This window comes from Pongo pygmaeus, chromosome 11, assembly GCF_028885625.2.
Source record: "Pongo pygmaeus isolate AG05252 chromosome 11, NHGRI_mPonPyg2-v2.0_pri, whole genome shotgun sequence".
NCBI lineage: Eukaryota > Metazoa > Chordata > Mammalia > Primates > Hominidae > Pongo > Pongo pygmaeus.
In genome coordinates, this window is record NC_072384.2 from 132342820 (window position 1) to 132464715 (window position 121896).

Below are 121896 nucleotides of genomic sequence, written 5' to 3' on the forward strand. Positions count from 1 at the left end.
ACTGGAGGGGGGACTGGGAGGAGAGACTGAGGTAGGACTGCCCAGGGCCTACCAAAATAACAAACTGGTTGGGCGCGGTGGGCTCATGCCTGTAATCCCAGCACTTTGGAGGCCAAGGTGGGGGCACTGCTTGAGCCCAGGAGTTTGAGACAAGTCTGGGCAACATAGCGCGACCCCTGAATCTTAAAAACATTTTAAAAATTAAAGAGAAATAAAAAACAGTAACTTAACTTTTACTGGGAGCCTCTTGTGCAATGACATGTTTTTGATGTGGCCGTTGCAGTGGCTTTTTGCTTTCTCAGGTAAGAGGCCAAGGAGGTGCCTGTGTGCAGAGGCATGGTTTTCCTTAGAATATCACTGTGTATCTCCTCCAGAAATACCATTAAATCCACAACTGAGGTTCTAGAATTTGGTGCTATAACATCATTTGTAGCCTACAAATGTTTGAGGATCACTCTGGTTGTCAAATTATTTTAATATCATAAAATGTCTACTTTTTTTTTTTGAGATGGAGTCTCGCTCTGTCGCCCAGGCTGGAGTGCAATGGTGCAATCTTGGCTCACTGCAGCCTCCCCTTCCCGGGTTCAAGCGATTCTCCTGCCTCAGCCTCCTGAGTAGTAGCTAGGATTACAAGCGTGCGCAACCATGACCGGCTAGTTTTTGTATTTTTAGTAGAGACGGGGTTTGACTATGTTGGTGAGGCTGGTCTTGAACTCCTGACCTCATGATCCGCCTGCCTCGGCCTCCCAAAGTGCTGGGATTACAGGCATGAGCCACTGCGCCTGGCTGAAAATGTCTACTTTTAAGTAAGTCTGCTTTTACTTTCTTGGACTCCTCCAAAAAAAAACGTTATAATCTTAGCCTAATTTTACCAAATGAATATTATTCAAATTTTTCAATATCTGTTAAATTATATTCAGCTTGTTGCTGAATATAAACCAATTAAAAGTTGGTATATACCTGCCAGTGGAGATTATTTAGATTCTAATCCTGACTGAGGGCTAGACCTCAAGTAAACAATATACATGGCCAACAGTGTATCATAAAGAAAAGAAATGATCATGATTGACCTCTTTAATAACATAAAACAATAAAATGTAACTTTAAGTTCTGTAAACAAGTAGACCAATCATCTCCACTGGATTATGCCAGGGCACCTTGTGACCCATAAAACATTCAGATAGCATATTATATCTCAAATGCACATAATTGAGCTCAAAATGAAATAATTAATATAATATATATAAAGCATTCAAGTGACAATAACTTTGCTTATCCTCTTATAACAGAGAAGAGTTATTTAGGGGATGATTTGAGTACGTCAGTTCACTCAAGAAGCCATTCTAAGATATCTGACTAGATGTCTTTTCCATTGAATGCATTTCCTTTAATAAGTGCAAGAATTCAAAAGCATTCCATTGAACCAAGAGCTGCTTCAGAGCTCAGAAGTGGGTGGTCAATACCCATTTGTTGCTACAGCTGCCAGTGATGGTGATGAGTGTATGTTTCTTTCCTGAGACAGGGTCTCACTTTGTCACCCAGGCTGGGGTGCAGTGGCGTGATCTCGGCTCACCGCAACCCCTGCCTCCCAGGCTCAAGCGATCCTCTCACCTCAGACTCCTGAGTAGCTGGGACTACAGGTGTGCACCACCACGCCCAGCTAATTTTTGTATTTTTTGTAGAGAGGGGGTTTCACCATGTTGCCCAGGCTCATCTCGAACTCCTGATCTCAAGCAATCCCCTGTCTCCGTCTCCCAAAGTGCTGGGATTTACAGCAGGGAGCCACTGTGCCTAGCTGAGTATATGTTTTTAACCCTCTGAAAGACATTTATTTTTTTGAGACAGGAATCTCACTGTTGCCTAGGCTGGTGTGCAGTGGCATGAACATGGCTCACTGCAGCTTCAACTTCCTGAGTTCAAGTGATCCTCCTGCCTCAGCTTCGCAAGTAGCTGGGACCACAGGTGTGTGTCACCACGCCCGGCTAATTTAAAACAAATTTTTTTTTGCAGAGACGGGATCTTGCTTTGTTCCCCAGGCTGGTGTTGTATTCTTGGGCTCAAGCAATCCTCCTGCCTCGGCCTCTCAAAGTGCTGGGATTGCAGGTGTAAGCCCTGGTGCCTGGTCCTTCAAGACAAATATGTCTTTAAACTAAGAGCTTAACAGAGGTCCCCAAACTTTCTCTGTTCACAGCAATCTTAGTGTTTCAGTAACTTTTATTAGTGCACCTAGGCCAAAATAAATATCTAACTCCTCTTTAGTTAGTTAGGTTCAAACAACTTATGAAGCATTTCTGCCCTAACTTAGTAGATTGTCATATTATTTTGGAGAAAAGAAGCCACATAAATTGAGAAATTTTTTTTTTTTTTTTTGAGACGGGCTCACTCTGTTGCTCAGGCTAAAGTGCAGTGGTGTGATCTCAGCTCACTGTAACCTCCACCTCCTGGTTCAATCGATTCTCCTGCCTCAGCCTCCCAAGTAGTTGGGACTAGAGGCACATGCCTCACCACACCCAGCTAATTTTTGTATTTTTTGGTAGAGATGGGGTTTCACTGTGCCAGGCTGGTCTTGAACTCCTGGCCTCAAATGATCCACCCGCCTCCCAAAGTGTGGGGATTACAGGCATGAGCCACTGTGTCCGGCCTAATTCCATTTTTGATTACAATGAATGACTTACTAATAGGGTGTGTGTGCCTGTTAGGCACTGCACAGCTTTTTGTACCTTGGAATCCGAATGGACGCCACCACCCTCATCTCCTGTCCGCGTTGATTTTCTCTGGGTTCTTGCTTCTTATCACCCAAACCTCCGCAAGCTCAGCTTCCCAGATATTTCATCAAAGAGAATGCAGCACGGCCTAATTTGAAACTTAACAATCTTAGCTAATAGTTAAGAGTTAATAGGACAGATGTTCAGTGCCACTGTATTTTCTTTGAAAATTAAAAAAATCCTGTGGCTTCCCTGTGAGTTTGCGGAAGTGCCCTGGGAACCAAACATCTTCACCAAATCCGCGATTCTCACCCAGCTCCACCCCTCAGCTTATTTAAAGATACAGCTGAAGCTGCTTCGTTACAGATCAGATAAAATCACCAAAGAGAATTGCTAAGCCTGATTATGTCTTCACTTTGAGGACCATTTTAACAGTGTGTTTTGAAAGCTGTGAAACAACTACCAGGTCACTAGCAAGAAGTTCTAAAAATAAACTTGACAATATAGGCTTAAAGTACTGTCCCACAGGTACAGGACAGTATTGTAACTAGCGGGGCTGGTGATCAGATTGCACCTTAGCATGTTCTTTCTGGCTGTGATGTGGAGGATAAGTCAGGAAGGGAGGCCCGTGCTGCAGTCCTGAGATGGTTACAGGACCTGAGGTGGGGGCCGTGGGGATGGCGAGGACACGAACAAGATGTTTATGAAGTGAGGTCAACGGGCTAGGGTCTACTGGGCTGTGGGGCAGTAGGGCAGGGAGAATGGAGACAGCCCATGCCCACCTGGGTGGATGTGTCCAGCCACCCCTCTCACCCGTGACTGGGAGTGAAGGAAAGCAAGGAGACTTGACCTCTTTGCCCGACTTCTTCCTCATTTCTCTTCTTCCTCCTACACTAGGCTGCAGGGGGAGGGTTTTCACCTCCTCCTATAACGCAGGGATTTCCCTCACGTTGTAGCCTGAGTTCTCGGTATTCAACAGGTAATCAAGTATGGTACACCTGGTTCTTGCCATGTTGATGTCAGTTTAAGAGATTTAAAAACTCTTTTCTTTCTGAGTAAAGCCTGGCTTTCCAGAAGAAAATCTGGAAACTCAAAAATCCTGTTTTGTGCTGGAGACTCAAAAATCCTGTTTTGGAAGTCAATTGCTGAATGTTGACTTCTTTCATTTGTTATTTAAAAAAAAATACAGACAGGGTCTTGCTATGTTGCCCAGGCTGGTTTCGAACTCCTGGCCTCAAGTGATCCTCCCCCTTGGCCTCCCAAAGTGTTGGGATTATAGTTGTGAGCCACCCATGCCTGGCCTTGACTTCTTTCAGTTTCTATACCCCCTCACTCCAGACTGATGCTGTCATTGCACTGTCTTGTTTTCTTCAGAACACTGATCACTATCTGAAATTATTTATTTGCCTTCTGTCTCCTCCCATTAAAATCTAATGGGAGATTGGCTGGGCATGGTGGCTCACGCCTGTAATCCCAGCACTTTGGGAGGCTGAGGTGGGTGGATCAGCAGGTCAGGAGTTCAAGACCAGCCTGGCCAACATGGTAAAACCCCGTCCCTACTAAAAATACAAAAATTAGGCAGGCGTGGTGGCAGGCGCCTGTAATCCCAGCTACTTGGGAGGCTGAGGCAGAAGAATTGCTTGAACCGGGGAGGACGAGTTTGCAGTAAGCTGAGACCATGCCACTGCACTCCAGCCTGGAAAACAAGAGCGAAACTCCATCTAAAACAAACAAAAAAATCTAATGGTAAAATAGGGCCCTCATTCATCTCATCTTGTCTCGTAAGTTATCTCCACGGCTTAGAACAGTGTCTGGAGTATAAAAAGTGCTCAGTAAATGTGTGTGGAGTAAATGCATAATGCTTAACGAATTGGCACATAGCATCTTCTCAATACACTACAACTAAAAAAGAAAATCTAAAACATTTTTGGGATGAGGCAGCTGGAAGAAAAATGAAGAGCCTGCAGATGAGGAAGGAGCACAACACCCAGAAGAGGGGCTCCCAGAATCTAAGGAGAAGAGAAACCCAGCAGACATCAGAAGAATCAGATGCAGCAGAGAAAGCAAGGATTCGAAGGGGCCTGACAAAGGGGTGGGGGCCAGAGCCAGATGGCAGTGTTTGAGGAGTGGATGAGAGGAGTGGGAAGCGTGAGTGAAGACAATTCCAAGTTTGGATCTGCAGAGAAAGAGAAGGACGAGGGCAGGAGCTGAAGGCCATGCAGGATTGAAGAGAAGTCTTATTTTTAGAAATTTATTTTTTAAGGTGATTTGAACATGTTTTGTGGGCTGAGGGTTGAAGGATCTGGAGAAGAGAAAAGGCTTTTCTGATTTTGTCTTGAGCATAATCTCCTCTTCCTTTAAATTTCTACTTATGGCATTTTTTTTTTTTTTTTTGAGAAGGAGTCTAGTTCTGTCGCCCAGGCTGGAGTATAGTGGCACAATCTCAGCTCACTGTAACCTCCGCCTCCCGGGTTCAAGCTATTCTCCTGTCTCAGCCTCCCGAGTAGCTGGGATTATAGGCACCTGCCACCATGCCCAGCTAATTTTCTGTATTTTTAGTAGAGACGGGGTTTCATTGTGTTGGCCAGGCTGGTCTCGAACTCCTGACCTCGTGATCCACCCGCCTCGGCCTCCCAAAGTGCTGGGATTACAGGCATGAGTCACTGCATCCTGCTGTTTTTTTTTTTTTTGAGATAGAGTTTTGCTCTTGTCACCCAGGCTAGAGTGCAGTGGTATGATCTTGGCTCACCGCAACCTCCACCTCCGGGGTTCAAGCGATTCTCCTGCCTCAGCCTCCTGAACAGCTGGGATTATAGGTGCCTGCCACCACGCGCAGATTTTTTTTTTTTTTTTTCAGTAGAGACGGGGTTTCACCATATTGGCCAGGCTGGTCTGAAACTCCTGACCTCACGTGATCCACCCGCCTCAGCCTCCCAAAGTGCTGGGATTGCAGGCATAAGCTACCGCCCCAGGCCTCTTATGGCATTTCTGATAATTATTTGTTGTATCCTCCTACTACAGACAAACTCAGTAAAGGTAGGCTTGTGCCTAGCACAGAATCTTATTAGTGGGTATAATAGGCCTGTAAGTGTGGCCTGAATGTGGCTATATCCCCTTTGGAAGACTTTTCTGCCTAACGAGGGCCAGACTCAGTACTTCATCACATTCCCCATCACAAAAGCCCAATACTCTAAAACACTGGTGAGAAACATAATGGGGGTACTGATGCAAGGGTGTATTGCATATTACACAGCAAAGTTTAACCGAAATTCTCTAAATAGAAATCTATATTCTTTCTCGCAAGTCTCCTTCTCCAAGGCTGTGTGGCCTGGGATTCTTCCCCCTTCTCCTTCCCAACACAGACTCTTAAGCCCCTCTCGATTGCCCTGAGCAGCTGAACTCTCCCTCTCAGCTTGTACAGGTCAGAGATGGGACTCTGTTCCTTAAGCAAGCTGCTTGGAGACCTCAGTCTGTCCTGCAGCCATCCTCATGTACACATCTATGTCTCTAACACATATTAAATGCCTCTACCAGTATTTCTCAAAGCATGGTTCATAGACCACCTGCATCGGAATCACTTGGCGGCTTTAAGTGCAGATTTCTGGGCCTCACACCTACTGATCAGACTCTCTGGGAGCCGGGTGGGGCGGGGAGATGCCCATCACTGGTTTGAAAATCAGTGGCCATAGACTGTGCCAGGCCTGGTCTATATGCGTCTCTTTCCAGGAACATTCTGCAGCCTTCAGTGTATCCAGAAAAAGCTGCATCTCCAGGCATCTGGGCCTGCATCAAGGCCCACCATACAAGAGCTGACTTTGACTTCACAAAGGTCCTAGTCCCTACAGTTCTCCTGTCCTCTCCTTTTGCTTGTGTTTACTTAGGCCTGCACCAATTCCCTCCTTCTCCTCCTAGCATTCAGCCTTCCTCCCCACCAGTTCAAATCCCACCCACACTACTTGGAGCCCCTAGTCAGTATTGTCACTGAAGCACACACTTTCTATTTTTCTCAGAGCAGCTAGCAAGAAGCGTGTCTGACTGTTTTGGACAGATGAATGAGTGGAGAAGCATTCTCTGGGAAGTCCTTTCTCCACTACAGTGTGTTCAGTCCCATGAGAACATTCCTTGATGGAATTATGGGGAGCAGATATGGTTTAGCAAAGAGAAGGAGATGGGTTCACTCTGAGAAAAAGAGATGGCATTTTAAGAAGGTAATTCAGGCTGGGTGCGGTGGCTCACGCCTGTAATCCCAACACTTTGGGAGGCTGAGGCGGGTGGATCACGAGGTCAGGAGTTCAAGACCAGCCTGACCAACATGGTAAAACCCCGTCTCTACTAAAAATACAAAAATTAGCTGGATGTGGTGGTGCGTGCCCGTAATCCTAGCTACTCAGGAGGCTGAGGCAGGAGAATTGCTTGAACCTGGGAGGCAGAGGTTGCAGTGAGCTGAGATCGCATCACTGCACTCCAGCCTGGGCGACAGAGCGAAACTCTGTCTCAGAAAAAAAAAAAAATTTTTTTTAAATTAGCTGGGCATGGTAGCACACATGTGTAGTCCCAGCTACTCGGGAGGCTAAGGTTAGAGGATCTCTTGAGTCCAGGAGTTTGAGGCTCTTGTGAGCTAGTATCATGCCACTGCACTCCGGCCTGGGTGACAGAGAGAGATTCTGTCTCTAAAAAGAATAAATAAATAGATAAATAAACAATAAAGTAATTCATTTTCACCTTGTTTTTTTCTTTCTTTTTTTTTGAGACGGAGTCTTGCTCTGTTGCCCAGGCTGGAGTGCAGTGGCATGATCTTGGCTCACTGCAACCTCCGCCTCAGCCTCCTGAGTAGATGGGACTACAGGCGCCCGCCACCATGCCCAGCTATGCTTTTTTTTCTTTTCTTTTCATTTCTTTTCTTTCTTTCTTTTTTTTTTTTTTTTGAGACAGGGTCTTGCTTTGTCACCCACACCAGAGTGCAGTGGCATGATCTCAACCCACTGCAACCTCTGCCTCTTGGGCTCAAGCAATCCTCCTGCCTCATCCTCCCGAGTAGTTAGGACTATAGGCACACACCTCCATGCCTGGATAATTTATGTATTATTATTTTTTTTTGTAGAGACTGGGTTTTACCATTGTTGCCCAGGCTCGTCTCGAACCCCTGGGCTCAAGCGATCCTTCCGCCTTGGTCTCCTAAAGTGCTGGGGTTACCCCAACTTGTTTTTCCATCCAAACTTTGGTATTTAAAAAATAGCTTTTGGGCCGGGCATGGTGGCTCACGCCTGTAATCCCAGCACTTTGGAAGGCCAAGGTGGGTGGATCACCTGAGGGTCAGGAGTTTGAGACCAGCCTGACCAATATGGTGAAACCCTGTCTCTGCTAAAAATACAAAAAAAAATTAACCCGCATGGTGGTGCGCGCCTGTAATCCCAGCTACTTGGGAGGCTGAGACAGGTAAATTGCTTGAACCCAGGAGATGGAGGTTGCAGTGAGCCGAGACCATGCCACTGCACTCCAGCCTGGGCGACAGAGCAAGATTCTGTCTCAAAAAAAATAAAAAATAAAATAAAATAAATAAAAAACAGCTTTTGAAGACAACAGATCTAACATGAGGAATTGAATCGTCATTGAAAGATGGTAGTACACTAAAAATATACTGTTTCTCCTCCCCACCTGCAGATGCAAACAGACTCAGGTAATAGAAAAGGAAAAGAGGAATCTGAGAGCAAGAGCCACACCAAAGACAGCCATACCTTTGGTGTGTTCTGTCCTCTGGCCTCAGACCTTACTGCTTTGGTAACTTGAAAACATGTAATTGTTGGTATTTTATAAAAGACAGTGAAGGCATGCTGGGAGCGGTGGCTCATGCGTGTAATCCCAGCACTTTGGGAGGCCGAGCCAGGCGGATCACTTGAGGTCAGGAGTTCGAGACCAGCCTGGCCAACATGGTGAAACTCTGTCTCTACTAAAATTACAAAAAAATTAGCCAGGCGTGGTGACGGGCTACTTGGGAGGCTGAGGCAGAATAATTGCTTGAACCCAGGAGGCAGAGGTTGCAGTGAGCTGAGATCCCGCCATTGGACTCCAGCCTGGGCAACAAGAGTGAGACTGTCTCAAAACAAAACAACAACAAAAAAAGACACTGAAGGCTACTAGTAGCTCAGAGGTAAGAACACTTTTTGGTGTTCTCTCTTATGTCGGACCTGAAAGCACTGCCAGTTGTAATCCCTTCTCTCCCAGGCTGGCTTCCAATGATGGCAGTCTTAAAGGCCTCCCAGCCTCCTCCCAGCCCAGATGCCTTCCCATCATTCTCCAGTTAGGTTCATGCAGATCTTTTCATTTTGTAGCTTCTAGTCTCACTTAGGAATACAAGAGTCCCTACTCTACCAACTTAGAACTGCCCTTTCTTGAAACTTATTGAACAAATGAATACTATAAACAAACAGAAAAAATTAACAATAATAAACAAACAAAGGGTGCATGTATGTTGTGGAAAAGAACCACTAAAGATTGTGTCTAAAAGACAAATGTTAAGGTCATGGGTTTGGTTCAAGTATGTTGGACAATTTTGGAAAGCAGTTAACTGTGGCACTAGGGAACAAGATCTATCAGTTCCATTCCTGGAGTGAAATACAGTTGCGATCTTATATTTGGTTTCTTTCCCTTATGCAGCCAGGTTCACTTTCCAGAAAAAGGAGAGATAAAAGCAGTGCCATGCTAAAGACTGTAGGAATATTTTAATTCATATTTTTAATTACATTATGTAATAATATCACAGTCTATTTTACAAGTTAAATGTATGAGAATGTATGAAATAGAAATGGTAGGAAAAAACTAAACATGGGTCAGGAACACGGAATTTTTCCAAAACCAGGGGCCAAAGGTAGATGTGTAGCCTGTACGGCCCAAGGAGGAGACAAGGAGGGTGACAGGTACAGTTACCGGTTTGTGGTATGTGTTTGTTCTCTGTGTGTATGCTGGGAAGGACTTGAGACCTGTCCCCTGCCCGGGTCTGGGGTTGGGAGTTCAGTCTGGTCAGCTGGAAGATGGCAGATTGGGAAAAAGCCATCTGGTTACCTACACAGAGCTGGTCCCCTGGTGGCTGCAGGTAGGTTCTGCTGTTGAGGGAATTAGGGGTGTATGTGTCAGAAATCAAACGTGTGGAGGAAAAAAGTAAAGAGCTTCCTCCTCCCTCCAAAAAACCCAAATTCTTGAAATGCACACACATTCTTCTTTCAAACATAGAAAAGTCTCACTCTGGATGTGCTTACAAGAAGATCGTCGTCAAAAAACTTTGTTTCTATGATAACGTTCCCACTGTAAGTAAGAAGAGAAACAGAGGGCAAAAGAGAGTGAGCATGTTAGGCACAAGATTTCATTTCCACAAAGTGGTTTCCATCTGGATTCCTGGGCCAATGGACATGTACCCACCCAGAGTCTTAGCTTGGGGACATTAAAATCCTTGTCTATATGGGGCTACAAGTCTAACATGACATTTAACTTATGTGGGTACATTCATCCCTGTCAAGCTCACAAATCAGAAGTGAGAGCATGTCTCCACTCCTTGGTACACTCTAAAGCCCTTAGTAGAGTGCTCTGCACACAGGGTGCTTATAGATCCGACTGACTTTCTGATACCGTATTCATGGACACCTCTGGCTGGTTTACACATAGAAGCCTGCAGACCTCGGGGGCAGTATCCTTCCCTACAGTACTCACTATAGTCGAAAGGTGGGCTTTGGCCTGGCCCACATCTATTTTCCTGCCTTTCGGTAACAGCACCTTGCTCTTCATTTGGGAACCACCCTTCCTCCAGTCCATGTGCCAAGTGAGTGGCCCCTCATTCACCTGGCAAAAGGGTGAACAGAGGATGTAACTTAGGCCAATCAGACTCTTTCCCTTGAGCAAGATCCTTCCTGTAGCTTCTCCTTGACGAAGCCATCCAGGGATTCCTGCCCATCTGCATCTTCCAAGCCGCCCCAGCTCTCCCCCTTAGTCTTTCAACTCTTGTATTAGCCAGAGCCTGTTTCTATGACTTAAAACTACAGAACACTAAATGATGCATCTGTATTGTGAGGTGTGAAGGAAGAATTTCATTTTTCTTGGGTATCTCAGTGCTCCCATTTGTAAAATGGGAGAGACCATGGCCTTCCCAAATCACACTTGAGCTGAGTTTAGGGCAACTGTTTTTGGGGGTTCTAAAAAGTTAAGTAGCCGGGCGCAGTGGCTCACGCCTGTAATCCCAGCACTTTGGGAGGCCGAGGTGGGTGGATCACAAGGTCAGGAGATCGAGACCATCCTGGCTAAACAGGGTGAAACCCCGTCTCTACTAAAAATACAAAAAAGTTAGCCAGGCGTGGTGGCGGGCGCCTGTAGTCCCCGCTACTCGGGAGGCTGAGGCAGGAGAATGGTGGGAACCCGGGAGGCGGAGCTTGCAGTGAGCCGAGATCACGCCACTGCACTCCAGCCTGGGCAACAGAGCAAGACTCTGTCTCAAAAAAAAAAAAAAATAATAAAAAATAAAAAGTTAAGTATAGTTGGTTCCCTACTTATGATGAATCAACTTATGATCTTTCAACTTTATAGTGGATTTATGGGGACATTAAATTCATTTTTGACTTATGATATTTTCATCTTATGATAGGTTTGAGACAGAGTGAGACCGTCTCAAAAAAAACAGCAACAAAATATCAGGCCTCGTGAAGAAGAAGTCAAATGAAGTTTAATAAAATCTAAAAAAAAAAACCCCTGCTTTCCTAAACTACTCTGTACTTTCCCAGGGTAATTAATAACCAGCAGATACATTTCTGCTGGTAATTAATTATAAAACAGGTAAATAGGCCGGGTGTGGTGGCTCACGCCTGTAATCCCAGCACTTTGGGAGGCTGAGGCGGGCAGATCACGAGGTAAGGAGATCGAGACCATCCTGGCTAACATGGTGAAACCCCGTCTCTACTAAAAATATAAAAAAAAAAATAGCCAGGCATGGTGGCGGGCACCTGTAGTTTCAGCTACTCAGGAGGCTGAAGCAGGAGAATGGCGTGAACCTGGGAGGCGGAGGTTGCAGTGAGCTGGGATCATGCTATCGCACTCCAGCCTGGGCGACAGAGTGAGACTCTGTCTCAAAAAAAAAACCAAAAACCCAAAAAAACAGGTAAATAAGGTACTTGGAATCTGACTGGCTGATAGGATATAAAAATAGCTACCACTGTAATTAAAAATCTACTTTTAGGCCAGGCACGGTGGCTCACGCCTGTAATCCCAGCACTTTGGGAGGCTGAGGCAGGCGGATCACTTGAGGTCAGGAGATTGAGGCCATCCTGGCTAACAGGGTGAAACCCCATCTCTACTAAAAATACAAAAAATTAGCTGGGCGTGGTGGCGGGCGCCTGTAGTCCCAGCTACTCGGGAGGCTGAGGCAGGAGAAAGATGGGAACCTGGGAGGTGGAGCTTGCAGTGAGCTGAGATCTTGCCACTGCATTCCAGCCTGGGCGACAGAGCGAGACTCCATCTCAAAAAAAAAAAAAAAAAAAATCTACTTTTAAAACTATTAAAACTTTAAAAAATTCTATTACAATTTGTTTGTTTGTTTGTTTGTTTTTTGAGGTGGAGTCTCGCCCTGTTGCCCAGGCTGGAGTGCAGGGGCACGATCTCGGCTCACTGCAACCTCCAGCACCTGGATTCAAGTGATTCTCCTACCTCAGCCTCCCGTGTAGCTGGGACTACAAGTGCGTGCCACCATGCCCAGCTAATTTTTTGTATTTTTAGTAGAGATGGGGTTTCACTGTGTTAGACAGGATGGTCTCGATTTCCTGACCTCGTGATCCACCCGACTTGGCTTCCCAAAGTGCTGGGATTACAGGTGTGAGCCACCGCGCTCAGTCTCTTACAAAATTTAGATGGGGTCTTGCTATGTTGCCCAAGCTAGTCTCAAACTCTTGGACTCAAGCAATCCTCCCACCTCAGCTTCCCAAGTAGCTAGGATTATAGGAAAGTGTCACCACACCTGGCTGTTAAAAAAAACTATTAAAAACTTAAAAAAAGGGGCTGGGCATGGTGGCTCACGCCTGTAATCCCAGCACTTTGGGAGGTCGAGGCGGGTGGATCACCTGAGGTTAGGAGATCGAGACCAGCCTGACCAATATGGTGAAACCCTGTCTCTACTAAAAATACAAAAAAAAAATTAACCGGTGTGGTGGTGTACGCCTGTAATCCCAGCTACTTGGGAGGCTGAGACAGGAGAATTGCTTGACCCTGGGAGGTGGAGCTTGCAGTGAACTGAGATCGCGCCACTGCACTCCAGCCTGGGTGACAGGGCGAGACTCTGTCTCAAAAAAAAAAAAAAACTTAAAAAGTAGAGACAGGCATGGTGGCACATGCTTGTAGTCTCACCTACTTAGGAGGCTGAGGCATGAAGATCACTTGAGCCCAGGAGTTGGAGTCCAGCCTGGGCAACATGGCAAGACCCTGTTTTTTAAAAAAATAAAATAAACAAAACCCAAAATCAAAACAAACAAAAAACCTAAAAGTAAATAACCTCAATTTTTAACAAATTCAATATGGTTTTCCTAAAGGAACTGTTGAAAGAGATGATCCAATATTACACAATTATCTGTGAGACTAACTCTTTTTTTTTTGAAATAGAGTCTTGGTCTGCTACCCAGGCTGGAATGCAGTGACATGATCTTGGCTCACTGTAACCTCCACCTCCCAGGTTCAAGCAATTCTCCTATCTCAGCTTCTTGAGTAGCTGGGACTACAGGTGTGTGCCATCATACCCAGCTAATTTGGGACTAACTCTTTAGAAGGTACTATTACTATAACATTTGAGAGACTAACATCTTTCCCACAGACAATGGGAGGTAGGACGTTATTGACAGTGTTTTTGGAAAAAGCACAAACAAATTGTTCTTTGAACAGGAACCAAAGCTATTAATATGGTAAGCCATTCTCCAAAAAACGGTAACCAAGTAGTATCCTCGAAAACAGAGTTATTAATGGGACTTTGCCAGATTCTGTTAAAGGTGATCTAAACAAAATACAGAGATACTGGAAGTATGGTAGTCAGGAATGGGAGCAAATTAACATAGATTCGGTATATATATTAAATGCCAGTCTCCGTCCATGTCATCACATTTTATCTTCACTACACCTCTGTAAGAGAGAATTAATTTCTGTGTTCAGAGATGAAAGACTAAGGCTCAGAGAGATAAAGTATATTAGTGCCCAAGATGACACAGGTAGTCAGGGTGAATCAGGAATTTAAATCTGGTTTAATCTAAAGTTTTATTTTTTTATTTTTTGTTCTTTCTACTCTATCATACTGTCTTTTTCATATGAAAAAGGTCAGGAACCTGGAAACCTAGATACCCTTGGATACTCTTTTACTCTATTTCTCAACCAAGCTCTCTGCCCACTGAATGGCACCAGGAGTCCCACCTGCCTGGAATGCCTGTTTCTAGACACACTTCATGATTTCCTGAGACCTGCTCACTCACGTTAAGACGCTTGCTGGCATCATCTGGGACTCGGGTGCTGCCTCTATCAAGGACTGCCAGGTATTTGTGGAGTTAGGGATCACAAAGCCAAACTCGAAGAACCATTCTGAAGGAAGAAGGAAAAGCCGGGGTGAGCAGGTGCCCCAGTATAAAGTTTAAGGGCTCTTTGTCTCCCTCTCTAGAGTGAGCCTCTTCCTACCCTGAGAACCACCAAAGGAAGCTATCAGCAACCTCTCAGACCAGAGGCATAAAAAAGACAGGGAAGCCTGCTCAGGTTGTCCTCTGAACCACACCAAAGGCTTGCTTCTCATGCTTTGAGGTCTAAAGGACTAGGACCAGCGAGCAGGACACAATATAAGCAGCATTTTCTTAGAGGTAGGCTAGATGTGAACTATACATAGATACATAGCTAAATTCACTTGGAATTAGCTTGAAGGGGCTTATGCGTCCTTTACACTGCATGGTGAGAATTCAATGCAGAGTGGCCTTGCCAGTCAAATCTGTATGATACTGTATGTAGAGCACTGTACTAGGCCCTGCTCATAGCAGCTTCCTCCATGATCATATCACAATACAACGTCAGTGCCTAAACCAGGCACCACCATCCACGCTCCCAGTGTCAGAGACCTCAAAGCCCCTTGTAGTGGCTAGCTTTGTTTTGGTTTGTTTTCACTGGGGATTCACAGTCTTGCAGAGTGTAGGAACCCTACCACAAACTGAGTTGTAAAAGGAATGTTATCAAAGCACTGCTTTAGTTCACTGGGTATTGTTGCCTTTTGTCCTGGTCGCCCTAAGCCCTGATTTCAGGCATGTAGGCAGCAGAATACCTTCTAGGCATTGCCCTTTGAAGTAAACTTTTTGTTCCAGGCGGAATTTTTCCATTTGTTCTGTCGAAGAAAAATTAAGTTCTCGAGACACTGCCTTGCACTTGAGGATTTTCTTGGGAACACGGGCTGGTAAGAGAAAAACAAATGTTGAAGCCATTCTAAATGAAAACCACATGACTATGATGCTTCAAATTTCCAGGAGCTTCTTACAGCTGATTTAGAGAACACTTTATTACATTTTGGATAATGCCTTGGTAAGTGCACTACACTTTGTGTGGCTGAAAGCAGAGGTCTCCAATTGGTCACCCGTATCTGAAAGATATTAGATCTTCAAGGAACATCAGGTTTTGTGCATCTAAGGGCCTCATCTAGCTACTCTCATCAGGAAGGGGGCTGCATGGGTACCTTCTCTCTACTCTGTTCTGGTGATTTTAACCCCTTACTTCTTCTTTACTTCAGGAAGATAAAAATGCAAATTTTCTTTTGGAGAAAAAAGTTGAGATCTTAGTTTCTATCTTTGGGTATGTTCTAATGGTAAAATATCAGCACAAAATGGGTTTTGGGAAGTGAGAGAAAGAAATGTTAAGAAAGTAACTGGCTGGGCACGGTGGCTCACACCTGTAATCCCAGCACTTTGGGAGGCTGAGGTGGGCAGATCACTTGAGGTCCGGAGTTTGAGACCAGGAAGGCCAACATGGTGAAACCCCGTCTCTACTCAAAATACAAAAATTAGCCAGGTGTGGTGGCACACGCCTGTAATCCCAGCTACTTGGGAGGCTGAGACATGAGAATCACTGGAACCTGGGAAGCGGAGGTTGCAGTGAGCCAAGATCACACCACTGCACTCCATCCAGCCTGGGTGATAGAGAAAGACTGTGTCTCAAAAAAAAAAAAAAAGTAACTGAAACTGTCAACAACACATGGATTGACATGCTGTGTCTTCAGGGGCTCCCCGCCTATTAGGTGTGTGTTAACTTAGCTCTCTTATGCTCAGGCGCTAGTCTGGCATTGGTCGCAGCCCTGTGTAGATAAAGGGTTGGAAAGTACCTTCATGCTCCACACCAGGGACAGACAGGTCTTCTGTTCCTTGCCAGAGTATCTTCCCTGTCTCAGCATCCCGAAGGTTCATCCAATTTCTGATCAAATATGACTAAGGAAAAATAAGGCACTGAAAGTGACTCCCACTTTGTACTCTAGGTGTCTCATGTTTACTCCCACCAACTCTTGTTTACTTTTTAAAAAGTCTGTCAAATGGCTCATTGCCATGGAAGCAGATAAGAATGTGAGGAGAGTCAAAAAGACATCTAAAGGAAGAAGCAGAAACCTAGAGAAGTTACTTTTATCTATGAGAATCCTAAGACTGCACACACCTAGAGATTGCAAGAAAGGGACAGAAAATAAATAGTGCAAAATTTAAAATTTACCAACAGGATCTGACCAACCAAGATAAAATACCTAAAGAAACAAATATCAGATGTACCCCAAGGAAACAACTCATGAAGATCACTCTACAGTGAAGGCCACAGTCCATAAACTTCACCCACAAGCACAGAACTCTCAAATTGCTTTGTAGTGCCCCCCTCTGTTTTTTTTTGAAACAGAGTCTCACTCTGTCACACAGGCTGGAATGCAGTGGCACAATCTCAGCTCACTACAACCTTCACCTCCTCGGTTCAAGCAATTCTTGTGCCTCAGCCTCCTGAATAGCTGGAATTACAGGAGCACGTCACCAAGCCCAGCTTATTTTTGTATTTTTAATAGAGATGGGGTTTCACCATGTTGGCCAGGCTGGTCTCGAACTCCTGACCTCAAGTGATCTGTCTGCCTCAGCCTCTGAGTGCCCTGTTTTTAAATATGAGAAGATAGCCAAGTATCAACAGAAATTTAAGAAAGCATTTATTATGAAAGACAGACCAAAACAAACTAAAAGAAAAAAGTAACAGAGGAATAAAGAGGCTTACAGATAAAGACATAAGTTTTAAAAAGGAGCATTAAAAAAAGAGAGATATGACATAACCTCTACAGACACTAAAAATTAATACAATAAAATTCTGTATATTTTAGGTGAATTTCTCTGGTTTGAGGTTACAACTTATGAAGCTGGTTAACTGATGTTCTCTGTCAGAAAATGCCTTCTAACGTAAGTATTTATATTTTCTAGTTTCTGTATTGTTTGATACATTAAATGAGTCAATAATACCAATTTAAAAAAGAATATTCAGAGAACAAAAAAGAACTCTAGAAACACATATATTTTGATAGCAGAACCAAACAACTCAACGCAAAGACAAAATTGAAGAAAGCTTTCAGAATGAAAAAGGCAAGGATAGAAAACAGGAGAGCAGGCTGAGTGTGGTGGCTCACGTCTGTAATTCCAGCACTTTGGGAGGCTGAGGCGGGTGGATTCCTTGAGCTCAGGAGTTTGAGATTAGCCTGGGAAACATGGTGAAACCTTATCTCTACAAAAATACAAAATTAACCCGTCATGGTGGTGCATGCCTGTGGTCCCAGCTACTCTGGAGGCTGAGGTGAAAGGATTGCCTGAGCCCACAAAATCAATGCTGCAGTGAGCCGAGATCATGCGACTGCACTCCAGCCTGGGCGACAGAGGGAGACCCTGTCTCAAAAAAAAAAAAAAAGAGAGTAAAGGTACAAAAACTTATAGTCCAAGAATAGTCCAAGAGTTCTAGTGTCTAACTAATAGAAGTTCTAGAAAGGTAGAACAGAGAGAACTGAGGGGAGGATGGCATCAATAAATTAATTCAAGAAAATTTCGTAGATTGAAAGTGTCTAGGCCAGGAGCGGTGGCTCACCTGTAATCCCAGCACTTTGGGAGGCTGAGGCAGGTGGATCACCTGAAGTTGGGAGTTCAAGACCAGCCTGACCAACATGGAGAAACCTCATCTCTACTGAAAATACAAAATTAGCCAGACATGGTGGTACCTGCCTGTAATCCCAGCTACTCAGGAGGCTGAGGCAGGAGAATCACTTGAACCTGGGAGATTGCGCCATTGCACTCCAGCCTCAACAAGAGCGAAACTCTGTCTCAAAAAAAAGGGTGTAGCAAATGCCCAAGTCACATAATTAGTGAATTTACAGAATATCAAAGATAAAGAAAAGTGAAAAGCTTCCAGAGGTTAAACAAGTCATTATACAAAGGGTCAAATCAGAATAGGAAAAAAAAAATCAGAATAAGTCAAATTCAAAAGGAACCCTGGAGGATAGGAGACAATTTAGCAGGGCCTTTAAAACTTTCAGGGAAACAATTCCTGAAACAAACTAAAAAATATTTGCTTTCTTAGGAAACTAAGGAAAATATGGCTTCATCAAAATGACAGAGAAAACCAAGGAAGGGGATGACATGGGATATAGCAAGCAAGAAACAGCTGAAGGGAGTCCCCTGAGTGACAGTGAAGGAAGATCCCAAGACAACAGCTCTTTAACAGGTCTGGAGAGTGACTAGTCCAGGGTCCAGGCTAGAGCAGGTCACAAAGCTCAGGAAGAGATTTTCTTTTAAAAAGATGAAATTCATAGAATACCTAGTGTGTTTATATGGAAAGGAGATTTATACAATTAGAGGGAGATTTTGGGGTCAAATTCATGAGAAGCACAGAAAATCTAAGCAAATGACAAAAATCCAAGTATTGACATCAAGAAAAATTAAAGGTAATACTGGAAGAAAAAAGTAGTCATAGTATAACTCATGGCTTCATTGCAAGTAGTGCTGATATGGTCATAACAACGAAAGCACATGCTAACACCCAGTATAATTTACCTGGGAGGATGGGGGAACAAGAGTATGTATATCCGGATAGTCAGGCACGAAATGTTGAGAAACAACAAAACTGTCATTTTCCATAGTGGAAAGTGGATAAATAATGCTAAAATGGAAACATTACAACATAGCCACAATTTGCTTTTTAGAAATACCAAGATGAATACCAAATAAATAAACTAAAAAGGATTGAAAATAGTTTTCTCTGGGGAGTAGAAAATAGGGGGACAGGGAGTGGTGCTCTTCATCAGAAACTAGATAGACTGTGTTTTTTGGTTTTTTTTTTTGAGATGGAGTTTCGCTCTTGTTGCCTAGGCTGGAGTGCAATGGCGTGATCTTGGCTCACCGCAATCTCCACCTCCCAGGTTCAAGCAATTCTCCTGCCTCAGCCTCCTGAGTAGCTGGGATTACAGGCATGCACCACCACGCCCGGCTAATTTTTGTATTTTTAACTAGAGACGGGGTTTCTCCATGTTGTTCAGGCTGGTCTCAAACTCCTGACCTCAGGTGATCCGCTCGCCTTGGCCTCCCAAAGTGCTGGGATTACAGGTGTGAGCCACCTTGCCTGGCTGACTGTGATTGTTTAAATGATGAACACATACAACTTAATAAAAATAAAGACAAAATTTAAGAAGAGAGTGCTAAGTTTTTTTTTGTTTTGTTTTAAAAAACAATTGACAAACCATTAAAGGAAAGAAAATTAATATTATGCAAGGACAGAGGCTAAGTCTGCAAAAGATCATTAATATTTGCAAAGAGACTGAGCTGCAGATAAATATATGTATAATATATAGTTTACACGTGTCTTTTTTTGGTTTTCTTTTTTTGCTATCTTGTGATCAGACTCTCTTCCCAAAGAAGAGAGTCTCTACCTTGTGGAAGGCAGTGACCGCTCTGCACTACAGCAGCTAGAAAGGCCAGATCCTTTTCTCCCAGCCCTGGTGTAATTAGGGGTGAGCACAAGAAGGCCTAGCCTTGGACACTTGCTGCCCAGTTCTGGGGTCCTGAAGCTATAGGACTTGCGAGGGAGTTGGAAGTTCTTCAGGGTGGGGGCAGCAGGGGCATGCCAACCTGCCCTTTCCTACTGTGTGGTCTTTGCTACAGACCCTGTCCTTCAACTCCCAGGCAGTTCCAAAAGCCTCAGATACCCTTTCCCATTGTTTGAATAGCTTGCAGTGGAGAACCCTAAACAACACAGCTGACTGGAATCATCATGTGTGTAATAACACTACATTTTACCCTCTGGAGAGATTCTGTCTAGGTTTTGCTGCTATACAAGAAAAGTCTCAAAATATAACAAAGGGTTATTCAGCAGAGTGCCTGCAATGTGATGAGGAGTCTATCTTTCTGTGCACTCAACCTGCTTGTGGGCATCCCTGCATGTATGTACCGTCGCTTTCAGGTCACATTGGTTGTATCATTCTCCCTTCAGGGTGTGCAATTCCTAACAAACTCTCCTTCTATGCTCAATACATCTCCAGACAGTGCCGTTCCTCTCCACCCGTGTGATCTGCCTTCCTCTGGTTCATATTTTCAAGCTCCACTTTTTTTTTTTTTAAACAACTAAATTCAAAAGCAAGTTCACATACTTGCTTAGGTCATGTCTCACAATTATAATTACTATAAATATGCTCACACATCCCAGGGTCTCTATATGTTAAGCGAAAGCTTCCCAACTGCAGAAGGAAAACAACAGATACTACTGCTCTATCAATCCCCTCTGAGCTCAGATCTAAACTGTCCCAGGCAGCTAAGCCCAAGGTTTTCTGAAGACATAGTCCTCATTCGACCTGCTCTGAACAAGCTTTTCATTCTTTCACAGCAGATAGTGTCCTATGTACCCACTACGGCAACATGGACATCAGACTTTCTTAAATTAAACAATAAGACTAAACAAAACTAAAATGACTTCTGCAGTTCCAGGCTCACAGGCAGGTGAGGCATTCTAGCAAAATTAGAAAAGTCCTGGAGGGTCCCTGCACAAAGCTGCAGCTGGAGCAGACTGAACTTCCAGAAAAAGCACTACTGTGACTGGCAGAGGTCAGAAAAGCAAAGCCTGGGGCCAGGACTTACTCCTCAATCTATATATTAAATGATAAAAAAGAAAGATGTTTTAAATTAGTCTTCTATCTGGTATTTAGTGAATAGTAAATTTAAGCTCCCCTTATTTCAAGGGACAGAAGTAGCTAAAAATACATGGCTGATTTCCACAACACGAATGTCTTTTCTCTGTAAATAATCAGGTTAAGGACTTAATTGCTTTCTTTCTTTTTTTTTTTTTTGGAGACTGAGTTTCGCTCTTGTTGCCCAGATGGGAGTGAATGGTGCGATCTCGGCTCACCACAAACTCCGCCTCCCGGGTTCAAGTGATTCTCCTGCCTCAGCCTCCTGAGTAGTTGGGATTACAGGCATGCACCACCATGCCCGGCTAATTTTGTATTTTTAGTAGCGATGGGGTTTCTCCATGTTGGTCAGGCTGGTCTCGAACTCCCAACCTCAGGTGATCTGCTTGCCTCGGCCTCCCAAAATGCTGGGATTACAGGCGTTGAGACACCATGCCCGGCCCTAATTGCTTATCTTTTTGGGAATCACATAAAAATATATTCTATAAAATATATTTATATGTTTGGCCAGTTCAATAACTATGTACTTCCTGCATGTGCCCTAATCTGGAAAATTATCTACCAGTATCTATATCATGTGCTTCATTTTATAATCCTTGCACATTTTAATCCTTAACAAGTTTTGTAAGATTTTATCCTCAATACAGCATTAGAGAAATACAAAGAGAGCTCCATCCAAGGATGTTGGGATTGAGGCCATTGAAGGCGCCTCTAAGTTCTGTAATTTTAGGGGTGAAAAGGAAGCCCTTAGTTTATGGTAGAAATGCAGCAATTTGGGAACAACTTTATAAAATGGAAATCCATAATAGTCTATTAGTAAGGAGAAAAAAAAGTTATTAAGGTAGATGTCTTAAAATAATAACAATGAGAAAAGCTGGTCCTCAAAAGAGGAAACTTCAAGTTGACTTCTGAGGAGCCAGAAAAAAAAAAAAAAAGAGGAAACATTTGGCTAAAAATGCTAGAAATGAAAGGCAAGCTTTGATGATTGGTCATCATCTGGCTAAAAACATATTTGTTTTAACAGCTTATTGCTAACCAGATCTTTTAGAGAAAAAGAGCTCGAGTTTTAAGATTCAAAGGTCAAGTCACTTCCAATCTTGAGAGGAGGATTAGGTGGACAGGCTTTAAAGGAGGGGCTGGAGTACTATTTATAAGTTCTACCCTCTGGGTCAGCCAGGTCTTTGTTCATTTAAAAGCTCCCTGGTGATTTATACGAAGGATGAGCACAAAGGAACATTCCTTTCCTATGGGAAGCCTCCTGCTTAGAGGAGATTGGGCCCTGGTACCCTCTAATTTGGAACCAGGCAAACATAAAGAAGCACTTTCATATGTAAAATAAGAATATCTTAAAAATAAGCTTCAGAACAAAACCAATAGTTTGCAAAGTATTAAGCGTTAGAAAGGTAAAAAAGGAAGTAAATATTCCATAAATATTATGGAAGAATGGGTGACACTTGGCTCAACACAGGTTACACAAATCCTCTTGTGTCTTACAGAATAGTTGTGACCTGGTGTGATTCAGATGCAGTCTGGTGCAGGAGCTGGGGGCAGACTTGAGGTATAGAAGGCAGTGAAGGAGGTGGGTGGTAGAATGGGAAGGGAAGGATTGGGGATCAGAAGAGATCAGTTAGATGAATGGGGTACTAGGTAAATTTCCTTGAGAGATGTGAAAGTAGGAAACAGGATAATAAAATGATTTAACCAAGCTTGTCCAACCCATGGCCTCTGGGCTCCATGTGGCCCAACACAAATTTGTAAACTTTCTTAAAACTTATTTATTTTTTAGTTCATCAGCTATCGTCAGTGTATTTTATTTTTTAATTTTTACTTTACTTTATTTTATTTTTGAGACGGAGTCTCTATCTGTTGCCCAGGCTGGAGTGCAGTGGTGCAATCTCGGCTCACTGCAACCTCCACGTCCCAGGTTCAAGCGATTCTCCTGCCTCAGCATCCTGAGTAGCTGGGATTACAGGTGCCTGCCCCCATGCCCGGCTAATTTTTTGTATTTTTAGTACAGACGGGGTTTCACTATGCTGTCCAGGCTGGTCTCAAACTCCTGACCTCAAGCAATCCACCTGCCTCGGTTTCCCAAAGTGCTGGGATTACAGGCGTGAGCCACGGTGCCTGGCCCGTTAGTGTATTTTACATGTGCTCCAAGAGAATTCTTCCAGTGTGGCCCAGGAAAGCCAAAAGATTGGACACCCCTGTTAAACTAGTTTGTAACAATCATCTAGGAGTATTTTGGAATGAGTACGCTGGTTCTGAGAGACTTGATTAGTTTTAAATGGAAATAGTCAACATCATTTTTTATATAATAAACGGATCCACACTACATGCCCATACCTCACTGGCCAGTTGAAGGAGGAAGAAAGAGAAATCAGGGTAAGAGAATAGAGAGTGAGAGGGAATGGGGAAGACAAAAAGCAGAAGAGAAAAGAAACATGGGGGACACACACAGGAGAGACACAGGGACAGAGTGAAGGGGAAAACAAGACTGAGAAAAAACACAGAAAGGCCCATATACAACTCAGAACCAAGAGACAGAGCCAGGACAGAAGGCAACAAAAAGGAAGAGTTTCTGAAAATTTGGAGATAAGATCCCATACAGTTTTCTCCCTACTTTAATATTGTATAGCTGTCTGGGTTAGTGAGTTTCATAAGACAGTTTGAAATTGATGAGCACAGGAGGAAGACTAAGTATTTCAAGTGTTAAACTCCTCTGAAAATGTTAATTGGCTGGTTCACAGTTTCGTGTAATTTATCATCCAAACGATGATACTTTTTTTCTTTTGAGATGGAGTTTCGCTCTTTGTTGCCCAGGCCGGAATGCAGTGGTGCGATCTCGGCTCACTGCAACCTCCGCCTCCCGGGTTCAAGCGATTCTCCTGTCTTAGACTCCTGAGTAGCTGGGATTACAGGCATGCGCCAGCACACCTGGCTAATTTTTGTATTTTTAGTAGAGACAGGGTTTCACCATGTTGGCCAGGGTGGTCTTGAACTCCTGACCTCAGGTGATCCACCTGCCTCATCCTCCCAGAGTGCTGGGATTACAGGCATGAGCCTCCACACCCGACCTATGATACTTTTAAGAAGAAAGAGTGTGCTAACTGGAGAGCACATTTAAATGAGCTGGTTCATAAAATGTGCTAGAACAGTCCTTGGCATTGGTAAGCCATGTGTTAGCTATTATTATTATCAATGACAATTAATTCTTTATTGTTGCCCATCTAGCATTCTGACTGGTTTTCCTTGCTTCTATTCTTGCCTCCTTCTCCATTCTCTTCATAGAAGGAAAGGGTCTTTTAAAACTGTAAATTAGATGTCAATCCCTGGCTTTCCTCTGCACTTAAAAAAATCGAGTTCTTTCCATGGTCTACAAGGCCCCTCAATCACTATGCCCTAGGCACAAAAGCCTCTCACCTCTTTCTCCAATACACTAATACCTCTTCTCACCTGCGCCAAGCAGCCTGAGTACTCTTGACCTTATTCTTCACAGCCTCAGGTCCTGGTGTCAGTGGCACCTCCCCTGAGAGGTTACTGGGAACACTGAGTCCACAATGGGTTCTGAATGCACAATTGCTTCTTCCTCATTTTCTCTTGCTGCCGCCATGTAAGAATAGGCTTTCACCTTCTGCCATGATTCTGAGGCCTCCCCAGCCATGTGGAACTGTAAGTCCAATTAAAGCTTTTTTTTTGTTCCCAGTTTCGGGTATGTCTTTATTAGCAGCATGAAAACAAACTAATATAGTAGATTGGTACCAGTAGATTGGGGTGTTGCTGAAAAGATACCTGAAAATGTGGAAGCAACTTTGAAACTGGGTAACAGGCAGAGGTTGGAACAGTTTGAAGGGCTCAGAAGAAGACAGGAAAATGTGGGAAAGTTTGGAACTACCTAGAGACTTGTTAAATGGCTTTGCCCAAAATGCTGATAGCAATATAGACAATAAAATTCAGAAGGAGATGAGGAACTTGTTGGGCACTGGAGCAAAGGTGACTCTTGTTATGTTTTAGCAAAGATACTGGTGGCATTTTGCCCGTGCCCTAGAGATTTCTAGAACTTTGAACTTGAGAGAGGTTTAGGGTATCTGGTGGAAAAAATTTCTAAGCAGCAAAGCATTTAAGAGATAACTGGGGTGCTGTTAAAGGCATTCAGTTTTATAAGGAAAGCAGAGCATAAAAGTTTGGAAAATTTGCAGCCTATGTGATAGAAAAGAAAAACCAATTTTCTGGGGAGAAATTCAAGCCAGCTGCAGAAATTTGCATAAGTAGCAAGGAGCCTAATGTTAATCCCCAAGACCACGGGGAATTTGTCTCAAGGCCACATCAGAGAATTTCCCTGCAGCCCCTCCCATCAAGGACCCAGAGGCCCAGGAGGAAAAAGTGGTTTCATGGGCTGGGCCTAGATTCCCCATGCTGTGTGCAGCCACTTGGTGCCATGTCCCAGCTGCTCCAGCCATGGCTAAAAGGGGCCAATGTACAGCTCAGGCTGCGGCTTCAGAGGGTGGAGGCCCCAAGCCTTAGCAGCTTCCGTGTGGTGTTGAGCGTGCGGGTGTACAGAAGTCAAGAATTGAGGTTTGGGAACCTCCGCCTGGAGTTTAGATGTACAGAAATGCCTGGATGCCCAGACAAAAGTTTGCTACAGAGGCAGGGCCCTCATAAAGCGCCTCAGCTAGGGCAGTGAGTAAGGGAAATGTGGGGTTGGAGCCCCCACACAGAGTCCCTACTGGGGCACTGCCTAGTGGAGCTGCAAAAAGAGGTCCACTCTCCTCCAGACCCCAGAATGGTAGATCCACCAACCTGCACCGTGCACCCGGAAAAGCCACAGACACTCAACGCCAGCTGGTGAAAGCAGGCAGGAGGGAGGCTGTACCCTGCAAAGCCACAGGGGCGGAGCTGCCCAAGACCATGAGAACCCGCCTCTTGCATCACCGTGACCTGTTTGTGAGACCTGGAGTCAAAGGAGCTCATTTTGGAGCCTTAAAATTTGACTGCCCCGCTGGATTTCAGACTTGCATGGGCCCTGTAACCCCTTTGTTTTGGCCAATTTCTCCCATTTGAAATGGCTGTATTTACTCAATACCTGTACCCCCACTGTATCTAGGAAGTAACTAGTTTGCTTTTGATTTTACAGGCTCATAGGCGGATGGGACTTGCCAAGGCAAGGCAAAGTCTCAGATGAGACTTTTTTTTTTTTTGAGATGGAGTCTCACTCTGTTTTATTTTTTTTTGAGATGGAGTCTCACTCTGTTCAGGCTGGAGTGCAGTGGTGTGATCTCAGCTCACTGCAATCTCTGCCTCCCAGGTTCAAGTGATTCTTCTGCCTCAGCCTCTCAAGTAGCTGGGATTACAGGCACCTGCCACCATGCCCGGCTAGTTTTTCGTATTTTTTAGTAGAGATGGGGTTTTGCCATATTGGGCAGGCTGGTCTTGAACTCCTGACCTCAGGTGATCCAGCTGCCTTGGCCTCTCAAAGTGCTGGGATTACAGGCGTGAGCTACTGTGCCAGGCCTCAGATGAGACTTTGGACTGTGGACTTTTGGGTTAATGTTGAAATGAGTTAAGACTTTGGGGGATTGTTGGAAAGGCATGATTGGTTTTGAAGTGTGAGGACACGAGATTTGGAGAGGCCAGGGGCAGAATGATATGGTTTGGCTATGTCCCCACCAAAATCTCAACTTGAATTGTATCTCCCAGAATTCGCAAGTGTTGTGGGAGGGATTTAGTGGGGAGGTAATTGAATCATGGGGGCTGGTCATTCTTGTGCTATTCTTGTGATAGTGAATAAGTCTCTCACGAGATTTGATGGGATTATCAGGGGTTTCCGCTTTTGCTTCTTCCTCATTTTCTCTTGCTGCTGTCATGTAAGAGCCTTTCGCCTCCCGCCATGATTCTGAGGTCACCCCAGCCATGTGGAACTGTAAGTCCAATTAAACCTTTTTTCCCCCCAGTTTCAGGTGTGTCTTTATCAGCAGTGTTAAAACAAACTAATACAACCTACTATGTACCAGGTATTAATGTCAAAGTTGCATCTAAAAAATTTGGGCAATATGTTTCATTTAAAATGACAGGTGGTATAGAAGGGTACAATATCTTTAAATTCATATATTATTTGATAAAATTTATGGTCTTAGTTATATATGTGAAAATATATGTCTATTTCATCTACATCACTTTTTTTTTTTTTTTTTTTTTTTTTTAGACAGAGTCTCACTCACTCTGTCTCACTCACTCGCTTTGTCGCCCAGGCTGGAGTGTGATCTCAGTTCACTGCAACCTCCTCCCGGGTTTGAGAGATTCTACTGCTTCAGCCTCCCAAGTAGCTGGGATTACAGGTGTGTGCCACCACGCTCATCTGATTTTTTTTTTTTTTTTTAGTATAGACTGGGTTTCACTGTGTTGGCCAGGCTGGTCTCCAACTCCTGAGCTGAAGTGATCTGCCCACCTTGGTCTTCCAAAGTGCTGGAATTACAGGAGTGAGCCACCATGCCTGGCCTCACATCACTTTTTAAAAATATTTTTTCACTGGAAAGATGACAGACTGCATTATATTCAGGGTTACCTTATATATGGACATTATTCTCATAATTTTATGGGTTCCTTCTAGTTAGAACCAAATAACTTATTTACTCATCTCCTTCAAAATAGTTCATATGCAAGTTGGACACTTCTTAATGATACTGAGATAATCCTCTAATGATATTACCCCAAATCCTCATTACCAGTCTAGGGATGGAAAATCTAAAACATTTCAATTCATAACAATTCACCAAGAAATTAATTGTTTTATCAGGTGTTATTCTATTCTAGTCTTTTTTTTTTTTTTTAAATAAACCTTTATTTTAGAATAGTTTTTTCTTTTTTTTGAGACAGGGTCCTGCTTCATTGCCCAGGCTGGATTGCAGTGTTGCAATCACTGCTCATTGCAGCCTTGAGCTTCCAGGCTCAATTGATCCTCCCACTTCAGCCTCCTGAGTAGCTGGACTATAGGCACTTACCATCTCGTGTGGCTAATTTTTTAAAAACATTTTTTGTAGAGATGGGGCCTCACTATGTTGTCCAGGCTGGTCTCAAGTGATCCTCCCACCTTGGCTTCCCAAAGTCCTGGGATTACAGGCGTGAGCACTGCGCCCAGCCAAGAACAGTTTCAGATTTATAGAAAAGTTGCAAAATAGTAGAGTTCTCATTTATTGCACACCCAGTTTACTCTATTATTAACATCTTACATTTGTCACAACTAATGAACCAATATTGATGTTATTGCTCCTCTTGGATGTGAGAGATTCTCAGACTGTCCTTATTTTTGATGACCTTGACAGTTTTGAGGAGAACTGGTCAGGTATTTTGTAGGATATCCATAAACTGGTATTTGATGTTTTTCTTATGATTAGACTGGAGTTATGGGTTTTTTGGGAGGAAGACCACAGAGATAGTATCATTTTTATCACATCAATATCAAGGATACATGCTATCAACATGACTGATCGATGCTGATGTTAACCATCATCACCTGGTTGAGGGTAGTCTTTGTCAGTTTCTTCCATTGTGAAATTACTCTTTTCCTTTCCTTTCCACACTGTCCCCTTTGGAAGGGAGTTACTAAATCCGGCACAACTTAAGGGGTGGTGAATTATGCTCTACTTCCTTGAGGGATAAATAACTGTATGAATTACTTGGAATTATACACTGGAGATTTATCTCTTCTCCCCATTTGTTTTATTCAGTCATTTATTTATATCAGTCCAGCTTTTTTAAATCAAATGACTGTGCTCTGATACCTAAATTTTTATCCCAAGATGAAAGTATTTCAACACTAAGAAATCTGCTTAGAAATATTTATTTGAGATGCTTACATGTAAGTCTCAGGAATTCATTTGAGTTATGGGGGAAGACAGAAACCACAGGGTATGTTAGTTTATAGTCAGAAGGAAAAGCTGAGAGAGGGGAAAATATAGTTGGTTTAGAGCAGAACACCTGCTGTGGAGTCCAAGTTCTATCATGTAGCAGCTGTGATCTTAGATCAGTCATTTAACCTGCCTGAGATTTAATTTGTAAACAACAGATAATATGAAGGCCTTACAGTTGTTCCAGGATTATATGAAATGCCTACAAAAATGGTTTAGAGATTATAAAACATGATATAAGCAAGTGTAGGACACTATTATACCATAATTCTTTAGGATTAAAAGAGGCAAATTGCGGAAGTGACTTTTTATGAACAACTTCAAATTCTCTAATAAAAGCATTTATTATTATCTTATTCTTTCTCTAAAATCTTCAAAAAGGAAAACACAACTGAAAGCTTATTTGTATTAATTAATGTTTGACTTGAGTTTTATTCACTCAAAACCTTGTAATTCCTGGAAAACCTGCTGCAATCTTTTGTGCTGCTCATATATTAATCTTCATCTCTTTGCTCATCCACTTCTGTTTTAGAGATAAGGCCTAATTCTACTTTTATACTTGTATTAAATATATATTAAATATTAGATAGATATATACAGAGCAGAAATTATATTTGAGAGATTTGAGTTTATTTTTTTTTGAGACGGAGTCTCACTCTGTCGCCCAGGCTGAAATGCAGTGACGCAATCTCAGCTCACTACAAGCTTCACCTCCCGGTTCACCCATTCTCCTGCCTCAGCATCTCGAGTAGCTGGGACTACAGGTGCCCGCTACCACGCCCGGGTAATTTTTTTGTATTTTTAGTAGAGACAGGGTTTCACCGTGTTAGCCAGGATGGTCTCAATATCCTGACCTCGTGATCCGCCCGCCTCGGCCTCCCAAAGTGCTGGGATTACAGGAGTGAGCCACTGCACCCGGCCTTCTCTTTTATATTACTGGTCCAACAGCCTCCCAACTCATTTTTCTCCTCCAGTCTCTGGTCCATTGTTTCTCAAAGGGTGGTTCCATGACCTTGTTAAAAATGCTGTTTCGGCCGGGAGCGGTGGCTCACGCCTGTAATCCCGGCACTTTGGGAGGTCGAAGTGGGCGGATCACGAGGTCAGGAGATCGAGACCATCCTGGCTAACACAGTGAAACCCCGTCTGTACTAAAAAATACAAAAAAAAAAAAAAAAAAAAAAAAAAAAATTAGCTGGGCGTGGCGGCACGCGCCTGTAGTCCCAGCTACTCGGGAGGCTGAGGCGGGAGAATGGCGTGAACCTGGGAGGCGGAGCTTGCAGTGAGCCGAGATCGTGCCACTGCACTCCAGCCTGGGCGACAGAGCAAGACTCTGTCTCAAAAATAAATAAATAAATAAAAATAAATAAACAAATAAATAAAAATAAATAATAAAAAATAAAAATACAAAAAGCCACTAGCTTTCACATAGATGAGCTTTTGCATGGAAATAAATTAAATAACAAATAAAAAATTTAAAAAACCCCTCTAGTCTGGCTTTTACAATCTAATACACTGTGACCAGAGTGCCAGTCCTAAAATACAAACTGGATCATATCATTACCTCCTCTTCAAAAACCTTCAATAGGTTTTCACTGTTCAGAGAAAAGTGCTAACTTCTTAGCTTAGTATTGAAAGTTTACATTGTGGCTCAAAGATCTCTCTCGCTTCCCTTTCTGTTTTACACTCCTTCCTACACCCATTCTCATCCAGGCACAGTGAATATACTATGCACATATGCACCTCTATGCACTCTGGTCAGCTTGCACACTCTTGTCTGAAGCTTCTCATAAGGCTTCAAACATCAGCAACATCAGAAGAGTTGAGTGGCCTTTCAGGGACCCAATCAAGTGTTATGATGACCATAGGACCACATCAGACAAAGATGATAAAGGAGGGAGGAATAAACCTTTCCCTAACTTAGAGGATCCCTGTGGAGGTAACCATGACAGAGGAAAATGGGAGTAACAAAGACAGCAATTATTGTTATCAGAGGCTGGCTACAATTGCCCCAGATGTACCATGTACCAACTGCAGAGTAAAGCCAGCCATATCACCCCAAGAGAATCTCTCTAAAATAAATCATCTCAATAGTCTTCACTTCCAATGCTGTGAGAAGAAAATGGCTTTTGTCTTTTTTTTTTTTTTTTGAGACGGAGTCTCCCTCTGTCACCCAGGCTGGAGTGCAGTGGTGCGATCTCAGCTCACTGCAACCTCCACCTCCCAAGTTCAAGTGATTCTCCTGCCTCAGCCTCCTGAGTAACTGGGGTTACAGGCGTCCGCCACCATGCCTGGCTAATTTTTTTTTTTTTTTTTTTTTGGTATTTTTAGTAGAGACAGGGTTTCACAACGTTGGCCAGGCTGGTCTTGAACTCCTGACCTCAAATGATCCACCTGCCTCAGCCTCCCAAAGTGCTGGCATTACAGGTGTGAGCCACCACGCCCAGCCTGCTTTTGTCTTTTTTTTGTATGAGAATGCCATTAATGCCATGCAGCAAAACTTATTCCAAAGAATGGCAGTTTCTCATTGTGTGATGAGACTAAGAGAAAGGTAATAAAGTAGACTGGCTAAGTGCCCTGGCCAGGGTTAGAGAGTAAGGATAAAAGGATAATCTTCTTCTTGCTCTGCTATCACCTTTCTTATCCTCTCTTCCAAAGACTAAATTTTACCCTTATTTCTCACAATGAACTAAATGTTTATGTCCCCTCCAAATTCATACATTGAAATCCTAACCCCCAATGTGATGGTATTAGGAGGTGGGCTTTGGGAGGTGATGAGGCCATGAGGGTGGAATCTTCATGAATGGGATCAGTGTCCTACAAAAGGGACCCTAGAGAGCTTTCTCCTCTCTTTGAACCACATGAGGATATGAGAAAACAGTAGTCTGCAACCTGGAAGAAGGCTCTCAGCAAAACCTGAACATGCTGGTACCCTGATCTCAGACTTCCAACCTCCAGAGCTGTGAGAAACGTTTCTATTGTATATAAGCCACCCAGTCTTTGGCACTTTGTTACAGCAGCCCGAAATGACAAAGATATCTCTACTATAAATTTTTAAAATTACAGTGCTTTTTTTCGTAATGAAATAAAGAACAACTTACTTGTAAAAAGACCCAGAAAAACTAAGTCTTAAGCACTTCTATAAACACCAAAGTACTCAAACCAATGACAATTCTGATTTCAGTCATAGGCTCCCAATTCTGGGGAAGCTGATTGCTTATGAAAGTGATTCACGCCAAGCCTGTAATCCCAGCACTTTGGGAGGCTGAGGTGGGTGGGATCACTTGAGGTCAGGAGTTCAATATCAGCCTGGTCAACATGGTGAAACCCTGTCTCTATGAAAATACAAAAATTAGCCAGGCATGATGCCCAGTATTTATTTTCCTACCACACAAGATCTCTCTTTAAAAAAAAGGTTGGCTGGGCACGGTGGCTCACGCCTGTAATCCCAGCACTTTGGGAGGCTGAGGCGGGCGGATCAACTGAGGTCAGGAGTTCCAGACCAGCCTGACCAACATGGAGAAACCCCGTCTCTACTAAAAATACAAAATTAGCTGGGTGTGGTGGCGCATGCCCGTAATCCCAGCTACTCAGGAGGCTGAGGCAGGAGAACCACTTGAACCTGGGAGGCGGAGGTTGTAGTGATTTGAGATCGTGCCATTGCACTCCAGCCTGGGCAACAAGAGCAAAACTCCATCTCAAAAAAAAAAAAAAATTATATATATAAAGCCTATTTCTCTGAAAATAAAAACTGTGCACTTCTGAAACTTTTATATACAGATTCTGGTAGAGAAATGGTTAAAAGAGGTAAAAATGTGATGACAGAGCTTTTCTCCTGCAGAATAAGCCACTGTGCATCTTTATAAAAGTTCCCTAATTAAAGAACATGTCTCTTTTCTTTTCATTGTAAAGAGACCATTAGCAAAATTACTCTCTTTCCCTATAATGCAAGCAGACTGGGGCAAGAACAGAACAGTTTTGGGGGCAGACCATTTCTTTTGTTGAAGTTGTTGGAGTGGTATTTATTCCCAAAGGTTTGGGCAAGAAGACATACTTGACTTTGATTACAACATAGCTTGGCCATCATATACCATTGAAGTTTTCAAGATGTTGCTCTAAGGATTTTCCGGCTTTCCATATCATAATGTACATATTAATGCAGAGGAAACTCAAACTGTAAGAGATATTGGTTGTCTTGAAGCACAATTCCAAACAAATCAATGGTTTGTTTATTTATTTATTAAAGACAGGGTCTCACTCTGTCGCCTAGGCTGGAGTGCAATGGCACAACTGAAGCTCACTGCAGCCTTGAACTCCTGGGTGCCAGCGATTCTTCCCACCTCAGCTTCTTGAGTAGCTAGGACTATGGGTGCAAACTACTAAACCCGGCTTTTTTTTTTTTTTTTGAGAGACAGGGTCTCTCTCCGTTGTTCTAGGCTGATCTCTATCTCCTGGCCTCAAGTGATCCACCTACCTTGGCCTCCCAAAGTGTTGAGATTATAGGCATGAGCCACCACACCTGGCCCTAAACCAAAGATTCAAAGAGAAAGTTTAGAAATATAACTCCAGCCACAGGTTGCAATCCAAACATCATGAAGAATTCCCTGTGGTGAAGCATCTTTTGAGAAAGTGAAGTCAAGCTCTATGTGTTAGGTTTAAGTGCTAAAAAAAAAAAAAAAAAAAGATAGTATTCAATTGACTATTGTTGTAAAAGCCTTAGAAAAGGGCTAATCTAACCTCACTTCCAGATATCTTTTCTTTTTTTGAGACAGGGTCTCACTCCCATTGCTCAGGCTGGAGTGCAGTGGTATGATCACAGCTCACTGCAGCCTCAACTTCCTGGGCTCAGGTGATCCTCGCACCTCAGCCTCCTGAGTACGTGGGGCTACAGGTGTGTGCCACCACACCTGGCTAATTTTTTATATATTTAGTAGAGACAGGGTTTTGCCATGTTGCCCAGGCTGGTTTCGAACTCCTGGGCTCAAGCAACTTGCCCGCCTCAGCCTCCTAACAGACATCTCCTTTTAAACATGTGCCCTCCTGTGAACCACGACAATTTCCAAACACTAAAAGTTTCAAGAATTAAACAATTTTTTTTTCTTTAGATGAGTTTTGCTCTTGTTGCCCAGGCTGGAGTGCAAAGGCACGATCTCAGCTCACTGCAACCTCCGCCTCCCAGGTTCAAGCAATTCTCCTGCCTCAGCCTCCCCAGTAGGTGGGATTATAGGAGCCTGCGACCACGCCAAGCTAATTGTTGTATTTTTAGTAGAGACAGGGTTTCACCATGTTGGCCAGGCTAGTCTTGAACTCCTGACCTCAGGTGATCTGCCCGCCTCAGCCTCCCAAAGTATTGGGGTTACAGGCGTGAGCCATTGCACCCGGCTAAACAGTCAATTTCTTAAAAACCCCATATCAGTATGTAAATAAAATTAAGGTAAAAATTCAGTTATTCTGGGTCAGGATTCACTTTAAACAATATAAAAGCCTATCTAATAATGTTTAATGATATGAGAAAATGTTCATAATGTATTGATATGTGAACAGGAAGAATATTTTTTAATTAAAAAGCAGTTTACAAAACATGTATAATGTGATCACAGTTATTAAGAATTATATTTACACATATATTTCCTTTACCAAAGGAATGGCTGTTACAGAAAGTTTGGAAAATAGAGGACAGTGCTTGCTTCAGCAGCACATATACTAAAATTGGAATGATACAGAGAAGATGAGCATGGCCCCTTAAAAAAAAAAAAAACAAAGGACAAAAAAGAAATAACTGTAATCTTGTAATCCAGAGATTACTGGGTTTAATATTTTGATATATATATTTCTAATTTTTAATGTACATATACTTCTCCCCAATAAATGTAATTGTAAAAGTTTTTTTTAGTCATTAGCCTTGCCTATGTATCTGCCTACCTGTCTGTCTGTCTGTCTAAAACGGCATCTTAGATAGACAGACAGATAGGTAGATAGATAGTGCAGTGGTGCACATGGCTTACTGCAGCTTCAAACTGTTGGGCTCAAGGGATTCTCCTGGCTTGGACTCCTGAGTAGCTAGGATTACAGGCACCCCCAGCTAATTTTTTTTTTTTTTTTGTAGAGACAAGGTCTCACTATGTTGCCCAGGCTGGTCTCAAACTCCTGGGCTCGAGTGATGCCCCTACCTTGGCCTCCCAAAGTGCTGGGATTACAGGCATAAGCCACTGCATCTGGCCACATCAACTTATATATACCCTGTGTTCTAAGAAGCTAGGGCAAATTATAAGAATCATGTACAACAGTGCTTCTCAGCCTTGGCTGCCTATTAGAATCACTTGGGGAACTTCTAAAACTCCTGATTCCTGGACCTTACCTTTCAGACCAATTAGAATCTCTGGAGGTGGAACCCAGGCATCAGTATTTTTCACAGTTCCCCAAGTGATTCCACTGAAGCCAGGGGGGAGAACCACAACTTGACAAAGTGTCTCCTAATCCCTGACCCTTGAGCAAAAGGTGATTTACAACAGGGATTTCTTAAATTTTCATATGCATACCAGTCATCTGGAGATCTTGTTAAAATACAGATTCTGGTTCAGTAGGTTGGGGTGGGATCTGAGATTTTGCATTTCTAACTAGCTCCCAGATGATGCCAATGCTACTGCCCCAGGGACCATACTTTGAATAGCTTTAGGGTACCAGGAAAGAAAACTCTCATAAAGAGTGAAAAGAAAAAAATTATAGCCACTAAAGCCCATACTCTATACCACCAGACAGGAAGGGGTGGTCCACAGTGGATGAACAAAGGGTTGAGGCTGGGAATTAAAAGACATTTCTAGGCCAGGCATGGTGGCTCACGCTTGTAGTCCCAGCACTTTGGGAGGCTGAGGCAGGAAGACTGCTTGAGGCCAGGAGTTTGACACCAGCCTGGGTAACATAGGAGACCTCATCTCTATTAAAAAAAAAAAAATTAGCCGGGCGTGATGGCGCATGCCTGTAGTCCCAGCTACTTGGGAAACCAAGGTGGGAGGATTGCTTTAGCCCAGATGTCAAGGCTGCAGTGAGCTGTGTTCATGCCATTTTACTCCAGCCTAGGCGACAGAGTGAGATCCTGTCTAAAAATAAATAAATAAAGCAATTTTAAAGAGAAAAAAAGGGAAAAAGGTATTTCTAGGAAATAAGATTTTAGAGATTGGAAAGGTTTGGAATAACACATTTTTCAGGGGGAAAAACAGCCATTGGAGCTTATTATTCGTGTGTACAAAGGAAAGCAAGCAAGCTTGGGGGAGAAGAGGAGTAGGCAGTGAGAGAAAAAGATCAAATGTCTAAAAAATTGTTATGGAAAAAATAAACCCTTGGCTACAGTGCTGGAAAGGGATAGAGAAGCACTATAAAGGGATCTGTGGAATCTATTTCTCTGCCAAAAACATGTTTGGGAAGCAGAAAAGCTAATAAACTGAAGTTGGTATAGATTAATAACCATCTTCCATCAACTCCCTCCTGGGGACATGAAGAGACCCCAGGAGTATAAGTCTCCTGTGGCAGTGCTTTAGGAACTAACAACAAACAGTGAACTTACTGCCCAAATGCTTCTCTTTGTAAGCAGTAAGAATGGCAAGAAACTCAAACACGGCATCCCTTTGCGGCTTCTTGGCAATATCCTTCTGGGAATTTCTAAACTTCCAGGCAGGCTAGAGATACAGCCCCCAAAACAGGGAAAAAAGTGTTTTTCTCCTGAGGGCCTTCTCATAGAAATGAGAAATGTTTAGTATTTTTTAGAACAATAAGGTAAACATTTAATGTAAAGATATTCATAAGTCACTACCAGACTTTTATACCTCCAAAATAATTTCTAAAAACAATAAAATAGGAAAACCTTCATGTAAATTAGCTGGAGCAATTATTTGAATCAGCTGCTATACTTTATCAGCTGGTCCTTATCAAATGGGTCACATCCAAGTAAATTTCTGTTTAAATCAATAGAAGAAAGTAAGGGGATGACTTTACCAAGATATGGAAAGAATTCTGTTGTCACATGATTTGTGTTACACATTGCTTAAGTATATGAAACTTTGGCAGAAATGTATACAGTCTTCACATTCAGTATCTATTTACTGTATAATGATGATGGCTAAGATGTACTGAGTACTAGATAGTATGCTAATAATTTAGATATTATTCATGTATAAATTAATCCACATAACCCTATGAAATAGGCATTATTATTATAGCTCTTACATGGATGAGGAATCTGTACAGGTTTGAGGATGGTAAGTTTTTGCTTCATTTCATTGCTAAAAGGTCACAAAGCCAGTAAGTGGTCAAGTTGGTTTTTGACTGCCTGATTCTAACATCCGTGATTTTTAACTTTATATGACACCCCCAACTATCCTGCATACCCAGTTTGTACCGGGGAGAGACTGAGGGATATAAGATGAAAAAGTCATGATCCCTAAACTCATGGTACAAGACAAGTAGTTCCTCTAGCACATGAGATTAGAAAGGCATTTCCAAATGCTACAGGATACAAGATGCCAGATCAGATTATGCTGCTAGTGTATTCCACAGGTCAAAACCCATATACTTTTGGAGTCCTTGATTTTTAAGCTTTTTTATACAACCTTAGTGGGTAAAAGGCATATTTACAAAAAGGACATGCTGCAAGGCTAGTGACACTATTTTCTAGCTCAGGCAAGTTTTCCAGAAATTACTGAACCACATCAGTCTATATAAAGGTGATAAAGCCGTAACAATGTCCAGGTAACAGATCTAATACCAGTTGAGTGGATGATCTCTTCCATATTCAAGTGCTAGAGTGTTGCCTGATAACTTGGTCCATGAATACATTAGAATGGAGACAACAGAAATGAGTCTAAGACTAAGGTTGTGGTCTCTCTTCTGAGACCATTTCTATAAAATCTCCAAAGGCTAAACGGAAATCCCATTGATTGTATTGGCCCAACAATGGCTATAAATCAATAATTCTTTTTTTTTTTTTTTTTGAGATGGAGTCTTGCTCTGTCACCCAGGTTGGACTGCAGTGGCGTGATCTCGGCTCACTGCAAGCTCCGCCTCCCAGGTTCACGCCATTCTCCTGCCTCAGCCTCCCGAGTAGCTGGGACTACAAGGCACCTGCCACCACGCCCGGCTAATTTTTTGTATTTTTAGTAGAGATGGGGTTTCACTATGTTAGCCAGGATGGTCTCGATCTCCTGACCTCGTGATCCGCCCGCCTCAGCCTCCCAAAGTGCTGGGATTACAGGCGTGAGCCACCAGGACTGGCCTATAAATCAATAATTCTTAACTGTGGTTCATTATCAATGCAGACAGATAAAAGTCTTAACTATTTTGCATTTCTCAGGGCTAGCTTTCTAATAGTCTTGTTTAACTTAATTGCAGACAGCATGAGGCCAGGGAAAAGGTGAACAATATTTCTAGCCTTATCTGGCATCCAGCTATTTTCATAGTTTAAAGGTAGTCCTCAAAGAAAGAAAAGGCAGGGTAAAAGAGCTAATATTTGAGTACCTACTTTCAACATATATGTCACATGCTGTGCTAACAGCCCCTCTTTTTTATTTTTCAATCTTATTTAATACTCATACCCACATAAAATAGTGGTGCTCCCAGCAGTCAAATATCTTTCTCAGGAACTCACAGCTGGTAAATAACAGAGCTAACATTCAGACAGAGGTCTGTTCACACTACATACCCTTGGGAACAGAAAGGCTCCAGGGAACTGCAGGGTCCTGGGTGTCTGTGTGACGACATTCCTCCAGGGCTAGAAGAGCTGAGGGAACTGATGAGAGGGTGAGAAAGGCAAGCAGACTCCCTCAAATATACCATGGAAATGGCCCTTTTGCCCTTCCTAACAATGTTCTCTTGGGGATATGCTTAGTAGAGAAGGAAGATGATGTATTGAGTTATTGAATTTGTACTGATCCACATTGAAAACAAAATTCCATTTATGATAACAAAACTTCCCTGTTGTAAGTTGCACTTAAATATTGTGAGCTTAAATATTTCAAAGTAATGATCTCCATTGAGTATAGCTATGTGTGTGGCTATTAAAAAGTAGACCTCCTCTTTTCTATCCTTTGAATGAAACCATTTTTTTTTTTAAATCTGAAGTGGATTCAAGGACTAACGCTTTTTTTTTTTTTTTTTTTTTTTTAGACACAGTCTTGCTGTGTCGACCAGGCTGGAGTGCAGTAGTGCGATCTCAGCTCACTGTAACCTCTGCCTCCTGGGTTCAAGTGATTCTCCTGCCTCAGCCTCCGGAGTAGCTGGGATTACAGGTGGGCACCACCATGCCCAGCTAATTTTTGTATTTTTAGTAAGGACAAGGTTTCACCCTGTTGGCCAGGCTGGTCTCAAACTCCTGACCTCAAGTGATCCACCTGCCTCGGCCTCTCAAAGTGCTGGGATTACAGGTGTGAGCCACCGCGCCTGGCCTAACAATTTGGTTTTAAGAACTGAAGACTTGTAGTGTTGTAAGCAACCCAAAATTATCTTAATGGACATAGAAGGCTTGTTTGTTTCAAAGTTTTTCATAAAAATATTTCTTACCCTATTCAGCTAATCTTTCGAGAGGACACAGAGGAAACAAGAAAATCTCAGACAGAGATCTTAGGCGCAGTGGCTCACACCTGTAATCCCAGCACTTTGGGAGGCCAAGCTGGGAGGATCACCTGAGCCCAGGAGTTCAAGACCAGACTGGGCAACATAGTGAGACCCCATCTCTACTAAAAAAAAAAAAAAAAAAGAAAATCACAGGCAGAGAAAGCATTTGGTGGTATGCTCCATATTGCAACATGGAAAAATGCACTGGTTCTAAGAGCAGTTGTTAATATTTGAAATTAATCCTAGCTGACTATAGATCTGCTCATGACAGCAAGTTTAAATAAATAGGTTGACATCTTTGTGCAGTCATTTAGAGCAAGTTCTACATATTCAGCAAGATCAAAACTATATTTTGCAGAAATTCAGACAGAGTATTTATTAGTATTTATCTGTCTTGCTAGAGAGCCAAAGGAACAGTATTCAGAGTGAATGAAGACAAAAAGTTTGTTTTACATGGAGGGTAGCATTATTGCAGTAATCTTGAGGTTCTCACTTAATCATTTCCCTCCAATTCTCCAAAGAGAGCCTCTATTCTCCTTTTTTCCTTGCCTACTCCTATAATCATTCCAATTGTCTCATTCACGTATTTACTGCACAAACATGTATTGGGGTACTGTGTATCAGGTGCAAATATTGGGGATTCCACAGCTGTACCACTCAGAATGTGGCCCACAGACTGGTCCTGGTCTGTGAATCCATTTGCTACCAGCCTGTGACATGTGTTTAAAATTTTTAATAACAATACAGCAGAATAATTTGTTGATTTCAATAATAATTTTAAAAAACTTTTATGTCATTTTTCTTTAAATTTTTTTTTTTTTTTTTTTGAGACAGGGTCTCACTCTGTTGCCCAGGCTGGGGTGTAGTGGTATGATTACAGCTCACTGTAACCCCAAACTTCTGGGTTCAAGTGATCTTCCTGCTTCAGCCTCCTGAGTAGCTGGGACTACAGGCATGTGCCACCATGCCTGGATAATTTTTAAATTTTTTTTTGGTGTTGAGACAGAGTCTATGTTGCTCAGGCTGGTCTTGAATTCCTGGGCTCAAGTGATCCTCCCACTTTGGCCTCCCAAAGTGCTGGGATTACAAGCTTGAGCCACCAGGCCTGGCTTTATGTTATTTTTCTAATAATTAATCTCACTGTATTTTACAAAAATATTGGTCTATGAAGTATTAGAAGTAAAACCCCGATTCTTTTGCCAGCCATAGTTTAAGCAGCATTGTTCTAGGAAACAGGAAGAATAAGATAAGACTTTTGCTCTTGACAAGGTCTTAGTCTAGTCTTGTGTGAGTGTTCAATAAAAAATCTTGCCAGATGTAGTGGCTCAAGCTTGTAATCCCAGCACTTTGGGAGGCCAAGGTAGGAGGATCACCTGAACCCAGGAGTTTGATACCAGATCGGGCAATATACTGAGACTGTGTCTCAACAACAACAACAAAAAATTAGCTACATGTGGTGGTGTGTGCCTTTAATCCCAGCTACTTGGGAGGCTGAGGGCAAGATTGTGCCACTGCACTACAGCCTGGGCAACAGAGTGGACCCTGTCTCCAAAAACAACAAAAACTCCTTCCATCCTCATACACATTTCTGAGGAACACAGAAAGTTTAGGCTTTGTAAATAGGTCTGGGGAATATTAATTTTTTTCTAATGAGCTATTAATAGGTTAAAAGGACAACAGAGAAGGGTGAGATAAGAAAGGCTGTCAACAGAAAGGGCAGTTTGATAAAGAACAGGAAATCAACAGGCAACCAGGAGGCCAGCATGTATAACAAATTGCTATATGCCTCAGGTGAAGAAGTCAAGATGGCAAATCAAGGCTTACTGGAGGAAGACACTGACTCCAGTCTCTGCCATACATCCATTCTCCAGCGTGCTGTTTATTACAGCATCACCTCCTATCCTGGCCACTTGTTTATACCTGTGTCATAGTACTTATCAGAGAGTACCATGAATATATTAGTTTGCAAGTCAAATTCTACTGACACTATATTATTTATCTTTCTCTTCTCAGTGCTCAGCATGTAACTGACACTCAAATATGTGTTGAATCACACTAAGCAATAGAGGGCGAGTTCATTAGAATTCTCTTCAGGCTGAGCAACCACAAGAGATGCTTTTAGGGTCCAGTAGACTGTAGAAAGGGCAATTTAGGCTGGGTGCAGTGGCACATGCCTGTAATACCAACACTTTGGGAGGCCAAAGCAGGAAGACTGCTTGAGCCCAGGAATCCAAGACCAGCCTGGGCAACATAGTGAGATTCCATCTCTACCGAAGGAAAAAAAAAAAAGACAAATTAGCCATACAGTGGTGCGTGCCTGTAGTCCCAGCTACTCAGAAAGCTGAGGCAGGATGACTGCTTGAGCCCAGGATTTCAAGGCTGCAATGAGCCAGGATCTTACCACTGCACTTCAGCCTGGGTGGCAAAGCAAGATCCTATCTCAAAAAAAAAAAAAAAAAAAAAAAGTGGAAGGGGGCAACTTAAACCTGGAACTCAGAAAGAAAAAAAAAGCAAAAACCAACCCACCAACCAACCAAAAAACCTCCACTCTCCCTAAGGACAACACCTAAGTCAGTCAGCTGAATTGCAGGTAACAATATATTAGAATTTAAAAGCCCATTCTGCATTAAGTTTGAATTCATGACTTGACAGAGTACTCATAAATTATATATGGTCATGTGGCTCTGAGTAATTTCAAGGTAAGTATATTTTTCAGACAAAATGGCTGACTAAGCATATAATGATATATGCTAATGTCTACTATGGCAGACCAGAGCACTATGAAGCAAAGCTTCAAAACCAAGGTCACAGGCATAAAGAAAAACCTCTCCCTTCTCATTACTTTGGGGTGGAAGCAGCTGCAATGACTAGCAGTAAATAAAGGGAGTTTCTATTTGGTGGTATCCTGAGCATTTTCATTACAGGGCTGTCTGTCTTTACTCTGTTTTCATAGTTTTTGGTTGTGGCTTTTTTCTTCCTGTTCTCTTATCTTTTCACACTCTGCCTGTATGATCTCTCCCCTCTCAAACTCTCTCCTCCTTGTTTCCTTTCTGAACTCATTTCCTTCTCTTACTCCCACTTTCTTCATTAATTCTTAAATACCACTTATGTCAGAGCCCTCTTATGCTTCTGCCTTAGTGTTGGTTATACAGAGCATTCTGCCTTTAGTACCTTCTTAAGGACCAATTCTAATTCACGGTCATTTAAATGCATTTCTCCACGCAATAATTTCCCAGTGATTTTCCCATTTATGGGGGATGAGAAAATATAAATAGATCTCTGAGAACCCAGGTTTCAGTATCCTTGAAACATAATATGCAGCATTGTAATCAGTGGTGATATCCCTGTGAAATAATACTCTTGCACTGGCAAAGTTACTATGCTTGGAAAGTATACAATCAAAATTCAAACTGGCCTGGGAAACAGTGGAGGCAAGTAATTCAGTAATGAGAAAAAGATCAGTATTTGAAACATAACACAGTCTTCTCCCTAGCAAAGTCAAACAATAACGCAAACCTTTCTTTTTTCTAGTCAGCCCATTATCCTACTGATATGTACAGTTATGTGCCTGGAACTGGTCAGAAACAAGCTAGAAGAGACATACCCAAAGAGATTCTTACAGGCTCCCTTTGCACTTTTATTTGCTTCCCAGCACCTCCTGATTGAAGAAGAGATAATACAAGGCCTTTTCCCAAGGGCATGTTCCCAAAAGGGCCACTGTTTCTTTCAGGTTATTTGGAGGCACAGGGATATTGCCTTGAAACCTGTCAAAATCTACATTCAGAGATTCCTGAATTTCACCCAGTTTTTAAAAAACGCTATAGTATTGGGAAGAAACTCAACTTCTTCAAATTATAACCCTTAAAAAAATAAAAGCTGGCAGGGCATGGTGGCTCATGCCTATTATCCCAGCACTTTGGAAGGCCGAGAAGGGCGGATCATCTGAGGTCAGGGGGAGTTTGAGACCAGTCTGGCCAACTGAAACCCTGTCTCTACTAAAAATACAAAAATCAGCTGGGTGTGGTAGCGCATGCCTGTAATCCCAGCTACCTGGGAGGCTGAGGCAGGAGATTGCTGGAATCCGGGAGGCAGAGGTTGCAGGGAGCTGAGATCACGCCACTGCACTCCAGCCTGGGGGACAGAGCAAGACTCCGTCTCAAAAAAAAAAAAAAAAAAGCAAAGTCAAAGATGATTCTGGTTTTTCAGTGTCATCTGGGGGTTTCTTCTGTTGTCACTCCAAGAGCCACGATTAATTCCCAGAATTGTGAAAAAAGGCTCACAGGTATCTAAGCTGAAGTAAAAAACAATCACTAAGGCTCTGACTTTTCTGATATCCTACTTTAAAGCAAAGGTAAACAATGATTGTAATAATGTAATAGCAAGCATAGTGCATTTGAAGAGCTATGGTTTTTAAATTGAGTTGGCATGTATTATTTCGTTCAAATTTCATAACATCTCCATCAAACAGCACGCATCATCCTTGTTTTTTTTTTTTGAGACGGAGTCTCACTCTGTTGCTCAGGCTGGAGTGCAGTGGTGCGATCTTGGCTCACTGCAAGCTCTGCCTCCCAGGTTCACGCCCTTCTCTTGCCTCAGCTTCCTGAGTAGCTGGGACTACAGGTGCCCGCCACCATGCCTGGCTAATTTTTTGTGTTTTTAGTAGAGACAGGGTTTCATCGAGTTAGCCAGGATAGTCTCAATCTCCTGATCTCGTGATCCACCTGCCTCGGCCTCCCAAAGTGCTGGGATTACAGTGTGAGCCACCGCACCCAACCACTTTATCCTTGTTTTACAGATATTAAGTGACTTGTACAAAGCCAGCTTAAATAAGTGATTTCCATTATTTAATGAATTCTATCTACCCACCCAAGCTGCTGCCCTAATACCTGCTTTCTTAGGTCACCAGATTTCTTGAAAGAGTAATCTATTATGTCTGACTTTATTTCCTCATGTATTCATTTTCTAATCTTGAAAGATTATACTTTGTTTCTTTAACTATTTTTTTTTTTTTTTCCTCCAGACAAGGTCTTGCTCTGTGGCCCAGGGTGGAGTGCAGTATAGCCAGTGGCACAATCTTGGCTCACTGCAACCTCTGCCTCCTGGGCTCAAGTGATACTCCTACCTCAGCCTCCTGAGTAGCTGGGACTACAGGCACACGCTACCATGCCTGGCTAATTTTTGTATTTTTGATAGAGATAGGGTTTCACCATGTTCCCAGGCTGGTCTCAAACTCCTGAGCTCAAGGGATCCATACATCTTAGCCTCCCAAAGTGTTGGGATTACATGTGTGAGCCACTGTATCTGCCACTATCTATTATTCTTAAAAAGATCACAATGACCTATAAGATATCGTGGGACTCTCAGCTGATTCTTAAATATCATTAATGAATAAAATTTCAAAGAATTCCAAGAATTTGTTTGGTCCTCATCCTTCCTCATTCCTGACTCCAACTCACTCTTGAAACACTTTCCTTCGTCTGTTACTCCCTACTATCATAAAGATTAAACTAGGTAACACCTCATCTTTTAAGATCCTATTCAAGTGATAATCCTTTTATTGTTGTTGTTGTTGTTGTTGTTGTTGCTGAGATGGAGTCTCCCTCTGTCGTACATGCTGGAGTGTGGTGGCGTGATCTCGGCTCACTGCAACCTCCACCCAGGTTCAAGCAATTCTCCTGCCTCAGCCTCTCGAGTAGCTGGGATTACAAGCATGCACCACCACGCCCAGCTAATTTTTGTATTTTTAGTAGAGACAGGGTTTCACCATGTTGAAACCATGGGCCAGGCTGGTCTCCAACTCCTGACTTCAAGTGATCCACCCGCCTCGGCCTCCCAAAGTTCTGGGATTACGGGCGTGAGCTACCGTGCCCGACCTCAAGTGATAATTCTTGAAGTCTTCCACAACACCCCTAGTAGTAGTCATACTTTCTCTGAGTTTCCACAGTACTTGATACTACTAGGCACGTAACACATTGCATTCTGATTGTTATGGTCTCTTTCTCTCTCCCTTATATAATACAAGTTATTTGGTCATGGAAACTGGTTTATCATTTTCTTTTTTTTGAGTGGGAGTTTCGCTCTTGTTGCCCAGGCTGGAGTGCAATGTCATGATCTCAGCTCACTGCAACCTCCACCTCCTGGGTTTAAGCGATTCTCCTGTCTCAGCCTCCCGAGTAGCTGGGATTACAGGCACACGCTACCACGCCCGGCTCATTTTTGTATTTTTAGTGGTGACGGGGTTTCATGACACTGGTCAGGCTGGTCTCGAACTCCTGACCTCATGTGATCTGCCTGCCTTGGCGTCCCAAAATGTTGGGATTACAGGCGTGAGCCACCGTGCCTGGCCTGCTTTATCATTTTCTTTCTCTTTGGTTTAGCAGATGATATGCCACATACAGATTCTGTTAACAAATGTCTGAATGAACGGCCAGTAAGTGGCAGCACTATGACCAGAACGCAGCTTTTCTGGTTCCTTTGTCTTTGCTCCTTAGGCAGAAGATGGCTCAAAAGCAATTAAGGCTTACAGTTACATTTCTCACTTCCTATTTCATGAAAATGCTGAATCTCAGATTTAGTCCCTTTTTCTTAATCTTTAGCAGTGACCTGGTGAAAACCATACTTTTCACACAGAGTAGTCACCTAGGTAGCAGTGTCACACATGGCATAATTATGACTATCCTACAATTTGCTCTCTCTCTCTCTCACACACACACACAGATATGTGTGGTGTATATATATATACACATACATACACACACAGATATACATATAGACACACACACACACACAGTTTCTAGAGATGGGGTCTTGCTCTGTTGCCCAGGCTGGAATGAAGAGGCACGATCATAGCTCACTGTAGCCTCGAATTCCTGAGCTCAAGTGATCCTCCTGCCTCAGCCTCCTGAATAGCTGGGACCACAGATGGGACCACATTTTTTAACAGAGAATCATAGAAAAGGAAACAGTCTGTTAGATTCTTATCTCAATCCATAAATACTTAAGGGGCCTTTGAAACAAACTCTAAATGCATAATAACACTCTGTAACAGGAACCCTCAAGTTGGTTCTATAAGCTACCCACAATATACTTTCACCTGAGATTTTTCATAGATGTTTAAGGAAAAGGTTTCAAAATGAAACTGAAATAAGCTGGTCACAAGGTAGCCTTGTGTATTCTGAACAAAGCCAGGACATGTTTGTTTATCCATGCTAGTATCCAAGACTTTTTCACTTTTTTTTTCCTATTAACGAGATTATCTGAATTGCTCATCTGAAAACAACTTCATTGTGGGATAAATTTTGTGTTACTTTATTGGACAAAACTATATGGACACAATCTTGTGCTCATCAGACTTGAGTAACAACCTCCTATGTTTGATCATCACTGAAGTTGCTAATCAGACCCCTATGAGTAGCCATCTCCTGACTACAGAGGACAATGTTTAAGAGGACTGTGCTTAAGATGAAAAAAATATGAAAACAAGAATATATCCACCTGCTGCTTAAGTATTTTCTGGAAAATGTCTTTTTTTTCCTCTGGTAACTCTAATTGTTAAAAAATTCATTATCCTGGGCTAAACCCTGGCCCCTGTATCTGGTGAATTGAGGGGAAAAAAATATAGGAGATATGACCACATTAGAACAGGATAATTTTCAAGTGAAAAATAAATCTGGCTGTGACTTAAACATTGAGAAAAGGGTTGGGCATGGTGGCTCATGTCTGTTAATTCCAGCACTTTGGGAGGCCAAGGCTGTCAGATCACTTGAGCCCAAGAGTTCAAGACCAGCCTGGGCAACATGGCAAAATCTGGTCTCTAAAAAAATAACAAAAATTGGCCGGGTGTGGTGGCTCACACCTGTAATTCCAGCACTTTGGAAAGCTGAGGTGAATGGATCACCTGATGTCAGGAGTTTGAGACCAGTCTGGCCAACGTGGTGAAACCCCGCCTCTACTAAAAATACAAAAATTAGCTGGGTGTGGTGGCAGGCGCCTGTAATCCCAGCTGTTCAGGAGGCTGAGGCAGGAGAATTGCTTGAACTTGGGAGGCAGAGGTTGCAGTGAGTTGAGATCGTGCCATTGCACTCCAGCTTGGGTGACAAGAGTGAGACTTCATTTCAAAAAAAAAAAAAACCCACAAAAATTAGCCAAGCATGATGGTGTGCACCTGTAGTCCCAGTTACCTGAGAGGCTAAGGTGGGAGGATCACTTGAGCCTGGGAGGTTAAGGCTGCAGTGAGCTGAGAAATTTTTTTTTTTTTTTTTTTTGAGCAACCTCTGCCTCCTGGGTTCAAGCGATTCTTGTGCCTCAGCCTCCCAAATAGCTTCTGTGGGGTTTGCCATGTTGGCCAGGCTGGTCTCGAACTCCTGACCTCAAGTGATCTGCCCACCTAGGCCTCCCAAAGTGTTGGGATTACAGGCGTGAGCCACCTTGCTCAGCCAAGCTGAGAAAAATTTAAAACTCAAAATTAATAATACAACAACAAAAGAATAAATTCTCCAGAGAGGCATCATGGTATACCGTAGAAAACATGGACTTTTAAAAAGACAAAACAAGGCTTAAATTAAGGTTCTGCCTTCACCTAAGTGACCGCCTCGTCGATCCTCAATTCCTTAATCTATAAAATGAGGCTAACAATGAATAGGGTTGTTGTGATAATGCAGTAATATATCAAAGTTCTTTAAAAACCAAAAAGCAGTATAGAATTATGAGATATTACTAGACCATGCTCTTTCTTCTTGATTTACAGTGTTAATTTATATTACAGCTATTTATGTTTCATTCTCTAAATGTTATCTAAATTCAGAGGCAATAATTGCTCTCCTTGACTCTGAATCAGTTGTATCTACAATGCACTAAACCAAACACTTCAACACTGAGTGTCTCAGAGTTGTGTCAAAAACAAAAAGGAAACAATCAGGTCACAAAAAAACTTTTTGCCTATTTTAGGTGTAGAACATATCTCAAAATAAACATTTGCCGAAAAAAGTACTTGTTAAATAAGAAAGGCTGTCACCAAATCAAAGAATTGTAGTGCTGGAAAAGGATTTGAGTATTTCTGTAGATCATCTACTGTAATACACATTTGATACATACAAAATTTTCCTCTGCAACACTCTTGACAGACAGGCATCTATCTGCTGCTTAAAACACTTTCTGGAAAATGTCTTTTTTCAGGCAATTCTACTAATTGTTAGAAACTGGCCTAAACTCTGTCACCTGTAATTTCTACCCCGCAAATCTTGTAGTTCCTCTGAGAGCTACACAGCAACATTTAATTCTTCCTCTTTAGAACAGTTTTTTTTTTTTTTTTTAACTTTAGAAGAGAACACTTATATCTCTTGTCCAACTCTTTTCATCTTTAGGTTAAACTCCCTTCAGTTCCCCCATTATTGAATGTATGCCATGTTTCAAGTGGCCCACCTTTACACCAGCTCCACTTTTCCCTGCCTCCCTTTGCTGTAGACTAAACAAGCTTTCACGTGTCCTACGGTGAGACCATCACCTTCTTTGCCATAAACAGTGTGCTTTAGTTCAATCCATTGAAATCTTTGTGGATATTGGACTGTAAGAAATATATTTGCTTTTCTTCCCAGCTCCAAAATTATAAGCAGGTCAAAAGCAAAAAAGAATGCTGCTCTCAGAACTTTGACAATTTGAGTTTTACGCATTCAAGCAATTATTAGAATAGTCAGGCTGCTGGAGAAGATGGCCTTTAAAATTCCTTCCTATGATGCTAGGCTTTAGCTCAGGAATAGGGAGGGATAGGTCTATAAGTCAAATCCTCTCATAACACGAGGATTTGTGGATGCAGAATGCTGACAAGTGAGGCCTGGGAGGCAAAACTGAGGTCAACCCTAGTAAGAACCTAGAGCTTCCAAGCCTCAGAACCATTGCTAGTCCTTTATCAAATGTAGTGGTGATACAACTGGAATTCTCCATGAGAGTTTTACCGTGTTCTGTTCCATTTCTCCAGAAGTTACTGTAATGTTTCATTATAAACCATATACACAACCCTGGGAAGAAACTTAGAAGGTCAGTAGAAGACTATAAATATCTAATTATACTCTAAATTCCTTCCAAAAAGCAAAAGCAGGAATGCCTGTTTAAGAATCCTAAGTAAGGCCGGGTGTGGTGGCTCACGTCTGTAATGCTAGCACTTTGGGAAGCCAAGGTGGGCAAATCACTTGAGCCCAGAAGTTCAAGACCAGCCTGGGCAACATAGTGAAACTCTTTCTCTACAAAGAAAAAATACGAAAATTAGCTGGGTATAGTGGTGCACACCTGTGCACCCAGACACTCAGGAGGGTGAGGCAGAGGATCACCTGAGCCTGGGAGGTGAAGGCTGCAGTGAGCTATGATAGCACCAGCCTGGATGACAGTGAGACCCTGTCGCAGAAAAAAAAAAAAAGAATCCTAAGATAATCAATAGGACATTACATTCATTTAATCCATTCAGGATAACAATACAAACTCTCAAGAGTCCATGCGTGAGGAAACAAGCTACCAATCACAATCTACATGAAATTGGGCTTTATGAGTGGTATGTCTGGTTGCTTTCCAAGACTTTGGGTTGACAGACAAAAGCTATATTATGGGAAATAATAAACCTCAAATTCATTTTTAACATTTGGCCAAGGCAAATGTACCAGGGAATACTGACTTTCAAGAGAAGTTCTACAGTCGACTTTTCTTAATATGTATACTATTCTTATTCTTTATTCTAAGTGAGTAAATAGAAGATGTAAAGCCAACTGTTTTTTGATTGGAAGCAAAGTCAAGGATTAAGGTACTATGAGAAGATACAGGGATTCCAGGACCAAACTGTGGGAGAAGAAATGTAAGAACACAAGTCAAAGATGCTTTCAGAAACCTTCTGAGCCCAAACTCTTTTTGCTAACCTGCCATAAATTAGAATGAGATTCATTTTCTAGACAAGATAAACATGAGGTATGTATCAATGCTTATTGAATCATTTATTCAGAGGCAAAATGGAAATACCATAGTTTTTCAGTAAGAAAATATAACTAGAATGAAGTCATTAGTTATATCTCAGAGAAATAAGTGGCTTTACAATCATATTAACACTATTGTCATTATTATTATTATTATTATTATTATTGAGATGGAGTCTCACTCTGTTGCCCAGGCTGGAGTGCACTGGCGTGATCTCGGCTCACTGCAACCTCCACCTCCTGGGTTCAAGCGATTCTCCTGCCTCAGCCTCCCGAGTAGCTGGGATTACAGGTGCACACCACTACGCCTGACTAATTTTGTATTTTTAGTAGAGATGGGATTTCACCATGTTGGCCAGGCTGGTCTTGAACGCCCAAACTCAGGTGATCCACCCACCTCGGCCTCCCAAAGAGCTGGGATTACAGGCATGAGCCACTATACCTGGCCTGTCATTATTATTAGTAATTATTAATAAAATGAATGGCAGCAGATATTACTATATGCCAGGCACTGAACCAAACATCTTTTATGCAGTTTCATTTAATTCTCAAAACAACCCTCTGATGATATGAGATACAGATGCTGAGGCTCAGAGTCTGAGTGTTCTGTTGAGAGTCACAATAGCAGAAGCAGTAAGTCTAAACCTTGGAAGTGAGCCCATACTCTCAACCATTGTGCTATATACTCTACTGCAGTTATGTGTAAACATTTGATAGATACCAATTACTTTCTATAGACACTACACACACACACATAAACCAAGTGAGAGTGCCCCTTTCCCTCAACGTTGTGAACACTGAATATTATCTTTTTTTTTTTTTTTGAGACTGAGTCTCTCTCTGTCACCCAGGCTGGAGTGCAGTGGTGCAATCTCGGCTCATTGCAACCTTGGCCTCCCAGGTTCAAGTGATTCTTCTGCCTCAGACACCCTAATAATAGCTGGGATTACAGCTGTCCACACCATGCCCAGCTAATTTTTGTATTTTTAGTAGAGACAGGGCTTCACCATGTTGGCCAGGCTGGCCTCGAATCCCTGACCTCAAGTAATCTGCCCACCTTGGCCTCCCAAAGTGCTGGGATTATAGGCATGAGCCACTGTGTCTGGCATCTTTTTTTAAAATAAATTTTTATTTATTTTTTTTTTTTTGAGATAGAGTCTCACTCTGTAGCCCAGGCTGGAGTGCAGTGGTGTGATCTCAGCTCACTGCAACCTCCGCCTCCTGGGTTCAAGCGATTGTCCTGCCTCTGCCTCTTGAGTAGCTGGGATTACAGGCGTGTGCCACCATGTTTGGCTAATTTTTTGTATTTTTAATAGACAGGGAGTTTTGCTACGTTGGGCAGGCTGGTCTCAAACTCTTGGCCTCAAGTGATCTGCCCACCTTGGCCTCCCAAAGTGTTGGGATTACAGGCGTGAACCACTGTGCCTGGCCTAATTTTTAATTTTATTTTCGTACAGTGCCACTTTCAGGAGATATATATATATATATATATATATATATATATATAAAATCAATCTTTTAAATCTGTGTCAATTAATTGGGAAGAGATAGTCCATCATTATTATTATTATTGACAGGGTCTCACTCTGTTACCCTGGTTGGAATGCAGTGGGGCACAGTCTTGGCTCACTGCGACCTCCAACTCCCAGGCTCAGGTGATCCCCTCACCTCAGCCTCCCAGTAGCTGGGACCACAAGCATGCATCACCACACCTGGCTAATTTTTGTGTGTGTGTTTTTTTTTTTTTTTGTAGAGGCGGGGTCTTGCCATGTTGCCCAGGCTGGTCTCAAACTTCTAGGCTCAAGCAATCCACCCACCTTGGCCTCCCAAAGTGCTGGGATTACAGGCGTGAGCCCCTGCACCTGGAAGATAGTCTATTATTTTAACAAGGTTGAGCATGTCCTCATTTATTCATTGGTCATCTGCTTTTTCTTCTAGGAACTGCTTGTTCATATCCTTTGTCCACTTTGAGTTAAATGCTTATCCTATTGATTTGTAGGCAGCCGTTTATATTCTGGATATTATAATATCTGAAGTATAAATGAATTAAATAAATAAATAGAGACAATAAGCCAATATTAAAAAAAGCTACATTACTACTCTGTATCTTATACCAAAGAAAATTCCAGATGGATTAAAGATAACAAAATCATAAAAGCATACTTCTTTCTTATGGAAGTCTGTCAGTTTCTTGTTAATTTAATAAAGTTATATTTTTATGTTGGTGAAAAAGCTATTCAAATAGGCAAAACAGTGGATACAGACTATACTAGAAAGCTAGTATAAGAGTACTGTGACAAATGCTGGGTGCGGTGGCTCACGCCTGTAATCCCAGCACTTTGGGAGGCCTGAGGTCAGGAGTTCGAGACCAGCCTGGCCAACATGGCGAAACCCCGTCTCTACTAAAAATACAAAAATTAGCCAGGTGTGGTGGCGGGTGCCTGTAATCCTAGCTACTCGGGAGGCTGAGGCAGGAGAATCACTTGAACTCTGGAGGTAGAGGTTGCAGTGAGTTGAGATCACGTCACTGCACTGCAGCTGGGGTGACAAGAGCAAGACTCCGTCTCAAAAAAAAAAAAAAAAAGAGTACTGTGACAAATCTGTCAGTGAAAGCAACTGAAAGTAACTATCTTTGGAAATCATAAACATGGTAAATCTATTATTAAGTGAACAAAGTAAGTTACAAAGTGATATTTACAATTCCATTTTTATAAAAAACACATTAAACATTAGCTACATTAGAAGCCTATATTAAATAATATTTACAAAGGTCTCTCTAGGTGGCTGGAGTTTGTAATAGGAAAATTAAATAGAATTTTAAAAAATGCATTGCTTTTGAAGATATTCCTTCTAAACAGACATAAAGCTGGTTAAGCTTCTGGAAAGAAGGGACTGTAAGTTATTCATTTTTGTATCCTTCAAGTGTAGAGTGCCCTATACATAATAGTCACCCAACAGACCTTTGTTGAAGGAACGAAATGGGAAACGTGGGATTTACAAACATCAATCTCTATGTCAGCTGCTTAAAATAGTCAAATCCAAAATATTTGCAGGAGAATCATATTGTTCCCCAAGTAACATTTCATTCATAACATTAATTTACAATAAGGAAATGTTATGCTTTTAACAAACAAGAAAGAAATGCAAGGTTGTTCATGTGTATGAGAGCCTTGCACTTCTTGAGAGGTAGTATAGCGCCACAGTCCAGTATAGCTCTTAACCACTATGCCATATTACCTTTTATGGATCTAGGGATCCAGGAAAATACAAATTGAAACAAGGTATCATGTGTTGTCCAAACTGGCAAAAATAAAAAAGATTGACCTAGTCAAGGTGGAAAACTGAGTACTATCAACATTGTTGGTGGGAGATCATAATGGTGCTCTTTTTGTAGTGATAAACTCTTCTCACAAAAACAGATACTCTGAAAGAGGTAGGGTGAGATGGGGTGAAGGTGATACGAGAATAAAATCTTATTAAGATTTTGTTTTTGAAACAACTGATGGCAAATACAAAGGCTTCTACTGAATTCACTCAGACCATGCCTAATTTATGCATACAGTATTCACTTTGATGCAGTATCTTTAAATTTTTTTTTTTTTTAGAGTTGGGGGTCTTGCTATGTTGGCCAGGTTGGTCTTGAACTCCTGGCCTTGAGCAATCCTCCCACCTAGGCCTCCCAAAGTGCTGGGATTAAGAGTCACCATGCCCAGCCAAGTCCTCATGTTTCTATCTACTATGGGCATATGGGCAAGCTTCCATGTGAACAAAAGTGGCACAAATATTTATAGGGACCTTAAACACACAAATTATGTTAGTCACAGACCATTCTATTGTAAACTATACTAAATCATATTATAAAGCTATAATAATTCAATCAAATGTGTATAGGCACAAGAAGAGACAAATAGATCAATGAAACAGAAATAATCCAAAAATAAACCTACGTCTTATGAAAATTTAGTATATGACAAGGATGGCATTTCAAAACAGTGAGGAAAAGATGGACTAACTACTTAATAAATAGTACTGGAACTACTGGCTATCCAAACAGCAGAAGTACTTAGATGTCTACCACATACCAAATGTGTAAATACGTTCCAGGTGGATTAAAGAGCTAAACATTGAAAAGAGAAGAAAAGATAGGATATTTAGTTAATCTTGGGATAAGGAAGATCTTTTTAAACAAGATACAAAATGCAAAAGCCAGATGGCAAATATTAATAAATTTGAGGCCAGGCACGGTGGCTCATGCCTGTAATCCCAGCACTTTGGGAGGCAGAGGCAGGCGGATCATGAGGTCAGGTGTTTGGGAACAGCTTGGCCAACGTGGTGAAACCCCATCTCTATTAAAATACAAAAATTAGCCGGGCATGGTGGCATGCACCTGTAATCCCAGCTACTCAGGAGGCTGAGGCAGGAGAATTGCTTGAACCTGGGAGGCGGAGGTTGCAGTGAGCCAAGATTGCGCCACTGCATTCCAACTTGGGCAATAGACCAAGACTCCGTCTCAAACAAATAAAATAAAATAAATTTGAAATGACAATTTAAAAATTCTGTTCAACAAAAAAGGAGACAATACATTGAAAGAAAATATTTGCAAAATACATAATAGGCAAAGGATTGATATTACAATATGTAAAGAACATCTACAAATAAGAAAAATAAACAGTAGTAAAATGGGCAAAAACAAAATTAACAAACAATTTACAGAAGAAAAAGAAATGGCCAAATAGAGGAGATGTGCAACTTCTCTAATAATAACAAGAATAACACTAGCTAAAGCATAATGCTCACTGTGGATCAGGTACTTTTCTAAATGCTTTAGATATCAACTCATTTACTCTTACAGCCCCATGAGATAGGTACTATTATTTTCCCCATTTTACAGATAAGAAAATTGAGGTGAGGTTAAAGCAGTTGCTCAGGGACACACAACTAGGAGCGCAGGGCGGGAATTCCAATGCAGGCAGTATAGCGACATAGTCCAGTATAGCTCTTAACCACTATGCTACATTACCTTTTCATGGATCTAGGGATCCAGAAGAATACCAATTAAAACAATGTATCATTTGTTATCCAAACTGGCAAATAAAAAAGACTGACCTAGTCAACGTGGAAAACTGAGTACTATCAACACTGTTGGTGGGAGAACATAATGGTGCTCTTTTTGCAGTGATAAACTATTCTTACAGAAACAGATACTCTGAAAGAAAGTTCAGAAAATCTATTTACCCAATAAAAGGTGGACAATAGTCAGTTTCTTACTAAAACATTAATTTTACTTTTTCCTGAAGGTAGTAGCATATCTTAACATTCCTGCTTTTCTTTTCTCTCTTACTCCACAAATGCCCAATAAAGGCTACCAGAAGATGAACACGCCACTGCTCTCATGCTAACTTTTTGATATGGCTACTTCCCTTGTGCTTCGGGATTTAATCAGCTCAGGTCAAGCTTTTCCCAAAAGCCTGTTTCTGGACGCACTAACATCACTGAATCGGTTGATTCGCTTTTCCTTCCAGTGGGCTGACACAGATTCTGCTTTCTGAAACTCTTTTCCGTATTTGTCTCTTATCCTCTTTCTCAACAGGTTCAAGAGCTAAGACTGAAGGTGAGAAGCTCAAACTTTTCTGCTTTGTTCAAAAGCCATTAAAAAGGCCTTTCTTATTTTCAGCAATACGGTATTTCCAATCAGATGAAAACGTTGCTTCTGAAATCTCTCAATTCTCCACAGTTTCCGGTTTACTGTCTACACAGCATGTTAAGTAACAATACTATTACATTGTTAGATGTTAATAATATAAATTATTTGAGGGAAAAATAAAATCCATGTCATAGCTTTTCCAGCACTTCAGTCATCCCTATATACCTATTTAATCCATTATGGAGAGAAACACAGAAAGGCACATGGAGCTATAAAAGAGGCTGCTACTAAACCAAAACATAAAAGTACTGAAAGTTTATCACGGATGGTAATATGCAAAGGTGATACAGCCTTTAGTTTTTCTAAAAAGCGTAGGTCAGTTTCCATTCGAAAAATCTCACTTGTACATCCAAAACTTCCTTTTTGCACTGTGGTCTAAAATGTATTACCAACTTGGTTTCTGATGATAGCAAAGCAATTAAATTTGCAAGCGTGACATAGACATTGTGAAAACGCAACAGAATACCAAGAAAACAGTGCTTTACTAAACCTCCAAGGGAGGAGCCCTAAAGTGGTGACTACCTTTTCACTGAGGGAGCAATTTAAGAACGTTCCGTACTATAGATTACAAACAGGATGCATGAAGATTAAAGTCGGCAGGAGAATGGAAAATTTGAATATCCAAGTTTGCGTTTTTTCATCTGCATCATATGGTGACGGACTAACACACTCCACGAAAACACAAAGCTTCCTTACGGAGAGGATGCAAAAGTGGCACCACAACAGGCCCGAGGCAATGATTTCTCTACCCCACTCTATCCTACCGTGGCCCCAGCGACATCACACCATTGCTGGACAGCTCCACCACAGCTAGGCATAACCGCACCGACAGGGGCGAGCAAAGACACCTCGGCTAGGAGTCCCAGCGCGAGGCACCCCACACCTAAGCCTATGGTCCTCATCTTGCTGGAAAGAAAACTGAGGCGCTGAGGGGGAAGCAGTGACCAATGCCTCAGAAGGCCAAAGAGTGTTAAGACGAGGTCGATCTTGGACTTCTCTTTCCCCATCTCCCCCAACTACTCCAGCCCTGGAAGAAGCCACAAGTTTGGAAGAGAAGTTGTGGAAACCAGACGGGGGTGGGGTGCGGTGCGGTGCGGTGGGGGACCTGAGAGAGTTTTAAAAGCACTGGTATTTGTCCCACACAAGGTCGCCCGCTCCAAGTCACTGTTCCCCGCTCCCCGGGTAGGCTTATAGCCAAAGAGGCTTCTAGGCTTCGAGATCAGCCCACCACGCCCCCTCAGCCCTTCCCTGCGGGCCGCAGCCCCCTCCCAGCCTCTGGGTCCCGACCGGGGATCGGAACCCGGCCGGCCCCTCCGACAGCGTTTCCGACGCCCGGCACCTCTCGCAGCCCCGTCCCCCAGGCTCCTCCGTCTCCACCCGCCACCCCCCGGTGCTCCCGTCAACGTCCCCTTCCTCCCTCAGGACGCCCCTGGGGGCGCCTCTCGCGCCGGGTCCCGCCGGGTGCTCGGCACGCTGTTCCTTTCCTCTCCCCTCCCGCGGCCCTTCTTCTGTGGGGCCCACCTGGCGCGGCCCCTGCCCCCGGCCAGTCTCCTCAGTGAGCGGCCGCCTCCCAAGTCCTCCCGGCCCCGCCCCGCTCCCGGGCGGATACAGTTTGAAGCCCCTCAGGATCTCCCTGGCCCGCTCGTCCTTGGCTGACATGATGCGGCGGTCGCCGCCCGCGGCTTTCTCACTCTGGTCGGCGGAGCCTCGCAGACGGTGCCCAGGAGCCGAGGATGAAGCCGTAGCCCGGCTTGGAGACCTCGGGCTAGCAGCCGCAAGGGCCAGACCAGGACCGGCCTCTCTCTCCCCTCAGCTCCCGCTCCTGATCCCTTCTCCTTCCCCCTAGCCTCGCCGTGCCCTCCTGAAACCAATGGAAAGCCAGCCTTGGGGATTGGCATCCCAACCAGCCAGTAGGAGCGCGCAGCGGCTTCGCAGGGGAACTGTTAACGTCAATGGGAAAGGCCCTCCCCGGGAAGTCCCATAGGATACAATATTCATCTGGTGTTGTTGCCTAGAGTTTGTCCCAGCGGAGGGTTGGCTTCGGATCTGCAGAGGCTTTAGGGACCTGCTCCAGCCACTGAGCACACTAGCCGTCTGAGACGGCAGCTGAGTTGCACTGTGCGACGCGACAGAGACTACATTTCCCAGCATTCCAGCGGCGCACACGGCGGACCACAGATCCCAGCGCACCACAAAGAGGCCCGGGGACTACAAATCCCAGCATCCCCTGCACTCGGTTCCTCTGTAACTTAGACTCCAGTGTGCCGCGCAGTGTGCGCAAATTCGCAAACCCGCCCGCTGAGTTGGTCGTTTCGGAATCCCGAGACTTGAAACCCAGCGGGAAGACCCTTCTCACCCTCAAAAGATGACAGCCCGCAGAGAGTTAACTTCTGTTTACATGGAACTCAGACATCTGCAAATCATGGTAAGGCTGCAAACAACAAACAAAAACACTGATTAAACCGTGAAAGAGAACAAAATGACTTCTTCAAATCGTGCTTGTTTGTTGGTCTGAGGCGCCTTGTACATGTATTTCAGGGGTTTTTGCTGTATTCCTGCTTTGGACCGGGAGAGCTATGGATTGTATACTCAGAATATCAAAACATAAAGGGACTTTGCTAATCTACCCCCTGTTGTTACGTATGAGGAAATTGAGGCCCAGAGAGGCGAAGGGATTGGCCACAGATCACAGCAAGTTCGGGCAGAGTTAGAGTTCAGCCCTAAGTCGGCTGACTTGCAGTCTGGACTCTTTGCACCACACTAAGGAGGTGATATTTTTAGCAGCATGGCAATGTGAATTATTCTCCTTGAACAGTTTTCCTATCCAGTGTTGAAACACCCAGAATTAGGTAGCATTTATTTGGTGGATTTCTTGCAAGTGAGGGAGTGTGGTATTTATTTATTTTCAGCCTAGGTAGGATTTGGTGTTTTGTTTTTTGCCACTCAAGGTGACATTTAATGTGATTTCAGGAAGTAGGTAAAATTACAGTGTGAGCCACGGTTTCCTTGGAAACCTCCTCTGTCCTTCTCTTGGCCTTCCTTCCTCTGCCTGTCCCCACTTTCACCCATCTGGGAACTCACCCAATTTTTTCTTCCATGTAATTCAACAAATATCTTTTCAGCCTGTTATTTGTCAGGCACTTAGTGGGTAAAAGGTGAAGGACGTGGTCACTGCCACCAGGAAGATAAACATATATTTAGGGAAATAAGGAGACTCCACTGAGATTCAAGATGGAGTGTGATAAAATGGCATAAAGAAATGACATCAGAATGCTAAGGAGGCCCTGATGAAAAAGGTTCATTGCAGCTGGCAAAACTTTAATGGAGAAGGTGGCATTTGAACTTGAATTTTTTTTCCATGTTAAAAATTTTTTTTTTTTTTGTTAATGAGGTGTAACATACAGTATGGGAACAATTTTCACATAGGTATACACCCTTGTTGCCACTACCCAAATCAAGATATAGAACATTTCTAGCACACCTAGTGCTCCTTCCCAATCAGTATTACATCCTTACATATTGAGATAATCTCTTCTGACTGTATCACCATAGATCAGTTTTGTCTGTTCTTGAATTCCAGTTAAATGTAATAATACAGTATGTACAGCATGTGTCTGGCTTTTTTACTTTATCAGTATTTTTGTGAAATTCATCCATGTCGTGTGTAGCCTTTTAATTGCTGAATAGTATTCTGTTGTATGTATATACCACAATTTATCTTTTCCACTGTTGGCGGGCATTTGGGTTGTTATTTTTTGGACTATTATTAGCAAAGCTGTAGTGAACATTCTTACATGTTTCTTTTTGTAGACACTTGCACACATTTCTAGGATAGGAATTGCTAGTGTGTAGGGAGGGTATGCACATGATCAGTGATAGTAGACATTGCCAGTTTTTCAAAATGATTGTACCAATTTACGCCTTTGCCAGCAATATGAGAGAGTTCTAGGTGCCTCTTATCCTTGTCAACACAGGAGTTTTGTTGTCAGTCTTCTTAATTGTAGCCGTTCTGGCTGAATGTGGTATCCCATTAAGGTATTTATTTACATTTTTCCTGATGTTGAGCACCTTTCAATATGCTTGTTGGCTAGTTGAATGTCCTCTTTCGTGAAGTGCCTGTTCTTTTCCCAACTTTTAAAAATTGGGCTGTCTTCTTATTGATTTGTAGTTCTTTACAGTCTGGATATGGAGTTCTTTGATATATGCTTTGCAGATACCTTTTCCAAGGTGTGGCTTGTATTTTCACTCTCTTACTGATGTCTTTTGAAACAAATTATATTTTTGAGGGATGGGGTCTCTGCTGTGTTGCCCAGGCTGGAATGCAGTGGCTATTCACAGGCACCAGTATTGCCCACTACAACCTTGAACTCCTGGGATCAAGTGATCCTCCTGCCTCCGCCTCGCAAATAGCTATAGTAAGACTATAGGTGTACTCCACTGCATCTGACAAGCAGAAATTCTTAATTTTAACATAGTGCAATAGTTCCGTGTTTTCTATTATGGTTAGTGTTTTTTGCATTGGATTTCAGAAATCTTTGCTTTTAGAGTTGGCAGGTTTTTTACAGGCTGATATAAGAGCATTCCAAAAAAGAGCAAGCGAGCATAGGCTTGGTGTCTGAGAGGGAATGTATAAGTTGTGCCGGGCATGGGAGTTTGGACTGTGAAGGGGGTGGGGTGCGACAAAGCTGGAGTTAGGAGGGAGGCACACTTTGAAGGGCTTTCAGTGCAGCCATTGCCTGGGCGTGGTGGCTTACGCCTGTAATCTCAGCACTCTGGGAGCCAAAGTGGGAGGATCACTTGAGATCAGGGAAGACCAGTTTGAGCAACATAGCAAGACCCCATCTTTAAAAAAAAAAAAAAAGGAATAAATTTGCCGGATGTGGTGGCACGCACCTGTAGTCCTAGCTACTTGGGAGGTAGAGGTGGTAGGATCCCTTGAGCCCAGAAGTTCAAGGCTGAGGTGAGCTATGATAGTGCCACTGCACTCCAGCCGGGGTGACAGAGTAAGACTCCGTCTCTTATGGGAAAAAAACCAAAATACTAAATCCAAATTGCAGCCATGGAGTCTGGACATTGTTCTAGAGGAAGTAGAGGCATTGCTGGACTTTCTACGAAGTCAAACTAAACTCACTTGTCTTCCTTTCACTCTCATATTTGTCCCTCCTCTTCCATAGCCCTGTTCACTTAACACCAGCTCCAGACAGCTCTGGCCTCCCAGCACAGAATCCTGGGTGTTCTGCTCCCTCCCTTTCCTTGTATTCAACTCATCACCAAGTCTTATAGATTCTATAGTCTAAATGTCTCCAATGTCTATAGTCTAAGTGTCCCTTCTTTTTCATCCCCAGTTGCCACTACATTTGTTTTTGTTTGTATTTTTGAGATGCAGTCTCAGTCTGTCGCCCAGGCTGGAGTGCAGTGGCGCAATTTTGGCTCACTGCAACCTCCGCCTCCTGGGTTCAAGCGATTCTCATGCCTCAGCCTCCAGAGTAGCTGAGATTAGTAGTGCATCACCATGCCCAGCTAGTTTTTGTATTTTTAGTAGAGACAGAGTTTCGCCATGTGGCCCAGGCTGGTCTCGAACTCCTGACCTCAGGTGATCTGCCCACCTTGGCCTTCCAAAGTGCTGGGATTACAGGCGTGAGCCACCGCGCCTGGCAACACAATCTCTTATCTAGAATAAATCAGTCACCTCACTGGAGGTTTTTCCTGCCTCCAATTCTCTCCACATCCAATCCATTCCTATAGCACCTAGCATGATCACTCTAACAAGGCAATTATTCATACCTCTCCTTAGCTTAAAAAGCCTAAGTAATTCGCCAGTACCTGGCATGTGGATTCCAAGACCCTTGATGACCTGACTCCAGCTCTGTACCCCTCATTTCTCACTTTTGAAAACCCTGGGGTCAAACCACTCTGGGTTTATTTTTGACATCAGTATATGCTGCACAGTGTGAGCCTCTGTAACAATGGGCACTACCCCCCTTTTTTTCCCCTTTTTGCCTGTTTTTTTCTTCCCCAGCCTCTTCTGTGCTTCCAGAGTGTTGTCATATCTTCCCCATAGCATTTAACACATTGGAGCTTTTGAGGGTAAGAGCTTTGTTTTATCTTCATATAACTTTTCAGGACATAATAGGTGCTAAAGAAATGTTTTTGAATAAATGAATGAATTGGTTGATACTAGGCTCCTTCGCATTTGTCCTGTCTCATTTCTGCATTCTAACGCACGATAGGGAAATAGGGCTGTTTTTCTCTCTCATTTTCAAGACCTGAAAGACTGTGGTGCATACAGGAATCAGCTTAAGTGTTCAATTATGTGGCATTTCTTAGCCATCTTCCCAGGGGAGTTGGTAAGGACCAGATGCAACGCTATCAATGACATTTTGGTCATAGAACCATTGTTGGCTTAACCCATCTCTTGCTTGTTTTAAAACATTTTCTGAATAGAGGTCAAGAACATCGTCTTCGGCCTCAGATAGCCTGGGTTTGACAAAGATAGCAAGCTTTGTCACTTCCTGACTTTTGGACTTAGTTAACTCACCTGAAAAATGGGAACAATAATACAAGCCACAGCTATGAGAATTCAACGAGATAATGCATGTACAGCACCTGGCACATGGTAAAAGGCTCAATAAGTGGTACTTAGTAGGCTTAATGTATCTCCGTGCCCAGGGGTAGCGCAGTAGCCATGGGGAGCTCCTGAGAGAGAAAGCACAGCCTAAGGAGAGGATTTGGGGCCCGGGATGGCGATGGCGACGGCTGGGCTGCAGTACCGTCTAGGCCGCATTCCTCTCCTTGGGCCCCTAGCCACCCCCTCCCCGCCTGGTTCCCGGGCTGCAGACTCTTCCCCGCCCCCTCGCCCCCACTTCCCCACCGGAGGTCGAAAGCTGTAAACGCGGCGGGTGGAACCTTGTGTGGGCGGAACGCTAGTGCAGCGGTGGGAGGCTTCCGGGGGAGCTGCACGGGCGACGGGTCGGCGGAGACAGAAAAGCGCCGGACGCCGGGGTGATCATGGACGCTTGACAACCTGCGGGCAGGCGCCGGGAGGCCGAGCCAGCGACTAAGAGGACCGAGAGGTGGCGTGGACAGGTAGGAGCTAGCAAGAGGGTGGGCCGAGCGGGGCCGGCGCTCCAGGCTTGGCCAGATGATCCGGCTTAGAGCCCGCTGCCAAGGAAGCCCGCGGCCGTGCCCGCCCCGCCCCCGCCTTGGGGAGCGCGTCCCGCGGCTCCTCACTCCACGCCTGCGGCCCTGCTTGGAGCATACCGCCCGCCGTGAGGTCTGCTGCAGCTTGCGACCCTCAGCTTCAGGGCTGTGGCTGCCTTCGCTCTCCCATCCCCAAAGGCTGCTCGTTTGCCCCACTCCAGTCCATCCAAATAGCGCCCTCCCCTGACGGGAATTTATCTCTGCTCTGTGCCTAGCCTCTGGCCCTCCTACTCCAGAAGAAAGCGACTGTCTCCGTCTCTTTACATTCTCTGCGCCCACAGGCTTTGCTCCTTAAGCCGAGATCTTTTGAAGGGACAGAAGTTTCTCTCCATTTCCCTACCCCCTCTCCACCCCCACCTCCTAACATTCAGACTCTTTGCAGAGATCCCCATCTGTCTTCACACGAGTCCTCTTGGAAGGGCCTTTTGGCTCATCCCCTCTTGACCGTCACCGACCCTCATTTCTTCCCTACTCCTTCCCTTCTTCCTCGTATCCTCTCCCCTTCTCTTTTCCCTTTCCCTTCCGTCCTCAAACCCGTTGTTCCCCAGCACTTCACTGTTTTTCCTGTGTCTGGCCGGACCTTCTTAGGTAACCCTAAGTGAGGCGACATACTTGTTTCTCTAATACTGTGAAAGGGCAACTATTGTGTGTGCCTGCCAACACAAAACTTAGTTCCTTTTGCACCAAACTGTTCTTCAAATTGTTCTTTGCTGCACTCTACTATACCGTCTTGCGTTCATTTTGTCATGCTGCTCTAATATGTATCATTCTTGGAGGAGAAATCTTACCTGGAACTCCTGTACACTCAGCGTGTAATTAGATTACACAATTGAGGGACCCTCCTGTACTTAATGTCTTCGGAGCGCTGATACAATATTTTCACTGTTTTCCCAAATCTTTTTATCGTTTTCTTGAGGTTTTTTTTTTTTTTAACACATTCTGAAGTCCCGTTTGGTTAAAATGTCGTATCAGGAGGAGGCCGAATACAGGGATTTTCCCCCATGGTCTTACACAGCATGCATGTTCTTAAGTTTGAATATATCGCTGCTTTTCTTTCAAAATGATGTCTCCCTTTACCTGTGCTTACCTGACTTGATTAAATGAGACATCTTTCTTGTCTGGTTTTTTGTTTTCTATCTGTCTGGCTGTAGATTGGATTCTGATGACACAGTGGGAGCTGTAACTGATTGCTTTTGCTTACATCTGGTGCCTCTGTGTATAGGCAGTATCCTCCATTTCTTAACCAGAATGTATAAACGAGGTGGATATAAAACAGCTGCTGAGAAACTCACGTGTTTTTCTTTAGGTCCTGGTCAGGTTTAAGGACTTAGAAGATGTTGCCTTTGGAGGAGGGACAGGTGGAAGTGAAATGACTTTTACAAAGTGTGTTTCAAACACCAGAATTTAGGACAAGATCCTTTTAACTCCAGGTTGAACTCCACCCATCTCATAAGGTGGTCATTGCATCCATCTGGACTCAGGAACTTTTTTTTTTTTTTTTTTTTTTAAGGCAGTCTTGCTCTGTTGCCCAGGCTGGAGTGCAGTGGCACGATCTTGGCTCACTGCAACCTCCACCTCCTGGGTTCAAGCAATTCTCGTGCTACAGCCTCCCAAGTAACTGGGACTGCAGGTATCTGCCACCAGCCTGGCTAATTTTTGTATTTTTAGTAGAGATGGGGTTTCGCCATGTTGCCCATGCTGGTCTCGAACTCCTCACCTCAGGTGATCCACCTGCCTTAGCCTCCCAAAGTGCTGGGATTACAGGCATGAGTCACTGCGCTTGTCCTGTTTTTTCTTTATCAACACTATAAAATTAAAGTATTCTGGTGTTTGATTCAGCACTAAATAGGCACAGACTTTGCAAAGGAGAAGGAAGAATGACTGACACAATTTTCTTTTGGACAGATTTCAAGGCCAGAGAATGGCAGGGGAACAGAAACCCTCAAGTAATCTCCTGGAGCAGTTTATTTTACTAGCCAAAGGTACCAGTGGCTCAGCCCTCACTGCTCTCATAAGCCAGGTCTTAGAGGCTCCTGGAGTGTATGTCTTTGGAGAACTTCTGGAGCTGGCCAACGTGCAGGAGGTAAGAACGGTTTGCAAACAATTTCTCTTTGTTCTAAGACTCTCTGTAATTCTCCAGGTTTCCAAAGAATTTCAGTGCTGAAGTGTTGTGAACCTGTGAGGTACCCTATTGTGAGACGGATGGGAATTGGTGGGGCAGAGGAAGAGACTGAGAGAATGTCCTTGGCTCCTTTTATCCAGTATTTTTATCTTACCTTGGGTAAAATTAGATTGTTGCTAATAGTAATCTAAAAGATAGTAAAAAAGTCAAATTGATCCTGATAAATTAGAAAAGTAGTGCTGTAAGCATGGGCTGATGTTTAATAGGAGTAGATTCATGCATTCTTAGGGACCAGAAACCTCCAGTGCAATATTGATAAGGAAGATTGGTCAGGGACACACAGCAGAAACATACTGCTATTGAACATAAGATGGACATGAATAGGAGTGTATTGTTCTTGAGGAAAAGGGCAGTGTTGTGCTGAATGTGTTAGATGTGTTAGATATGACATGAAAAGCCAGGACATAGTTCATTTTACTTGTTTGCGTGCTTGTTATTAAAACCTTGGATATCCAGTTTTGGTCATTATGCCTCAAAAATGATAAGATCCATTGAGCAGAAGGAACAAAGAGATGTAAAGCAATCTATACTTCTCAACTTCTACTTCCCAATTTGAACATTTTTATTTATTTATATTTATTCACTTATGGAGAAAAGTCTGTGAGCATCTTTATTTTGTGGGGTGGAGGGTGGTACTCAGGAGCTTTTGGCGGATTGGTGGGGCAGGTCCCCTTCCTCTTCATCCTCACAGGCTTCTGGCTGTGCAGGCTGGTGCTGGCCCTGTGGAAGGCTGCCATGCATAGATCTGGGTGGTGGTACTTCTTGTGGAGCATGTGCTGGATGCTGTTGAGAGTTCTTGGTGGTGGCGATTTGCATGTAGGAGGTGGTTTGCTTTTGTTGGGCAGTTTATCACCTTCATGACCACCACAACACCTTTGCTGTTGGCTCCACACAGTCAATTTAACAGGAGTTTCAGTGATTCAGTTAGTTGTAACCAAAGGAGTTGCCGGCCTTCAGTTTATTGGATTCAGTGCTGTGTGTCCGCTTATTCCTCTTGATGGGGAAACTGGAGCAGTTCCCTACAGCCCAGCCATTTCAGGTGCCCAATTATGGCTCCTCTACCTGTGATGTTCAGAGATGAGAAGAGCCACTTTGACTTTTTCATTGTAAATTTTTATTTAATGTCAGCCTTGCTTGCCAAACTATAAACTCTGTGAGGAGGTCTGTAGTGCTCACCATTGTTTCTTTAGAGCTGAATACATAGGCTGACACACAGTAGGCTTTCAATAAAAATTTAATTTGCTAGAAGTGGAAAATGAGTTTTATGAAGAAAATTTCAGAAAACTGAGTTCGTTTTTCAACACAAGAGATGACCAAGGGGTAATATGTTCCTTCAGGTTCATGAACAGCCTGCACGAATATGCCAAGTAGTTGTTTTGTAACTGTGGAAGATTGGCTAAGAGGAGATGGAGGGAAAGTAAAGCCGGAAAGACCTTATTGATTTAGGCCAGTGGGAGAAGTGTTGGAGTATCTGCTCTGGAGAAAATATTCTTTTCTGGCTAGTTTTGTTAATTATGTTTCTGAAAAGTGGGGGCTAGATTGGATGGTCTTTACCAGGTTTCTTCCCCTTCTGATTTCAGGGACTTCAGGAGGTTTGTGGGAACCTGAGAAAGTAGCCTGAGGTATTAGGGTGCTGGAGTTCTCCATAGGGTGCTTAGCAGACCACCTTTATCTCCCCATACATTATGTTTTTCCGTGTGTGAGCTGAGAATAAGCTGGTTGCCTTTCAGTGATCTGAAATTATAGATGCATTTCTTGGAAGCTTTATTTTTTTAATGGCTAAAATTGAGTAGTATCGCTATTGCTGTCTGTAGACTACCACTTGCTATTCCTGTTTAGTTTACTGGGCTTGGTAAGTTGGAAGGGTAACAGGAGCATGTTTGTGATTAAAAAACAACAACAACAACAACAACAACCAGTTTACGTAATTGACAGCAGAGAAGTTCCAGGCAGAACAGTGGCTCTTCCGTTTTTCTTCTACACGTGGCTTTTTGCCATCAGCATCAGTGAAGAGTAAGTAATTTTAATGAACATTTTGATTTGGGGCAGACTGATACCCTGGTTTTCTGTTCCAGCCTGGCTTTCTGTCATACCTTATGATGTGCTGGTCTCTCCCAGGGTTCATAGTCCACGTGTAGTCCTGAAACTTGGAACCAACCCTGAGCTTTGTTCACTTTGGGTTGGTGGTGGCTCATGCCATACCTAACAAGCTGGTATGTAGATAGGGCTGCTCCAATCTTTGTTTTAATGCAAACAGAATCTTGAGAAGATTTGAACTCCTTCCAATGCTTAATGCTTTGTATGTGTGTGTGAGAGAAAAGCAGTTCGTTGGGCATGCTGTGTAGAAAGTAAAACATTCCTGAGGGAGAGAAATTAAATTTGGGGCTTTAATAATCTTGTTTATTTTTTCCCGAAGAATCAGAGTTGGTAGAGACCCCAGGGGCCAAGTAATCAAATAGTACAGAATAAATAGCCATGGCATCTTTGACACATGCTCACCCATCCTCTGTTTGAACACTACAGTGATTGGTAGACAGTTTGGTCTGTGGTGAACTTTTTTTTCCTCCTCAGCTTGCGGAAGGAGCTAATGCTGCTTATTTGCAGTTGTTGAACCTGTTTGCCTATGGGACATACCCAGATTACATAGGTGAGTTGGTGAAGATCCTTCAAAAGACTTGTGTTAATTGTGTTGCTCAGTTTGGAAGACCATCAAGGTTTGAGATATAAAGCATGGGGTAGTGGGGAGACTTCTTGACCTGGCTGCCTCCCATTTTGCTGTGCCTGGTGGGTGACCTCACAAAGGGAATGTTCCTTCTCACCTTTTATGTTCTGTGGGTCAAATGGGGCCTGTGTGTGCTCATCCACAAATGTAGCCCTTGTTTGTTTTCCAGATGAGATTCTTGAGGACTGGTGTTTGTAGGGCTCTTGGAGTGCTGTGAAGTGCAGAATACCCACCTGTAGAATATTTCAACATTTTAAATATTATCAAAATAATACCAGTATATTGAAGAAAATTTGGAAAACAGATTTTTTAAAAGTCACTCATAGGCTGGGCGCGGTGGCTCATGCCTGTAATCCCAGCACTTTGGGAGGCTGAGGCAGGCAGATCACTTGAGGTGAGGAGTTTTACACCAGCCTGGCCAACATGGTGAAACCCTGTCTCTACTAAAAATACAAAAATTAGCTGGGCGTGGTGGTGGGCACCTGTAATCCCAGCCACTCTGGAGGCTGAGGCAGCAGAATTGCTTGAACCTGAGAGATAAGAGATTGTAGTAAGCTGAGATCGCACCACTGTACTCCAGCCTGGGCAACAGAGCGAGACTCTGTCAAACAAATAAATAAATAAATGTCACTCATACGTTGCTCAGACATGTGGATGCTGGACTTTTTTTGTGCCCCATATGTTTGTGTTTTGTATTACATAGGTAGAACTATGTATACAATTTTATGTCTTGCTTGTTTCTTCCTGCTTACATTTATCCATATTTTAAGTCTTTGTAATATTTTTAATATTTCATAATTTACTTAGCTCATTTGCTGTTGTAGGGCATTTGGGTCATTTTAAATTATAATCTTAAATATTAGATTGAGGTATTTGTATGTCCAAACACTAACTTACCTTCTACCCAAACCATTTTTTTCTGGCTTTCCTACCTTTTTTAATGGTATGACAGTAGCCTGATACTCAGGGCCTTCTCTGCGATATCCCTGACTTCTTCTTTCTCCCTGGTCACTTCTACTTTGTGCTGCTGTCAGACTGGACAGTTTGCCACTTCCTGGTATACCACATTTTTTTCTGACCTTCCCTTTGTTCCAGGGAATGTGTTCTGTTTTTCTGTCCTCGCTTACTAAAGAGGCAGCATTGCACAGACTCTGTTACCAGAATGCCTGTAGCCAGTCTGGCTCCACTTCTACTAGTTGTGTGTTTGTTGACAAATGAAGTAACCTTATGCAGCTCAGTTTCCTCGTCTGTAAAGTGGGAGTAAAATACAAGCCCATTATTCCTTCCCTGTACTCCTCGAAGTTAGATGTTTCAGAGTTTAAAATTTTTGGGACTTGGAAAAGGTAATATGATGCGCATACCTTTTTATGTAACATTCCTAGAGGAATGTGGAAACAAGTGAGATAAAAAGCCTGTCTCTGTTCAGGTCAGAAATTCCCACCAGGTGAATTTCAGCACCATGCTTAAGAAAAAAAAATCATTTTGGATTTAGTTTTTTGGAATCCAGAATTATGGTTAAGGAATTGAGGACACTTGGAATCTTGTGGGGTTGTTGTGAAGATGAACTGGATGTGTATATGTACGTGTGGATCTATGCAATCCACAAGACGTAAAGCTTGCTATTTATGTTAGCTGCTGCAGCTGCTGCCCTTGCTGTTATTATCATTTATGGTTATTATTGAAATTTTGCCTCTTTCTCAAGGCTCAACTCAAACTCCATCTCTTCCATGAATTCTTTCTTTTTATCTCCTGTACTTCCCAAATGAAACTGCTCTCTTTCCCTCTCCCCCTCCCCTTTCATCTCTTTCTCTTACCCCTACCTCCTCCCCATCCCTCTCCTCCTCTCTTCTGGTAGCTTGTACCTTTCGTCTGGTAGTTCTGCCTTGGATTTGTAGCTATTGAAACATCTGATTGTAAGACTGAGGATAAGTCCAGGGCCATGAAGTAAGACTGAGGATAAGTCCAGGGCCATGAAGTTGCACACCTCCAGGTGGTTGGTGGCCCTGGAGTTGTGCCATGCAGCAGCCCTGGCAAAGCCCATCTTATTCATCCTTGATTCTTCTCAGGACAGAGCATTGCACACAGCAGATGTTCGATGAAGATATGTTTAATTTAATTGGATATCACAAGGGTCACAAATAGTACTCCATTAAGATAATTGCCACATCATTTTGCTTGTTTGCTTTTTAGGAGACTAAACTCTGTGTTTGTAGAAACTGAGTCTTCTTTGGAAGTACATAGTCTTCCAAAGAAGACAGGAATATTTGCCAAATGAATAAGTGCGACGTCATGATAGTGATTCAGTAGTAGATTTGGTTTGGGGAGTTGGTGAGCTTATTCCATAAAAGAAATCCTAATTTTATTTTGTGTCTTGATTTTTGTGGTGGGTGGGACTGAGCAGCCAACAAGGAGAGCCTGCCAGAACTGAGCACAGCTCAGCAGAACAAGCTGAAGCATCTTACCATCGTGAGCTTGGCATCAAGAATGAAGGTATGGTACTGAGCCTTCTCTTGTCTTCCTCCTCACCCCAAGTCAGCTGTCTCATTGACATCAATGAAGGAAGTCCCAGCTGCACATAGGAGAGTCACATCATCAATGCGTAAAATTTGCTTGACAGAGGAAAAGATAAAATGGTGTAGAAAAGTACTCCCCATTCCATACAGGAAAAGTATGCCCAGAAGTGACTGACTCAGCAGGTCTCAGTCCTGGCATGCTGTGGTGCCGCATGTGGCATGATCATTTTGCCATATTAAGGGGAGACTGCTGTTAAAGATATACATTTTTCAAATAGCAAGGCATCTCAAGGCAAGTTAACAACTTCATCTGTCGCTCAGTACACAGTGAACTATGCGCATGCTGGAGGAAAAACTTGCTATGTTGGACTTGCTAGATTTTTTTTTTTTGAGACGGAGTCTCACTCTGTCGCCCAGGCTGGAATGCAGTGGTGTGATCTCAGCTCACTGCAACCTCTGCCTCCCAGATTCGAGCGATTCCCGTACTCAGCCCCGAGTAGCTGAGATTACAGGCATGGACTATCCCGCTTGGCTAATTTTTTTTTTTTTTTTTGAGACAGAGTGTTGCTCTGTTGCCTGCGCTGGAGTGCAGTGGCGCAACCTGGGCTTACTGCAGCCTCCACCTCCCAGGTTCAAGTGATTCTCATGCCTCAGCCTCCCGAGTAGCTGGAATTACAGGCACCTGCCACCATGCCCATAATTTTTATATTTTTTAGTAGAGTCAGGGTTTCACCATGTTGGCCAGGCTGGTCTTGAACTCCTGACCTCAGGTGATCCACCCACCTCAGCTTCTCAAAGTGCTGGGATTACAAGCGTGAGCCACCGCGCCCAGCCTAGATTTTAAATATACTGCCTTTCTCTGGGATTTTCAAGGTTTATTACACTAATTGGAATTTTTGCCTCATATGCTAACTTTAGACCCTAACTTTGTATAAGATACCAACCACTCCACTATACCTCTAAGTCCTCTCCCACAGTTGATTTAGAAGAAGCTTTGCAGCCAGCTGCTCACAGCCATTAGTAATGAAGGTCCAGATTTAGTTAATTTATAGTTGGTTTTGGCTCTCTGCCTGATCCCAGCCTAAGTTTTTGTCGGATTATGCCTTTAAAAAAATTTGGTTTTAGCATTTCCCCTCCCTGATTGAGCTTCAGAGAAAAATATTACTTTTCTTTCTTTCTTTCTTTCCTTTCTTTCCTTCCTTCTTTTCTTTTTCTTTTCTTTCTTCCAGATTTTTGCTCTTATTGCCCAGGCTGGAGTGCAGTGGTGTGATCTTGGCTCACTGCAACCCCTGCGTCCTGGGTTCAGGCAATTCTCCTGCCTCAGTCTCCCGAGTAGCTGGGATTACAGGTGCCTGCCACCATGCCTGGCTAATTTTGTATTTTTAGTAGAGACAGGGTTTCTCCATATTGGCCAGGCTGGTCTCAAACTCCTGACCTCAGGTGATACACCTGCCTCGGCCTCCCAAAGTACTGGGATTACAGGCATGAGCCACCGTGCCTGGCCTTTTTAACTTAAAAAAATTTTTTAAAATTGAGACAAGGGTCTCACCATGTTGCCTAGGCTGGTCTCAAACCCCTGACTTCAAGTGATCCTCCCATCTCAGCCTCCCAAAGTGTTGGGATTACAGGTGTGAGCCACTGCACTTGGTCTGTTTTGTTCTTGGATTGCAATTTCAGTTGCCGAAATCATTTTATCTGATCTAATGGCACATTTCTGATTCTCAGCCTAGCATTTCAGGTGGGAGGCCTATTTTTTTGGGAAATGAGGACCTGACCTTTTTTCTTGTCCTGATTCTGGACTTCTCAAGTGTAGTAAAGAAGTAGCAGTGACCCTTTTCCTCATTTCTGCAACCTGTCATTGTAAGTCCACCCACCGCCCATGGATATCATGCTTTAGCCATAGAAAACCCTTCTAGGTATATTTGCTCTTTTCTCTGTGTATATCTTCCTTGTGTCTGTTTCTACAGATTTGATCACTGTGTTAATTTCCAAACTAGTAGTGATGTGGCAGAGGATTTGCAGAAAACTGGAGTTTTGGAGTCATGCAGAATGTTGGTACAGCCCAATAAAGAACTATTGTTGGGGAATTCATATTGGTTGTAAGTGTCTGAGAAAACAGATACAAACTTCAGGATGACATCTGAGCTGGCAGTACCCATTGGCCATGTATAGGTAGATGTGCTGGCCTGCAAGTTTTTTTTTGTTTGTTTTTGCACTCTGCTGGGCAAGTAGCCAGTTCTTTCCAGTGCCTGGGATCTGTTGGAGATTTATGGTGATCTAGCAAAGTCTGAAAGCTTCCAGAAGGTGGAAGAGTGGCATATACTCAGTAGTTCCCTTTGTCTCCACTGGTCCAAGTTTTTAGGATCTCTACAAGTGTGCTGCAGCATGTGAAATCTGAACAAGTGTGCTGCAGCATGTGAAATCTGAACAAGTGTGCTGCAGCATGTGAAATCTGAACAAGTGTGCTGCAGCATGTGAAATCTGAACAAGTGTGCTGCAGCATGTGAAATCTGAAGGCTGGGTGAAGCCAAGGAGGCAGAGAACCAGGAGGTTGCTTTCTTAGATGTTGCTGGGTCTTCTAGGTCTCATGGTTCATTTATCCACCTCTTGTTGCCCTAGCTATTAATAATTACCACTAGCCTGCGTTTCCCGAGCCTAGAGGCAGCTGTTGGCTATGGGAGTAATACCTGCATTTTCGCTAATGCTTGCCAGATGGTTTTTATAATGATCACATGGCCTTACCTACAGTGTATCCCCTACTCCGTGTTGCTGAAAGATCTGGAGATGCGGAATCTCCGGGAACTAGAAGACCTCATCATTGAGGCTGTCTACACTGACATCATCCAGGGCAAGCTGGACCAGCGAAACCAGCTGCTGGAAGTGGATTTCTGCATTGGCCGTGACATCCGAAAGAAGGATATCAATAATATTGTCAAGACCCTGCATGAATGGTGAGGCTAAAGGGAGGAGGGGGATATCTAGCATGTCTTTTGTGCCTCTCCTTGCAAAAATGTGATTTCCTGGTGTCAGCTGAGGGTTTGGGGTGGGCCTGTAGCTACCTGGGAGCTGGGGCTTAGTGAGCCAGAGAGTGGGGTTACATTTGTGATCACAGCTGTGTGATAACAGGAGTCATTTCAGGCCTCCTGGTGCCTTGGTTGTAAAATAGTTCTTGCCTTAAATGCAACTGGGAGCTATTTAAAAGTGGGCTATAAAATGCCCAGGGTTAGCAGGTGGAGCCTATGTGTCCTAGCTGTGTGAGGCTAGTCCTGCCCTTTCCAAACTCACACTCAAAGTTTGACCAAACTCAGGAAGGCTAGTGTTTGTAAGATTCTTTGTTTGTTTTTATTATTTTTTCTATCCCTGTTGAAGTTAACATGTTTATAAGATTCTTTGGATAAAAGAACTTATGTTCAAAATCAGTAACATATTGGGCTAATGTTTGTAAAACACCATGAGGGACATGGAAGACAAGGAGTGGGTCATTTTAACTTGGAATACAGACTCATACAAGGAATATTTGATAACTATATTCTGGTATATAAAAAGCATTGGGATATTTGTGTTTTCTCTGTTTTAATGGAATTTGATATTTGCAAGAGCTGTCACACATTCTACGGGGATTCACTGTGGAGTGATTTAAATTATTTGGGGCTTATAAAACCAGATGGACTGATTGGAGAAGTTTTAGCTCAGTTTTGAAGGAAGGCCAGGGTTAGAGTATACCTGGAGGTGAGGAGAGTGTGTTCCCAGGCAGGCACGTGGCATGTTGGAAGCCATGAAGCAGAGCCGGTGAGCTTTGTGCACAGGTTCGGGAGAGAGAGAGAATCTCTGCTCATCCCCGAGAGAAGCATATCCAGAGAGGAGCAGTGCCACTTTGACTCCTTGGGGCCTGATGTCCCCTGAGTTTCCCTCACTTCAGCTACTCTTACACCCCAGGACATGTGTTGCTCACACCTTACCCCAAGTTCTGTCCCAAGTGTAGCCCCAAATACCTTTTCTATACAACATCTGACACAAGCGGAAGTTTTCAATAGGTTACAAAACTTAGAATAAATAAGAAATAAGCTTAGAAATACCCCAACACAAAAATGGTCTGGCACACAAAATCTAGTTTCTGAACCTGCCAAAGTTGGCTGTCCTACTCTGTTTTTGAGATGGCTGACACAGCTTTTTATGTCCATAGTCTGGTTTCCTGTTTTTAAGCCCCCAATATGTTTGACACAGAGATGCCAGACTTAACTGGTTACCACGGGATGTTTACTAGTAGAGACTCTTACAACTCATGTTTAGGCGTTGGAGGTAGATTGAAACAAAATTGATAGGCTGAGGGATACCACATATATAGCAAAATGCTCACACTGTTGGATCTTAAGGGTATGGGGATATTCATTGTAGTCTTTCAACTTTTTTGTTTTTTAAAAAATTAATAGTGGGGAAAATAAAATAGGAGGAGGGGTATGGCAATTAGGAAGTAACTTAAACTTCTGAGAAAAGGAAGAATCTTCAAAATAGGATGCTTTTAGAAAATCTTTTTTTTTTTTTTTTTTTTTTGAGACAGAGTTTTGCTCTTGTTGCCCAGGCTGGAGTGCAATAGCGCGATCTCAGCTCACCACAACCTCCACCTCCCAGGTTCAAGCGATTCTCCTGCCTCAGCCTCCCTAGTAACTGGGATTACAGGCATGTGCCACCATGCCCGGCTAATTTTGTATTTTTAGTAGAGACGGGGTTTCTCCATGTTGGTCAGGCTGGTCTTGAACTTCTGGTCTCAAGTGATCCACCTTCCCTGGCCTCCCAAAGTGCTGGGATTACAGGCATGAGCCACTGTGCCTGGCCTAGAACATCTTTTTTTTCTGTTGAGAAAAAGATTACTCAGTGACATCTACAAAATCTATTCTACCTTCTTTTTTTTTTTTTTTTTGAGGCGGAGTTTTACTCTGTCACCCAGGCTGGAGTGCAATTGCCTGGTCTCAGCTCACTGCAACCTCCGCCTCCCGGGTTCAAGCGATTCTCCCGCCTCAGCCTCCCAAGTAGCTGGGATTACAGGCACCTGCCGCCACACCCGGCTAATTTTTGTATTTTTAGTAGAGATGGGGTTTCACTGTGTTGGCCAGGCTGGTCTCGAACTCCTGACCTGGTGATTCACCCACCTCGGCCTCCCAAAGAGCTGGGATTACAGATGGGAGCCACTGCACCCAGCCTGTCCTACCTTCCTTAATCGTATGTGCTACAAAACCATCTTCCATGAGATACAAAGTTGAAAATCAAAGCTGTATTCTAAGAAACTAGCCCCAGACTACCATATTTGTCTCCTAATGTCCTGCATTATGTATTTAGAAGTGTTTGTCTTTGGGAAGGAATGAACGGGCAAGAGATGTGGCAGAGGAAGTTTTAAAGGAGGTCCCTGTAAGATACTGGGGAGAGCTATTGGGGAAGAATATTTCGGAGCCTGGAAGAGACTTCCCAGGCCATTCTGCAGCTCAGGGCTGGTTTTCTCCATTGTAGGTGTGATGGCTGTGAAGCAGTTCTGCTGGGCATCGAGCAGCAAGTTCTGAGAGCCAACCAGTACAAAGAGAACCACAACCGAACTCAACAGCAGGTAGAAGCAGAGGTAAGGAAGGAAAGGAACGTTTGTTTCTCTCTCCAGGGCATACCTGTTTATTCATTTGCAGCATTTGTGTTTTTGTTTTGCGAATCTTGGTGTAGATGAAACAAGCAGTCACCAACAAGTGGGCCTGGGCTAGGTGCTGGGGTACAGGGATGAGTGTGACACGGCTCCTGCTCGTGTCAGGGTGTTCTCTCTCTTTTTTCTGATTCCTGGTCAGCATAGGGTGATTGATCAGGCTTGGAGAACAGAGAATGTTGTAGTTTCAGCATACATGTACTTGGCAGCTGTAGAGCAAAAGAAAATGAGTTTGGGGATGGATCTTAAAAATGGATAGAAGGATGGTGGTAAGTTACCAGGTGGAGTGGAGGGAGGGGTACAGCTGGGCAGGGGCATGTGGGGCTTTAAGGCCCTGGGAATGTTCTGCTTCTTAAGTTGTGGTGGGCACATAGTTTCATTTTATTGTTTTTCTGTGAACTGTACATATATATTATATATGTGTAAAATGCATGACGTTTCATACGGAAAGAAGAAAGGGATAAAATTTGGCAGATGAGCTGCAAGTGAAGTTAAGAGGATGTAAGTGTGGTTTTAGTGACACCTGGTTGTTGAAGAAACTTGTAGCTTCTTGGACAGATGTAGGCCCCAGCCTTTGCGTTATGAGCATTTGTGTACCCGTAACCTGACACATGAAGTGACCTCACTTCAGAATTTATTTGGAGCCCTGAAGATCAGAAGCACTGATTTTCTTTAGCATTGGAAGTTCTTTTCTAGTGTGGATGGGGTTTGAAGTATTAATGATGCTTAATGAATTTTGAAAATCAGGTGTCTAAGAGTGTGGCAGAGTGGGACCCATAATTCCAGCTAAGAAGCATAAGAGATGAGTAGATGGTGCCTTTCAAAGGGGGATTTGTGAAATTTGGAGTGATTCTCTATACTGTTATATGCACTCTTTGAAAATAAAACCTGTATCCTATTTATAAGATGAGCTTCTTGTCTCATGCCTAACCCATAGTAGGTACTCAAATATTGAACTGAATATTTCTGGCACACCATAAAAGTGTGTCAGTGGACTGCTGAACTCTGCTTTTCATGAACTTGAGCTAATTTTTTTGAATACACACACATACCACCCTATATACATATACTCTGTGGATGTTCAATTCATAGACCATGTTTAATTCTACTAGCCAAGGAAGTATGAAGCTGGGTGCAGTGGTTCACACCTGTAATCCCAACACTTTGAGAGACCAAGGAGGAAGTATTGCTTGAGTCCAGGAGTTCGAGACCACCCTGGGTAAGGAAGTATGAACTATATTTAACATTAGTCCAAAGCAAAGACAATTAGGAAAATAAGCCTGCTGCTTTTCTAATAAGCTGTGCAACCACCCTCTTGATGATGGTAGCCTTTTCTCTGACTTGGGATTGAGGTCTGAACAAAGTAGGAAGGGCTAACCACTTTCTCCTTTCTGTTTATTCTTCTCTATAAATCAAACTCTGTACAAAATGAGGTTGGGAGGCTAACCACTCTACCTGATCTTTGGTATCAAGGTCATTAACAAAGATGAATGATACTTGTTTTAGAATTTTGAACTGTTCAAGTTTATTTTCATGATAAATAGCATCAGACAAAAGAAAGGCGGGTGTGCACAGAGCTATTGTAGACTCTTGGCTAAAGTTTGAGGCACACCGTGTAGTTACACAACAGTGTAGACTCTAAATTTTCGTTATTTAAACAGAGGGTGGGTGTGTGCACTAGCAGAGCCTGGTGCTGCCAGCAGGTGGCGGTAAGGATTTAAGTTTGAGAAAAAGAAATCTGAGGAAAAGGCCAAGGTCACCTCCACCACCAATTAAAACAATCTATCGACGTAATAATCTTTTAGAAAATCTGAACCAGACCAATATAGTCTGTTCCCTGAGCATGGCCAAAGCTTAGGGCCTTGTCATTTTTTCCATTTAGCAAATGCATGATCTGGCTGCTAAGTGTTGAAGGCTGCTTGCCACCTACTTGAGGGACACAGAAGATACTCACCAAATAGCTACTGACTTGAAAGGAAAAGAAATCTACAAAGAATCAGGGTGATTCTGTCGTATTCTGTTTGTATTTATGCCTCTGTTACCCTTGGCCTAACTTTTAAAAGCCAATTTTGTCAACTGATTGGTGATCTTTTCTTTATTTGTCCTTAAATTAGATTGCTTGTTTTCAGAGGGAAAAACATGATGTCCCCCTCCTGAATCTTATAACAACAGCTTTCTTCTGGTGAGTTGTAGCTTTAAGAGCCCTCCTTCTTAATGAAGTCAGCCCTATCACAGATTGCCGAAGAATATTCTCTCCATTTAGGCTTTTGTGGAAATAACCCATATTAGTTCCTAATTCCAGCATACCTGGGAGACCATTATGAGCTGTTTCATTATTTCTGAGGAAGCACTGTGGTGGGGAGGTAATACTTAGAGCATTACAAAGCACTTTCACATTTAAATTTGATTTTGGAAAGTATTTTCTTTTTGAGACAGAGTCTCACTCTGTCACTCAGGCTGGAGTGCATGGAGTGCAGTGGTGCAAACACAGCTTGCTGCATCCTCAACCTCCTGGGCTCAAGCAGTCTTTTCCACCTCAGCCTCCCAAGTTGCTAGGACTACAGGTGTATGCTACCACACCTGGCTGATTTTTTTTTCTTTCTTTCTTTTTTTTTTTTTTTTTTTTAGGGAGAACTGGGTTTTGCTGTATTATTCAGGCTAGTCTTGAGCGCCTAACCTCAAGCTATCCTCCCACCTCTGGCTCCCTCTTTGTTGGGATTACAGGCGTGAGCTTTTCTTTTTTTCTTTTTGAGTTGGAATTTCACTCTGTTGTCTAGGCTGGAGTGCAGTGGCTCACTACTGCAACCTCCGCCTCCTGGGTTCAAGCAATTCTCGTGCTTTAGCCTCCTGAGTAGCTGGGATTACAGGCGCCTGCCACCACGCCCAGCTAATTTTTGTATTTTCAGTAGAGACAGGGTTTCGCAATGTTGGCCAGGTTGTTCTTGACCTTCTGACCTCAAGTGATCCGCCTGCCTCGGCCTCCCAAAGTGCTGAGATTACAGTCCTGAGCCACCGCACCCGGCCTCATTTTTCTTTATATTTGCATGTGCCTATGTCTGATGTTAGGTGGAATGTTAATTTATAACTATTGCTACATTTACAAAGTAGGCTATGTTCCAGTCATGGAGGTCGTAAAGTGTAACTGGACAAAGTAAGCTCTGTTTTCCATTATGTAGAAAATCCCCTAGGAGTTAGTGACAATCTTGAGGTTTATACAATGCACCAAAAGTATGCTTCCTGGTACCTCTTGGAGAGGGACTGTCTCCATCACCCAGTTCTCTTTTTCTTTGTAGCACTTTTCCAGTTGTGCACTGCGTTTCCTCTCGTCTGCCTTTGCTTTGCCCCTCAACTGAAGGAAGGTTTCTTGCCCCAGAAAGCTCTTTCTCCTTTTGCCTAAATATTTAAGGTCTCTGATGGAGCTAGGCTGCATTTTTGCTAGCAGTGCAATCTTACTTGAAAATTTCTGAGGTTCATGTTTTGAGGAGCCTGTAAGCCAGGCCACTGGAGGAAGAAACTCATAAGGGACTCTACCAAATTTAGGTAAAAAAAGGCAAGTCTGTGGTGATGATATTTGTTGTCAGTTGAAGGGTGGCTCTGTGGAAGAGGAATTGGAATTCTTAAGAAAGTCTACAAGACCAGAATGAGTTTAATCGGTTGACCTACCTGGGTGGCCAATTTGGAGTCCTAGAAGGAGCTGTCTATGCTTACAACTGCCCAGCTACTGGAAGAAGCTAGTTGACTTTTAAGATCGCCTTCCACTAGGAGAGTCTGTCAGTGCTTCAGAAGTCTCGTTTGTGAGTTGTGTGTTGTAAATGCAGTGGTAAAGCTGACTTGAGCAAAGTGTCCCTGTAATGGATCCCAGTGTTAGGGCCATGGCCCTGCCCCAGCCCAGGCCGGGCCTTTGTGGAGGATGAAAGGCTCATTTCCTAGGCTTAGAGACACTTGCCCAAGAAGCCCTCTTTTCCTCTGCAGGATGTTTACATTTTGCCTCAAAGTGGTAACGACTGTAGAGGACTTAGATTTGTCAGCAGTCTTATTGGAGGAGTGAGATGTGTGCATCTGAAAGGAGATGCAGTGGTGTGGGAGGCCATCGAAGAGTGAGAGGCACTGCCAGGCAAGTACAGATTGAAGGGTGGCAGATCAGTGTGGGCTGCAGCAGTCAGGGCAGTTTGTATGGACCAGGTGCTCAACTCTCCAGGCAGGATCAGAGGGGCAACCTGGGGAGGAGCGGTACCCCCCCAGGGTGCATAAACAACAGAAGGGCATAGGGGGAATGACTGCTTCCAAGTGTGGTGTGGGGGACGAGTGTGGCTGAGGTGGCTTGAGTGCAGGGCATGTGTTGAGGAGTGGGAAGGAAGGTACCTGATCTTGGTATTTCAGAACTAGAGAAGAAACCAAGTTTTTCCCTGGGCCATGTCTTATTTCTTTTTATTGCATGTCAGGGTTACTGAGCCCCTAAAAAAGCTGAATGAGAGCAGTTTCTACAGGAGAAAATTGCTTGAGGAAGTAAATAGGCATCTGAATAACAGGGGAAAGTGTTCATGCTTCTGTCTACTTATTTGCTCAAAAACTGTTGACAGGATCTTGAATCTCAAAGGCTTTTAAATAGAAGGGAGTCACCATGAGAGTGGGGCTGCGTTATGGTAGGGAGTGGCAGTACAGAAATGAAGCAGAGGGCAAGCCCTTCTGTGACTGCAGCGTTATGGTAGGGAGTGGCAGTACAGAAATGAAGCAGAGGGCAAGCCCTTCTGTGACTGCAGAAGGATGATGCGCGGGCTCCCTCAGGACCAGAGTGAGAACCATGAGTTCGTGGCTTTGTGAAGGAGAAGCGCTGGAAGTGTTGAGCTTTGAAAAGAAAAAGAGTAAAACAGCAAAGCCTTGGGAGTCAGTTGAACTGGTCAGTTGCTGAGAGGCTGGCAGCGGAGCGTAGCCATTGGTGAATGTGCCACAGGCAGAGTTTGCTCCTTGGCTGGCAGGTCAGGGACTCATCACTCAGCCCAGCCATAGATACTCTGAGTCCAAAGCCGGCCCAAATCACCTTGGGCCACTCCAAAGAGAGAAATAAATGCCGGTTGTCACTTTCTGATAGGCTGATAATGACTTTATGCTACAAAAACACAGGTGAAGCGGATTGAAAATATAACCATTATTTGGGGATTGATTAATGCCTTTTCCTTACTCATGCAGGGGTTATGAGACTGTCAGTAAATCTAAGACATGTTAAATAATGTAGAAAACTATTTGTAGTATAAGCTGATTTTTTTTTTTTTTTTTGAGACGGAGTCTGGATCTGTAGCCCAGGCTGGAGAGCAGTGGCACGATCTTGGCTCACTGCAAGCTCTGCCTCCCGGGTTCACGCCATTCTCCTGCCTCAGCCTCCCGAGTAGCTGGGACTACAGGTGCCCGCCACCTCGCCTGGCTAATTTTTTATATTTTTAGTAGAGACGGGGTTTCACCGTGTTAGCCAGGATGGTCTCGATCTCCTGACCTTGTGATCCGCCTGCCTCGGCCTCCCAAAGTGCTGGGATTACAGGCGTGAGCCACTGTGCCCGGCCTAAGCTGCTTGTTTAGTAAAAATTATTACACAAATAACTTGAGGAAATAAGGCTAAGTGGTGTTTATCAGACAAGATGAAATTAGGAATTTTTTTTGGTTTTGTTTTTTTAATTTTTAAGAAAGCTATTTTGCCAAATGGGAAAGGTAATTATTTGCTTGGAAAGATACCCCATTTTGGAAATACAGTCCTTGAAACAAAAACTTGTTAGTTTTCTAATGTCTTACTTGATTAAAATTTTGTCAGCTTTTGGGGAAACCTTAAAACACATTTCCTCAGGTAATGTTAAATTGCAGGATCTTCTTTGGAAGTTAGAGGTAACTGACATGCAAATAAATAAAGTCATGCTGTTACCTCTTATTATGATTTTAGTTCATTTTCTTCTGGATATTTAGAAAATATATCAAATTGGAGAAGCCTTAGAATGTTATTTGATAAAGCAGTGTTCCCTGAGAAGTCAAATTTCTTAATTTTTCCTCCAATGTCATCAAAATATGGCTTAGCTGGGCATGATAGTATGTGTCTGTAGTCCCAGCTACTTAGGAGGCTGAGGCAGGCAAATTGGTTCATGCCAGAAGTTTGAGGCCAGCCTAGGCAACATAGCAAGATCCCATTGCTATTTTTTAAAAAAAGTCTTAAAGTAAAACAAATAATATTTCTTTTATCAGAGAAAGAGTGATAAGCCATTGACTTGCTCCAGATCATTCACTCACCACCTTGCCAGGTGACTCACTGAATGAGATACACCAAAGTGGCAGTGAGCTGCTGGGAGGGCGCGATGCCTCAGGGTTCTGGGTTCCCAGATTGTGTTTTGTTGTCTGGCAGGACACTGGATAAACCCAGAGTTGACTCCCCTCCCTGTTTATTTTTTATATATATATAAATATATATATATATAGAGAGAGTATATATTTTTATTTTATATATATATATATTTGTATATTTCCAGGCACTGGGTCTTGCTGTGTCACCCAGGCTGGAGTCAGTGGTATAATCATAGCTCACTGCAGCCTCAAACTCCTGGACGTAAGTGATCCTCCTGCCTCCGCCTCCTGAATAGCTAGGACTATAGGCATGTGCCACCACACCAGGCTAATTGTTTTTTTTCTCTTATTTCCTTTTGTTGTTGTGTTGAGATAAGGTCTTACTTGAATGTCACCTAGGCTGGAGTACAGTGGTGCAGACATGGCTCACTGTAGCCTCTACCTCTTGGGCTTAAGCGATCCTCCTGCCTCAGCCACTTGAGTAGCTGGGACTACAGGTGCATGCCACCATACCTGGCTAATTTTTTTTTTTTTTTTTTTTTTTAGAAAGACAGGGTCCCACTATGTTGCCCAGGCTGGTCTTGAACACCTGCTCTTGAGCAGTCCTCTTTGCTCAGCCTCCCAAAGTGCTAGAAGTATAGGTGTGAGCCACCATGCCCAGCCTGCCCTCTGTAATGACTGTTCCAGCCCACAGTCCTCTGTCACGCTCTCTTCAGAAAGGCTACAGTGTTGATTGAGGTTACAGAAGTTTAGGGCATGGCTTTTCCCCGTGTCTCAAAATAGTGACAACAAAAAACAATTTATGATCTAGTTAAGATGGATTCTGCAGATGATGGCTCTCCTCCAGGAACCCAATTTTTGTCTCACCCTCATAGCATTGTTTTGTCTTTGCATTTGGACTGTCTCTTACTCTCAAGCTCATAATATTCTGACTGTTCAGAACTTTTGACCCTGACAACTTTTCACTATGTAGAAAACTGGCTGGGTGTGGTGGCTCATGCCTGTAATCCCAGCACTTTGGGAGGCCAAGGTAGGAGGGTCAGTTAACCCTGGGAGTTTGAAAACAGCCTGGACAACGTGGTGAAACCTTGTCTCTACAACTAAGTTTTTAAAAATTAGCCAGGCATGGTGGCAAGCGCCTGTGGTCCAAGCTGCTCAGGAGGCTGAGGTGGGAGGATCACTTAAACCTGGGCAGTTGAGGCTGCAGTGAGCTGTGATTGTGCCACTATACTCCATCCTGTACAACAGAGTAAGACTCTGTCTCTAAAAAAAAAAAGACTAAAAAAGCTATTACTTATTTCACTGCACAGTTCTTCCCTACCACCACCATCCTCTTCCTGCTGTTTCTTCCTCTCAATGAACTGAGGAGCAAAGGTTTGGAACAGTCACTTTTCAGCAGGCAATATAGCAGTACTGATTCAAATGTAAAATGTAAATCCACTTTGATCTGGAAAGCTCACTTCTAGGAGTATCTTCCATAGATGTTCACAGAAGTATGCAAAGGTAAACATAGAGGGCTGTTCAGAGTAGCACTGAAACCCAACCTAGGAACCAATTCAAAAAACTGGAGAACCTTCCTAATAGAATAGGATTCAGGTGTCACAGAGGATATCTGTTCTGACGTGGTAAAACGTTCAAGAGCTGCTTAAGTATTTTCGAGTCTATACTTTGTTAAGTGAAAGAAAGGTATACTGCACACGGTAGTGTCATAGCATTCTGCCAGTACTTCTATTACATTTTCTTTATTTCTCACTTAGTTGGCTGAAGTTCATCCTCTACTGGTTTATTCAAGAAGGTTCATGGAGCTGTATTCCCAAAGTTTTTATGAAAATATTTGTGGTTTTATAAATGAATAAACAGCGGAGTGTAGAATTCTTGGGTCCCTCTTTCTTTTTCTGAGGACATTTTAATCACAATTTGTTTCACTGTTGGTGTTGTGCCTCTTTGCCAGATGGTCCCCTTCCATTTGTTTCAACCAGGAGAGCATTAGTCCCACGTTTTTGCTTGACTCATTTCCACAAATCTGCTGTGAGTAGCCCAGGCTTGTTTCTGCTCATCTGGATTTCTGAAGAGAATTTCAGGTTTTCTTGCAGAGGATTTTAGCTTCCTGTCTGAAGTGAAGACATAGTGAGAGCAAGTTTTGGTGAGCACATACAGGCTGAGCACTCCAATTCTATATCTCCCCACCAGGTTACCAACATCAAGAAGACACTCAAAGCCACCGCATCCTCCTCGGCTCAGGAGATGGAGCAGCAGCTGGCTGAACGGGAGTGTCCCCCTCACGCTGAGCAGAGGCAGCCCACCAAGAAGATGTCCAAAGTGAAAGGTCTGGTCTCCAGCCGCCACTAGGGCCGGCTGGGGCAGCTGGCACTCACCAGGCCTGGGTCAGGTGGGGAGGGGACACCAAGGGCCCATTTCCTCCCCTCTCTACCTGCAGTGAGTTCCAGACCTGCCCGTCCCCTCACCAGCACCTCCCCACCCTGTTGGTACTGTTCCAGAAAAACTGTTACTCCCCCTCACCCACTCCGTCCTTCCCCAGTTGTTCCCTTCAGACTCAGGGGCTCCACCAATGCCATCCCAAAACAGGGTCAGACACTGCCCAGCTTCCCTCCAGGAGGTTCTTGTCTCTGTGTAAGGGCTTGTCTCCCTCCCAGTTTTTCTTTTGCTCCATGTCATTTTGTCAGGCTGGTTATAAGCCGGAGGCAGCTTTAACCAGCCTCCAGGGATGATTGTGAAGGAGGCCCCTCCCCTTGTGAGGAGGGGGCGCTCCTCTCCAGCCCCTCGTACCACAGTCCTCACGATGGTGCAGCGATTTCTAGCCAGGCGTCAGGATGCGCTGCTTTCCCTCTCCTGCCTCATCCCTTGTTGGCAGCTCCAGTTCAGGCCGTGGAGGGACGTGATGCTGGGCTGTGTTTACTAAACCCACGGGTTTTCAGCCTCTTAAGCCCAGCTCCGATCTCCGATTAGTTGGGAGCACTGGGTTGACTAACCTCTGGTATCTGAGCACAGACAGAGGGTGCTGTGGATCTGCTGGGTGGCAGAAATGGTTCCTTCCGGCTTGGCGTTCTCTCCTGGCCACTCTTCCTGCTGCCTCTGACTACTCAGCCTTGTTTTTGGTGTGTAGGCCCCAGCTGCCTACTGGAACTGCCGGCTAATGCTTGCTCTCCCAAGATCTTTAACTCCTGGCTGCACCTGGGTAGGGATGGTGGCACCGATGCCCCTCTGTCTGCTGAAGGACCTGTTGCTGCTTCTGTCTTTTCACCCCTGCTTGGCTGATGACCCAGAGCCCTCTGATGATGGCATTCTCCTGGCAAGAGAAAAAGACTTAACTAGACTTCTGAACTTGAACAGTTTCAGGTTATATTTTAATTTTTTTTTTTTGTACAGGTTCTGATTCTAATACATTTCAACATGCTTTTGTCCCCCCTCGTGTCAATATTTGTTATAGACTAATCGCCGGGGATTTTTCACCTGGTTGGAGGGTGGGGGGGGTGGTGTGTGTGTGTGTGTGTGTGTGTGTGTGTGTGTGTGTTTGTGTGTGTAGGTCCTGGACTAATTAATTAAAGTTCATTGAGGAAAAAGCACATTTTACACACACAAAAAAAGTGTAGATTTAATGTATATGACTGGGGTTTGGGGTTGCGTACCTGGTAGATCTTGAGGGGCTGGGATTAGGGTGGTTCAGGAAAATGTGATGCTGTTTCCCCGTGTTTAGCCATGGTCAAAAAATGGATTTCTCCTCTTTCTAAAATGTCCAGCAACTGCCTACTGTTGATCAAATGTTGAAGTATTCTTGTTTCCCTTTTAAGCCAATCCATGTGCCCACATAACATGATGCCCAAGTGGAGAGTTCACTTTAATTTCCAAAGTATGTTTCATGAAACCCCCTGTCAGCTGCTCTGTGGAAAAGGGGTTCTGTTATAAAATAAATGTTGCACTCCCCGCATCCCATATCCTCATTGGAAATTCATTACTCAGGTGTCCAAGCATTCCTTGGTGAGGAAGCCTGTACCCACACCGATTTTACCGCCAAATCCTTTTGGGTAATATCTAGGTGGAACAAATCTTAGGGAAATTTTGGGGAAAGTATATTTCTCAAAAAGCCTAAGAGTGCTGGGCGCAGTGACTCATGCCTGTAATCCCAACACTTTGGGAGACTGAGGTGGGAGGATCATTTGAGCCCGGGAGTTTGAGGCCAGTCCACACAACATAGTGAGATCCCATCTCTGCTACAAATAAAACCCTAAGAGAAGCTGAACACCTTTCAACCTTACAGGTTTTCCCAGCTATTCTTTCTAGACCTCAAACAGTCACTCTCAGCAAGTTTTCTTTCATTTTTGTTTTTCCCACTGGCAAGTAGACTAGGAAACATGGTTTGACTTGTATGAAGTCTGTGACCATTCTTTATTTGATTGCCCCAAGGCCCTAAGGGTCCTCTCCATGATTCATCTTCCTTAAAAATAATGATGGTAACAATAATAACTTGTCTCTAAAGTGCTTTACAAAGTGTGTTTGCATACAATAAGTCATTCAGTCCCTTCCACCCAAACAGCCTTCTGAGGTTGGTAAGGGTATTCAGCCATCCTCGCTTTGCACATGAGAAGACAATCTCAAAGATTTGAAGTGTCCCAGTGGTAACTGGCAGAAGGAGAACTCTTTGATCTCCTGCCTTGCACATCCTGTCATCTGCTCTGTTACATTCTCATCTAGAGTCTGCTCTCCACACTTGACCCTTGCTACCCCTCTACCTGCTGCTGTTCCTCTGAGAGTTCATCTTGCCCTTATTTTGAGGGAGGGAGGGGCAAGCCCAGTGTTAGTGTTGATTTTGCCCTCAAGGACCCTGGCAGGGAAGCAGCAGTGTTCCCATTGTAGAGGCCAGAAAAGCTGCCCAGTGACACAGCCAGGATCAGTCATGGAGCCGTGACAGGCCAGAGCCTGGGCTCCCAGCCACTGAGGAGGGGTGGCAGAGGATTGTTTGGCCAGGTCTGTGTGGGCTGAAAGCTTGGTGACCAGGGACGACGTGATCATCTGCAAGACCAACGCTATCACTGCCCTGAGGATGTTCTTCCCCCGAAAGTCTGCCTCCAATAGCACAGGCACCTATGTCTCAGATGGTGGTGACATCTGAGTACTTGGACTTCATCAGCTGCCTGTAGGAGGTGAGGTAGCAGTAGGTGAGGGCAACACCCCCTTCAGCTTCAGCGGGTGAAAAGTGTGGTTCTCGATGAAGTTGAGCTGGTGTGTGTGCCAGGTCTCTTCCTACAGTGGGTACGTGTCATACAGGATCCCATCAAAGCGACCACCTGGCAGGGTGAGCGCCACCTCCTTCCACAGGACTTTCAAGGGGATGACCTTGTGTGGCTGCTGCTGGGTCCAGTCCTGGAGCAGCTGGAAGATGCTGTCATTGCACTCCATGATCCAGTGTTCCTGGATGGCGACCTCCTGCACCTTCCATGTTCTTGTGGCCATGCCGAAGCCCACCTCTAAGACTCGGCCCCCTTTGGAGGTGGTGAAGGCAGTGAAGGGGGTTGCAGTAGGGGCGCTCTTGCTGCAGATGGAGCCCCAACTTGGAACCCGACGTGCCAGGGCCCAGTCCCGGCAGCCATCTCACTTTTCACACACCTCATTTCTGCTTGCGAAACCCACCCAGCCACTTAATAAGGAAGCAGAGAGTATGGGATAGAGAAATTGTGGGAATAGTGGCCCAGCCAGATGTTCATTGCTCCACTGGGACTCTGGTAGGAGGCTTGGCCTTTAAGCTCTGCAGTTTCCTGTCTGACACCCTGGCAGCTGGGCTCAGGTCTAAAATGTGCAGAAGTGTTTTATAGATAAATAGAACATTCCAAAGAGATGTCCTCATCAACAGTGAGATATCCTAGGGAAGGAGACACCACAATATTAAAGAGAATTACCTCGATGACAGTGCCTGTGGGCTGGCTTGAGCCACCTTCTTTACCTCTGAGCTTTCTGCCTTCTGAAGCCCTTTTTACTCTTTCTGTTCAGATGAGAGGCATTATGGTTCCTATTTGGGTAACATTAGGGAGGTGGTCAAAGCCCCCAGTACAGCCCATTCCTGTGGTCCTAATCCAAGATGGTCATCACTGATAGTAGGATTCTCCTTTCCCCACTTCAGTCACAGGAAATGGGGTGGTGACCAAACAAGCTCAAGTGATAAGCTGCTGGTGATATGTGTACATGTTTGTTGTTTTCTCCACCTCTGAGGTACTGGGTTGCCTGATACCAAAGTGTTCCAGTTTGTGTACTAAAGTTGTTTTTCTGGCAGCCTGAGACTTTGCTTTTTAAAAAATGCAGCAATTGGTTGATTTTTATTGGTCCTGAAGGACCCATCACATTACCCATGGTATCTGAGTTTCAAGTCTAGCATGACTTGGGTAATCTGTGATTGTACGTGTTTCTTCCTGGGATTCTGCACATAGCCAGGAGCATCTCATTGCTTCATTCCATGTTTTCTTGCAGTTATGCCTGGGATATGCAGATGGAAATGCATATTTTATTGTAAATTTCATTTTATATCTAGCTTATATTACCCTTAGGGCATTAAGTGGGTCTTTTAAACTTAGGTCTGTTAAGTAGGTTGTCTATGACTTGACGTTGGGCAGTAAAGGTAGATGCTAAGCAAGTATTTATTATCAAAAGGAAATGTTGAGTCAACATTAACGGTGAGAACTGCTCTTCGTGGTTAAGGATAAAACCAACAAGGAGAGAAGTGATGGGAATGCAGAGACAGGAGGCAGCCCAGCTCTTCTTGGGGTCGTTTACACCCATCCTTGCGTTGGTCTGCGGCGTTTCCCCAGCAGACACCACTGTGGGCTACTCTAATGACTTCTCTTTCCTCCTCGAACAACTTCTGGAGAAGTCGCACAGCTGCAGAGTGGTGCTGCTACACATTCATCATCTAACGTTAGCTGGGTCCTCAGCTATAGGGCCATCTGTCTCGAGTCAGCTGTCACTTAAAAGTTTCACCATTTTCTCTGGTTTGACTTGCTGGAAAAAAAACCATTAAAAAAGTTTCACTATTTTCTTAAAATAGTTTACCTTATCACACCCTCTCGTGTTCACTGGATGACTATCCTTTCTTCCTGGTGAAAGCAGAAACCCTCAGTTTCTCATCTTCCACCTACAGACTCATCTGCATCTGTCGTTACCTCATTGGGAAAAAAGGACGTCTCTCCTTCCATATAAGTATCAGTCATCCCCCTGTGCCATTTCATTTTCTGTTTTTCAGTCCACCCTGCCTTTTCTCCCAAAGTTTTCACTTCTGTGTCTTTAGCCTTTCCTCTAATGAATGTAGGTGATGAATAATTTTACATTTAAGGGGACCCTCCCTGAACCTGATGTCCCTTCCCAGCCACTGCCTTTTTCATCTTTAACGACCATGCTTCTTGAGAGTTATCTACCCTTTCTGTCCCTCTCTTCTCCTTCACTGACATGTGACGTCTACTGCTACCCAGCCACTGATCATATCATTTTCTTGTCAAGGGGACCATTGATCTCCAACTTGCTATCCTCCTCAGTTTTTATCTGGCTTGATCTTTGTGTTACACTTGGCACTGTTGGGCCCACTTCTTTAAGTGTTCTCTTAGTTTTCATGGCTCCAGTCTTTCCAGGTTTTCCTGTGTTCCTTGGCCTATTTTAACGTTTCTTCAGGGGCACCTCTTCCTTTGGAGTTGGAGGTGTTTTCTAGGGTTCCATTGTGACCTCATTTTACTTTTATACATCTCCAGAAGTTGTGTGATTCACTGCCATGGTTCCACTTTCATTTCTAATGCCCAAATCTCTACCTCTGGCTTGTTCTGCCAACATGAATAGTCAGCAGCCACCTGGACATTTCTGCTTGCCATCTCCCAGGTCCACTCCTGTAGTCGGTAATCGGTGCCCACCATTCACCAAGTATATTAGTTTGCTAAGTCTACCATAACAGGATGCCACAGACTAGGCCTAAGCAACAGAATTTTCTTTTCTCACAGTTCTGGAGGCTTGAAGTCTAAGATCACAGTGTCAGGAGGTTTGATTTCTCCTGAGGCCTCTCTCCTTGGCTCGCAGATGGCCGTCTTCTTGCTGTGTCCTCACATGGCCTTTTCTCTTTGCGTGTGTGTGTGTGTGTGTGTGTGTGTGAGATGGGGTCTTGCTCTGTCACCCAGGCTGGAGTGCAGTGGCACAATGACAGCTCACTGCCCCCTCAACCTCCTGGGCTCAAGTGATTCCTTCCACCTCAGCCTCTCAAGTAGCTGGGACTACAGTTGCGTGCCACCACGCCTGGCTAATTTTTTGTATTTTTGGTAGAGACGGGGTTTCACCATGTTACCCAGGCTGGTCTCGGACTCCTGAACTCAAGCAGTCTGTCTGCCTTGGCCTCCCAAAGTGCTGGGATTATAGGCATGAGCCACTGCGCCAGGCCAGGCCTCTTCACTCTGCACACTTACATCTGGTGTCTCGTCCTTTTATAAGGACGTTGGTCCTATTGGATTACGGCCCCACCCTTAGGACCTCATTTAACCTTAATTGCCTCTTTAAAGGCCCTGTCACTAAATACAGTCACATTGGGGGTTAGGACTTCAACATAATGAGTTTTGGGAGAGACAGTTCAGTTCATAACAGCCATTTGCCTGAGCAAGAACTGGGGGTTCTTCCTTAACTCCTCTGTGTCGCATATCTGATTCACCACATCTTGACCGTTCTACAGGCGTACCTTGGAGATACTGTGGATTTGGTTCCAGACCACTGCAATAAAGCAAATAGTGCTGTAAAGTAAGTCACACGAAGTTTTTGGTTTCCCAGTGCATATAAAAGCTGTGTCTATACTGTAGCCTATTAAGTACCCAATAGCATTATATATATTAAAAAAAGTACATACCTTAACTAAAAATACAAAAAAATGCTAACAATTGAGCCTTCAGCACGTCGTAATCTTTTTGCTGGTGAAGGGTCTTGTCTCAGTGTTGATGGCTGCTGACCAGTCAGGGTGCTGGTTGCTGAAGGTAGGGATGACTGTGGCAATTTCTCAAAATAAGATAATGATGAAATTTGCCACGTTAATTGACTCTTCCTTTCACAAAAGATTTCTCTGTAGCATGTAACGCTGTTTGATGCATTTTACCCACAGTAGAACTTATTTCAAAATTGGAGTCTTCTCAAACCGTGCCGCTGCTCTATCAACTAAGTTTATATAATATTCTAAATCCTTTGCTGTCATTTCAACAGTGTTCACAGCATCTTCACCAGGAGTAGATCCCATCTTAAGAGACCACTTTTTTTTTTTTTTGAGATGGAGTTTTGCTCGTCACCCAGACTGGAGTGCAATGGCACCATCTCGCCTCACTGCAACCTCTGCCTCCTGGGTTCCAGCGATTCTCCTGCCTCAGCCTCCCGAGTAGCCTGGATTACAGGCACCCACTACCATGCCTGGCTAATTTTTGTATTTTTAATAGAGATGGGGTTTCACCCTGTTGGCCAGGCTGGTCTCAAACTCCTGACCTCAAGTGATTGACCCATCTCGGTCTCCCAAAGTGCTAGGATTACAGACGCGAGCCACTGTGCCAGGCCAGAAACCACTTTCTTTGCTCATCCATAAGAAGCATTCCTCATCCACTAAAGTTTTGTCATGAGATTACAGTAATTCAATCACATCTTCAGGTTCCACTTCCAGTTATCTTGCTGTTTCCACCATATCTGCATTTACTTCTTCCACTAAAGTCTTGAACCATTCGAAGTCATCCATGAGAGTTGGAATCAGCTTCCTTTCAACTCCTGTTAATGTTGATATTTTTATCTCCTCCTGTGAATCAAGAATGTTTTTAATGGCATCTAGAATGGTGAATCCTTTCCAGAAGGCTTTCAGTTTACTTTGCCCAGATTAATCAGAGGTATCACTATGTCTACTGTAGCCTTTGAAGTATATTTCTTAATAATAAGACTTGAAAGTCCAAATTACTCCTTGACCCATGGGCTGCAGAATGGATGTTGTATTAGCAGGCATAAGAACAATCTGGCTAGGCATGGTTTGGCTCATGCCTGTAATCCTAGCACTTTGGGAGGCTGAGGTGGGTGGATTGCCTGAGCTTAGGAGTTCTAGACCAGTCTGGGCAACAAGGTGAAACCCTGTCTCTACTAAAACAAAAAATTAGCTGGCATGGTGGTGTGCATCTGTAGTCCCAACTGCTTGGGAGGCTGAGGCACAAGAATCACTTGAACCGGGGAAGTGGAGGTTGCAGTGAGCTGAGATCATGCCACTGCATTCCAGCCGGGGGGGACAGAGCAAGACTGTCTCAAAAAATAAATAAATAAATAAAGCATTAATCTCCTTGTACTTCTCCATCAGAGCTCTTGGATGGCCAGATGCATTGTCAGTAAGCAGTAATATTTTGAAAGGAATCTTTTCCTGAGCAGTAGTTCTCAACAGCAGTCTTAAAATATTCAGTGAAGCCTGCTATAAACAGATGTGCTGTCATTCAGGCTTTGTCGTTTCATTCACAGAGCACAGGCAGAGGAGATTTTGTGTAATTCTTAAGAGCCCTAGGATTTTCAGAATGATGAATGAGCACTGGCCTCAAAGTCACCAGCTGCATTAGCTTCTAACAAGAGAATCAGCCTGTCTTTTGAAGCTTTGAAGCCAGGCGTTGACTTCTCTCTAGCGATGAAAGCCCTAAGTAGCATTGCCTTCTAGTAGTTTCATCTACATTGAAAGTCTGTTGTTTATGTTGCAGAGATTGCTTCTTTCCTTAAACCTTGTGAACCAAACCTCTGCTAGTCTCAGACTTTTCTTCTGTAGCTTCCTCACTTCTCTCAGCCTTCAATAGAATTAAAGAGAGTTAAGGCCTTGCCCTAGATTAGGCTTTGGCTTAAAGGGAGTTTTGTGGCTGGTTTAATCTTCTATCCAGACCCACTAAAACGTTCTCCATATCAGCAATAAGACTGTTTTGCTTTCTTACTCACGTGTTCACTGGAGTAGTACTTTAATTAACTTCAAGAACTTTTGTATTCACAACTTGGCTAACTGGTGCAAGAGGCCTAGCTTTGGCCTATCTCGGCTTTCAACATGGTTTCCCCACTAAGCGGATAATCATTCTAGTTTTTGATTTGAAGTGAGAGTTGTGCGACTCTTCCTTTTGCTTGAACACGTAGAAGCACTGCAGGGTTATTCAGTGACCTAGTTTCAATATTGTGTCCCAGGGAATAGAGAGGCCCAAGGAGAGGGAGAGAGATGGAACAGCTGGTTGGTGGAGCAATCAGAACAAACATACATTTATTGATTCAATTTACAGTCTTATGTGGGGTGGTTCAGTCATCTCAAAGCAATTACCATAGTAACATAAAAGATCATGATCACCAAAACAGATATAATGAAAAAGTTTAAAATATTGCAAGAATTACCAAAATGTGACACAGACATGAAGTGAGCACATGCTATTGGGAAAATGGTGCTGACAGACTTGCTTGACTCAGGGTTGCCACAAACCTTCAATTTGTAGAGTGCAGTATCTGCAAAGGCAATAAAGTGATACACAATAAAACAAGCTGTGTATGTATTTTATTATTGTTTGAACTCATCCTTTTTCCATCTCTGCCACCTCAAGCATTTGAAAATTTATTCATTCAGTCACTTTTTATTTTTATTTCTCTTTTGAGACAGGATCTCGCTTTGTCACCCAGGCTGGAGTGCAGTGGTGGGATCATAGCTTGCTGCAGCCCCTCGACCTTACAGGCTCAAGCAGTCCTCCCACCTCAGCCTCCCAAGAAACTAAGAATACAGGCATACATCACCAAACCCATCTAATTTTTTATTTTTTTAAAAAAAATTTTTTCTTTTGAAACAGAGTTTCGCTCTTATTGCCTAGGCTGGAGTGCAGTTGGTGCAATCTCAGCTCACAGTCACCTCTGCCTCCCGGGTTCAAGCAATTATCCTGCCTCAGCCTCCTGAGTAGCTGGGATTACAGGCATGTGCCACCACTCCCAGCTAATTTTGTATTTTTAGTAGAGTTGGGGTTTCTCCATGTTGGTCAGGGTGGTCTCGAACTCCCGACCTCAGGTGATCTGCCCACCTCAGCCTCCCAAAGTGCTGGGATTATAGGCATGAGCCACCACACCTGGTGCTAATTTTTTCCTTTTTGCAGGGATGGGGTCTCGCTATCTTGTCAGGGCTGGTCTCAAACTCCTGGGTTCAAGTGATCCACCTCTGCCTCCCAAAGTGTTGGGATTACAGGCGTGAGCCACTGTGCCTGGCCCAGTACACTCTTTGCATACACATTATATGCTAGGGATGCAGCCAAAGAAGTTTAAAAAATATACAACTTAAGTAGGCCGGGTGGGGTGGCTCACGCCTGTAATCCCAGAACTTTGTGAGGCCGAGGCAGGCGGATCACTGGAGGCTAGGAGTTCGAGACCAGTCTGGTCAACATGGCAAAACCCCATCTCTACCAGAAATACAAAAATTAGCTGGGCATGGTGGTGTACACCTATAATCCTAGCTACTTGAGAGGCACGAGAATCACTTGAACCTGGGAAGCTGAGGTGGCAGTGAGTTGAGATCGTGTCACTGCACTCCAGCCTGGGCGACAGTGAGATTCTGTCTCTAAAAAAATGAAAAAGTAGATGGAAATGATAAAGCTAAATGAAGAAAAATTAATTGGAAAATCAAAATTATAAATCTAATAGAATTCATTTGATATAGGCTGGCACGGTGGCTCACGCCCGTAATCCCAGCACTTTGGGAGGCAGAGGCGGGCGGATCAGTTGAGGTCAGAAGTTGGAGACCAGCCTGACCAACATGGTGAAACCCTGTCTCTACTAAAAATACAAAAATTAGCCGGGTGTGGCGGTGGGTGCCCGGAATCCCAGCTACTTGGGAGACTGAGGCAGGAGAATTGCTTGAACCTGGGAGGTGGAGGTTGTAGTGAGCCGGGATCACGCCATTGCACTCCAGCCTAGGCAACGGAGCAAGACTCCGTCTCAAAACAAAGAAAAAAAAAAAACAAAACCATTATTCTGATGTAATGAAAAATACCCGTCAAATCGAATTAAGAAAAGACAATGAGTAAAGAGAACTGTTATGATTTTAAGAATACGTTACCCACAATCATTTTGGAATTCAAAATAGTTTCCTGGGAGGATGAATAATCATAAGTTATTCAAAGAGATAAAATACTAGAACTGGCTAATAAGAAATGAATGTAAAAACCACGGAAGTTGTACTTCTAAAACTGGGCTCATGTTTACTGGGTGAGTTTTTGTTATTAAAGGATCCAATGATTCTCTTTCATCATAAGCTGACCAGGTTAAAAATAAGGGAATGGAGGCTAGGTGCGGTGGCTCACGCCTATAATCCCCACACTTTGGGAGGCTGAGGTGGACAGATCACTTGAGGTCAGGAGTTTGAGACCAGCCTGGCCAACATGGTGAAACCCCGTCTCTACTAAAAATACAAAAATCAGTTGGGCGTGGTAGCACACACCTGTAGTCCCAGCTATTCGAGAGGCTAAGCCATGAGAAACGCTTGAACCTGGGAGGCAGAGGTTGCAGTGAGCTGAGATCATGCCACTGCACTCCAGCCTGGGCGACTGAGCGAAATCCTATCTCAAAAAAAAAAAAAAAAAAAAGTGGAATGGAAAATTCAATTTACAAAAATGTGACTAGTTGAGACCTGTTACCAAACTCCAACAAAGATGTTTATTCTTTTAAAATAACCTTGTTTATGTAGATGAAAACAATTCTGTAAAATTCAACCTATAATCCTGTCACGAATTAGACAATTTAAGAAAAAGAGGATGCTTCCCTAATGTGATAAGATACGCATATTTAAGTCCAGTGACCACATTGTTATTCCAGTAGAAACACCAAGGCCTTCCCACAAAAGCAGTGATCTTGATATGCTCCTGGCCATTCAAAATGAGTTTTAAATCTGAACCGCGACTGATGGTTCTAGCAAGAAGAGAGCCCTCTCTCTAGTCACTGAACTGCTGTGGTTCCCAGAAAACGCTGTACCCATCTGCACCCCTTGACTTTTGACTACACTGTCCACACTCCCTGGGTTTCCACCTGGCAAATACTCATCTATGAAAACCTTTTCCAACCTCCCATTTCCAGGGGTAATCACTCCCACTTGGCAGTGTTTCAGCACTGCACAACTTTTTCTGTTTGCACCTGTTACCCTGCATTACATTCCTCTGTTAAGGCATCTGACCCCTTTGTACCACAGTGTGAGCTCCCTCAGGGGAGGGACTGTGCTCTACAGTCCCTGTGTCTGCAGTGCCTCTCATGATGCTCAGCACATAATCCGTAAGGCATGTCCTGTAAGAACTGTCGCAGGCACACTCTGGTCCACTGTGATAGGGGATGGAGTCTGAAGTCACCAGGAGCCCTGGATGCTGGGGTCACACTCCTTTTTGGGGCTTGCACTAATCATTGCCAAAAAACGTTCTTCAGGGTCGTGGCTCCAGTGGGTAGGCATATGCCAACTTAGGCTTGCCCAGCTGGGGTAGCCAGCACCTGAACACTTACTATGTACTAGGTGCTGGGTTAAACACTGCATGGGTAGCTCACTGGATCCTCACAATGACTCTGAGATAGGTGCTATTATAACTCCTATTTTCCTACTGAGGAAAGAAGTTCTGAGTTACTTTATGGTGGAGCTGGGACTTCTATCTGGGTGTGACTCAGGCAAAGCCACCCTCCCACAGGATTTTCTGACCTGAGGTTCAGGCACTTCTGGAAGGCTGGGGGTGACAGAGATCAAGGCCCAGGTTTAGGGCTCAAGACTGGGCAGGGTGGCCAGCAAAGGGGCTACTAGCTCTGCCAGGCTGTTCATAGTGTTCTGTAATTTGATGCTTTTTTTTTTTTTTCCTTTTTGAAACGGAGTCTCTGTTGCCCAGGCTGGAGTGCAGTGGTGCCATCTCGGTTCACTGCAACCTCCACATCCTGGGTTCAGGTGATCCACCCTCCTTGGCCTCCCAGAGTGCTGGGATTACAGATGTGAGCCACCGCACCTGGCCTGTAATTTGCTTTTTAATATATTGTGACCATCTTTCCAGGTTGTAGTAGTTTTAAAATATGTCTAAAAATTCTTTAATACTCCTCCCATAAAAGGTAGAGCCTGATTCCTCTCCCCTTGAATATGGGCCAGTCTCTGTGACACACTTGTATTGGGTGGAATGTGGCAGCATGATGGTGAGTGACATCTGAGGCTAGATTAGAAAAGGTTGCTACAGCATCCACCTAGTCTGCCTGTCTTGGGACACATGACTTGGGATCCCTGAGCTGATTTGTAAGAAGTCCAGTTGGGTTGGGGAGGAGAGACGCCCAAGGCGTCTTCACAGTACAGGTGACAAGTGGGAGTGAGCGGGCCTGCAGGTGACTCCAGCCCCAGCCATAGAGGCTGATTCAAACACAGCAGAGAAGGCCCCTGCCCAGCCACCCCTCTGCCGGATTGCAGATTGTTTAGGAAAATAAACACTACTGCTGTTTTACGCTACACGTTTTGGAGTAGTTTATCACACTGCGTGAGACAACTAGAATTGATGTCAATAAGAATGGTGCTACCTCTTTAATTCCATCATGTGGATGTGTCAATTTGTACAGCTGTTCTCCTAACCCTGAGAAAAGTATCTCGATTCACAAAAACGTTTCCACATGTGTAACCCAGATGTCAGCCTGCCGTTTTGAGGGTTATTACCTTCCTCTGGCATGTTTGGTAGGGCAGAGCCTTGTTTCACATCCACTGCTGGTCAGCTCTGCAATGCAGCTCCTCAGCAGTGTCCTGGCTCTTCCAGGTCCCCGCTCACTCCCCTCCTACTGGGCACCCCTTGGAACTCCTGGACCACTGTCATCTTCGGTGCAGTACTACTCACCCTGGGCCAGCCTCCTCCCTGACCTGGGTTAAAGTCTGATTACTCTCTAGAACAGTAGCTAGCTTTTTTTTTTTTTTTTTTTTTTTCGAGATGGGCTCTTGCTGTGTTGCCCAGGCTGGAGTGTAGTGGCACGATCTCGGTTCACTGCAACCTCCGCCTCCTGGATTCAAGCAAGTCTCCTGCTTCAGCCTCCCGAGTAGCTGGGATTAGAGGCACCCGTCACCACACCCAGCTGATTTTTGTATTTTTAGCAGAGACTACCCTGTTGGCCAGGCTGGTCTTGAACTTCTGAGCTCAAGTGATCTGCCTGCCTCAGCCTCCCAAAGTGCTGGGATTACAGGTGTGAGCCACCATGCCCGGCCTAGAACAATAGCTTTCAACCAGGGACAGTTTTGCCATGGGGATCTTTGGCAATATTTGGAGACTTTTTTATTGGTAATTTTTATTGAGATAATTGAAGATTCATATGCAGTAGTAAGAAATAACACAGAGGGATCCCTTGTATACTTTGTTCAGTTTCTTTCAATGGTAACGTTTTGCAAAACTAGCATAGGACAAGGAGGATACTGGTTTATTTGTGTATGTGTGCATGTGTGTTAAGTTCTATGCAGTCTTACCACCTGCATAGGTTTGTGTTTCCACCACAGTCAAGATACTGAACATTCCCGTCACCACAAGGCTCCCTCTTGTTGCTCTTTAATAGCTACACCCACTTCCCTCCTGCCCGCACCCCCTCCATAATCCTGGCAACCACAAAACAGTTCTCCATTTCTGTGACTTTTTCATTTCAACATTATTATATAAATAGAATTATACATGTCACCTTTGGGAATTGTCTTTTTTCACTCAGCATAATTCCCTGGAGATTCATCCAGGTCGTGTGTATCAGTAGTTCACTCCTTTTCATTGCCAAGTAGTAGTCCACAGTATGGATGTACCACAGTGTGTTTAACCATTCACCTGTTAAAGGACATCTGGATGGTTTCCAGTTTAAGGCTATTAATAAAGCTGCAATAAACGTGTGTAGGTTTTGGTGTGAACACAGTCTTCATTTCTCTGAGATAATTGCCCAGGAGTGCAACTGCTGGGTCATATGGTAGTTGTATGTTTAGTTTTGTAAGAACTGCCAACTTTTCCAGAGTGACTGTCATCTTACATTTCCATCAGCTGTGTAGGAATGATCCAGTTTCTCCACATCTTGCCAGCATTGGGTGTTATCGCTGTTTTAGATTTTAGCCATTTGATAGGTGTGTAGCCTTCAGCCATACCACCCTGAACATACCACATCTCGTCTGATAGGTGTGTACCTATCACAAAACCGCATTAAGGTTTTAATGTACATTTCCCTAGTGGCTAATGATGTTGAATATCTTTTCATGTCCCTATTTGTCATCTCTGTATCGTCTTTGGTGAAATGACTCTTCATGTCTTTTGTTCATTTTCTAATTGGGTTGTTTATTTACTGCTGAGTTTTGAGAGTTCTTTATATATTCCAGGTACTAGTCCTTTATCAGATCTGGAGACATACTTGGTTATCACCATGAGGTGGGTGGGAAGAGGTCTGCTACTGGCACCTAGTGGGTAGAGGCCAGGGATGCTGCTAAACATCCTACAGTGTACAGGCCAGCCACCACATCAGAGAATAATGTGCTCCAAAACAGAAATAGTGCCCAGGGTGAGAAACCTTGCTCTAGCAACTCTACAGTGTACGGACTCTAGAAACCCCAGCTCCACGGAGACAAAAGCTGCTGTTTGGGGACCCCTCCATACTTCTCCCTGTGTACCTCTTCATCTGGCTGTTCATTTATATCCTTTATAATATCTTACAGGTGTGGTGGTTCACACCTGTAGTCCCAGCTACTTGCTGGGTGGGAGGCTCAGGTGGGAGGATCGCTGGAGCCCAGGAGTTCAAGGCAGCAGTGAGCTATGATCATGCCATTTCACACCAGCCTGGGCAACAGAGCAAGACCCTGTCTCTAAAAGAAAAAAAAATTCCTTTCTAGTAAACTGGCAATAGTAAAGTGTTTCTTTGAGCTCACAGGTGAGCTGTTATATCAAATTATCAAACCTAATAAGGGGGTTATGGAAGCCCCCAGTTTGTAGCTAGGTCAGATGTAGGAGTGTGGATAACCTGGGGACCCACTACTTGTGATTGACATCCGAAGTTGGGTCAATTTTGTAGGACTGAACCCTTAACCTGTAGGAGGTGCGTTAACTCCAGGTAGTTAGTGTCAAAATTGAATTAAGTTGTAAGACACCCAGCTGGGATTTCCACCAAGAATTGGAAAATTGCTACAGCATAGAAAACCCACACATTTGAGTCAGAAGTACTGTGAGTGGAGAAAGTTTTTTCTTTAACTATACACACTCTCACACTAGCAACTAACATTGAATGCCTTTTCTGTTTAGGGCATCATGCTTCACACTTTACATGGATCACTTCCTTCAGTTCTCACAGTAACTCTTGGAAGCATGTATCATTCTCTCTCTTTTACAATGAGGAAACTGAAGGTTAGAGGTGACATGACTTGCCCAAGGTGACACAGCTAGAAAGTGGTCTCTGCTCTCAACTGATCTACAGCACTGCCTCCCTAAGATTGCTATTGAAACACCAGGGGTTCAGGCTAGGTCTGCTGCTTGCAGCACAGAAAGCCAGTGACTGAGAGGACGAGTATTGCCAAGGAAGAAGGTGCTGCAGCGGAGGAGACAGCAGATCAGTCTTAAACCCATCTCTGTGACTAACTAAACTTGGGGGTTTACTTAGCAGAGAAGAAATATAACAATGTATTGGAAAATAGGACCTAGGGAGGGGTAAGGAAACAAAATCAGGGGTCTGGCATCTCATTGTCTGGATGCCATGATCTGGTGAGTTTCAGTTCTTTGATGCTTTTTGAGAGGTCTGCTAGTCCTTTCCTAAGGAAGGAAGTCAGAGAAAACAAATGTAAGTTTCAAGCTTTAAAACCAGAAGGGCCCATTTTTATGTTTATCCAAAAGAACTGTCTATGGCAGCGGTCCCCAAGATTTTTGCCACCAGGGACTGGGTTTCATGGAAAACAATTTTTCCACAGACAGGGTGGGAGGTGGTGATTTGGGATAAAACTATTCCACCAGATCATCAGGCATTAGATTCTCATAAGGAGCACACAACCTCACAGGCACAGTTTCACAACAGTTTGTACTCCTATGAGAGTCAAACGCACCACTGATCTGACAGCAGGTGGGGCTCAGGCAGTAATGCTCATTTACCTGCCACTCACCTGTTGTGTGGCCCAGTTTCTTTCTTTCTTTCTTTTTTTTTTTTTTTTTCCTGAGACAGAGTCTCGCTCTGTCACCCAGGCTGAAGTGCAGTGGCACAATCTTGGCTCACCGCAACCTCCGCCTCCTGGGTTCAAGCAATTCTCCTGCCTCAGCATCCCAAGTAGCTGGGATTACAGGTGCCCGCCAACACGCCCGGCTAATTTTTTGTATTTTTAATAGAGACAGGGTTTCACCATTTTGGCCAGGCTGGTCTCCAGCTCCTGACCTCAGGTGATCCACCCGCCTCGGTCTTCCAAAGTGCTGGGATTACAGGCTTGAACCACCGCGCCCGGCCTAATACTGATTTCTAAGTACTATCCTGAGATGACCAGCAGAGGGCAGCAGTACATTAGAGTGCTGAAGGAATGACGCTGGACCCTTAGGCTTCATGGTATGTTCTCGGCAAAGGCAGAGCCTGGGCCGTGGGGTGTTGGCATCAATGGACTCAGGAGGAATTTAGAACACAGACAAGGTGGTTAATTTTTTCTCCAAATTGGAGTTATTTGTCTGAAAGTCTATGGTGTGGACTAGGAATAAGATGACTTGGGGCCAGGCGCATTGGCTCACGCCTGTAATCCCAGCACTTTGGCACGCCAAGGCGGATGGATCACCTGAGGTCAAGAGTTCGAGACCAGCCTGGCCAACATAGCAAAACCCCGTCTCTATTAAAAATACAAAAATTAGCTGGGCCTGGTGGTGTGTGTCTGTAATCCCAGCTACTCAGGATGCTGAGGCAAGAGAATCACTTGAACTGGGGAGGCAGAGGTTGCAGTGAGCCGAGATCGTGCTACTGCACTCCAGCCTGGGCAACAGAGCAAGACTCCATCTCAAAAAAAAAAAAAAAAGACTTGGGAAAGTCAAGACTGGTGGTCCCAGTGCCATGGAGGAATTCTGACTGAGGAGAGACCTCCAAGAGTGCTTAGATAGAGGGCACCTCTCCCATCCGTGCAGCACCACACGAGTCCCAGGCTGTTGTCAGAGCATGGTGAATGTGTGTGTGTGTATGTGTGTGCGTGCGTGCAAATGTCCACCCGCCAGAGCACGGTGAGAGTGTGTATGTGCATGCACAAATGTCCACCCCGCCCTCCAGAAAAGCAGCTGAATTATCTTCCCTGTATGCCACCCTCTGTCTTGGAGCTGTCTAGTTCTCCGTCTTATCGGGGACCTGAGGCAGCTGAATATAAAGGGCGTGGGTGGTGATGCAGGACCGTAGACTGTGGTGGGCGAAGGGCCTGAGAATGCAGCCTCGGGCCTCCTTTCACCCTAGGAAGCCAGAGAAACCTCAGGGAGATTTGAAGCCCCTGGGGTCAGATGCAGAACTGTGCATATATAAATACGCACTTATATAGCTTATTTTAAAAACTTTTAATCTTGAAATAATTATAGATTCACAAGAAGTTGTAAAAATAGTAGCAAGGCTCTGTGTGCCTTTCAACCAGTTACTCCCAGTGGTAACATCTACATTACTTAAGCACAATAGGTAAACGAGGAAATTGACATTGGTACGATCCAGGCCTTATTTGGACTTAGAGAGTTTTACACACACTTATGTGCATGTATGTAGGTATAGTTCTGTGCAATTTTATCACATGTATAGATTGGTGTAACTCCCACCACAATCAAGATACAGAACTGTTCCATCACCCCAAAGATCCCTCATGCTACCCTTTTATATTAATATTTACACCCACTCCTCTCTCACCTCCCTGTCCCTGCCCCTAGTAGTCACTAATCTCTTTTCTGTCCTTATCATCTTGTCATTTCAAGAATGTTACATATATATATATATATATTTTTTTTTTTTTTGAGATAGGGTCTCACTCTGTTGCCCAGGCTGGAGTGCAGTGGCACAATCTCGGCTCACTGCAACCTCCACCTCCTAGGCTAGAGTGATCCTCCTACCCCAGCCTCCCAAGTAGCTGGGACCATAGGTGCACACCACCATGCCCAGCTAATTTTTTAAATTTTTTGTAGAGATGGGGTTTCACCATGTTGCCCAGGCTGGATCTCGAATTCCTGAGCTCAAGTGATCCGCCTGTCTCAGCCTCCCAAAATGCTGGGATTACAAGTATCAGCCACTGCGCCCAGCCCTGTATGTTTTTTTTTTTTTTGAAATGGAGTTTTGCTTTTGTTGCCCCGACTGGAGTGCAATGGCGCGATCTCAGCTCACTGCAACCTCCACTGCCTCCCAGGTTCCACTTTCTTGCCTCAGTCTCCCAAGTAGCTGGGATTACAAGTGTGTGCCACCATGCCCAGCTAATTTTTGTATTTTTAGTAGAGATGGGGTTTCATCACGTTGGCCAGGTTGGTCTTGAACTCCTGACCTCCGGTGATCCGCCCACCTCGGCCTCCCAAAGTGCTGGGATGACAGGCATGAGCCACCACGCCTGGCCCTATATGTATTTTTACAAGGGATCCACAGCAGTCATCATATTCTCAAAGGCATCCACAGTAAAGTGCTGAGATTGCAGGAGCTTGGTGTGAATTCTACAAGAAGCTGAACAGCAGCAGATCCTATTCTCTTGCCGAGCAGTGCCAGGTGTTCTCTGGGTGTGAGGAAATCATAATCAGCCTCTGTTGAATGATTACTATGTGTCAGGCACCAACGGCTCAAAGATGTTAAGTAACCTGCCCGAGGCCACACGGCAGCAAGTGGCAGAGCAGGAGTGAGCCTGGTTCTCTCTGTGCCCCTCTGCTTCCGCAGGAGTGATGAAATAGGAGATGCATCGGCACAGAAAGGCTCGGCTGGCCGCAGAAACCCAGGCAGGTCCAGAAACCAGTCCTTGAGCCAGCAGGAGGTTTGGGAGCTGCAGATGTGACTAGGAGAGCGCCAGCCCTGTGGGTGCTTCTGGCAAGGGAGCTTGCTGGCCAGGATGGGTGAGCCATGGCTTGCCAGAGGGTGGCCTGCTGGTCTCCTGGTGGCACCAACTTCCTCTAAGTGCTTTCCCAAGTCATGACCATGCTTGGTGGTCCAGAGAAGTATGTGTGTGTGGGCGGCAGGGAAAGCAGGTGGAATTATCATGGGAAGGTAGTAGAGTTGGCCAACAGTGGTAGATGATGGCACTGGACATTTTTTGGCTACTAATCAGTGGTGGATGTCTCACTAAATTTGGTCAAAGTTCTGCACATGAGTTGGGGCACTTTTTGGAGAAAGCCAGGCCGATCTCACTTAGTCCCTGTCGCCACTTCCTGCCTCCACCTCGTGCCTTTTGGTTGTCCGCTCCTCTCCTGTGTAACCAGGTGGCATGAGCCTTAGGGTACTTCACTTCCTCTCCCCAAAAGAAAGGCCTGGGGCTGGAGCTGGGGCCCGGCGCTGTGGTGTGCACTGGGATGGTTTTTCTTTCTGTCTGGCTGTTATCTGGGCTCCTCTCTTGTTGAGGTAGGAAAGATGGGACTCCTCCCAGGTTTCCCGTTGGAGTCTGTGTGACCGTCCGTGGCCGTAGGCTCTGAGGCCCATATCTCCTCTTTCTATCATTACCCCATTTTCCTCTGCAGGGATTACCTCTCTTCCATCTATATATTCTTGCAGGGGGTAATTCCAGCTGAAAAAGCCTGAAGACTTAGGAGCCAGACCCACCTCAGCCCACCCCATGGAGCAGGGAGGCCACAGAGCTCAGTCATCTCGACGAGCTCTTGTGGGGCTTCGATCTAATGCAGAGCCACCACCTTGGTGGCCACATGTCCCTGGACTTAGGCTGTGGCCCAGGCTTCCCCACCCTAGCCCAGGATACACTCATTTCTTGCTCAATTTGAAGCCATCAATTCTGGGAGTCCCCAGGATCCTCCCAATCTTCCTCTTGCTCAAGTTGGCCGGCATTGGGTCTTTTACCACTGACCAAAGCACCGCAACTTTAGACAAAGTGGAATGCAGACTCAGCCTCATTTGGGTCCCCTCCCTGTGGCCTGCCACACTCAGCAATGAGAGCCCTCCTTGGGGCCCTGCCCAGCTCCCCATGATGTGGAGTAAAGGCTCTGGTGGGAAGAGAAATCTCCATTTTATCCCACTGTATCTCCTCTTTACAAACTTCCTTTTCCTATTTTTTTTTTTTTTTTTTGAGACAGGGTCTTGCTCTGTTGCCCAGGCTGGAGTGCAGTGGTGTGACAGTGGCTCACTGTAATCCCAAACTCCTGGGCTCAAGTGATCTGCTCTGTTGCCCAGGCTGGAATGCAGTGGTATGATCATGGCTCATTGTAACCCCAAACTCCTGGGCTCAAGCGATCCTCCTGCCTCAGCCTCCTGAGTAGCTAGGACTATGCGCACCACAGGCCTGGATAAGTTTATAAGATAGGGAAGAGACAGGGTCTCACTGTGTTGCCCAGGCTGGTCTCAAACTCCTTGCCTCAAGTGACCCTCCCACCTCACCCTCCCGAAGTGCGGGGATTACAGGTATGAGCCACCGTGCCTGGCTGACACAGACGTCATTTGGGGACTTTTTAGGAGGGTCATGGCTAGGAGAAAAATTTGCTTACTCTGGGTTGGCTGGACAGACGCTGTCTCGGGAAGTACGGTGGTGGAATGGTCAAGAGCAGTTCAAATCTGGGCTCTACCATGTATGTGCCACATGACCTTGGGCAAATTACTTCACCTCTCTGAACCTCAGCTCACATATCTGTTAAATGGGCATAATAACAGTACTGCAGGATATAAGGATTCATCCTAAAGATTAAATAAGATGATGAATGAAAGTACTTTAGCATATGTCTTAGTTTGCTAGGGCTGCCATAACAAAGCACGCAGGTCCTTGAGGGGCATCACTTCACTCTGTGTCACTGTGTTACAATGTCGATGACGGGGAGAAACATCCATTCCTCCCCATGTCTTCATAGGTTTTCTCTGGGTACTCCACTTTCCTCCCACACCCCAAAAGCTGTGAATGGGCGTGTCTGCATGGCCCCGGTCTGAGTGAGTGTGGGTGTGTGTGAATGGCTCTGAAATGGGATGGCATCCTGTCCAAGGCTGGTTCCCGCCCTGTGTCCTCAGCTGCTGGGAGAGGCACCAGCCACCTGAGACCTTGAACGATAATCAGCAGGTTGGAAAGTGAAAGGATGCAACGACTGTAAAATAAAAATTAATAAAATCGGCTGGGCACAGCGGCTGACACCTATAATCCCAGCACTTTGGGAGGCTGAGGTGGGTGGATCAGTTGAGGCCAGGAGTTTGAGACCAGCCTGGCCAGCACGGTGAAACCTCGTCTCTATAGTAAAAACAATAATTATCTGGGTGTAGTGGTGCATGTCTGTAATCCCAGCTACTCGGGAGGCTGAGGCAGGAGAATTGCTTGAACCCAGGAGGTAGAGGTTGCGGTGTGCCTAGATCGTGCCACTGCACTTCAGCCTGGGCAACAGAGCGAGACTCCATCTCAAAAAAAAAATTCATGAAATCTACAATAATCATAGAGATGCACTGCCATAACAGATGCGGTAGGAAAGGGCCCAGTGAGCCCACGGCATTCAGGATTATTTGTTTCTGAACTGCGTCGTGCTCCTTCCAATGTTTGCTTTGCAGACATTTATTCCTTGATTTAACCCACCATGACTAGGACCACCATCACTCCCTGATTCACCAGAAACCGGAAAATTGTCTTACTTGTTTTTATTAATCTTTCTTAAAGATATGTATGGCTCACATTTATTTTATTTTTTGAGACAGAGTTTCGCTCTTGTCGCCCAGGCTGGAGTGCAGTGGTGCAATCTCGGCTCACTGCAACCTCCGCTTGCTGGGTTCAAGCGATTCTCCTGCCTTGGCCTCCCAAGTATGTACCTGGGATTACAGGTGTGTACCACCACGCTCAGCTAATTTTTTCTTTTTCTTTTCTTTTTTTTTTTTTTTTGAGACAGAGTCTTGCTCTGTCGCCCAGGCTGGAGTGCAGTGGCGTGATCTTGGCTCGCTGCAACCTCCACCTCCTGAGTTCAAGCGATTCTCCTGCCTAAGCCTCCTGAGTAGCTGGGACTACAGGTGCATGCCACCACTCCTGGCTAATTTTTTTTTTTTTTTTGAGATGGAGTCTCACTCTGTCACCCAGGCTGGAGTGCCGTGTCACAATCTTGGCTCACTGCAAGCTCCACCTCCTGGGTTCACGCCATTCTTCTGCCTCAGCCTCCCGAGTAGCTGGGACTGTAGGCGCCCACCACCACACCCAGCTAATTTTTTGTATTTTTAGTAGAGATGGGGTTTCACCATGTTAGCCAGGATGGTCTTGATCTCCTGACCTCGTGATCCACCTGCCTCGGCCTCCCAGAGTGCTGGGATTACAGGTGTGAGCCACCGCTCCCGGTCCTCCTGGCTAATTTTTGTAGTTTTAGTAGAGACAACGTTTCACCATGTTCGCCAGGCTGGTCTTGAACTCATGACCTCAGGTGGTCTGTCCGCCTCGGCCTCCCAAAGTGCTGGAATTACAGGCGTGAGCCAAGGCGTCCAGCCTATTTATATTTTTAATATTAGAAGTGCCTGGAGTCTTTATTTTGAAGTTTGGTGATGCTTTTTTGACCAGAAATATGCCATAGGAACTTAACTCTTGTTTGTATTAGTTAGCCTATGGTAAAATTGGTTTCGTTATACGTTGTTTCACTTAAAGTCACAGTTTATAAGAACCCACTGATGATAAGTGAGAACTTACTGTACCACCAAGTGGATGGCTTAAAATAACAACCTTAACCGTCTCACAGTTCTGGAGATTAGAAGTCAAAAATCAGCGTGTTGTGAGGGTCGGGTCCTTGTGAGAGCTGGAGGGAGGGATCCGTTGGAGGCCTCTTGCTGGCCTGTGGATGGCTGTCTTTATGCTCACATAGTTTTCGCCTGTATCTTCATTTCATCTTTCCTCTGTGTCCAAATTGTCCCATTTTATAAGGACACCCATCAGACTGGACACCCATCACTGGGCCCACCCTAATGACCCCACTTTTACTTGATCACCTCTGTAAGGACTCTATCTCCAAATTCTCCAAATAAGGTTACATTCTGAGGTAGGGGGTTAGGGGGAGGACACAATTTGACCATATCAGCATAGTACATAGCACATAGTAAGTACTAAATAAATGCTAGCTGCTATCATTCTAATAATGGTACCACAATCCATGGTTACTTACAGTGAACACCCCTGGAAGTCAGGTGACCCTGGTATCCTGGCTGAAAATCAGGCAGCCCTGTGGGTTCCCTATCTGATTACACTGGTGTAAGGGGGTGGGCGGCAGACAAGTGGATTTGCACATGAAGGCCTTGAATTGAGTGTGCTGAAGCTGGGACTTGAACTAGGACTCTTGGCCAGATCTGATGGGGCTGGGGCCAGGCACCAGAGCTGAAGCCACGTGTGGCCTGGTGTCATCTTCATTAGCTTGTTGTCCAGGAAAAATATGGCTCCTCAGACCTGCTGGGGGAGATCTGAGCTTCAGGGTTCCTGTCTCCCAAGGGTGCCAGAGTCAGGGTCTGTGGTCTCCCCATAGTTCTGGGACCTATCCTGGAGATCTCCTTGCATCTCAGGACATCGTTGTCTTATTCAAAGCACTTTTTTTTTTTTGAGACGGAGTTTCACTTTTGTTGCCCAGGCTGGAGTGTTAATGGTGCGATCTTGGCTCACCGCAACCTCCACCGGGTTCAAGTGATTCTCCTGCCTCAGCCTCCCAAGTAGCCGGGATTACAGGCATGTGCCACCACGCCCAGCTAATTTTGTATTTTTAGTAGAGACGGGGTTTCTCCATGTTGGTCAGGCTGGTCTTGAACTCCTGACCTCAGGTTATCTGCCCGCCTTGGCCTCCCAAAGTGCTGATTACAGGCATGAGCCACCGCTCCTGGCCTTTTGTGTGTTTGTGTGTGTGTGTGTGTGTGTGTGTGTGTGTGTGTGTGTGTGTGTGTGTGTGTGTGATGGAGTCTCACTGTTACCCAGACTGGAATGCAGTGGCTCGATCTTGGCTCACTGCAACCTCCGCCTCCGGGTTCAAGCGATTGTCTTGGGTTCAAGCGATTCTCCTGCCTCAGCCTCTTGAGTTGCTGGGATTACAGGCATCTGCCACAATGCCCAGCTAATTTTTGTATTTTTAGTAGAGACTGGGTTTCACCATGTTGGCCAGGCTGGTCTCGAACTCCTGACCTTAAGTGATCCACCCACCTTGGCCTCCCAAAGTGCTGGGATTACAGGTGTGAGCCACTGCGTCTGGCCTCAAAGCACTTTTAGTTGCCATTGACAAGACCCACTACAACTAATGTAAGAAAAAAAAAAGTAAGGGAGGAGTTGTGGCAGAGTGGCAGGGGAGAGGAGGATTTGGAGGATACAGACGTGTCCCATGAAACTCCTAGGCATAGTGTACAGCAGTCCTCCTAGGGCTGGGACCAGTAACTGGGGTGGTGGACCTCAGAACTGAAGCGTTGCCACCGCTTGCATTCTCTCGGAGGCCATTTACTCTCCCCTCTCAGTTTCCTGTCCATCTGCTTCTCTCTCTCTCTGCAGATCCCTTCCCAGCTTCTCCAAGCACAGGCTGATGTCACTGGGATGCCAGCCTCGGGCTTGTCAGAGGCATTTAACTGCACCACTGACTAGTGTCCTTGAGTCCCAATTCCACATTTTTGGGAGAGAGAATCTAATTGGCAGACAGTCCTGGTTGCCTGCTTAAAAGTCACCTGCCCCTTCGTTCTTGTCAAGAAAACTCCAGTTTTGTTTCAGGTGCCAACCAATGTGCCCCACCCCAGGTGACTGACTGTGATGGTCTAAGACAATCTGATTTTTTATTTTTTTTTGCCAGATACTTGATTCCACAGCCTCCATACAACTGTGTGATTCAGTCCTGGTAAAGGAGGCATCAGTGTGCTCCTACTGGGGGCCTCCTGGAAAAGGTCTTGGTTTCTTAATATCAGATGTGATTTCTGGAGCTGCAGCAGCTATGACATTACAGTATGACAACCATAGGGACAAGAAGCCAACATGTTGAGGATGGTAAGGTGAAAGAATGGAAGGTGCCAGGGTCCTTATTGATACTGCTAAGCTATGTGAACAGTCCTGGGCATCGTCTTTTGGACTTCTTGTTTGTGCAAAAAGTGTACTCACGTTGTTTAAATCATCATTAGTTGGGTTTTCTGTTACTTGTAGCCATAACATTCCTAACATAACCTAATTGCAAGGAGCAGAAACCGAATGAAAACTGGCTCAATTTTAAATAAAAAAGGAGGGGAAAGAAGACTGGTTCATGAAATAAAATCCAGAGGAATGACTAGACTGGCCCCAGGGGCTCAGGAAGTCATCAGAGAATGTGCTCCATTTCTCTGCAGTTTCTGTGGCTGTGCCTGCCTCTGAGTTTTGGCTTTATCCTTAGGGTCTCCCTTCCCTCAAGATCCTAACACTGGCTATGGCAATTCCAGACCTTTCATCTTCACTCCATACCCCACAGAACAAGAGAGGGAGCAGGGGAGGGGCTCTCGTTCTTCCTTAGTCCTGAGTTTCACTGTGATTGGACCAGCCTGGGTCAAGTGCCCATCTCTCAACCAATCACAGACCAAAGGAGACACGCTGATTGGCACATGTCTGGACTCTCAACCTCTCCACGAACTCCAGGCGACAGGGGTAATTTGTTGGCATACTCTCATCTCAGACTGGAAGTGGAGTTGTCCCACTCTGACCACATGAGAGAGGGGAGGCTTCCGAAAAGAAATTTGAGGTACTTTTAGCAGAATGGAGGGGAAATAGATGTTGGACAGCAAACCACAGGTGTCCACCTCCAGCATATGTCCCTTGCTGATCAAATCAGCTGTGACAGGAAGGGCAGGATCGTGTAGTACAGGCAAGTCTACTGGGATGGGGGTGCAGTTCTCACATAAGGGGAATGATGACCAACATGGAGAAACCCATGATGGCTGGACAGATATCTCAGGACGTCTCCACCACCGCTGTTATGGTTTGTGGCTCCAAGACACTGTGTTGTTGTGATTGCCACGTGCCTCAGAACATTCAGCTGGGTCATGCTTCTCTAGCCATCTCTACTAGCCTGGTACAGGTCTGCAGGGGGCCTAGGGGTCGGCCAAGGAAATGCTGTGGTTGAAGAAGCCTCCTGGGTTGCAGCTGCATATGCTGGGTAGGGCTTAGGATGTACTTATACAGGAGCCCTGTCCCTACCCATGCCCACTGGCTGTGCCTTGTATCCTCAAGCTGTCCAGCACAGACATCAGTTTCCTCCCACACTCTTCCCTACCCCCACCGCGAAGTTCTTCCATTCCAGGTGGGCATAGAGGTTTCTGTAGAGAGAACTGGGCCAAGATGACTTCTAATGTCCTGTGATACTCAGGTATAGGAAAAGGTCAATGTTACTCAAAGTATGCCATGCATATTACTGTGGTATGTGACATAGTTTCTTTTAATAGACATGTATTGTATAAGTATACATTAATTTATATATACATTTTTAAACATGTCTTATTTTTAAAATATCTTTATTATAAAATAAGGCCGGGCACGGTGGCTCATGCCTGTAATCCCAGCACTTTGGGAGGCTGAGGTGGGTGGATCACGAGGTCAGGAGATCGAGACCATCCTGGCTAACACAGGGAAACCCCGTCTCTACTAAAAATACAAAAAAAAAATTAGCCGGGCGTGGTGGCGGACCCCTGTAGTCCCAGCCACTCGGGAGGCTGCGGCAGGAGAATGGCATGAACCCGGGAGGCGGAGCTTGCAGTGAGCCGAGATCGCGCCACTGCATTCCAGCCTGGGCAACAAAGTGAGACTCCGTCTCAAAATATATATATATTTATTATAAAATAAAATAAAGACAGAAAAACATACAGAAGATGTAAAGCTGAAAGTAGTATTATAAATATTACAAGGCAAACACCCCAAACCCAAGAACCAGAGAGTTCTCTGTCCCCATCACAGCCTCCTGCCTCCCTGCAAAAGCAACTACTGCCTGGCTGACACGGTAACCACTCCCTTACTAGTATTTCATCACCCAAGTGGGCACCCCTAGATACTCTGGTTCAGTCTTGCCTCAGTGAAAATATATCTTTTTTTTTTTTTTTGAGAAGGAGTCTTGCTCTGTCGCCCAGGTTGGAGTTCAGTGGCATGATCTCAGCTCACTGCAACCTCCGCCTCCCGGGTTCAAGCAATTCTTCTGCCTCAGCCTCCCCAGTAGCTGGGACTACAGGCACCTGCCACCCAACTTGGCTGATTTTTGCATTTTTAGTAGAGACGGGGTTTCACTTTGTTGGCCAGGCTGATCTCAAACTCCTGACCTCAGGTGATCCGTCCGCCTCAGCCTCCCATTGAAAATATATCTTTTACCTCTCTGTTAATCTATCGGTTCTCCCTTCATTGCTTTCTTTTCCTTTCAGTTTATCTGTTGAAGAACCTGGGCCATTTGACTGTGGTGTTTCTGCTGTATTTTGCTGGCTGCCCACTCACGCCCACTTATGCTCCTTTCTCTGTATTTCCTGCCCACGTCAGCTGGATCTACAAGTTTGATCAGACTCCGCTTGCACCTCTTTGGCGAGGCTCTGGGTGGTGACGTGTTCCTTCCTTGGGGAGGTATAATGTCCAGCTGCTTTTCCTTTTGTGGTGTTCACACTATCGATGCTCAATACCTAGGTCCATTAATTTACTGGGAGTTGCAAAATAGTGACATATATTTTTTTCATTGTGCCATGATTCAGCTTTTATTGCTTCTCAATTTTGTCATTTCACACAATTTGTAAGTAAATAGACTTCGAGAAAATAGACTGCGGGTGCTAGACAGATGATGGCAACATTAGTGAGACGGCTCCAGCATTTTACATAAGATAATGGAAAGAGCCACAGCCACCACCACTACCAAATGATGATATTTTAGTTCCATTATTTTTTTTCATTTATTTGCTGGAATTCTTTATAAACAGATGCTTCCTTTCATCAATGGGATTGCCCAGTGTTACTGCTCACATAGTAGAGGCAGGTTAAATGCTTCCTTCTGTCCCTACATTTACCAGCTTGCAAAATAATATACTGGCTCCTTATCATCCTCTGGAGGCAACCAATTCATTTTTCTAAATATCATTATGAACTTATGTATTTAAGTATATTTGATGGGTTTCAATTTGTTGCAGTTATTACTGTGGTCAGAGCTCAAATTGTCCTGTCTTTGGTCAATGGAAGCCTCTTTGGGTTGGCTAACCCAACCCAAAACAACCCAAAATTGTTTTTTTTGAGACAGGGTCTTGCTCTATCGCTCAGGCTAGAGCCCAGTGGTGAGATCTCAGCTCACTGCAACCTCCACCTCCCGGGTTCAAGCAATTATTCTGCCTCAGCCTCCCAAGTAGCTGGGACTACAGGCACACACCACCATGCCTGACTAATTTTTATATTTTTTGGTAGAGACGGGGTTTTACCATGTTAGCCAGGCTGGTCTCAAACTCCTGACCTCACGTGATCCACCTGCCTCAGCCTCCCGACATGCTGGGATTACAGGCATGAGCCACCATGCCCGGCCCTCTTTGGGTTGTCTCTTTTGACACAAGCCCAGTAGTGAATGATGGTTCCTGTGCCATCATGTATGTCAAGATGTTCCAAGCTCCTTTTGTATGTTTTCTCATGCAGCCCTGTCAGTCAGAAAGAATATTTCATGACCACATGTGGACTCCAGGGATGCTCACTGTTACTGGGTTTGTCATTGTTTCGAGGCCAGAAATAACAGACATAGAATGATAGACAAAATACCTCATGAGTTCATCATACTGTTCTTTTCTTTTCTTTTCTTCTTTTTTTTTCAGACAGAGTCTCACTTTGTCACCCCAGCTGAAGTGCAGTGGCGTGATCTTGGCTCACTGTAGACTCTGCCTCTCAGATTCAAGTGATTCTCCTCCCAAGTAGCTGGAATTATAGGCGCGTACCACCACGCCTGGCTAATTTTTGTATTTTTTTTAGTAGAGATGGGATTTCACCATGTTGGCCAGGCTGGTCTCGAACTCCTGATCTCGGGTGATCCACCTGCCTCAGCCTCCCAAAGTGCTGGGATTACAGGCGTGAGCCACTGCGCCTGGCAGTAATTCTTTATATTAAACATTCCTTTTTCAAATTATTTTGTGGTTTCTCTCTCAATGTATCCTGAGTAATGCAATGTGGTATCAAAATTTTTTTTCTTTCTCCTTTTCTTTTAATTTCAGGAGAGTTTCCTTAAATTATAGCTTTTAGTGTTTTTTTTTCCTGTTCTCTTGCTTTGATTGTCATTTTCAGGGACTCCTGTTATCTGTGTGTTGGATTTTCTTTGACATTCCCAGTATTTGTCATTTTTTTCTTGAATTCCTTATGTGTGTTCATTTCTTTTTTTATTTAAAAAATTTCTCCCTTTGCACATTCTGTTTCTCATGAAGCATCATTCGAATCACTTATGTGTCTTCTAATTTAATCTTTATATCTGAAATCATTTTTCATTTTATTTTGAAATCTGTCCCAGCTGCCATAATCTCATTTGTTGGTCTTTCCAGTTCTGATACTTTTAAGGTCTTTTTTCTTTATTTGAAATCGTTAGTATAGTTTTGCTCATTGTATGGATGTTATTCTGCTCTATATTTTCTTTTATTCTCACAGACACTTTGGATGTGATTTCACATTGGTACTTTGTATTTCCCATTTTTTATACAAAATTCATTTTCTTGAACTTTCAGAATGAACTGGGTTGAGAAAGCTTTCCCAACCTCACAGTTCTTCTCCATATACATAGTGTTAAAAACACAAGGCACACTCTTAGAACTACTAAATATGCTCAGCAAGGTTACAGGATACAAAGTTGCAGGATCAATATACAAAATCAGTTGTATTTCTACACACCTGTGATCTAAAATCTGAAAATGAAATTATGCAAGTGATTTCATTTATAGCAAGAAAAAATAAAATGCCAAGACCAGCCTGGCCAACATGGTGAAACCCTGTCTACTAAAAATACAAAAATTAGCTGGGAGTGGTGGTAGGTGCCTGTAATCCCAGCTACTCAGGAGGCTGAGGCAGGAGAATCGTTTGAACCTGGGAGACAAAGGTTGCAGTGAGCCAAGATTGTGTCACTGCACTCCAGCCTGGGTGACAGAGTGAGACTCCATCTCAAAAAAATAAAAAAATAAAAAATAAAAAGCCTAGGAATAAATTTAAAAACAGAAGTGTAAAATGTATGGTCTAAAACTATAAAATATTGTGGACATTTAAAAGATTTAAATAAATGGAAAGACACCTTATGTTGATAGATCAAAATACCTAAATATTATTAAAATGGAAAGACTCCCCAAATTGATCTACAGATTCAGTGCAGTCTCTGTCAGAATTCTGCCTGGGTTCTTTGCAGAAATGGACAAGCTGCCCTTAAAATGCATGTGGAAACTCAAGGTCTCCAGAGTTACCAACAGCAATCAAACAATCAAACAGCCAAAACAATCCTGAAAAAGAAGACAGTTGGAGGACTCACACTTCCTGATTTCAAAACTTACTAAAAAGCAACAGTAAGCAAAATTGCGGTAGTGGCATAAGGTTGGACATAAAGATCAGTGGAATAGAACGGAAGATCCCAGAAATCAATCCTCACATTGACAGTTCATTGATTTTTGATAAGGGTTCCAAAACAGTGAGGGAAAGAATTGTTTTTTTTTAAACAGATGGCACTGGGACAACTGGATATCTACATGCAAAATATAATCGTAATAATAAAGTTGTATACCTACCTCATATGTCTACAAAAATTAGCTCAAAGAGCTAATTGTAAGAGCTATCATAGACTGAAATGTAAGCTAAAACAAATTCTTTTTTTTTGTTTTTTGAGACGGCGTCTCGCTCTGTCACCCAGGCTGGAGTGCAATGGTGCTATCTTGACTCACTGCAACCTCTGCCTCCCAGGTTCAAGTGATTCTCCTGCCTCAGCCTCCTGAGTAGCTGGGATTACAGGTGCCCACCATGATGCCCAGCTAATTTTTGTATTTTTAGTAGAGACGGAGTTTCACCATGTTGGCCAGGCCGGTCTCGAACTCCTGACCTAGGTGATCCACCCACCTTGGCCTCCCAAAGTGCTGGGATCACAGGCGTGAACCACCACACCTGGCCTAAAACAAATTCTTAGGAAAAAAAAAAAAACATAGAGGTAAATCTTTGCCACCTTGGATTTGGGAGTGGCTTCTTAGGTATGATACCAAAAGCACAAGCAACCAAAGAAAAAATAGGTAAATTGGACTTTATCAAATTAAAAGCATTCATGATACCAACAAGAGAGGCAAAGACAACCCACTGATGGGAGAAAATATTTGAAAATTATATATCTGATAAGGGACCGGAATCTAGAATATGTAAAGAACTCTTTAAATTCAGTAATAAAAAGACAACCCAATTAAAGAATGGGCAAAGGAGTTGTGAAGTTAGAAGCCGAATTCTGTTTTTGATAAAGTTATTCTACGTGCTAGATAGCAAAGTAGAAAGGACTGTGTTTATGTTGCCTTGGAATTGTAATTAAAGATCAGTCAGGGAACAAGATACCTCAGAAATGATTAAGAAATTCAAGAATATAATAATGGAAGTGTTCTTTCTGGTTTCATTTTTTTCCTCCTGATGAGAAAGTGGCCAGAAATTAGGCAAATGACTCTTCAAGATTTTTCCCCAAGGTTTAATCATTACAGTAGTTATTCTCAAAATGCTGTCTGAGAGCCACCCACATGAGAATCACTTTAGGGGACTTTATTTTTGAAGTCCAGCAGTATTGAATCAGAATTTGAGGAGGCGTTGCCCTAACGTCCGAATTTTTAACTAGTATCAAACTGATCCATAGATATAATAGATTTTTAAGAACTTTGACCATAAGCAAAAGATTGGACCATTCTGTTTTTCTCTTTTCTTTTCGTTATTCTTTTTATAGAGATGGGGTTGCACTCTGTCACCCAAGCTGGAGTGCAGTGGTGCAGACCTCAGCTCACTGCAGCCTCTGCCTCCCGAGTTCAAGCGATTCTCCTGCCTCAACCTCCCGAGTTCTCTGTTCATTTCCTTTTGTCATTTTCTTTTCTTTGTTTTCCTCAGCATCTACAATTGTGTCCTTTGGGTAGTGTTGGATTCTCAATTTCAAGAAATTGCCAAGGCACTGATCCCATAATACATGTGGACAAAATCACTAGAATCTTAATATAGTTCGTTCACCTGATTTTAATTTTATAAAACAGAGGAGATCCAAAAAAAAAGGAAAATTTACTTCTGAACGATTGAATATTACAAGTCTCTATTATGCTGTCATGATCTTTTATTTATTCAAATTTTGGCCAGGCGCGGTGGCTCACGCCTGTAATCCCAGCCCTTTGGGAGGCAGAGACCGGTGGATCACTTAAGGTCAGGAGTTCGAGACCAGCCTGGCCAACATGGTGAAACCCCATCTCTACTAAAATACAAAAATGCTGGGCATGGTGGCAGACGCCTGTAATTCCAGCTACAAGGGAGGCTGAGGCAGGAGAATTGCTAGAACCCAGGAGGCAGAGGTTGCAGTGAGCTGAGATGGCGCCACTGCACTCTAGCCTGGGCGATGAGAGCGAGACTATGTCTCAAACAAACAAACAAACAAACTTTCCCTTAGGGGTGGTACTGTTTGGATAAATAATACATCTGAGCAGTTCACATTATAATTAACTAACTCATTTGTTACTATATCCTGTGACTCTTTAAGATTAAATATGAACAGCACTGAAGATTTTGAATAGGGTAAGAACAGATTGCTGTCCTCATTAGAGATAAAACTTAAAATTCTTCTAAAATATTATCGTCGATGTTCAGTGTTCTTTTTCTATTTTGAAATTCACAATATTGAGATTGGTATTTCTTCTATTGATTGAAGCTGGTTTTCCCCAGGAAACACATAAATTATTCCTTATATATCTTCCCACTTACTCCTTTGAAATGAATAATATAATATGTAGTCTCTACACTGTTATAAATTGGAAATCCAAACATAGTAAGAACAAGTGGGCCGGGCACAGTGGCTCATGCCTGTAATCTCAACACTTTGGGAGGTCGAGGCGGGTGGACCACCTGAAGGTCAGGAGTTTGACACCAGCCTGGCCAACATGGTAAAACTCCGTCTCTACTAAAAATATTTTTAAAAAAATTAGCCGGGTGTGGTGGCAGGCACCTGTAATCCCAGCTACTCCGGAGGCTGAGGCAGGAGAATCGCTTGAAACCAGGAGGCGGAGGTTACAGTGAGCCGAGATCATGCCATTGCACTCCAGCCTGGGCAACAAGAGCAAAACTTTATCTCAAAAAAAAAAAAAAAAAAAAGGAAAAGTGATTTACTCTGAGTCTTACCTAATAATCAGTAGAAATAGGATAAAAACCATGTAACTCTAGGCTTTTTCATTTTTCCTTGAGTGTGGGTTTGACCAATTTTTTTTTGAAAATTTCTTTTTTCATTCTACACTTAAATGTATGTGTGTTTAATTTGTATTTATCCTTCTCCCTGTCCCTTCCTCTCCCCCTTTCCATCACAGAACATCAGTAGACTATGACTATATAATAAGGTCACAGTCACCATCTAGACTTTGGCATAAACACCAGTTTAACACCCATAAATTTGCTACTCCTCAAATAATGTCTTGGATATTTTTAAAAGAAGTTTTTTTCTCTCCATCTTTTAGTGCCTGCACCTCCAAGTAACATTTATTCAGAGAGGGATACATACACACCATGGAAGATTTAATGTAAGCTCAAAGTCACTGGTGCAGCCACACTGCACAACAACACTGTTCACAGTTCCTTCCTTCTTTCCTCCCTCCTTCCCTCATCTCTCCCTCCCTCCTTCCCTCCTTTCTTTCCACCCTTCCTGCTTCCTTCCTTCTTCCTTCCTTCTTCCTTCCTTCCTCCCCCCTCCCCCCTTCCTCTTCCCTCCTCCCCCCACCTTCTCTCCTCCCCTCTCCCCCTCCCTCTCCCTTCCTCCCTTTCTTTAGGCCTTCCTTCCTTCCTTTTCTTTTCTTCCTCTTTCCTTCCTTTTTCCCTCCCTTCTTCCTCCTTCCTTCCCTCCTTCCTCCATCCCTTCCTTCCTTTTTTAATCTCTTCTCTTTTTCTTTATTCCTCTTTCTTTTTCTCATTCATTACTAACTGGAGTAGATCTACCATACTATTTTTCTACTATTTTGCAGCTTGTCACTTATCAACTTTTTCTTTTTCTTTTTTTTTTTTTTTTTGAGATGGAGTCTCACTCTGTCGCCCAGGCTGGACTGCAGTGGCACAATCTCTGCTCATTGCAAGCTCCGCCTCCTGGGTTCACGCCATTCTCCTGCCTCAGCCTCTCGAGTAGCTGGGATTACAGGCGCCCGCCAACACACTCGGCTAATTTTTTGTATTTTTAGTAGAGACGGGGTTTCACTGTGTTAGCCAGGATGATCTCGATCTCCTGACCTCGTGATCCGCCCATCTTGGCCTCCCAAAGTGCTGAGATTACAGGTGTGAGCCACCGTGCCTGGCCATCACTTACCAACTTTTTCATATCAACATACGAGTCTACCTCATTTTTAAAAAAAGATTACATAACATCTCTGTGTGGACATATTATAATTGATCTAACTAGTCTCCTATTTATGGATTTAGTGTATTGTACAGGTATATCCTTGAATCAAGTGTCAAACATTGAATTTCCTGGATTGCCAAATCCTTATTTATTTCCACCGTAGTGTGTAAGTATCTGTTTCTTTAAACTTTCTCCAACATTGTTATCAAAGTTTTAGTTTTTGTTAATCTTATTCTGTAGGTGAAAACTTGTTTCTCATTGTTTTGATTTGTCTTTAATTACGGGTGAGACTGAGCATCTCTTGATGTTTACTGGCCATACTTCTTTGTCTGTGAGTTGTATGAGTTGATTTTTCATACCTTTTCTCCATTATTCTATTGGATTGTTTGTCCTTTTTTTCTCCCCATTTTGATAGGAACTTTTTTTTGTTTTTTGTTTTTTTTTTTTGAGACAGAGTCTCGCTCTATCGCCTAGGCCGGAGTGCAATGACGTGTTCTCGATTCACTGTAACCTCCACCTCCCAGGTTCAAGCGATTCTCTTGCCTCAGCCTCCCGAGTAGCTGGGATTACAGGCATCCGCCACCATGCCCAGCTCATTTTTGTATTTTTAGTAAAGATGGGGTTTTGTCATGTTAGCCAGGCTGGTCTCGAACTCCTGGCCTTAAGTGATCTGCCCGATTTGGCCTCCCAAAGTGCTGGGATTACAGGCATGAGCCACCGCGCCTGCCTGATAGGAACTTTTTGAGAACTGAGGAAACTGGTCTTTTGTCAATTGTTTTACACATTTTTTGTTTTCATTTTTTAAATTCTTTTTTGTGGTATATAAATTTGAAATTCTTATTTAGCCCTGTTTGTATTTATCTTTATGCTTCCTGGATTTGATATAATAAATAAAAATGTCTTTTTAAAATTTTTAGTCATCTTTTTTTTTTCTGTTAGATGTTCCTTTTTAACATTTAAGTGTTTGATCTGTCTGGAAATCATTTTATAGTAAGGGGTGAGATAAAGACCCTGTTTTAAATAATTAGCCAATTTTCCTAACAGCATTAATTGAATAATATTAGCTTAAAATGCCACCTTTATCATATACTCAATTCCCATGTGTATTTGACCTGTTCCTGTATTCTCTTTTTTAAAATTTATTTTTTATTTATTTTTATTTTTTTCTGAGACGGAGTTTCACTCTTGTTGCCCAGGCTGGAGTGCAATGGTGTAATTTCAGCTCACTGCAACCTCTGCCTCCTGGGTTCAAGTGATTCTCCTGCCTCAATCTCCTGAGTAGCTGGGATTACAGGTGCCCACCACCACACCTGGCTAATTTTTGTATTTTTAGTAGAGACGGGGTTTCGTCATGCTGGCCAGGATGGTCTCAAACTCCTGACCTCAAGTGATCCACCCGCCTTGGCCTCCTAAAGTGCTGGGATTACAGGCATGAGCTACTGTGCCTGGCCTATTTTTTATTTATTTTTATTTATTTTTTGAGATGGAGTCTGGCTCTGTCGCCCAGGCTGGAGTGCAGTGGTGTGATCTCAGCCCACTGCAACCCCTGCCTCCTGGGTTAAAGCAATTCTCCTGCCTCAGCCTCCTGAGTAGCTGGTATTACAG

The 121896-nt window shown here is 43.9% G+C and overlaps 2 protein-coding genes, 1 non-coding gene and 1 pseudogene across 12 annotated transcripts; 2 read left to right on the top strand and 2 right to left on the bottom strand.

Annotated features, from left to right (window-relative positions):
• Positions 1-9405: 9405 nt before the first annotated feature.
• PDE6D (phosphodiesterase 6D) lies at positions 9406-57938 on the bottom strand. Of its 2 annotated transcripts, XM_054477502.2 has the most exons (5): positions 57676-57938; positions 16060-16148; positions 15013-15138; positions 14186-14291; positions 9406-10004 (listed from the first exon to the last, which is right to left on the bottom strand). In XM_054477502.2, the coding sequence occupies exons 1-5, from the start codon at positions 57723-57725 to the stop codon at positions 9923-9925; spliced, it is 453 nt and encodes a 150-aa protein (XP_054333477.1). In that variant the 5' UTR covers positions 57726-57938; the 3' UTR covers positions 9406-9922. The 2 variants fall into 2 exon arrangements, with proteins under 2 accessions (XP_054333477.1, XP_054333478.1); XM_054477503.2 differs by lacking the exon at positions 14186-14291 and having other exon boundaries at positions 57676-57935.
• Positions 34488-34596, top strand: LOC129032219 (U6 spliceosomal RNA). The gene has a single exon (XR_008501242.1). It is a non-coding gene; the product is annotated as a U6 spliceosomal RNA (small nuclear RNA).
• A 108-nt stretch (positions 57939-58046) lies between the features above and the next one.
• COPS7B (COP9 signalosome subunit 7B) lies at positions 58047-86103 on the top strand. Of its 9 annotated transcripts, XR_010122901.1 has the most exons (9): positions 63003-63152; positions 65172-65349; positions 68020-68095; positions 70572-70660; positions 73432-73634; positions 76186-76291; positions 77476-77582; positions 78246-78364; positions 78478-78540. XR_010122901.1 is itself a non-coding variant. In XM_054477494.2 (7 exons), the coding sequence occupies exons 2-7, from the start codon at positions 65188-65190 to the stop codon at positions 85028-85030; spliced, it is 795 nt and encodes a 264-aa protein (XP_054333469.1). In that variant the 5' UTR covers positions 58047-58491; positions 65172-65187; the 3' UTR covers positions 85031-86103. The 9 variants fall into 9 exon arrangements, 7 of the variants coding, with proteins under 7 accessions (XP_054333469.1, XP_063504180.1, XP_054333476.1 ...); XR_010122902.1 differs by lacking the exon at positions 78246-78364 and having other exon boundaries at positions 78478-78507; XM_054477494.2 differs by lacking the exons at positions 63003-63152; positions 77476-77582; positions 78246-78364; positions 78478-78540 and adding exons at positions 58047-58491; positions 84872-86103.
• A 1348-nt stretch (positions 86104-87451) lies between these two features.
• Positions 87452-99828, bottom strand: LOC129031622 (guanidinoacetate N-methyltransferase-like; annotated as a pseudogene).
• Between the last annotated feature and the right edge of the window lie 22068 nt (positions 99829-121896).

Coding starts and splice junctions, on each gene's coding strand:
- PDE6D (XM_054477502.2), bottom strand. CDS start 57,725: ATGTCAGCCAAGGACGAGCGGGCCAGGGAGATCCTGAGGGGCTTCAAA. Junction 14,292..15,012: donor CAAAGGGCAATGCCTAGAAG/GTATTCTGCTGC, acceptor TTCTTCCTTCAG/AATGGTTCTTCGAGTTTGGC. Junction 10,005..14,185: donor ATGCCAGCAAGCGTCTTAAC/GTGAGTGAGCAG, acceptor TCTTACTTACAG/TGGGAACGTTATCATAGAAA.
- COPS7B (XM_054477494.2), top strand. CDS start 65,188: ATGGCAGGGGAACAGAAACCCTCAAGTAATCTCCTGGAGCAGTTTATT. Junction 68,096..70,571: donor GACATACCCAGATTACATAG/GTGAGTTGGTGA, acceptor GGGACTGAGCAG/CCAACAAGGAGAGCCTGCCA. Junction 73,635..76,185: donor GTCAAGACCCTGCATGAATG/GTGAGGCTAAAG, acceptor TCTCCATTGTAG/GTGTGATGGCTGTGAAGCAG.